Below are 144,179 nucleotides of genomic sequence, written 5' to 3' on the forward strand. Positions count from 1 at the left end.
GTACCATAACTTAGGACACAATGCATACTCTCATCTGGACTTGGCGATTTAATCCGCAGTTCTCTTTCCATGTCTTGAGTGGGGTGTGGGCACTGACCCATATGGTAGTGACCATTTCCCCACTTCATTAATGTATATAGGTATAGGCCCGAGCAGTCCATCTTCCCATAACAGGTTTAGTGAATCAAAAGCAAACTGGAGTACATTCACAGAAACATCTAAACTACACCACACAACCATAAAACACCTACACTTGCAGGAAGCAGCCCAACTCGTCGCGGCACACATACTCGACGCCGCCGAAAAGTCCATGCCCCAGGCCTCCAGTGCGTCCCGCACCCCAAGGAGGCCCTGGTGGAACGAGGACTGTAGGCGGGCGCGGGAGGCCCAGAACAAGGCGTGGGGTTTCCTTCGCCGGTACCCCACGCCAGATTATTTCATTTCCTTTAAACGGGCAAAGGCTCTTCGGAAGCGTGTGCGTCGTGCGGCGAAAAGGGAGAGTTGGCGCGCCTTCCTCACTTCCATCAACTCATACACCGACACTCACAAAGTCTGGACACGAATACGCAAGCTAAAAGGACAAAAGACACACAGCCTGCCACTGGTTAGCACAACAGGGGCACACTCGAAGACCAGGCCAACACGCTTGCACAACACTTCGAACAGGTGTCCAGCTCAGCACACTACACCAACACTTTCATTAAACACAAAGCATCTTGTGAGAAGAAGTCCTGGCGAGACACTAATAAGTCGAACTCATTCTATACCACCCCCTTTTCACTTCATGAGCTGAAGGTCGCACTCGGTACTTGTAAACCTTCAGCTCCAGGTGCAGACAGGATTTCATACACAATGATACAACACTTACATGCAGACACGATTGAAACACTTCTTCACCTCTACAATAAAATATTTCTTTCGGGGCACTTCCCACGCTCTTGGAGAGAGGCCATAGTAGTGGCTTTTCTAAAGGAAGGGACGGACCCTTCCTCTCCCACCAGTTATCGCCCCATTGCCCTGACAAGCTGTCTGTGTAAGCTCTTCGAGAAGATGATAAACAGGAGACTCGTGTACTTCTTAGAGTACAACGGTCTTCTCGATAACTGCCAGGCTGGCTTTTGGGCGGGGCGATCTACGAACGATCAACTCGTTGCGTTAGAGTCGTATATTAAAGATGCTTTCCTCCATAAGCAGTACTGTATGACAGTATTCTTTGATCTTGAAAAGGCGTACGACACTGCTTGGTGGTACGGCATCCTCAGAAATTTGAAGTCCTTTGGTATGTCGGGTAACATGTGGAACACGCTTGCCAGTTACCTCTCTGAAAGAACGTTTCGCGTGCGAGTTGGAACTGCACTCTCTAGAGTTCATGTGCAGGAAAACGGTGTTCCGCAAGGTGGAGTTTTGAGTTGCACTTTGTTTATTGTAAAAATGAACTCTCTTCGGAAGGCTCTGCCGCCAACCATTTCCTGCTCAATCTATGTAGACGACGTGCAATTATCCTTTAAGTCTTGTAATCTGTCTATCTGCGAGCGCCAAGCCCAGCTTGGTGTTAACAAGCTAGCTGGCTGGGCAGATAGCAACGGTTTTAAATTTAATCCAGTGAATTGTACTCGTGTTTTGTTTTCGAAAAGGCGTGGCATTCGGCCGGATCCAGACAACAAACTCAATGGTGTCTCAATTCCAGTCAGAAATGAACAAAAGTTTTTAGGTGTAGTGCTTGACGAAAAGCTCTCGTTCATTCCACATATAAAACAACTTAAACATAAATGCTTAAAGGGCATGAATATACTTAAGGTTCTCTCCCACTCTTCATAAGGTGCTGACAAACAACTTCTTTTACGTGTTTTTACTAGCCTGATAGGTTCACGATTAGACTATAGAAGTGTTGGTTTGGGTCAGCAAGTAAGATATCCCTCAAAATTCTGGACCCAGTGCTTCATCTGGGACTCCGGCTGGCATGTGGCGCTTTCCGGACTAACCTGGTTGAAAGCCTCTATCTGGAGTGTAATAAGTGGAACCTACAACGTCAGCGAGCATACACAGATCTCCTTTTTCTTTTAAAATTTCATCTATGCCACACCGTCTTTTTAAATCAGCTTTTTATGATACGACTATGAATGCACTATTCCTAAACCGACCATCGTTCTCTGCGCCCTTCTCTTACATAGTTAAATAGGAAGCGCCAGAGCTTTCTGTCTCCTTTTTAGACACCACACAAAGTTCTCAAACAGATTTTATAGCACCATGGCACCTCCGCCCTGTCTTAGGCGACACATCTTTCACACATGTAGATAAAAACCGGGCTCCCACATGTGCAATTCTGTGGCACTTCTTGTATTTGCAGTAGAAGTATCAATTTTATGAATTTTATACGGACGCCTCTAAAACTGCCACCTCTGTGTCCTGCGCGGCGCATGGGCCCGGCCTTAATGTCACTACAACTCTTAATAGTAATACCAGTATCTTTACCGCAGATGCTTATGGTGTACTTCTTGTTGTTAATCATATCCTTCAAAGTCACATCCCGCAATTCATAATATATACAGACTCCATCAGTGTTGTGCGGGCGTTGTCGTAAACAAAGTCTTCAAAAAATCACATTGTAAATCTAATAGTCAAGGGTATTATGTCTGTGTATGTCCACAAATTTGAACTAGTCCTTTGCTGGGTCACTGGCCACTGTGGTATAGCCGGGAACGAAGCAGCGGATCGAATGGCTGCTGCTGCTACACTCTTGAATACATTAGACATAACCACATTACCCTACACCGACGTGAAATCACACATCAGACAACAACTTCGCAAAACATGGCAAACACACTGGAGCGAACAAACAGACAAGTCACACGTAATAAAACCACACTTGGGACCACACACCACAGACACACGCAATAGATACACTGAAGTGGCCTTGGCTAGAATACGGATAGGGCACACTCATGCAACACACTCGCATCTTCTCACTCGATCTCCAAGACCTCTGTGCAGCAGGTGCGGAGAGGCCCTATCCGTGATGCACATCCTTATACAATGTAAGGCACTCGGCACTACACGACGCAAACACTTCCCTCAACTACACACACGACATATTCTACCACACCCATCATACTTCTTAAGAGATGATGCCATGTTTTCTGTTCAGCGCACCTTTAGGTTCCTATTAGAAGTTCACTTTTTACAACTCATCTCATACCACCCATAGCTTCACCTCTGGTCCTATACCCCAGCAACTTTATTTATCTTTTAACCACTCTTGTTCTTCACCCTGGCCCTTTACACCAGCCGTGTTCATAGTTTTTAACTGATTTTATTTTATGTTCTCTCCTCATCAAATCACTTTGTGTTTGGCGCTCTTTGCCATTGTCGGTCTAGCGCCAATTAAATCAAACCATCATCGTCATCAAAGAGCATCCTTCCTGGTAGCACTCATGTTTAAATAGTGTCAAGCTACTAAAGCGCGCGACGTTGCTGGGGGAAGTTGCTGTGAAGTCGTACTCCTTAAGTAGAACTGTCCAGCTTCTAGGGCGTCCTGAGAAATTCCTCAGCCTCAGAAATGAGCAAAGGACGTTGCGGGCCGCCACGACCATGAAATGCCTTGTGAATAGGTATGGTCAAAACTTCAGCATGGCCAAAAATCATGGCGAGACACTCTCTCCCAATTATGCTAAAGTTCTTGGCGGAACAACTGTAGCGACTGGCGTAAAACGTAACCCTCTACGGACGCTCTTGATCCACCTTTAATAAAAGAGCACCTATCCTGCATCCACTAGTGTCAGTATAAATATTGCTTGCCCTAGTTTTTCAAAATGCCCCAATATAGGCTCCGAAGTCCGTGGGGTCTTCAGCTTTAAAAAGCTACTTAGAAGTCTTCCTACCGCTGAAACAAAGTGTCGAAATGGATAAGCTTGTTGATGGGTGAAGCGAATGCAGCAAATTTGCCATCAAAATCGCGGAAGAAAGGCCCCCCGCTAAAACAGTAACGCAAAGCCTTTTGTTGTTGAGGCGGCGGCAACTGGATGAAAGCAGCCATCTTTGTTTGAAAAAGGACGAACAGGGCTGCCAGGTTTGGCGATTTGACGTCGAAGTTGCGACTTTCATGAAATTGTGGAGACAAAAATTTTAGCTCGGCGAGTTAGTTTCTTTCTGGCTCCCATAAGCATTATAAATTTTATATGTTTGCGTGATCTTCCATCACGCCCTCTCAACAATATTGGGCTTATATCAGATTTTCAATGCATCGCAGCCGTCAAAAAAAGCAAACAAGCAGAACCGAACGAACCTTTAGGAACATGACGATGGTCTGGCAAAGAAAACAACAGGTCAACGAATCAGTCGCTTGAACAAGGTATCATACAGCGCTACGTACATGCACAAATTGAAATTTGGGTGGGACCTTTTATTATCAGCCCCTGATTTTGCATGAATAGTGTTAAAGCCTTCTGGCAACGCCGCAGGATTTAAGCGTGATAATTCAGTAGTTTACAGGAACTTGTGATATCAAGCAGAGGGGTGAGAAGCGTGTATGGCGATGCTTGATAGGGAGGTTTACGTAACAGGTGAAGAATGTGGTAAAACATGGCGTGCCATGAATTCCTGAATGTTTGGATGTTCCTTAAAGCTTCACCTTATTTTGGCTCATTTTGCCGTAATCAACCGACGTCGCTTTGCCGCACAACTGGCGAATAAACTTTTTAGAACGATTTCCTACTTTTCACTCCTGCGTTTTTTCTGCGAAGTTGATCAAAATTACCTAGTAACATCGCCTGGCAGAAAATTGCGACTTTTCTGGCTCCCCTTCGAAAATTCACTGTAATGAGGTGACCTTTTTGGCGTCTCCGAGCCATTTCCGAGCGACCTTTACAGCTGAGGACACGGCGACTGTGGCAAGAATACACCCGTTACTTACGACGGGGTCTATTACTGAGATGACGCGAGTAGCAGAATGAAATTTGGCTTTGTTCGTCTATATGCGCACACTGGCACGGCACTTTAGGGCGCCATTCGGCTGTCCTAACTGTTCAGGGGCAATATCGTCCGAATTACAGGGACACTGTTTTCATTTTCCGCCGAAAAATCAAGTGCGTTACAAAATCTACGAGGCATTACACTGAACTCGTACAGGCTATAAGGGGTGGCGAAGGCTGCATTGTTATCGCCCTAGTTAATTAGAATCTGCCAATATGGGAGTGGAGATGAAGGCTGGGTAAATATGCTTATCATTGTGGACAGTCCTAGGCGTCATCAATGCTAGGCTCTGAGTAGACATCCTACCGTGTGATTTTTTTATTCCACAATTGAACGTATCGGTATTTTTTCGCGTCAAAACCAGAAGGCACATCCGGCGGTTCTGATGGGACCGTATACATTTGCACTGGAGAATTTCCGCAAATTTTTTGGCGACGACTTTTAGTTCTGGATGTTCAGAATGCCTTTCAGGATTACCGAACTTGGGAGCTTTCCGGCATCTAAGCATTCCAACGGCAAAATGAGCAAAGACACTTTTCTATGATGCGGCGTACATCTTTCAGAGTGGTGGATGCCCGGAGCTAGCTCGGTTTTGGTAAAGTCCCTGCGTTTTCGTCGTGTCGGAAAAATTGGCGCAGCTGCTGCGTGAAGCGGGTCCAGTCAGCGGTTTTTGTCTTCGTTTTTTGGGACCATGTTTGTTTCCCCTTGGTCGGGAGAAAACCAGTATTCTGTAGCTTGAACGAGTCACGTCATCCCTTAAATGTACTCACCCGGTCGATGTGGCCTGACAGGTCATCGATGTCTTCTCTGTGGAGCCCAGCGAGAAGTGATAGTTCGCGAATTCGTATGAGCCCAGCCTTGGCTTAAACTTGTTTTCCATCATATATAGAAATTTCTAACAATCGTCACAACCAGCTTGCGTCCTTAAATTCGCAGTTAAATTTATTTTTTTAAGAACGCTAACGTGCCCACAAAACGTTGTTAGTACTTTTGTAAATGTCTTAGACGTGGTGGAAGTGCGAGCTTTTCGTTAATTGAGGACAGGCTGCAGGTCTGTATCCTCACGCTTCTGATTTGAAATAGTTCGTGTGTACAAACGTCTGTTGACCGCAGTGTCTTTTCTCTGGTCGTCATTAGTGCGACGGGGACCAACAGTAGCTCGTGAGAGACAGTGCCCGTCTGTATGGTTTTTCCGGGATTTTTAGGCAACGTTCATTTCGAATTCTTGGAGAATAAAGGTCCAGCTTGATAGACGACCGCTTGTAAACCAACAGAGGGAACGGTTGTCGGGGATGACGGTGAAAGGTGGTTCCTACAGGCAAGTTGGGTATTGGTGTAGTGCCGGCCACTGTTGCTGAATGGCTATGGAGTTTCACGGCTGAGCTCAAGAACGCGGAATAAATTCTCAGGGTGGCGGATGCTTTTGGGAAAGAGGTGAAAATCCGAAACGCCTGGGTCTGAGAGAATTTGGGGCTCGGTAAAGATTCTCATGTTGTCAAAATTTAATAAATCCGCAGCCCTTCGCTGCGGCACACCTCATCGCCTGCGTAGAATCGGCGTGGTAAACCCTAGACTCAATCAATCAATCAATCAATCTATTCGTGTAGGGCCAGACAACAGCGATGCATGTTTTTTTCTGGGGCGAGTATTTACATTCTGACCTTAATAGGGTCGTCCTTGCGTATGCGATAAATCTAACGGCATAGCCCCGCGTTCCTGGCACACGTATGCACCTTTGTAGCAAAATCTGCATCAAAGTTCGCTAGCAAAGTCTGCAAGCGATGCCGGAGCTCGTCGAAGGCCATTTCTGTTCCGAGCTCCAGATTCATCATCCAGATTCACCAGCCTATCTACGCCCACTGCAGGGCAAATGCATTTTCCATTATTCTCCAATTACCTTGGTCCTGTGCCAACTGTGACCAATTTATCCCCGCAAACTTCTTGATCTTATCTGCCCAGCTAACGTTCTGCCATCCTCTGCAACGCTTGCTTTCTCTAGGAATTCACTCGGTTAGCCTTAATGACCAACGGTTATCTTGCCTTCGCATAAATGGCCTGCCCACATCCACTTCTTCTCCTTTATTTCTACTACTATGTCCTCAACACGCGTCTGTTCTCTGACCCACTCCGCTCTCTTCTTCTCCCTTTATGTTACACCTATCATTTTCCGCTCGCATGCCCGCTGAGTCGTTCTCAATTTAGGTTGAACCCTCTTAGTGAGCCTCCATGTTTCTGCTCTGTGGGAGAGTACCGGTAAGATGCAGCTGCCATACACTTTCTTCTTCAGGGGCAATGGTAGGCTGCTATTCATTATCTGAGAATGTCTGCCCTATGCACTCCAACCAATTCGAATCCTTCTAATTACCTCTGCCTCATGGTTGGGATCCGGGGTCACAACTTGGCCCAAGTAGATAGAGCACTCCAGATTAACGCAACGTTATCATGTGTGAGGCATGTTAGTGGGGCTATAATGGGCGAGAAGTTCGCGATGAAGTCACGAGTAGGGGCAGTGTCCTTAGGAGCGCTGATTGACATTTTGTCGGTTGGGACGGCGAATTATTTTTCTGATGTCCAGAACCCTTTCCTCGATCAATCCTACTCTTCATCAATGGCTTCAAATTTGTTTTGCGGGTTAGACGCGAAAAGACTTGTATTGATTGTTCAAAAACTCAACACATTTCCCAGTGAATGGGACATTCTGTAGCCTGTAGTAAACCCTGTCTTGTAGTCTGTAATAAATCCTGTCCTGTATTCTGTAGTGAACTCATTCCTGCAGTCTGTCGTAAAACCTGTCCGGTAGTCTGTAGTAAATTCTGCCCTGTTGTCTGTAGTATATAGTGTTATGTAGTCTGTAGCAAATCCCGTTCTGTACTCTGTAGTTATTCTTTCATGTCTGTTGTCGTAGTAAATCCTGTCATGTCTCGAATTCCAACCTGTTTTTGATAGGAAATTTTATCATGTGGTGTTTTTTCTATAAGGTACCTCAGGTATGCGGGGTATGCGTAAAAAGTTCAATGTAAATATGACCAACAAACAAGGATTTGGGGGCACCCTTGCCTTCTGGTAGGAGCCTAAAATTGTTTTCAGCGAATAACTCATTGCAGAAAGTGGTACCGAAAGGCAATGTAAGCAATGCAAGATGTGGTACATTCATGCATGCAACACAAAAGTTTGATGTTTCTAAGACTGCACATGCCTGATCACAGTCCGAAAAAAGAGGAGTTTGTGGTGCTTATTCATTTCATTTTCCCCGCGCGGGGCACCTTGAGTATTCATGGTGACGGTGTTGGCGACACCGCGGACCCTGAGCCCCCAACATAAACTGTAACCTACCGTGGTGATGTGTTTAAAGGTGAAGGGTAGAAGCCTCAAACGGTGGCCGTCGGAGCCCAGGTCAAGCTCCGGCGGATGGGCTCCCTGTCTGTCTACCAGGCAGGGAGCTCCGGGACCTCTCAGGCTATCAGGGTAAGGTTTGAGAAGAAAGTACCCCCGTCCCCTGCTTCTATTACATGCCATATGGTAAATCGTAAAACCCCCCGCAAACATGATAGGACCTTGAAAAGGGTCCGCACCGAAGAATCTTTTCCACGTCTTCCTGCCATCAACTCACCGAAACCTGACAACTACCCACGTTTTTTGATAGTTGAATCGGTTGACAAATCCAAGCCTCTTTCCTTACAATCTGTATTTCTTGTATCCAAGTTTCTTGAATCTATCCTAGGCAACACATACAATGCTAAAAAACTAAGAACTGGCGAGGTCCTAGTTGAGGTTAACTCACAGAAGCAAGCCACAACTCTCATGAGCCAAACCTGGACCTGAGCCAGACCTGGATATCAGAGTCACACCCCACCGCAGCCTCAACAGCTCCCAGGGTGTGATATCTGAGCCAGACCTCCTAACCAAGACAGAGACCGATCTGCTCGAAGGCCTAAAAGATCAAGGCGTGACAGCAGTAAGGCGCATCGTCATTAGGAGAGATAACAAAGAAATAGCCACAAAACATCTGATTCTGACTTTCGACAGCTGCACAATGCCCGAGCATATCAACGCAGGTTTCATCCGTTGTTCTGTCCGGCCATACATCCCGAACCCGCGGCGCTGTTTCAAGTGCCAGAGGTTCGGGCATGGTACCAACTCCTGTCGTGGCAGAACAACATGTGCCAAATGTGGCCAGCATGATCATCTTTCCGACAACTGCACAGCAACCAACCTTACCTGCCCGAATTGCCAGGGTCCGCATGCAGCATACTCTCGCGCCTGTGAAAAGTTTCAACTAGAGAAGAAAATAATCAACATCAAAGTCACTGAAAACATCATCTTCCCCGAGGCGCGAAAGAGGTTCGCCTCTTTTCCCCTGGGAAGGTACGCCGGCGCAGCTCGCCGGGGGGCGGAGCGGCGTCTGGTTTCGGCGGGGACCCAGTGCCGCGAGTCAGACTTGGTCCCGCCCCCCCCTCCCCAGGGTTGCCTCTGGCAGCCCAACCCGCCTCCGCACCGCTCGCTGAGCCAGCAGCGGCTGTGGTGGCATCCACGTCCGGTGGGGATGCTGCTGCACCCACCGTTTCCCCCTCTCCACCGGCCTGAAGCACACAAGAGGGCCCGGACGAGATGGAGACGGAGGCGGTCGCAGCGACCCCCTTCCCCTCCTCACTGCCTGTGCCATCTGGGGTGCTCCCCACACCTTCGGCACTGGCAGCACAGGCAAAGAACACCCGAAAGGGTACCATGTCAAGGGGGCCCAGTCCCCTGGGCACCCCTTGCCTTCAGATGACTACATGGACGTCGAGCCCTTCCGGCTTTCATCGCAGCAGAAGGAATGGGCTGCGACGTCCAGGTCAGTAGAGAAGGTCAGAAAACCCCCTCCAAGAGTGCAAGCCCCGAAAGACCCTACATAAATAGTCACACTCCAGTAGCTCTGAACACATAATAATGGAAGAGAAAATATTGTTCAGTGGAACTGCAGAGGCCTTCTGAATAATCTTGACGACGTTTATGAGATTCTGCATGCCAATCAGCCAAGTATAATGTGTGTCCAGGAAACACATCTGAATTCCAAACACACAAATTTCTTGAATAGTTACATGGTATACAGGAAAGACAGGGATGGCTGCACACACTCTTCTGGCGGTGTTGCCATAATCACCCGCAAATCCTTAGCATGCCACCCTGTCACCTTGAACACCGTCCTTGAGGCTGTAGCCGTCCGCACAATAATATTTAATAGATTAATAACGGTATGCTCTATATACATTCCTCCTGATGTTGCACTTACGAGCTCCGACTTCGAGGCGCTGGTAGACCAGCTGCCCGAACCATACATCCTTACAGGCGACCTTAATGCTCACAACTCTGTTTGGGGCTCTTCCAGAACGGATGCCCGAGGTCGCCTGATAGAGAACTTCCTTACATCTTCTGGAGCATGCCTTTTCAACAATGAACAGCCTACATACCATAACATAGGTCAACACACATACTCATGTATTGACTTGGCTATTGGCTCCGCAGTTCTCTTTCCTCTTGTCGAGTGGGGAGTGGGAACTAACCCATATGGTAGTGACCACTTCCCCACCTCACTAACATACATAGGTAAAGGCCCATGCAGTCAATCTTCCCATAATAGGTTCAATGAAGCACGAGCTAACTGGAATACATTTACAGAGACATCCAAACTACACCACACATCCTAAGGACACCTACACGTTGAAGAAGCTACCCAACTGCTCACGGCGCACATCCTCGACGCCGCCGAAAAGTCCATTCCCCACGCCTCTGGTGCCCCGCGCAACCAGTGGAGGCCGTGGTGGAATGAGGACTGCAGGCGGGCGCGAGAGGCCCAGAACAAGGCGTGGGGTATCCTTCGTCGGTACCCCACGTCGGGAAACCTCCTCTTGTTCAAACGGGCCAAGGCGTTAGGAAAGCGTGTGCGCCGTGAGACAAAACGAGAGAGTTGGCGTACATTCATAACATCAATAAACTCCTACACAGACACAAGGAAAGTATGGACACGAATACGCAAACTCAAGGGACAACAAACACACAGCCTGCCTCTGGTCAGCACTACAGGGGACACACTCGAAGACCAGGCTGACACACTTGCACAACACTTCCAACACGTGTCCAGTTCAGCACACTACACGAACACTTTCCTGAAGTATAAAGCCTCTTGTGAAAAGAAGTCCCTACACGACAACAACAAATCACAGACTTCTTACAACTCCCTGTTTTCACTACATGAGCTGAGGGCTGCTCTGAGCACGTGTAAACCCTCAGCTCCAGGCCCAGACAACATTACATACACAATGATACAACACCTACACGCAGACACACTTGATGCACTTCTACATCTATATAATAAAATATGGCTTTCGGGGCACATTCCACACTCTTGGAGGGAGGCCATTGTAGTGGCTTTCTTGAAGGAGGGAAAGGACCCGTCGTCCCCCTCAAGTTATCGTCCAATAGCCCTGACGAGCTGCCTGTGCAAGCTCTTCGAGAAGATGATCAATCGCAGGCTCGTGTACTTCCTTGAGTACAATGGTCTTCTCGAGAGCTGCCAGGCAGGCTTTAGGGTGGGGCGATCGACAAACGATCAACGGGTTGCACTTGATTCATACATCAAGGATGCCTTCGTGCATAAGCAGTATTGCGTAACTGTCTTTTTCGATCTCGAGAAGGCCTACGACACCGCTTGGCGTTATAGGATCCTTAGTGACCTCAGGTCATTCGGTCTTTCGGGTAATATGTTGAACACCCTTGTAAGTTATTTGTCGGAGAGAACGTTCAGAGTAAGAGTTGGTTGTGCACTTTCAAAGGTTCACGTCCAAGAAAACGGCGTGCCGCAAGGTGGCGTGTTGAGTTGCACTCTCTTCATAGTAAAGATGAACTCTCTTGGAAAGGCACTGCCACCAACAATCTCTTACTCCATGTGTGTAGACGACGTGCAAATATCTTTTAAATCATGTAATATGTCAATATGCGAACGTCAAGTGCAGCTCGGTGTCAAGAAGCTTGCCGGCTGGGCAGACAGGAATGGCTTTAGATTGAATCCTGCAAAAAGCTCCTGCGTTGTGTTCTCCAGGAAGCGCGGGGTCCATCCGGACCCAGACATTACCCTCAATGGCGTGTCGCTTCCTGTGAACAAGGAGCACATGTTCTTAGGTGTTGTGTTTGACCAGAAACTCACATTCATTCCACACATCAAGGAACTTAAACATAAATGTCTGAAAACAATGTATATACTTAAGGTTCTCTCCCATCAATCATATGGATCCAACAAAGAACTACTACTACGGCTTTATTATGCTTAGGTTGGGTCTAGTTTAGACTATGGCAGTGTGGTATATGGGTCGGCGACTAAAACAGCCTTGTGAATGCTTGACCCAGTGCTACACTTGGGGCTACGGCTTGCATCGGGTGCTTTTCGTACTAGCCCTGTTGAGAGTCTGTATGCCGAGTGTAATACGTGGAGCCTTGAGAACCAACGGACGTACATGGACTTACTTTACACTTTTAAAATTTCATCGATGAATAACCATCCTTTTTATCCTGTCTTTAACGACACATCCACATCTGTGCTTTTTGTAAATCGCCCATCCGTTCCTCTGCCCTTTTCACTTCGAGTGAGAGAGCGAGCCTCGGATCTGAGCGCTTCGTTTTTAGACGTGTACAGATCATCCTTTTCAGATATTTTACCTCCTTGGAAAGTTCGTCCTGTTTCCTCTGACCTTTCTTTTATGAAACTTGACAAAAATCGGGTACCGCGAGCTCCTATACTGCAGCAATTTCTGTCTCTGCAGTTTAAATACCCACTTGCAGAATTTTACAGTGACGCGTCTAAAACCTCCACTATGGTCTCCTGCGCTGCTCATGGTCCGAATTTCAGTGCAGCCAGAACCATGAGCGTCCACACAACAATTTTCTCAGCAGAAGCATATGGAATTTTATTGATTGTACGACACATACTTGAAAATCAAATTCCAATGTCTATCATCTACACAGATTCCTTGAGTGTTGTTCGCGCACTGTCATCGCATACACCCCCCAAAAACCACATAGTTAATCTTGTATTTAAATCTATCATGTCTGTGTATGCGCAGAAGCATCAGCTGCTCCTCTGCTGGGTCCCAGGACACGCTGGGATCGCTGGAAACGAGTTGGCAGACGAGAGGGCAGCTGCTGCTGCACTCAGGAACACTGTAGACATAACAACCGTACCATATACAGACCTCAAGCCACACATAAGACAACACTTGCGTAGAACATGGCAAACACACTGGGATGAACAGACAGACAACAAACTACATGTAATAAAGCCACACTTGGGACGGTACACATCTGACTCACACAACAGACACACGGAAATCGCCTTGGGTAGGCTGCGGATAGGGCACACCCATGCGACGCACTCGTATCTCCTGACGGGATCTTCTAGACCCCAGTGCAGCAGGTGCGGAGAGGCCCTATCCGTAGTGCACATACTAATCACATGCAAGGCACTTCACACAACACGACACAAACACTTCAGAGAACTCTACAGACAACATATTCCCCTACATCCATCGTTTATTCTAGGTGACGAAGCCATTGTTTCCGTGAAAAGTGTGTTTGAGTATTTGTCAGAAGTCAAGTTTTTAAACCTCATTTCCTATCGCGCATCATGAAATCTGGCCCTATACACCAGCCATGCTCATTGTAGTTTTGTGACTTTACTTTTGTTTTTGCTGATTTTACTTAGTATTTAAGGTTTCACCCCTATCATCGACTACTGTTTTGGCGCTCTTTGCCCCAGTTGCCCTTGCGCCATAAACATCCAACGATCATCATCATCATTTCATTTTCCTTTTTTTACAACACTGTTCCTGGGCATGGCCTTGGCTTCACTGTTTGTCATCGAGAGGCTTGCACTGCCCGCTTCTGTTGCTGTTACACCAAACGAATATTTATTATTTTATTGCCAAATAAAAAAATATTGCGCGTTATTGGTATGCTCCATGATCGTGCTGACTTAGAAATGATCAGAAGAATAAATTCTTTTGGTAGAAAGCAGCGTTGAACTGCACGTGTTGCGAAACTGCGCCGGCTGCAAATTCACTTGATCGTGGACGCTGGTACATGCCGGATGCGGAAACTCGTAGATCGGGCAGCCGTTGGAACGTAACGTTGGAACATGCCGAAGGCCACGCCGTCTCCATCAAATAGTGTGGCCGATGCTCGCTCTAGGCCTTTTTTCTTTAATGGCCGTGTAATTACAAACCTGCGTAGCTCTTAACGAGAAATACACAAGTCATTCCTGCTGGGAAACCTCAGTAGCGCTACAAAATTAAGCCAGACTCATTTGGACACTTTTCAGCTGATTGGGCAGTGCTTCGGAAGCAGTGCCAAATCGCGTTCCATCATCGCGTCCCGTCAATGACGCTCAACATGTTCGTAAAAGCGAATTTAGTTTCTCGGATAGAAAAAAATATATTAAGCAAACATCGACAATAACTGTTTGAAAATTTGTTTGTTATACTAGTTAGAGCCATTAAAACACAAGAAAACAAATACTTTTTTCTATGCAGCAAAACATGAGAGAACGTGAGAGAATTAAAATGGAACGTCAATATAGAGGTGGAATGCTGGCATTGGTGAACCTTGATCCGTTGAAAATGCATTCGCCCAGCAAGTCGTGCAAGGGTATCCTGTGGCCAAAAACGCACGTCGCTGTGGTGCTGCACTATCTCGAAGAGCACGCACGATGATACCTGCCAAAGTCACCCAGGGGTCGTTGCAAATTCAGTCGATTGCCAAAGCACATCGCACGTATTTCAAATCACACGTACTCCGAGATTCGTCGTGTTCACTCGCATCAAAGTGCCAATTTTCCCAATCACCACGGTTAGTCATCACTAGAGGAGTCCTCACTTCAAGATGCTTATATTCTGTACCACTGATCATGCTTTTACCACAGCTTCCGAAGCTTCAAACGTTGCTGCTGACAGTTCGCGGAGACATCAGATGCACGTTTTTACAAAAATGTTAAGCCTAACTTCAACCAGGCAAAGTATTCTGAAATATGAGCGTGCCACTGGGCCACGAAGCCACCGCCAAATTTTGACTGAAAGACGAAAAGCAGGAGGGAACAAAGGAAGGGTAAGGAGGGAACCGGCCGATTACCAGAACTTGTTTCGTGACCCCTCCTACTCTTCTCATTTCTTCGTATTGTGGTCTCCCCGACCATGAGTGCTGTCGCGCGACATGCCTTTAGTGGTGAAGATGATTTCTTGAACTTCCTCCGAAGGGCCGGACAAGAGCAAAGGCGCATTTTCTTTCTTTCTACAGTTATTTTTATTTTAACACATCTTGGTATTCAGCGGGTTCATGGCGCCGTTGCTTTTTTTTTTTTCACACAGGCAGCGACAACTGGTTAGCTGGTTTTAAAATCTTATTTTACCTATTTAGGCTTGATTTGCACGCATGCGTCGCGTTAAAATCAACAAATTGCTCGCTAAAAAATTGAAAAAATCCGGCTGTCAAAGACACCCAGAAATACATGTCAGAATGTGCACTACAATTATAACACCACCTCTTCAAAAAGCTCGCCGTACCTGTTCTTTTGGCCTCGTTTTGCCAACGGGTTACATTTATAGCCTGATTCTTTTATCAACGATTGCCGACAGTACAATATATGCATTTGCAATTCGCTCAAAGAACCCGAGGATTTTGCGAGGTTCTTTATGTATCCATTTCTTTCGTATGGGGCTACGCTTAGATGTTCCAACATTAGAGTGACTTGTGCTACGTTGCGTTGATAATTGCAAATTAGTAGCGAAGGTTTTTTCAAACACGACCGTATTGCTAATGGCAGCAATGCAACAAACGTTCATTACAACAGACGCTTGCAATGCAACTGAACGAGATGACCGTCACTCGCACGCAGCATTGTTTCCGTGCAGCACACGCTAAAAAAGTGGGATTTTGCGGCACCGCAAGGGCCGCAAACACCACGTTTTGGAGCATCTGTGTCGATCGCGGCGCTGGAGTACAACCAGTCTGCCGCTTAAAGGGACACCTAAGTGAATTTGTCAAGCCCCAGATTTTGCCTGCACTGCCTAGACTAGCTCAAATTACCACACTTTTCATCGTTTATCAGGTTGATATGTCGTTAATTATTTTAAAAAGCAGGAAAGAAAAAAAAACTACCTTGCACGGTCTGTGGCGGCCAAGCCAACTAAAGGCTGTGACGTCGGGAGGAGCCGGCACCGTGATTGGACGATGCCCAAGGTTAGTATTCAAACAGGTTTCGGTTTCGGTTCAGTAAAATAACATGCTTGACTTCCGACGCATCGCTAAATGGGCATTCTCAATATCTCAGTAATCATCGTACCGCGCTTCTTCCATGTTGTCGGCTATAAAATGCCTAAGATAATCCTCCCAGGACGGCTTGGAGTAGTACAAATCACTAGCCGAGGCCTACGCAGTGGATGAATGCCCTCCGCATCACCGTAGACGCTCAAATGCAATGCGCTTTTCCCGCATATTCGGAGCTTGCCTCACTGAAGTCTGTATCGTAAAAAGCGCGTTCGCACCAGGCCAAGGGTGTGCTGATTCAGGCCTGTGCCCACTGCCCGCAAGATGTCAGCGCTTGTGGCAACATAACGCCAACGAGAACTCGCTAGCGGGTCAGTGTCACTCTGCGCACGTTCTGCGAACTCGCTCGTGGAGCAGTGAATGTTACGGACCAAAAATTGGTGAAGTCAATTCAGAGAACATCCGCCGGAAACAAAAAAGCCAACTTACAAAAACAGCATGTACCATCGGGGATTCGAACGTCCGACTTGAAAAAACAACAATCCCAGTGCTCCCGACCACACCGACACGGGCCGGCGCTGCTGGGATTGGATATATAAGGTATATAATGTACAACCAGTTTACACTTTTATTTAGTTTTGGCATTTGAAGTACTTTGGGTCTGTATTTGTTAAATAGCGCTCATGCAGTAAGCGTCCCCCAAACGTTCACAATATCTCAGGTGTACCAATTGCATTTCTCAGACGGGAAAGCGTTCGCAGATGTGTCGCCGTGCTTCTGACTGTTGTACTTGTTCACCCAGTGCAAAAAAGTTCTTCCTGATCCCTAGTTTTGCGCTTTACGGTAAACATTTCAGTGGATTTTAATTCTTTGGTACCTGCATTGACTTCACTGGCTCTTCTCCCGCCTCGAAGTGGCCTTAGATTTTCCTACTAGCGTAAAGTCAGCGAAGCGTCGCATCTGCACTTCTGTAGCTCTTGTGTGCAGCGACGCGGACTCGGAGCTTGTTACAGAGTACAAACTAACCAAGTAAACAAGGCACATTCTGCTACGAACAAACGTGTTGTGTCTTAGTTTTTACAGAGCGAGCGAATTTCCTTGACCCGTCAGCGGCCGGCAGACTAAACACTGGGCCGACTGACTCGGTCGGAAGGTCGGCGAGCCGTGCAGTAGTGCAACCAATTGCCAGCTCATCTCGTGCTGATGTCCCACGAAAACGCCGCAGAAAATGGCCGAGGGTGCATAGAGGGGGACAGCAATTTCAAATTGACTTTTCTGCTAAATGAATTCGCGTAAACGCGCTTAGAGTGGTCGAAACATGGCCTATGGACTCCGGCATACAATTTGCGCTAATAATCTCACAATGTTTACAAATCACTTCAGTGTACCTGTAATCGGCGCGCGACATTCCTGTGTCCAGCGAAGCAGCGGCAGCATATTATCCCGTACTATCCCAATAATACTATCGCGTTGGCTCTGGCTGAAGCCCTGTCCCCAAAAGCAATGCCCCTTGTTATAAGATGCTCTCCCGAAACTTCCTCCATTGCTGTCCTTCAGACCGGGGTTTTCCAGTTTTTTTTTTTGTTGTCTCCAGCGTATTCTATCGCTCTCCTAACTCTGGAAAATGCGCTCCCCGCGTGGCTGTTGTCCAGCCTGGCGTTTTCAGTGTATACCGTTCTTTCCGGTTGATTCTATTGCGCTCCTAATGCTGAAAAACGCGGGGTTTTCTGACACGGTATTCAAGAGATATTTTAGCAAAACTGAACGGTCTCTCATGTGACACTGTTGCAATTACTTTAAAATTCTCTTTCACACTATGAAATTTGGCAGGGAATAAAAAATGGTCTGTCGCATGGTAGATAATAATAGTAATTATGGAATGCTGAATGTAGCGGCTGAAAGACAGTCTGTGGTGTAATAGAAATTTGTGTAGTGCCTACAGGGTGTTGCACAAGAGAAATTTTTGTAATACAACAAAGATGTCTCATGCGACATGCATTTTGTAGTTCTACTACAAAGGTTTTATTAGTGGGACTACAGAATGTCTCTGGCATGGTAGATATGTCCGTTGTTTTGCGTAAATGTCTGTCGTGCGACAGACATCCTGTCGTCGTTCTGCTGAGATTCCTGTCACAACAGCTTATCCTGCATTCCCAACACAAAATCTTGTGCGACAGAATTGCCCGTCGTATGACAGGTTCTCTGTAGCTGTACTACAGAAATGCCTGTCACACGACAGACAATCCTGTAGACCCAAAAGAAATCCGTTGTGCAACAGAACTTCTCTTCTTACGACAGTATTTCTGTAGTTGTACTACAAAAATTCCTGTCGCAAGACAGACCATCCTATAGTCCAAACAGAAATCCCTGTCATGAGAAATAAATTTCTGTTGCGCGGCAGAAATTTCTGTTGTGTTTTTCGACTGGGTCTTTGTGTCCGTTAATAAACCAATTCAATTTATTATCTCTCCAACATTTGTACCATGTCGTCTAGAACCGACCATTTGACGGTGCTATTTAATAAAAATCTACGATACAAAAGTCACGTGAATTTTACAAAAGGTAATATTGCTAAATCAATTGGAAAGCTGTATTGATTTTGGGCCTTGTAGCCAATAAGAAAAAAGAAAAAAACGGCAACTTTATTTTGGCACAGTACATTCCCCGTATAATATAGTTTACTAGTCTCGGGGGTTACATCAAAGTATAATTTTTAATGACAATACATAGCACAGAAAAAATCATGCAATTCTTTTAAAATGTATTTAGTCGTGGCCAAACATTTCCATACTTTACCCAGAACCGGATAGTTCATACAGAAGTGTTCCATGAACAGGGTTTCTTGGCAAACATATTTTTAATAAAAAGCTAATCGTGAGCGGTATTTTGGCACATATAACAAAGCGTAGACAATATAACATTTCAGAATAGTAAGCTTTTTCAAGAATAAAACGAGAACTAAAATGGTCTGCAATCACTGAAATGGCAAATTTCAAACGTTATGAATTGCTATCCATAGTTTCTAGACACAACAGAGAGTTCTCCCTCGTTTCTTGCTTTCGGAAACTAAGTAAAAAGAATTGCTTCCAACCACCGTAATTTTGTGTCCATTTTGTTTTCCTCTCTTTATTCCTCAGAACATTTGCTTCTTTTGGCCTAATGGTTATGCGCCATTTTGTGATGCATGTGATAACCGCAAATTTTGTGATTATTTTTATTATGGCTGTTTCGTGTTTGATGCTTTGTGTGTTTTTGTATGAGCATGATATTTTGCAATATGTTTGAAAGTTTGATATTTTATGTAATATATTGTTTGGTATATACTGCTTTGAGCTTTTGAGATTTTGGAATGTATTTTTAAAAGCATAGTGCGCTTACTTTCGGGTGTCAACAAACTTGTCAGGTGGCTTTCAGGGCCCCCTTTCGATCTTGGCTCCAAGACGAACTCCTAATAAACGATATTCTGTCAATAAACAAAAACAAACAAGCAAGCTTCTACTTCGAGTGTGCCAGGATTCAGGTGAACTGCAGCTTGGCTGACTACAGACCTAATAGTAGGTTATCCTAGCCGATATGATGTTTCTCTGGTTTTAGAGTGATTGCGTCAGACTCAGACTGTTTGGAGTGAAGGACGGTTTTTGGTCACCGCAAGAGCTCTTCAAAGGTACGGTAAAACACGACGACAACGTCGAGGTAAACGAATTACGTTTATCACGTCAAGCCCGAGAAAACCATGTACATGATCCTCTGGAAAGTTCATGAACCCGAGCTTCATCCCAAAGGAAGTACTTTAAATTCATACAGCGCATAGGGAGTAGAGAAAGTGGTTCTTTCGCCGTCGCGCTCAACTTCTGTCAGCCAGTACCCTTCTTTATCTATCCCTAGACAAAATGTTGCGGGGTTGTCATGATCGGTCGGGGGAAGCGTCTATACTGGGCTTCGGATATACTTAAAAGCCTGAGGGTTCCAGCTAATTGGTAGTTCATTAACAAAAATGCGCGAAAAAAGATCAGGGACGAGACGAAGACGACGAACAAGCGCTGGCACGCTGGATATAGGTTATTTTGATTATCTCGTTGAGATTGCGGTAGTCGACGCAAAATCTTAGACTGCCACTTTTATTTTTACCCAGGGTGCTGGGACACATGCTCTGGCTTGTCGACAGCTAGATGACACTATCGTGGAGCATCTGGTTCCCTTCTCTTCTACTATGCGATTTATTCGCCGTTACTCGGCTGGGGTTCAGACGAAGAAACCTTTCATTCTGGTTGGTAACTATGCGATGCTTTGTCAAAGGCGTTTGGCGATCACCCGATATCGAATAGAGGCGGTATTAAAACTGTTCAAGAGCTCCAAAAAGTTGCGCAATTCTGTCGGCCGCAAGCTGCAGTTAACGTGGATGGTAATACTTTTCATCAACCATTCAGAAGGATCAGGCTCTAGGAACAATTCTTTGCGTCAAGGCAATTATACGACACCCCGAAAGCAGTACTTTGGTCGATTCGTGATTTTTATTCACAAAGTTCGTTAGCAGGACCTCTGCCGTACTGCATAGTGGAGTGGCGGGGCTCCTGGCGACGGCGATTCCGCAGTCGAGGAAAAGCGTGTTCACCACCTCGTAGAGGCCATCACCACTCAAAGACCCATCACACTAAACGCCAACTGGGATGCAGGACCGTTGTGGCAGGTTAATGTCGGCGCCAGCAATTTGCCGGTGTTCGCATCGGTTGCTAGTGCTTCCTGTTTGGGCAAATTTTACAAAGAAACTGATGAAACCCTCGGGTGTATTGGAGACTGCTCATGCCGGATATTAGCCTAATACGTTCATTGCTATCATGACGTTTCTGCAACATAGCTGAAGGACGATGGTGTTACTGACAAAATCTGTATCGTCAGTGCAGACTACAGCAGTACATTTACTGACACCAGCCATTAAGCGATCCTCAGCAGTTTGGAAATAAGGGCCATGCATGGAGTGTGAAACTTCCCATGCCTGTTGGACGGTCGGTGATAAACTGTCGAATAGACTGCCCTGGTATCCACTAAGATGAATGTTTTGGGTCGTAGAAAGGCATAGTAAGTTTGGCAGTTGCATTTGCTTCAATTTGAAGGTTTGCGCAACGATTTCATCAACTTTTCGCGCTATGGGGAGGCCTGTTCGCGAACATACTTCCGGAGATCCCACGCTTTAGCTTCCCTGTAGACGCTTTGGTAACCACCTGTTTGATATGACTTCAAAAGAGCCGAAGCTAGGATAGATGTATGGAGACGGTTTCTCCAATCGACAAAACAGGGCTGTCGCTCGGTGCTTGCCGGGGCAGTCCGAAATGATGGCAGGTTTTCAACTTGCTGACGAACAGCGGTGGGTGGGAAGTCAGGTAGCCCGATTCCGCGGCGTAAACATGGCTATATAGGTTACCTGGCTCAGTACACGGGTAGCAGAGAGGCCTATTGATTGACATGAGAATTATGTCGGTTTTTCAAACTTGATGACAGGACAGCGGTTCCGAACGGCGAAAAGGCTGAGGACTGAATGGCGGTGGAGAGCGGAGAGAAACTGCTGGGGAAAGCGGTAAACTGGGCACTTGAGGAAGCACGAAACAGTCGGTGGATCTTGTGAATCTCCCACCGTCCCCGGATCTTGCGGATCTTGGGATGGTGGGAGCCTGGCAAGTCAGAGCCGCAGCCTACGCCATTGGACGTGCTCACATCGGCCCCATCATGGCATAAAAATGGGGTGACGAATTTTCTCGAGCACCATGTTCACGACGTCGGCTGATGCAGGTTCGGACACGATGATAGCGCAATTGGCGAGTTCTTCTCTTAAGATAATGCGCATAAGATCATGGAAGTGGTTGTCTTGTTCCCATGCCGAAGAATGACATACACGTTATAAAGGGAGGCCACACGTTCTCATCGGCGCGAACGCGGCTGTTGCGGGAACTCGGCGATTTCAGAAGCTGCACTTAAGAATGCGTCCACTGTACGCGGTAGCTTGTGTACGAGGCTGGCAAATAGCTACTTCCTAATTGAAAACTGGATCCACTTTGTGGAGCTTGTGTTTTCGCTTGCCCTGCGTAGACTATCTTAAGAAACACACTTCTTATAAATATCCTGTTGACAAAGTGGCATTTATTTTATGAAGACTATCCGAGCATTTCTATCCTGAACGATCTGCCACAGCCACTCCAATTTAAGCCAAGCCGTGACGTCCGAAAAGTTATACGGTGAATATACAATTTTAGGCCAGGTTTCGTTTGGGTTCTGCCCAATGACATTTTTGAGACTTGACGTTATGCTTGGTTGCGCATTTTCTCTATTTTAGTAATCGACATACCGCGCATCTGCCTTGTTGTCGCCTGTGAAATGCATAAGACAAAACTGCCAGCACTGTTTCGAAAGGTAGCAATCACTTGCTCAGACCTCCGCATTGGGTGGACGCCCTCTGCGTCACCGAACACGATAAGCTACTATGCGCTTTTCTCCACATTTAGAGTCTGCTTGCGTCGTGACTCTGCCGTATGAGGCGTCTTCCCACCATTACAAAAGCCGACTGATCGGGGAATGTGTCCGCAAGCATTCGGTGCTCATGGTAACACCACGCCATTGAGTACTCCACCATCGCGTCAACGACAGTCTGCACGTGTTCTGCGAATTCTTACGCGGAGAAATGAAAGCTATAGTAAAAACGGCTAACTCTGTATATAAAACATTGCAAAAAAATAAATCATTCGAAAGACAAATGCGATATTCCGGATTCCAACCGGCGAGTGGCGAATTAATATTCCCGGTTCTCCAGTTTCCTCGACGATGAGGAACCGCTCTGACGGGTGGGAATATAAAGTATAATATCGTAGGCCAATTGAGATTTTTATTTATTTTAGCATTAAACTAAGCTTACTTCACTATTTCCTGAGTAGCGCCCATGCACTATGCTTCCATCAAGTCACCACAAATACCTCATCTCTAGCAGCAGCATTCCATTTGTAGCAAAGCGTTCGCAGATATGTCGTCGTGCATCTAGCACCTTTGAAATTTCACTCAAAGCAAAACGTGCTCACGAACAATACTTTTACGTTGTACGGAAACATTTGTTTATTATAATTTCTCTTTGCTATATTATATTGGCTGGCTCTGCTATCGACTTCACTTGACATGATTTTAACGCGAAAGTGTTTTATTCCCGGATACAAGAACATTTCGCTGTCATATCTGTCACGGAAGTGACGCCAGTAAAACGAAGCAAGCCAATTGTAAAGGGTGCACCTCTGCACGCATGCTATTCTTGCGGGGAAGTAACATTTAGTACTAAAGAGTGCGTTATATTTACGCACGTTCGTTTTCTGTCTTTATATTTGAACAGGAAAGTGTTTTATGCCGGTATAGAAGAGGATTTCTCTGACATCATAACCGTCACGGAAATGACGGTAGTACACCTTCACCGAAGCTGAATCACAGCAGGAGGTCATTCGCCAAGCACAGCCACAAGTCAGCAGCCGACCCGCAAATAATGCTCTGCTCCAGATTTCGCTGCACGTTTCACAATTGTGTTTTACTGATTCCCATGGCACAGTAATCATCCACAGTTGCTTCTCCTTGCCTACAAGAGTTGCAAGGGCGCTTGTGTGGGAAACTTCGATTTAAAGCTTGATACATTGTAAAAACGACCAAACTAAATGCAATTCTTCGAGGCACCAACGTTTTGTCTGTTATTTTCAACTGAACAAACGAACTGCGATGATCCACCGGTGGCCAGCCGATTCAATGCTCGATGGAGTACTTCTGTCGCAGTTGTAGCTGGCCCTGCAGTAGCTCGCCCTTGCCAAGTTATTTTGATTTTACGTGAGAAAAAACGTCACAGAAAATGTCAAGAAGAATGCAGAGAAGGGAAGTGATTTTTGTAATGAGTCAAGTCGCATAAACGAAGCTCAGGGTGGTCTAAACGTAGCCCATAGTCTCCAGACTACGTTTTCTGTAAGTAATCCCACATCTAATCCTGCAAGTAAAACCGTCGGTGATGATCGAGTGGTAAAACACTCCCGTATAAGTGGGAGGTACCAGCTTTGAATCCAGGGCCGCTGGATACCGATCGGTTTTTTTAAAGGGTGCAAGCGTCCCAGTACCATAGCTTCCCAGGCAGCACAGGACTGCTCGGCCTCAATCAAGCCGGTGTACTTTGGCCGGTGGTTTTCTGTCCGGCCTATTTCTCGCAGACGTTTTCGGCCCATGTCCAAATGTGGGTCTTTTGGCCGTGTACGGCCCCACCCCCATGGCAATCCAACGGCCAGTGTCGGTCGGCCAGTTGCCCGGCTTACATCCATACGGCCAGATTCTAGCCGAAGGACTCCGGCCATTCCAAAGCCACCCGTGTGCGCCCGAAGTACTGTCACCGGAGGACAGCCGAGACGCGGTCGGCGGACTCCAGCCTGACTAAAGCTGCCGGAAATTCGGCCGTGCTACCGGCATGGTAGTTCTGCAACACTCCGTTAACTGTATTGAGGCCGGTGGACTACCACTGCCTGCCGCGCAAGCAGATGACTCAGTCGCGCTGTGCAGCACCACCAACCCAGCATACTGGGTCCACGGCACCCACATCAAAGTGAGCCCACGCGCAACCACCAGCCGTCCACCCTTCAGCGCAGCCTTCCTTAATTATCAGCGGAAGTTGACTCCAACTTCATTTAAAAACAGTGCTCACAAATGGTCCTTTCCTAAATTATTGTGCTTCTTTTATCGTAGAATGAAAATATTCAATTCTTTTCAGAGGTTGAATAGATGTGTTGTCCAGGTCCTGATATATTCCGGTAGGCAGCTTACCTGTTATAAACGGGAAATAAGGGGGGGGCGGAAGGTGACTCATACTTTAGTGGATTAAATTTCACAGATGAAAGTGCCGCTTGTAGCCAATTTCTTTTAGGGCAATCTTCCTGAACACCTTCATGCTCTGACTAAATCTACTATTTTTTTACAAAAGTGGCTTGACCAGTTTTGTTGTATATAAAACCGGCGCGAATGCCTTTACGAAGCGTTTTGGTACTCCACAAAACACTTAGGAGCGTTCGACATAATTTCCTTCACACAAAAAGTATGTCCAGTATATACCCATTTTTAAGGACTTTTGCACTCGATCAACTTTTCTGATGATCTTTCACAGGGCTTATCCTAGGAGAGATCGTACAAGTACTTTCATTTTCAATATCTTTTTAAGTTTAAATGAGTTATGGGCGCACCACTTACTAATCCAAAGAACATAATTTTCCCCTAATGTCGTACTGTGCTAAAAAATTCAGACGCGCTGCGAATGGCGCCTTGCTTCATGTTGCTGCAGCTGTAACCCTCTGTGTTTAGCAAGGAAAGGCGTAAAATTAGTTTTATAATTTGTTGGAAACCACTAACATAGCAATGGTAGTATTGGTACCGCGAACCTTGCATACTGCAACGAAAAACCCAATAAATATTTCATTGGTCAAGTTTGAATGCGGAAGGTTCCCAACTCATGGAAGGCGAACTTGATTGATTGTTTGTAGGTTTAAACACGCCGACGCAACGCAGGTGATGAGGCGCGTCATAGTAGAGGGTTCCGGATTAAATTTCGCCGCCTGCGGATCTTTAACATGCGCCGAAATATTGTACACACGGGCGCTTTTTGCTTTTCACCTACATCAGAAAAGCGGCCGCCGAGACCGGAAATCGAGCCCATCACTTCGTGCTCAGCAGCGCGACACCTGAGCCACTGAGCCACCGCGGCGGGTCGGAGGCGAACTTGGGGCTCCGCAAGTTTATTTATTTATTTATTTATTTTATTTATTTATTTATTTATTTATTTATTTATTTATTTATTTATTTATTTATTTATTTATTTATTTATTTATTTATTTATTTATTTATTTATTTATTTATTTATTTATTTATTTATTATATTTTTTATTTGTTTGTTTGTTTTATTTATTTATTTGATACCGGCTTGCCTTCGCATGTATTACAGCAGGGAGATCCAAAACACTAAGCATCAAATGTGAGACCAAATAACCGAATAATTCTACAAAGCGCGGCGAAAATCGTCCTTATAAACAGTGGATACAATCATACGTAGATGACAATTACACTATTGTATTGATCTAAGATAAAGGAAAGTTAATAATTTGCTTTCAGATTGCGGCCCCGGTTTGGGATATGTAGAATGGCGCTTGGATATACTTCTCCCATTCTACTCCAGTTTTCGAATGCTAGATTACGAAAAAAATTGAACCAGACGATTCGTGTGGGATATTTCCCGTCTTACCATTTAGGTTTATTTTTACTTTCCCTCATGCTAAGTTGACGGTGCCAATTACCTCATACGAATCGCACTGCCCAATTCTGTATGGTTTTGAGCGTATCAACCAGCTGTTTGGTGTAGGGATCCCAGAAAATACATACGTACTCCTACCTTGAGCGCACATAGTGAAATACGGTTGTTCTTTTAAGTTAAATGGAGGTTCGCTGACATTTTACCTCATAAAGCCAAAAACACGAGAAGCCCTGACTTTTATGTTGTTAACGTGCCTATTTAAACTCTAAACACGCGTTAAATCAAGTCCCAGTTATTTAAATTCCCCGGCCGTTCCTTAAGCAGTGTAGTTTACGGTATACGTGTTTAATTGGAATGAAGGATTACTTGTAAAGGTGACGTAAAGCACTTCATTAACAATCCACGACTTTCCGGAATCAGCACACCGGGTTGTTATTAAATTCGAATCGTGCTGCAGGTATTCGGAATCACGTTCATTCTCTATAGTCCTTTAAACTATACACTCATTCGCAAACATTTTGAACAAATATTTGCGGGCAATTGTAATACCATTTCTATATAACAGAAAAAAAACAGTTCCCGCAACTGAGCCTTGGGGAATTCCTCAGGTCACGGGAACATATGCGTATGAACAACTATTGAGAGCGACTGACTGCTGTCTAGGAGATATAAACTCGGGTATGCATGCTATAACCGATTCGTTCAGTTTGCAGCCTGCAATGTACTAACAAGAAGGTTATATGGAACACCGTCACCCACCGGGTTTGCTCAGTGGCTAAGAAATTTCTCTGCTGAGCACGAGGACGCGGGTTCAACTCCCGGCCCTGGCGGCCGCTTTTCTGATGGAGGCGAGAAGCAAAAGCTCCCGTAGGTACGAGATTTCGGCGCACGTTAAAGATCCCAGAGAGTCAAAGGTAATCCGGAGCCTTTAACTAGGCGCGCCTCATCCCCTGCGTTGCATCGGTGCATTAAAACCTGCAATCAATAGATCGGTATGGAACACCGTCAAATGCTTTTTTGCAGTACAAGAAAATATACTCAACTACTTAAGGCTTATCAATTGCTAGTCAGATCGTGCGTGAACTCGACAAGCTTCGTTGAGCAAGGTAAACCTGGTAAATTTCGTGTTTGCTAGGATGCTGGCGTATATGTTTACCAAATGAGTCATAACCCAAGTGTAGCTAAGGTCACCTTCAAACACCGCTACTAAAAACATCCAGGCTTCGTGACTCTCAAGGCTCTATTGTTACGGCAAAAATTTAAAATAATACTTTGTTCTAATAGGCAGTTATAAAATCCGATGAAGTATTCTAGTGCAAGGCACGCAGTTGAGCCTACAATTGCACGAGCCTACAATTGCACAATTTCGAGCACAGGCCAGGAGTCCTGTTGGGTGCCCAGAGCCACACGAGAGAACCGGGAAATAATTCGGGTGCAGACTCGCCAGCCGTGATATACCTTTGCGCTCCTGCTCTTCTGTGGTGAAAGAACGGACAAGGTGGCGACATTCTTCGGCTTGTTTGGCAGCCTCCGAAATCGGTGTGCAGTCGGATTCATCAGGGCGCGAGGGAAGGATGGTGTCCAGAATGCACGATGGCTCCCGTACAAATAGGAGGAAAAACGGAGAAAAACCCGTCATCGCTTGGATGGCGGTGTTTTAGGCGTACGTCACGTAAGGGAGCTCAAGGTCCCAGTTGCCATGGTCAGACGTAACGTAGTTGGACAACATGTCCCCGAGGGTACGGTGAAGCGCTCTGTGAGGCCATTCGTTTGCGGATGGAAGGCAGTGCAGATTAGAGGGATGGCGCTGCATTCCTTAAGAAACTCAGCGACGACGTCAGAGAGAAAAACGCGGCCCCTGACGCTGAGCAGCTCTTAGGCGCACCGTAAAGAAGTATAAAACGCCGAAGGAGAAACGAGGTGACGTCCCGTGCGGTAGCAGCTGGTAGAGCGGCGGTCACAGAATAGCGCGTCAAGTGGTCGATGGCAATTATAGCCCAGCGGTTCCCGGCGGTAGTGCATGGTAACCGTCCATACGAATCAATGTCCACACGGTCAAATGGTTTAACTGGGCAAGGCAGCGGCTGTAATGGACCGCACAGATGAGGTACCTACGGGTTTCGGTGTTGGCAATCTTGGCATGATGGAACGTATTTTCTCACAAAGTTGTACATCCCGCGCCAGAAGTAACAAAGGCGCAAACGTTCAGAGCTTTTGGGTAGGCCGACATGACCACACGTGGGATCAGAGTAAAACAACGCACAAACATCGAACCGCACATGTCGAGGAACCAGAAGCAACCATTTGCGGCCATCCAAGTAATAGTGGCGTCGATAACGCAGCTGATCGCGTTCTGCAAAGTGAGATGCTTGCTTACGGAGAGCGCGTGTCGTTACGGATTGGGAAGGATTGGTGAGTGAGCGGGTATGAGAATAGCAACATTCAAGTGTTCTTTCTTTGCTCCGCTGCCATATCAGTTACAGCAAGGGAAGACAGGTCACTCGGATAGTCCGATATATCAGCAGGTACGGGTGAACGGGAGAGAGCGTCGGCGTCCGAATGCTCCTTACCACACCTGTATTTCACTGGTATATCTTATTATTGGAGGCGAAGCGCCCATCGCCACAGACGACTTCCGGAGCTTGCAAAGACAGCCAACCTAGGGCGTAGTGGTCGGTGACCACATCAAATGTTCCGCCGTACCGCCATGGTCGAAATTTAGCAAGCGCCCAGATGATGGCCAAACACTCCTTCTCGGTAACTGTATATCTGGATTATGGCTTTGTTAGCGTGCGGCTGGCATAGCGACAACATATTCGTCGAAACCTTGTTTACGTTTGCGAAGCACAGCCCCAAGGCCACCTCCGTTGGCGTCAGTATGAAGTTCGGTAGGTGCTGTAGGGTGGAAGTGTCGAAGTACGGGTGGCGATGTCAGGAGACGGCGCAAAGTCTGGAACGCGTCTCGGAGGCCGGAGACCAGGGAGGCAAGTCGCGGGCACCACCGAGGAGCTTCGTCAATGGCTTTATGGTGGAAGCAAAGTTGCGAATGAAGCGCAGGAAGTACGAGCAAAGCCCTATGAAGCTCCGAAAAGATTTCATGTTGTGGGCTTTCGGGAATTCGGCGACAGCGCGAAGCTTGGCTGGGACGGGCAACACGCCGTCCTTGTAGACGACATAGCCCAAGATGGTAAGTTTCGGGCGGCAAAGCGACACTTTCTGAGATTACGTTGGAACCCAGCTATTTAAAGGCATGTTAAAACTTGCTCCAAACAGGGAAAGTGCGTCTGAAAATCGCGGAAAAGATGACAGTGTCGTCTAGATAGCAAAGACAGATCATCCACTTGAGGCCCCGCAAGACATTGCCCCTCATGCGTTCAAATGTTGCAGGGGCATTGTATCGCCCGATCAGCATGACATTAAATTCTTGCAACTCATCACGTGTGGCAAATGCTGTTTTCAGGTGATCATCATCCACCATAGGAACCTGCCAATACCCGGACCTTAAATGAAGTGACGAGAAACATTCTGCCCCCTGCAGGATGTGTAGAGCATCATCTATGCGAGGGAAAGAATAGACGTCCCTGCGCGTGATTCTGTTGAGGCAGCGATAGTCTCACAAAATCAAATACAGACATCTTTTTTTTTCGGACGAGCACGACAGGAGATGCCCATGGACTCCTTGAGGGTCGAACAACGCCACGCTGGAACATGTCGTCGAAGTGCGGCTCGATGGTGCGACGCTCGGCTGGGGAGACGCGATACGGCCGTTGCCGCAGGACAGCATGGCTTCCAGTGTCGATGGTGTGCTCCACAGCGGGCGTGCGCCCAAGCGCGTTTTGTGACACAAGAAAAGACGAACGGAATCGCTGAAGTAGAGCCATAAGTTGAGCTTGTTGGGTGCAGTCTAGAGAATCATCCACAGAGGCACGAAAAACGTCAGTCGCTGAGTTTGGATCTGACGAACGCGGATCCAGTCTGTTGATGTCATCGTGTGGCACGCCATCCGTAACGTTGAAAACATGGCCAGGGTCTATATGTTCTAGACTTCCAAGAGTTTCGCTTTCTGGGAGGCCCCACGGTAGGGTCGATAGGTTCGTGATAAACATAGCGCTTCACCCGGAGTGGATATCCAGAACGCCAAACGGCAGTGGAAAAATGTTGCGGTAATGAAACGTGTCAGAGAGAAAAAACTGCGCCGTGGCGTTGGTCACAGACACACAGCATATAGGCACACATACAGAAGAACAGGGCGGAATGTGAGTGTCTTCTGCCACGACAAGTTTGGCAGCGTGGATGAGATGGTCGTCGACAAACAAATCACTGCGTTATTGCAGGAAAGAAAGTTCCATCCTAAAATTACAACTTGGGAGCAAGCCGGAAGCACCATAAAATCATTGTGGTGCACGATGGCCTGAATAACAACCGTAGCCGTTAATCACCCACTGGCTCGATATGTTGTGCACTTGCGGTTCGGAGCGATAGTCCATCCAGGGGCGCCTTTACTTTGCGAAGAGAACTGCACAGATCAGCGTGAATAACGGAAATGCGGCTCCTGTGCGGACCACAGCTAATGTGCGAATGTCTGAAACAGTAACATCGATGACATTGGTAGGGGGCGGAAAGGGGTGAGGCCTTGAAATTTTCGACGTCGACGCAGTTCGTGCCTCAGGAACTGCGGAGACTAGTTTTTGGTTTCTCCGGAACCAGGACGGTTCCGCGTCGGGGAGAGCGAGCGACGGCATGGTGATGGGGAACGGTGGTCAGTAAACGTGGCGCGGTTCGAGGAGGAGGTCGGGAACAACGAACGTGGCGTCACATGGACTTGAGGCGACTGAGGAAAGTCTGCAGGCGCAGAGTTCCAGGTTGACGGCGGACAATCACGACAATAACGGGCAACGTGCTAAGGCAGCCTGCACGCTAATCAGATAGGGCGATTGTCCGGTGTACGCCATACACTCCGGGATTGTGGCACGAACTGAGGGCAAGAAAGAACCGAAGGAGGAACCCGAGGTCGAACAGGGAATGTCGGCTGGAACGTCACGGCGGGCGGCTGCAATGGTCTGGCGGCGACTTCAGCAAAAGTGACTGGCACAGCTACTGGCACAGCTACTGGCACGTACTGCGGAGGCGATGGAGGAAGTGCTTCAGCAATTTGACCCCGGATGACATCTGTGAGGGCAGGCTCTAGCGTGGACACAGACTTTGTCATGAAGGGTAGGAGAGGCAACTGTCGCACCTCTTCCTTACGCACGAAGTCTTTTATTTGCGTAAGGAGCGCGAAATCGGCGGAAATCACTGCCAACCTCAACCCTGAGCCATTCCGTGCAAGAGACCCTCGAGTAAGGGCCCGCTGCTTCTGCAGCTCATCAAAGCTTAAGCACAGCTTGACGACATCGGCAACCGTGCTCAAGTCCTTGGACAAAAGCATTTGGAAGGCTCCGTCATCTATGCCTTATAAAAAATGCTTGACTTTATAAGCGTCCGCAATGGATGGGTCGACGCGCTTACATAGGTCCACATCGTCTCCAATATCGCTAAGAAAAATTTTGCCAGCCTGGTGTGCCCGAACACAAAGACGCTGCTCCGCTTCAACCTTGCCCACCGCTGATCGTCCAAAGGCCGCAAGGAACTTTACCTTCCACGTCGGGCAGTTGCGCTGGTTGTTCCCATGTCATAACTCGACGGTGCCCTTCAGAGATAAGCCGACGTTATTCAATTTCATGCCGTCGTCCCATCGGGTATGAGTGCTTACGCTTTCATACATGTACAGCCAAACCTCGACGTCGTTATTATCGGTTCCGTTGAAGAATGGAGGTTCTCGCTGCATAGCACTGTAGCACATCACCGTCGGCGATGAGGGCATAGCACTCTGGTTCGGTTGGTTGATCATGACCAAGGGTAACTTCCGGCTATAGAGTTTCAAGATTAAGGCATGACCCCGGCTCCTCCACCACTTGGAAGGTGATTTATTGACGAAGATATTTCTGAAGGCGAGAGGTAAGGAATCGCGGATCAGGGAAGCCGACACGAGCCGAGCGAAGCTTTCCGAGTGAACCCCGTCGTTCAGGGTGATGGCGATTAGGATTTCCGAAAGTCTCTTTGCTGATGATGACGGGTCCAGCTTGGGGACGCTGCTCGCACAGGTTAACATTACCCATTCTAGGTAATGACGCCTCCGATGCTTTTGCAGAGCATAGCTAATATTCTTCACTACAATATATGGTTGAAAAAACGATTGACTCTCCGATTTAAAACAAAAGCCGTGGTTTACTGACGCCTCGACTGGAGGACCAGTCTTCATCAGAGTAGTTTTCATTTCCTGCGTAATCTTCATCTTCGTTATTTGAGTAGTCTTCGTTTTATTCTTACACGATTTGTCTTCGTTATCTGAGTAATCTTCATCTGAGGGCCAGTCTTCGTTACTCAGATGAAGACGGGACCTCCAGTCGAAACGTCAGTAAACCACTGTTTTTGTTTTTATTGTGACTCAACCAGTGTCTCAACCATTTCTCCTGGCTCCTAGAGAAGTTTCCTGTGCTGCTTATATATATATGTATAGATATACATATATAATTATATATATATAGTAACTTCAACAAACCTCGGATGTATATAAACTATACTTTCGGCTAATGTTTAATCAATTTATTGCAATACGTACAAGAAGAAAGACATCTTATAGAAGTCAGGTGATCGTCCCCTAATGCCTAAGTTGACCTAAGACAGAGAGAGCAGCCGACCCTTCTTAGACGATGTGGCAGTGGGTTCACAGAAGCTCACGTTGTTTACAAAAGTCATCTTACCAGTCCCAAACTAAGAGGCTGGCTGAAAGAAATAACCGCACCCTGGCCGACAAGCTTTCGAGCTATGTGTGAATAGGCCATTCAACTGAGATTTATCTTGTTTTCCTTGAGTGTAATCCGGCCCCGCCGACTACAAGTTCCACCCTTGTTTTTGATATACATGAAGCGAACATTTCTTCAGAGTTGACGCTATCACGAATTACCGTCCTTACATCAGGGAATGTGAACGAGTCTCTAAATTTGCTAAGCCCAGCGAAGAGTGTTACAACTGGCTGGAACATTCACAGCGGAATATCAAGGACGCTAAAAGCCTCGCCGCGACGGCCCTCGTAAGACCCCAACCTTTGGTGCTGGCTAGGCATACCGTGCACTGTCACAATTTGCACGAAAACTTAAGAAAAAATACTACGTGCCTACAGAGACGTCTTAAAAGGTCCCCCGTCAGTTATACCGTTGGTCGGGTAATTACCAGAAGATATCACCTTTCTGTGGCTACTAAGCAGTCCCCGTTCAGCGTCTCAAGCTGAGTTAACACCCGATTGTGGTAGTGACACCGTGAGGCTGATAAAATAGCTCATTTTAACGCATGTGTGAGGCTAAAGAAGGTAGCAAGTGCCCGGAAAAACCAGTCTCTCGAAACGGGCGTACGTCCCGCTCATACGGAGGCTCACTTCTCGAAGGGAGTTATACAGACAGAGGAATATGTCTTACGCAGATACATAGCGGCCGCACGGGCGACATGCGCGCTTGATGCAGATGTCGTTCCCACTAAGAGGTGGCCGGACACCACTGGTACCTTTTTCAATCCTTTCCAATAAACTGCAATACATATATGTTCTGATCGCGAATAATAAAACTTTCCAGTTCACATGACAGCTAAGCAGTATGACTGCCCAATATTAGCTTCATGTTTCTTCGTCATTGCTTCTTTCCGAACAGTTGTCATACCATCGTAAGGCTTGATGTTTTGCGGACACGCCGTCACCATTATGGTGTTTGCTTCTGTTTCGGCTAGAGTCCGGCATGGCGAAGAACCATCGTACGCCAGCCCTTTTGACATTTCTTGAAGTGGTACCGCTTGTGTATTGATTTCTTACATTCCATCTCTGAGTGCACCCCTGGAGCTCTATTCTGGTGCTCACGTAACACAACAAGCATGCCTATGATAGCGGTATCGGCCGATGGTGTGTATTCAGTCGCCATCCGACTGTACTTAGTCACCCGCCGCTAGTTGGACACATCAATTGTCGGTGGAATTCCTCGTGAAGGTTGAGCGTTAGTTCAATACCTATGCAGGAGTAAGTGCCTTTGGTACGTGGGAGAACACGCGAAGCTTCGGAAGGTCCGTTTTCCTTGTCACAGTTATCAAAAGAAGTGTTTTATTGACTACAAGAACCGTATCAGTGACTGTTGTGATTAAACACGCTGCCGCGCCAGAGTTTTAGCCATTCCGCAGTTCGCTCAGCCTGTGCAAAGAACAAGGTGAAGACCCGTGTCTCGTTGGTTCGGGAAACTTCTCCTTGAGTTGTGCTTGACTTGTCCTTGACTTGTCCATGAATGATTTGGCATTCGCCTTGAGGAAACACGCCTGGTCTTAGATGGATAACGCTGGCGTTTGCGTTTTGTACGGAGTAGCTTTATGTCAACGTGTGCCCGAAATTGCGATTGTGCAAATAAAAAATCTCAGTAGGACGAAAGCAGATAATGTGGCGTGTTGTTGTAGAGACGAAAGTTCTGAAGCTATGATTTTCCCGTTCTCACCAGCGCCGGTACAGCGATCCTTTAAATCCTTTTTTGCATCCGTGCAGGCTTAGGTATTAAGGATGAAGGCTGGATAGCTGAGAGGGAAAAGCGGGGCAAGTGACCTTCGCTCACTGAAAACGTCGGACAAAGTATCAAATTAAGAAATGGCCCGTGTATTTTTCTATCCGAGTGTGGACTGCGTAAATAGGACAAACTTGGTGTCGCTGGAGTACGTCAGTAAAAGGGGAAACGATGTAGTCTCCGTAAAGGGCTGGTAGGCACGGGGAGAAAGGAACGTATGTCATTGTTTTAAGATAGAAAGCAAGCGCGTTCCGCGGAACAAAGGCGGCTGGGGAGCTTGGGGCGGAAACATGAGCGGTAAGCAAGTAAAGACAAAGAATACCGGGGGTGCAGTAAATGATCGGAGCATTATCAGCAAGAATAATGTCTTGAGGTCATGTGTGCAAGATAGTGAAATTTGGTGCTCACCAGCACTCATCCGAATGCTGCAGAATCGGTCAACAACGGCCCTTCGGCCGCTGGCGGCTCTTGCAAAAAGGAGCAGGGCATGCGTCGGAACTTTGTGGAGGGTGCGCAAAGATTTAAGCTAATCACCAAGATATTGGCACCTGTATTTAAAGAGTGCTCTAAGGAGGACGTCTGCTTTAGGAGGACACGGTCATCAACAGCTTGAATTTTTTTCACCTGGATGGTGCGCAGTGCAACTGGAACCCATTCGTAGCCAGATGCGTGGTGGTTGTTCTGTTTCAGCACACCAGTTATTAGTAGGAATCTGTAAATTTGACCGTGGGACCGACTGTTACTAGGCTGTCTTGGGCAGTTAGGCTGAGCAATTATCTTACGCCAGTACCGGTCTTCTCTATGAAGATAAGTAAGTTTTGACACGTCTAAGCCGGTCCAGTTGATAGGTTCGAGAAAGAGCATCCTTCCTGGTAGCACTCATTTTGAAATAGTGTCAAGCTACTAAAGCGCGCGACGTAAATACCCATGGGCATCAAGATGCTTCGATCTTAATCGGGAAGTTGCTGTGAAGTCGTACTCCTTAAGTAGAACTGTCCAGCTTCTAGGGCGTCCTGAGAAATTCCTCAGCCTCAGAAATGAGCAAAGGACGTTGCGGGCCGCCACGACCATGAAATGCCTTGTGAATAGGTATGGTCAAAACTTCAGCATGGCCAAAAATCACGGCGAGACACTCTCTCCCAGTGATGCTAAAGTTCTTGGCGGAACAACTGTAGCGACTGGCGTAAAACGTAACCCTCTCCGGACGCTATCCATCCGCCTTTATTAAAACAGCCCCTATCCTGCATCCACTAGTGTCAGTATAAATATTGGCATGCACTAATAATCAAAATTCCCCAATATAGGCTCCGAAGTCAGTGGGGTCTTCAGCTGTGAAATACTACTTAGAAGTCTTCCGACCGCTGAAACAAAGTGTCAGAAAAGATAGGCATGTTGAGGGGTGAAGCGAATGCAGCAAATGTACCCTCAAAATCGCGGAAGTAAGGCGCCCCACTAAGACACGAACGCAAAGCCTTTTGTTGTTGATGCGGCGGCAACTCGCTGAAGCAGCCATCTTGTTTGAATAAGGAGGAACACGGCTGCCAGGTTTGGCGATTTGATGCCGAAGTTGCGACTTTCATAAAATTGTGTAGAGAAAATTTTAGACCGGCGACTTCACTTCTTTGTGGCTCCCATGAGAAATATAAGTTTCATATGTTTGCGTGATCTTCCAGCACGCCCTCTCACCAATATTGGCCTTATATAAGAATTTAGGTGCATCTCAGCCATCAAAAAACCAAACAAGCAGAACCGAACGAACCTTTAGGAAGTTGACGATGGTCTGGCAAGGAAAACAACAGGTCAACGAATCAGTCACCTAAACAAGCTATAATAAAGCGCTACGTACATGCACAAATTAAAATTTCGTTGGCTCCTTTTATTATCAGCCCCTGATTTTGCATGAATAGTGTTAAAGCCTTCTGGCAATGCCGCAGGATTTAAGCGTAATAATTCAGTAGTTTACAGGACCTTGAGATATGACACAGAGGGGTGAGAAGCGTGTATGGTGATGCTTGATAGGCAGGTTTACGTAACAGGTAAAGAAAGTGGTAAAACTTGGTGTACAACGAATTCCCGAAGGTTTGGATGTTCCTTAAAGCTTCACCTTAATTTGCTCCTTTTAACCTTTTGACGCAGTAGTCAACTGAAGTCGCTTTGCCGCACAACTGGCGAATAAACTCTTTAGCACGATTTTATACTTTTCACTCCTGTGTTTTTTCTACGAAGTTGATCAAAGTTATATAGTAACATCGCCTGGCAGAAAATTGCGACATTTATGGCTCCCCTTACAAAATTCACTGTAATGAGGTGACTTTTTTGGCGTCTTCGAGCCATTTCCAAGCGACGTTTACAGCTGAGGACCCGGTGACTGTGGCACAAATACATTCGTTGCTTACGACGCGGTCCATTACTGAGGTGACGCGTTTAGCAAAATGAACTTTGGCTTTGTTCATCTATATGCGTGCACTGGCACGGCACTTTAGGACGCATTCGGCTGTCCTAACTTCAGTGGCAATATCGTCCAAATTACAGGAACACCGTTTTCATTTTCCGCCGAAAAATCAAGTGCGTTAAAACATCTACGAGGCATTACATTGAACTCGTACAGGCTATCAAGGGTGGCGAAGGCTGCATTTTTTATCGCCCTAGTAAATTAGAATCTGCCAATGTGAGAGCGGAGATGAAGGCTGGGTAAATATTCTTATCATTGTGGACAGTCCTAGGCGTCATCAATGCTAGGCTCTGAATACACATCTTACCGTATGATTTTATTTATTTCGCGGAGAATGATGCCAAATTGAACGTATCGGTATTTTTTCCCGCCACAACCAGAAGGCACGTCCGGCGGTTCTGAGGGCACCGTATACTGTTGCACTGTAGAATTTCCGCAAATTTTTTGGCGACGACTTTTAGTTCACGATCTTCAGAATGCCTTTCAGGATTTACCGAACTTGGGAGCTTTCCGTAATCTAAGCGTTCCCACGGCAAAAATGAGCAAAGACGCTTTTCTATGACTCGGCGTACATCTTTCAGAGTGGTGGATACTCGGAGCTAGCTCGAATTTGGTAAAGTCCCTGCGTTTTCGTCGTGACGGAAAAATCTGGCGCAGCTGCTGCGTAAAGTTGGTCCAGTCAGTGGTTTTTGTCTTCATTTTTCGGGACTATGTTTGTTTCCCCTTTGTCGGGAGAAAGCTAGTATTCTAAAGCTTGAACGACTCACGTCATCCCATAAAAGTACTCACCCGGTCGATGTGGCCTGACGAGTCATCCATGTCTTCTCTGTGGATCCCAGCGTGAAGTGATAGTTCGCGCATTCGTTTGAGCCTCCTTTTCCTTGTCCTATTGTAAGCACAGTCTTGGCTTAAACTTGTTTTCCACCATAGATAGAAATTTCTAAAGATCGTCACAACCAGCTTGCGTCCTTAACTTCGAAGAAAATTTATTTTCTAAAGAACGCTTACGTGCCCACAAAAGATTGTTAGTACACTTGTAAATGTCTTAGACGTGGTGGTAGTGCGACCTTTTCGTTAATTGAGTACAGGGTGCAGGTATGTATCCTCGCGCTTCTAATTTGAAATAGTTCGTGTGTACAAACCTCTGTTGACCGCAGTGTCTTTTCTCTTGCCGTCATTAGCGGGACGTGTACCAAAAGTAGCTCGGGAGAGACAGTGCGCGTCTGAATGGTTTTTCCGGGATTTTTAGGCAACGGTCATTTCGAATTCTTTAAGCCTAAAGGTCCAGCTTGATAGACGACCGGGTGGGTTTGTCAGGCTTGTAAAACAACAGAGGGAATGGTTGTCAGGGATGACGGTGAAAGTTGGTTCCTACAGGCAAGTTTGGTATTTGAGTAGTGCCGGCCACTCTGGCTGAATGGCTATGGAGTTCCACTGCTGAGCTCAAGAACTCGGGTTAAATTCTCGGCGGTGGCGGCTGCTTTCGGGATAGAGGTGAAAAGCCAAACGCCTGGGTCTGAGAGATTTTGGGGCACTGTAGAGATTCCCAGGTTGTCAAAATTTAATAAATCCGGAGCCCTCCGCTGCGGCGCACTTCATCGCCTGCGTAGAATCGGCGTGGTAAACCCTAGACTCAATCAATCAATCAATCTATTCATATAGGGCCAGGCAACAGCGAGGCACGTTTTTTTTCTTAGGGGAGTATTTACTTTCTGGCCTTAACAGGGTTGTCCTTGCGTATGCGATAAATCTAACGGCATAGCCTTGCCACTAAATAAAAACTGCATCGAGCCCCGCGTTGCTGGCATGCGTAGGCACCTTTGTAGCAACATCTGCATCAAAGAGCGCCTGCACAGGTGACGTCTGCAAGCGACGCCGGAGCTCGTCGAAGACGATTTGTGTTCCGCGCTCCAGATTCATCATCATCATCATCACCAGACAATCTACGCCCACTGCAGGGCAAAGGCCTCTTCCTTTATTCTCCAATTACCCCGGTCCTGTGCAACCTGTGACCAATTTATCACCGCAAACTTCTTGATCTTATGTGCCCATCTAACTTTCTGCCATCCGCTGTACCGCTAGCCTTCTCTAACAATCCACTGGGTTAGCATTAATGAGCAACGGTTGACCTGTCTTCGCATTAAATGGCCTACCCACCTCCATTCCTTCTAATTTATTTCTACTACTATGACCTCAAAACGTGTTTGTGTCCTCAACACGCGTTTGATCTTTGACTTACTCCGCTCTCTTCTTGTTACACCTATCATTTTCCGCTGCCATGCCCGCTGAGTCGTTCTAAATTTAAGTTGAACCCTCTCATTGAGCCTCCATTTTTCTGCCCCGAAGGTGAGTACCGGTAAGATATAGCTGCCATACACTTTCTTCTTAAGGGACAATGGTAGGCTGCTATTCATTATCGGAGAATGTCGGCCCTATGCACTCCACCCAATTCTGATCCTTGTATTTACCTCTGCTCATGGTTGGGATCCGGGGTCACAACTTGGCCTAAGTAGATAGAGCACTCCAGATTAAAGCAACGTTATCATGTGTGAGGCATGTTAGTGGGGCTATAATCGGCGAGAAGTTCGCGATGAACGTCACGAATAGGAGCAGTGTCCTTAGGAGCGCTGATTGACATTTTGTCGGTTGGGACGGCGAATTGTTTTTCCGATGTCCAGTACCCTTTCCTCGATCAATCCTACTGTTCATCAATGGCTTCAAATTTGTTTTGCGGGTTAGATGCCAAGAGACTTTATTGATTGTTCAAAAACTCAACACATTGCCTAGTGAAAAACGCAAGAGAAAAATACGACAGAGTGATCCTCTGAGGGAATGGGACATTCTGTAGCCTGCAGTAAACCCTGTCTTGTAGTCTGTAATAAATCACGTCCTGTATTCTGTAGTGAACGCATTCCTGTAGTCTGTCGTAAATCCTGTCCGGTAGTCTGTAGTAAATCCTGCCCTCTAATATGTAGTAAATCCTGTTATGTAGTCTGTAGCAAATCCCGTTCTGTACTCTGTAGTAAATTCTTTCATGTCTGTTTTCGTAGTAAATCCTGTCATGTCTGGAATTTCAACATGTTTTGCATAGGAAATTTATCTCCGGTGGTGTTTTTTCTATTAGGTACCTCAAGTATGCGGGGTATGCGTAAAACTTTCAATAAGAATATGACCAACAAACACGCATTTGGTGGAATTCTTGCCCTCTGGTAGGAGCTTAAAATTATTTTCAGCAAATAACCCATTTAAGAAAGCGGTACCTAAAGACAATGTAAGCAATGCTAGAAGGGGTGCATTCATGCATGCAATAAAAAAGTTTGATGCTTCGCAGACGCCACGTGCCTGATCACAGTCCTAAAAAGAAGCGGTTTGCGGTGCCTATTCATTTTATTTTCCACTTTTTACAACACTGTATCTGGGCATGGCCATGGCTTCACTGTTTGTCATCGAGAGGCTTGCACTGCCCTCTTTTGTTGCTGTTACCCCAAACAAATAATTATAATTTCATACCAGATAAAAAAAAAACAAAATATGGCGCGTTGTTGGTATGGTTCATGATCGTGCTGACTTGGAAATGGCCAGAAGAATAAATTCTTTTGGAAGAAAACAGCTTTCAACCGCACGTGTAGCGAAACTGCACCTGCTGCAAATTCACTTGATCCTGGACGCTGGTACAGGCCGTATGCGGAAACTCGTGGATCGGGCAGCCGCTGGAACGCAACGTTGGAACACGCCGAAGACCGCGCCGTCTCCATCAAATAGCGTGGCCGATGCTCGCTCTATGCCGTTTTTTAATAGCCGTGTAATTACAAACTTGCGTAGCTTTTAACGAGAAATACACAAGTCATTCCTGCAGGGAAACCTCAGTAGCGCTACAAAATTAAGCCAGACTCACTTGGGCACTTTTCAGCTGATTTGGCAGTGCTTCGGAAGCAGTGCGAAATCGCGTTTCATCGTCGCGTCCGGTCAATGACGCTCAACAAGTTCTTAAACGCGAATTTGTTTTCTCAGATAGAAAAAAATATATTAAACGAGCATCGACAATAAACGTTTGAAAAGTTGTTCCTTATATTAGTTATAGCTAACAAAACACAAGAAAACAAAGTCTTTTTTCTATGTAGCAAAACATGAGAGAACGTGAGAGAATTAAAATGGAACGTCAATATGGAGGTGGAATGCTGGCCTTGGTGAACCTTGATCCGTTGACAATGCATTCGCACAACAAAGCCTGGAAAGGCATCCTGTTGCAAATAGCGCAAGTATGTGTGGTGCTGCACCATCTCAAAGAGCACGCACGCCCGATACCTGCCAAAGTCACCCAGGGGTCGTTGCAAGTTCAGTCGATTGCCAAAGCACATCGCACGTATTTCAAATCACACGTACTCCGAGATTCGTCGTGTTCACTCGCATCAAAGTGCCAATAATCCCAAGCACCAAGGTTAATCATCACTAGAGGAGTCATCACTTCGAGATGCTTAAAATCCGTACCACTGATCTTTCTTTCACCACAGCTTCCGAAGCTTCAAATGTTTCTGCTGACAGTTAGCAGAGACATCAGATGCACGTTTTTACAAAAATGATACGCGTTGCTGAAACCAGGCAAAGCATTTGGAAATATGAACAAGCCAGTCGGCCACGCAGCCACCACCAAATTTTGACTGAAAGACGAAAAGCAGGAGATAACAAAGCAGGAGGGAACAAAGGAAGGGTAAGGAGGGAACCGGCCGATTACCAGAACTTGTTTAGTGACCCCTCCTAACCTTCTCATTTCTTCGTATTGTGGCCTCCCCGACCATGACTGCTGTCGCGCGACATGCATTCAGTGGTGAAGATGCTTCCCCGACCTTCGTCCGAAGGGCCGGACAAGAGCAAAGGCGCGTTTTCTTTCTTTCTTTCTACAGTTATTTTTATTTTAACACATCTTGGTATTCAGCGGGTTCACTGGCGCCGTTGCTTTTTCTTTTCACACAGGCAGCGACAACTGGTTAGCTGGTTTTAAAATCCTATTTTAACTTTTTAGGCTTGATCGCACACATGCCTCGCGTTAAAATCAACAAATTGCTCGCAAAAAAATTGAGAATATCCGGCTCCCAAAGACACCCAGAAATACATGTCAGAATGTGCACGGCAAGTATTACACCACGTCTTCAAAAAGCACGCCGTACTTGTTCTTTATGTGTCCGTTTTGCCAACGGGTTACATTTATTTCCTGATTCTTTTATCAACGATTGTGTACAGTACAATATATGCCTTTGCAATTCCCTCAAACAACCCAAGGATTTTGCGAGGTTCTTTATGTATCCATTTCTTTTGTTATGGAGCTACGCTTAGATGTTCCAACATTAGACTGACCTGTGCTACGTTGCGTTGATAATTGCAAATTTGTAGCGAAGGTTTTTTTAAACACGACCGGAATGCTCATGGCAGAAAGGCTACAAACGTTTATTACAACAGACGCTTGTCATGCAATCGTACGAGATGACCATCACTCCAACGCAGCCTTCTTTCCGTGCAGCACACGCTAAAAAAGTGGTATTTTGCGGCACCACACGGGCCGCAAACACCACGTTTTGGAGCATCTGCGTCGATCGTGGCGCTGCAATACAACCAGGCTACCGCTTAAACGGACACTTAAGTGAATTTGTCAAGCCCCCTGTTGCACTGCGTAGACTGGCTCAAATTACCAAAGTTTTCATCGTTTTTCAGGCTGATATGTTGTTAATTATTTTAAAAAGCGGGGAAGAAAAAAAACTACCATGCACGGTCTGTGGCGGCCACGCCAACTAAAGGCTGTGACGTTGGGAGGAGGCAGCACAGTGATTGGACAATGTCCAAGGTTAGCATTCAAACAAGTTTCGGTTTCGGTTCTGTAAAATAACATGCTTGACGTCCGACGCATCGTTAGATGGGTATTCTCAATATCTCAGTAGTCATCGTACCGCGCTTCTGCCATGTTGTCGGCTGTAAAATGCCTAAGATAATCCTCCCAGTACGGCTTAGAGTCGTACAAATCACTAGACGAGGCCTACGCAGTGGATGAACGCCCTCCACATCACCCCAGACGTTCACATGTATTGCGCTTTTCCCGCATATTCGGAGCTTGCCTCACTCATGCCTGTATCGTAAAAAGGGCGTTCGCACTAGGCCAAGGGTGTGCTGATTCAGGCCTGTGCCCACTACCCACAAGCAGTCAGCGCTCATGGCAACATCACGCCAACGAGAGTTCGCTAGCGCGCCAGTGTCACTCTGCGCATGTTCTGCGAACTCGCCCGTGTTGCAGTGAATTATACGGCCAAAAATTGGTGAAGTCAATTCAGAAAACACCCGCCGGAAACAAAAAAGCCAACTTACAAAAAAAGCATGTACCCTCGGGGATTCCAACCTGCGACTTGCAAAACAACAATCCCAGCGGTCCAGACCACTCGGCCACGTGCCAGCGCTACTGGGATTGTATATATAAGGTATATAATGCACAACCAGTTTACACTTTTATTTAGTTTTAGCATTTCAAGTACTTTGGATGTCTATTTGTTGTATAGCGCTCGTGCAGAAAGCGTCCCCGAAACGTTCACAATATCTCAGGTCTAGCTATTTCATTTCGCAGACGGGAAAGTGTTCGCAGATGTGTTGCCATGCTGCTGACCGCTGTACTTGTTCACCCAGTGCAAAAAATTGCTTCCTGATCCCTACTTTTGCGCTTTCCGGTAAAAGTGTACGGTTGATTTTCTTTTCTTAGTACCTATATTAACTGCTTGCTCTTCTCCCGCCTTGAAGTGGCCTTAGATTTTTCTACTAGCGTAAAGTCAGCGAAGCGTCGCCTCTGCACTTCTGCAGCGCTTGTTTGGAGTGACGCGGACTCCAAGCACATTCTTCCACCAAAAAACGTGTTGTCTCTTAGTTTTAACAGAGCTAGCGAATTGCCACGACCCGTCGACGGCCGGTAGACTAAACACTGGGCCGACTGACTCGGTCGGAAGGTCAGCGAGCCGTGCAGTAGCGCAACCAATTGCAAGCTCATCTCCTGCTGACGTCCCACGAAAATGCCACCGAAAATTGGCGACATTGCATAAAGGGGGACAGCATTTTCAAATTGACTTTTCTGCTAAATAAATTCGCGTAAACGCGCTTAGAGTGTTCGAAACATGGCCTATGGACTCCGGCATACAATTTGCGCTAATATTCTCGCAATGTTTACAAATCACTTCAGTGTCCCTGTAATCGGTGCGCGACATTCCCATGTCCAGCCAAGCAGCGGCACCATATTATCCGGTAATATCCCATTCATGCTGTCCCCTGTCCCCAAAAGCATTGCCCCATGTTAAAAAATGCTCTCCAGAAACATCCCCCGTTGCTGTCGCTTAGACCAGCGTTTTGCAGTTTTTTTCGTTGTCTCCAGCGTATTCTATCGCTCTCCTAACTCTGGAAAATACGCTCCCCGCGTGGCTGTTGTCCAGCCTGGCTATTTCAGTGTATTCCGTTCTTTCCGGTGTATTACATTGCGCTCCTAATGCTAAATAACGCGGGGTTTTGTCACAGGGTAAGCAAAATATATTTTAGCAAAACTGAACGGTCTGTCATGTGACACTGTTGAAATTACTTTAAAATTCTCTTTGACACAGTGTGAAATTTGGCAGGGACCACAAAATGGTCTGTCGCATGGCAGATAATAATAGTAATTACGGAATACTGAATGTAGTGGCTGAAGGACAGTCTGTGGTGTAATAGAAATTGTGTAGTACCTACGGGCTGCTGCACAAGAGAAATTTCTGCAGTACGACAAAGATGTCTAATGCGACAGACATTTTTTAGTTCTACTACAAAGGTTTTTGTAGTGGGACTACAGAATGTCTCTGGCATGATAGATATGTCCGTTGTACAGCGTAAATGTCTGTCGTACGACAGACATTCTGTCGTTGTTCTGCAGAGATTCCTGCCACAACAGCCCGTCCTGCATTCTCAACAGAAAATCTTGTTGTGCGACAGAATTGCCCGTCGTAGGACAGACTCTGTAGCTGTGTTAAAAACATTCCTGTCGCACGGCAGACCATCCTGTAGACCCAACAGGAATCCGTTGTGCAACAGAAATTCCTTTCTTACGACAGTATTTCTGTTGTTGTACTACAAAACATTTTGTCGCACGACAGACCACCCTGTAGTACAAACAAAAATCCCTGTCGTGCGAAAGAAATTTCTGTTGTGTTTTTCGACTGGTATCTCTTCTCCGTTAATAAACCAATTCAATTTAGTATCTCTCCAACATTTATATCATGTCGTGTAGAACCGACTATTTGACGTTACTATTTAATAATAATCAAAGATACAAATGTCACGTGCATTTTACTGAAGGTAATTTTGCTAAATCAATTGGAAAGCTATACTGATTTTGGGCTGTGTAGCCAATAAGAATAAAATGGCAACATTATTTTGGTACAGTACATTCCCCGTATAATATTGTTTACTAGTCTCGGGGGTTACGTCAAAGTAAAATTTTTAATGACAATACATAGTACAGAAAAAATCCTGCAATTCTTTTCAAATGTATTTAGTCGTGGCCAAACATTTCTATACTTTGCCCAGAACCAGATAGTTCATAAAGTGCTTCATAAACCGAGTTTCTGGGCAATCATTTTTTTTAAGAAAAAGCAAATCGTGAGCGGTATTTTGACACATATTACAATGCGTAGACAATATAACATTCCAGAATAGTAAGCTTTTTTCAAGAATAAAGCGAGAACGAAATTGTGTGCAATCACTAAAATGGCAAATTTCAAACGTTATGAATTGCTATCCATCGTTTCTAGACACAACGGAGAGGTCTCCCTCGTTTCTTGCTTTCGGAAAACTGAGTAAAATGAATTGCCTCCAACCTTCGTAATTTTGTGTCCATTTTGTTTGGCTCTCTTTATTCCTAAAGAACATTTACTTTCTTTGGCCCAATGGTTATGTGTCATTTTGTGGTGCCTGTGATAACCACGAATTTTGTGGTTATTTCTAATATGGCTGTTTCGTGTTTGACGCTTTGTGTTTTTTTTGTATGAGCTTGATATTTTGCAATTTGTTTGAAAGTATTATATTTTATGTGATATATTGTTTGATATATAGTGCTTTGATCATATGAGATTTTGCAATGTGTTTTTGAATGCATAGTGCGCTTACTATGGGGTGTCAAAGAAATCGTCAGGTGGCTTTAGGGGCCGCCTTTCGCCTTGGCACCAACATGAACCACTAATGAACGATATTCTGTCAATAAACAAAAACAAAGAAGCAACCTTCTATACGACTTCGAGTGTGCCAGGATTCAGGTGAACTGCAGCTTGCCTGACTACAGACTTAATAGTAGGTTATCCTAGCCGATATGATGTTTCTCTGGTTTCAGAGTGATTGCGTCAGATTGTTTGGAGTGAAGGACGGTTTTTGGTCGCCCCAAGAGCTCTTCAAAGGTACGGTAAAACACGACGACAACGTCGACGTAAACGAATTACGTTTACCACGTCAAGCCCCGGAGAACCATGTTCATGATCCTCTGGAAAGTTTCTGAACCCTAGCTTCATCCCAAAGGAGGTACTTTAAACTCATACAACGCATAGGGACTAGATAAAGCGGTTCTTTCACAGTCGCGCTCATCAACTTCTATCAGCCAGTACCCGTCTTTTCTATCCCTAGACAAAATGTAGCGGGGTTGTCATAATCGGTCGGGGGAAGCGTCTATACTGGGCTTCGGATATACCTAAAAGCCTGAGGGTTCCGGCTAGTGTGTAATCCATTAGCAACACAGCGCGAAAAAAGACCACGGACGAGACGAAGACGACAAACAAGCGCTGGCACGCTAGATAAGTTATTTTGATTATCTCGTTTGAGCTTGCGGTAGTCGACGAGAAATCTTAGACTGCCACCTTTATTTTTACCCAGGGTGATGGGACACGTGCTCTGGCTTGTCGACAGCTAGATGACACTATCGTGGAGCATATGGTTTCCTTCTCTTCTACTATGCCATTTATTCGCCGATACTCGGCAGGGGTTCAGACGAAGAAACCTTTTATTATGGTTGGTAACTATGCGTTGCTTTGTCAAAAGCGTTTGGCGAACACTCGATATCGAATAGAGGCGGTAATAAAACTGTTCATGAGCTCCTAAAAGTTGCGCAATTCTGTCGGCCGCAAGCTGCAGTTAACGTGGACGGGTAGACTATCTATCAACCATTATGAAGGATCGGGCTCTAGGAATATTTCTTTGCGTCAAGGCAATTATACGACACGCCGAAATGCCTTTGGCGATTCGTGATGTTTATTCACAAAGTTCGTTAGCAGGACCTCTGCCTTACTGCATAGTGGAGTTGCGAGGCTCCTGGCGACGGCGATTCCGCAGTCGAAGAGATGTGTGTTCATTACCTCGAAGAGGCCATCACCACTCAAAGGCCCCTCACACTAAACGCCAACTGGGATGCAGGACCATCGTGGCAGGTGAATGTCGGCGCCAGCAATTTGCCGGTGTTCGCGTCGGTTGCTAGTGCTTCCTGTTTGGGCAAATTTTGCAGAGAAACCGATGACACCCTCGGGTGTATTGGTGACTGCTCGCGCCGGATATTAGCCTAATACGTTCATTGCTATGATGATGTTTCTGCAACATAGCTGAAAAACAATGGTGTTGCTCACAAAATCTCCATCGTCCGTGCAGACCACAGCGGTACATTTACTGACACCAGCCATTAAGCTATCCCCAGCAGTTTGGAACTAATGGCCATGCATGGAGTGTGAAACTTCCCAAGCCTGTTGGCCGATCAGCGACTCACTGTCGAGTAGACTGCCCTGGTATCCACTAAGATGAACGTTTTGGGTCGTAGAAAGGCATAGTAAGTTTGGCAGTTCCGTTAGCTTCCATTTGAAGTTTTGCGCATCCATTTTGTCAACTTTTCCCGATATGGGGTGGCCTGTTCGCGAACATACTCCTCGAGGTCCAACGCTTTAGCTTCCCGGTAGACGCTTTGGTAACCACCTGTTTGATATAACGCCAGAACAGCGGAAGCAAGAATAAGTGTATGGAGACGGTTTCTGCAATCGACAAAACAGGGCTGTCGCTCGGTGCTCGCCAGGGCTTGTCCGAAATGGTGGCAGGTTTTCAACTTGCTGAGAAACAGCGGTGGGTGGGAAGCCAGGCAGCCCGATTCCGCGGCATAAACATAGCGATAGATGTGACCTGGCTCAGTACACGGGTAGCAGAGAGGCCGATTGATGGACATGAAACTTATGGCGGTTTTTGAAACTTGATGACAGGACAGCGGTTCTGAACGGCGAAAAGGCTGAGGACTGAATGGCGGTAGAGAGCGGAGAGAAACTGCTGGAGAAAGCGGTCAACTGCGCACTTGAGGGAGCAAGCAACAGTCGGTGGATCTTGTAGATCTCCCACCGGTGACAGATCTGGCGGTTCTTGGGATGGTGGGAGCCTGGCAAGTCAGAGCCGCAGCCTACGCAGGACGTGCTCACATCGGCCCCATCCTGGCATAAAAATGTCTGGACGAATTGTCTCGAGCACCATGTTCACGACGTCGGCTGATGCAGGTTCGGACAGGATGATAGCGCACTTGGCGAGTTCTTCTTTTAAGATAATCCGCATAAGATTATGGAAGTGGTTGTCCTGTTCCGCTGCCGAAGAAACACATACACGTTATGAGGGGAGGCCACACGTTCTCATTGGCGGGAACGCGGCTGTTGCGGAAACGCGGCGATTGCAGAAGCTTCTCTTAAAAATGCGCCCACTGTACGCGGAAGCTCGTGTACGAGGCTGGCAAATAGCTACTTCGTAATTGAACACGGGATCGACTTTGTGGAGCTTTTGTTTTTGCTTGCCCTGCGTAGACTATCTTAAAAAAACACACTTCTTATAAATATCCTATCGACAAAGCGGCATATAATTTATGAAGACAATACAAACATTTCTATCATGAACGATCTGCCACATCCACTCCAATCTAAGCCGTGACGTCCGAAGAGTTCTACGGTGAATATACCATTTTAGGACATGTTTTCTTTAGGTTGTGCGCAACGACATTTTTGGCATTTGACGTTATGCTTGGTTGGGCATTTTCTATATTTTAGTAATCGACATACGCGCATCTGCCATGTTGTCGCCCGTGAAATGCATAAGAGAAAGCTGCCAGCACTGGTTTTAAACGTAACAATCACTAGCTCAGACCTACGCAGTGGGTGGACGTCCTCTGCGTCACTGAACACACTAAGATAATATGCGCGTTTCTCCCACTTTTGGGATCTGCTTGCGTCGTGACTCTCCCGTATGAGGCGTCATCCCACCAGCACAAGAGCCGACTGATCGGGGAATGTGTCTTCAAGCATTCCGTGCTCATGGTAACACTACGCCATTGAGTACTCCACCAGCGCGTCAACGACAGTCTGCACGGGTTCTGCGAATTCTTACGCGGACCAATGAACGCTATAGTAAAAAGGGCCAACTCTGTAAATAAAACATTGCAAAAAAATGAATCATCCGAAAGACAAACGTGATATTCCGGATTCCAACCTGCGAGTGGCGAAAGAAGATTCCCGGTGCTCCAGTTTCCTCGACGATGAGGAACCGCTCTGACGGGTGGGAATATAAAGTATAATATGGTAGAATATAATATCAAGTATTATATAAAGTATAATATGGTAGGCTTGTGTGGGCAACTTCGATTTAAAGCTTGATACATTGTAAAAACGACCAAAATAAATGCAATTATTCGAGGCACAAACGTTTTGTCTGTTAGTTTCAACTGACGAAACGAAATGCGGTGATCCGCCGGTGGCCGGCCGATTCAATGCTCGATGGAGTAATTCTGTAGCAGGTGCGGCTAGCCCTGCAGTAGCTCACCCTAACCAAGTTATTTTGATTTTACGTACTAAAAGACGTCACAGGAAACGTCAAGAAGAATGCAGAGAAGCGAAGTGATTTTGGCAATGAGTCAATTCGCGTAAACGCAGCTAAGGGTGGTCAAAACATAGCCTATAAACTCCAGACTACGTTTTCCGCAACTAATCCCACATGTAATCCTGCATATAAAACCGACGGTGATGATCGAGTGGTAAAACACTCGCCTCATAAGTGAGAGGTACCAGCTTCGAATGTAGGGCCGCTTTTTTCAAAGGGTGCAGGCGTCCCAGTACCGTAGCTTCCCAGGCAGCACAGGACTGCTCGGCCTCAGTCAAGCAGGTGTACTTGGGCCGGTGGTTTTCTGTCCGGCCTTTTCTGGCCGACGTGTTCGGTTCGTGTCCAAATGTAGTCCTTTTGGCCGTGTGCGGCCGCAGCCCCATGGCAATCCAACGGCCTGTGTCCGTCAGCCAGTCGCCCGGCTTACGTCCGTACGGTCAGATTTGAACCGTAGGGCTCCGGCCATTCCAAAGCCACCCATGTGCGCCCGAAGTACGGTCACCAGAGGACAGCCTAGACGCGGTCGTCGGACTCCAGCCTGACTAAAGCTGTAGGAAATTTGGCAGTGATACCGGTATTGTAGATCTGCAACACTACGTTAACTGTATTGAGGCCGATGGACGACAACTGCATGCCGCGCAAGCATATGACTCAGTCGCGCTGTGCAGCACCACAAATCCAGCATTTTGGGTTCACTGCACCCACATCAAAGTGAGCCCGCGCGCAACCACCAGCCGTCCACCCTTCAGCGCAGCCATGCTTAATTATCAGCGTCAGTTGACACCAAATTCATATAAAAACAGTGCTCACAAATGGTCGTTTCTTTAATTGTGGTGCTTCTTTTATTGTAGAATGATAATATTCAACTCTTTTTAGAGGTCCAATAGATGTGTTGTCCAGGTCCTGATATAATCTGGGAGGCGGCTTACATGTTTCAAACGGGAAATAAGCGGGGGGGGGGGGGGGGCGAAGGCGGCTCATACTTTAGTGGATTGTATTTCACAAAGATGAAAGTGCCGCTTGTAGCCAATTTCTTTTAGGGCAATCTTCCTGAACACCTTCATGCTCTGACTAAATCAACTATTTTTTACAAAGAGGCTTGACCAGTTTTGCTGTATAGAAAACAGGCGCGAATGCCTTTACGAAGCGTTTTGGTACTCCACAAAACACTTAGGAGCGTTCGATATAATTTCCTTCACACAAAAAGTATGTCCAGTATTTGCCCATTTTTAAAAACTGTTCCTCTCGATTAACTTTTCTGATTATCTTTCACAAGGCTTATCCTGGGAGAGATCGTACAAGTACTTTCATTTTAAATATCTTCTAATGTTTTCATGAGTGATGTGCGCACCACTTACTAATACAAAAGAACCTAATTTTCTTCTAATGTCGTACTACGCTAAAAACATTCAGACGCGCTGTGAATGACGCATTGCATGAGGTTGCTGCAGTTGTATCCCTCTGTGTTCATGAAGGGAAAGGCCTAAAATTAGAGTGTCATATTTTTTTGGAAACCACTAACATAGCAATTTTAGTATTGATACTGCGAACCTTGCATACTGCAACGAATAAACCAATAAATATTTCATTGGTCAAGTTTGAATGCGTAAGGTTCTCAACTCGTGGGAGGCGAACTTCATTGATTGTTTGTAGGCTTTAACACGCCGTCGCAACGCAGGTGATGAGGCGCGCCGTAGTAGAGGGTTCCGGAATAAATTTTGCCGCCTGCAGATCTTTAACACGACCGAAATATCGTTCACACGGCCGTTTCTTGCTTTTCGCCTACATCAGAAAAGCGACCGCCGGGACCGGGAATCGAGCCCACGACTACGTGCTCAGCAGCGCGACATCTTAGTCACCGAGCCACCGCGGCGGGTCGGAGGCAAACTTGCGGCTCCGTAAGTTTGTTTGTTGATTTATATATATTTTTGTTTATTTATGTATTTTTTATTATAATATATTTTTTTTTCGTTTGTGTGTTTGTTTTTTTTATTTATTTATTTATTTATTTATTTATTTTTGTATTTATTTATTTATTTATTTATTTATTTATTTATTTATTTGCTACATGCTTGCCTTCGCATGCCTTACAGCAGGCAGATACAAAACACTAAGCATCAAAGATAAAATGAATCGCGCAAGGTGTCATCTTTAAAGGAAAGTTAATAATTTGCTTTGAGATTGCGGTCCCACTTTGGGATATGTGGAATGGCGCTTAGATATACTTCTCCCAATCTCCTCCAGTTTTCGACTCCTAGACAATACGAAAAAAATTTTACCTGACGATTCGTCTGCGATCTTTCACGTCCTCCCATTTAAGTTTTTATTTACTTTCCCTTATGCTAAGTTGACGGTGCCAATTACCTAATACGAATCGCACTGCCCAATTATGTATGGTTTTGAGCGTATCAACCAGCTGTTTGGTGTAGGGATGCCAGAAAATACATACGTACTCCTACCTTGAGCGCACATAGTGAAATACGGTTGTTCTTTTAGGTTAAATAGAGGTTCGCTGAAATTTTATCTCAGAAAGCCAAAAACACGTGCAGCACTGACTTGTATGTTGTTAAAGTGCCCATTTAACCTCTAACCACTCGTTAAATCAAGTCGCAGTTATTTATATTCCCCGGCTGTTCCTAAAGCAGTGTAATTTACGTATACGTATTTATTTGGAATTAAGGTTTTCTTGTAAAGGTGACGTAAAGCACTTCTTTACAATCCACGACTTTTCGGAATCAGCATACCGGGTTGTTATTAAATTCGAATCATGCTGCAGGTATTCGGAATCATGTTTATTCGGTATATACCTGTAAGCTATACACTCTTTCGCGAACATTTTGAACAAATATTTCCGGCCAATTGTAATACCATTTCTATATATACGAATCAAAACAGTTCCCGCAACTGAGCCTTGGGGAATTCCTGAGGTCACGGTAACATATGCCGATGAACAACTATTGAGAGCGACTGACTGCTGTCTAGGAGAGATATACTTGAGTATACATGCAATAACCGATTCGTTCAGTTTACAGCCCGCAATGTACTAACAAGAAGGTTATATGGAACACCGTCACCCGCCGGGTTGGCTCAGTGGCTAAGGCATTTCTCTGCTGAGCACGGGTACTGAGTTCAACTCCCGGGCGTGGCGGCCGCTTTTCTGATGGAGGCGAGAAGCAAAAGTTCCCATATGTACGAGATTTCGGTGCACGTTAAAGATCCCAGAGAGTCAAAGGTAATCCGGAGCCCTTAACTAGGCGCGCCTCATCCCCTTCGTTGCATCGGTGCGTTAAAACCTGCAATCAATCAATCGGTATGGAACACCGTCAAATGCTTTTTTGCAGTACACGAAAATATACTCAACTACTTTAAGCTTATCAATGCCTAGTCAGATCGTGCGTGAACTCGACAAGCTACGTTGAGCAAGATAAACCTGGCGAATTTCGTGTTTGCTAGGATGCTTGGCGATTATGTTTAACCAAATTAGTCAGAACACAAGTGTAGCTAAGCTCACCTTCAAACACCGCTACTAAATTAGCATCGAGGTTTCGTCACTCACAAGGCTCTGTTGTTATGGCAAAAATATAAAATATCACTTTTTTCTAATAGGCAGTAATAAAATCCCATGAAGTATCATAGTGCAGGGCACGCAGTTGAGCCTACATTTGCACGAGCTTAGCCTCTTCTACGTTTATAACCAACAAAATCGTGCAACAGTGTTTTTCGCAGTAGTATTATAAGAGGAATAGCCCAAAACTTGCGCTTTTGCGCGCCCGCGCCCTTTGTTTTGTTTGGTGGGGAGTCCTTGACGTGGCACCGGTTGAGCTCCTGCGTGGTGGCTGCTTCTTCGAGGCACTTTAAGGCCACTTGGTGAACCACCACCATCTCGGGTCGCACATCTCTGCCGGGTCGATGCGTCTAACGGTCTCCGTTTCCTGAGTGGGCGAACGCCCTCGAGCTGATGCGTCGACGAACCGGCGGGCGAGGAGTGCTAGCGGCTAGGACTGGCGAGGCTTACCTCACCCCTCGGTGTGGCACAGGCTTCTTGTCGCAATATATGGCATTCCGATGACCTAAAATGCTCCGTGGTAATGTCCAGTGAGTCCTTGCACCTTGCCCGTTCACCTAGAACACCCATTACTGTTTGACAAACGAAGTTCGCTCATTTAAAACGTAGAAACCCCGAGCGGAATCAAAACACGATTGCGTCGTTAGGCCCACTAAGGGCTTTTTTATCACCCATAGAAAAACTGCCCTGAGACCGGCGGGTCTCCTTCCGAACACGTCTGTGCATGAATTCTCGGCGCCCAGATGCGTGCCGTTGTTCGGCTGTACGCCGTTTCTCGAAAGAATTACGTGTAACCTGAGTCGTTACGCAGGCTGGTCTCCTCTTGAACACCGGTTGCCAAATATTCTGCAGCCTTTCGCTTGCCGTAATTCGGCGAAGACCGCTAACCGAATGAAAAACGTACATTCTAGTGCCGTACGTCGGCCGGTCTCCATTGCAACACCGATTGCCCGAAGAAACCGAATATTCTGCCGCTGGACGCGCGGTTCACCGTTGAAAGAGCGAATGCGCGTCAGTCACGCTCCGTCCGGTCTCCTTTCCAACACCAACTGCCCCAAGAGTACAGATATTCTGTGGCCGGTCGCTTGCCATGCTTCGGCTGAACACGGCTTCCCGAAGGAAAACCGGTTGCCCCAAAGCCGTACTTCGGCCGTTCTCTTTCTTAACATCGGCAGTTGAAAGTGAACTTAATATCTGGCAGCCAGTTTACTGCCGTTGTGCGGCTGAACACGGGCTGCCGGAGAAATACCGAAGTGCCTGTGGCCGAATGTTTGCTGTCTAACGCCTGAACAGCGGCTGCCAAAACCTGGAAGCTGCCCGGGCATGCCAGAAAGCGGCCATAGACGTGCCGGTCTTGGGACACACTTTCTGTGCCGCCTGGGTTTTGTCGACGGTGGAACAAATGCTTGGGGCTTGACCACAAGCAGCCATGGGAAGCCGTGTGGTAGGTCCTTCGAACCCCTTCGGGCGGGGTGTGGGACCGCTAGGCACCCACCAGTTCAAAGGGTACAAGCACCCCGTTTGTCGGCGCGGGATAAAGGTCTCGGACACACACTACCAGTGCGCAGACATGGTAGGCTCCTGTGGAGCCACTGCTCACCCACGAGAATAAATATGGGGAAAGGCGCCCCCCGTACGAGGCATCCAGTGTACTGGAAACCATTCCACCACGTCGGTTTGTACCATGGGGTAGGAGAATGTGGGAGGTACTTCGGTAACGCAGGGCACCAACCAGTAAAAATTGGTACATGCACCCCCTGCAGACGGGATCTCGTGCTTGTGAAGTGATCCGAATTTGTCGGGAATTGCCCCGGTGGAAGGGATCGTAACTTTTGAACCGAAGCGATGGCTCAGAGGAAAAGCACTCGCCTCGTATACGGGAGATACTGGCTTCTAATCCTGATTCCACCGGACACCAACCGGTTGCTTTAATGGGTACAAGCGTCTTTGGTCCTGTGCGGACCCTTTCAAGGGGAATCGACGCCTAGAAAGCTGCCCTTTACCCTTCCGAGGGCAATTGCGCCCCCGGCAATTAAGCCGTGGTGCGCCATTGCGGGGGATGAAAGCGTCTGGCGTCATTTACTGCCACAGGTGGTTGTGAGTTGAGCATTTACCATTGCGGTGGAAGGCACCAAGTGCGTTCGGGTGCATTGGTAGCGCCAGACACCTTCCGGTAAAATAGGCACAAGCGACTTCCCAGACTGCCGGTCGGCCCTTGTGTGGGACTGGAATGCTTGGAAAGTTCACTCAGCTTGCATGGGAAATTGCCCATATGCAAATGAGCTGCTGCAAAATTGCAGAACCTTTTTTATGTCTTTTTATGCAGTTCGTAAGATGTCTTAATTTCTTGCTCTCTGGAAGTTCAGAATCATTTGTTTTTAAGAGACAGCCAATGTCATATGCAAAGACAAACTTTTCATTGGTCTTCTGGAGGCGCGGATCCAGCAGATGCTGTCCGCGCTCGTGGGGGTCAAAATTTGCCAAGGCCTCTCCCACTTGCTGAAGAAGTCGTTACAATAAGCGCATGCTTCTGGCCTGTTATCCAACCAGGTTTTCCTCCTTTTCAAGTAGAAAATAGGCGTTCTGGAGCTTTTGAGCGGTACTTCACGGGTAAGTTGCCGCAACTTCACAATTGGACGAAGACTCGCAGCGAAAACGGGTTGGGACAAAGCACTGCTCAAAGGTCGCTGATGTAGGCATTGCCTGCGCCAACAAATGCGGTTCAAAGACTTGATGGTTTAGAGCAACTCCCAGAGAACCCCCTTTCCTGAGCGACACCAAGTTTGCGACGCTAAAGCGAAGAACCTGTGTCTGATTGAGCAGAGGTCTTTATTTAGTAACGTCCGCCGGTGTTCTGTGCATTGGACGCACCATCTACCAGTGGTCAGCCCAGCTAAACACAGACGCAGGATGGCTAAACGCAGAAAGTCCACGATGTATCACACAATGTCCGCCAATGAAGGTAAGAGCTCGGCTAGGCGCGACAGTGGTGGCTGGAAACAAAGCGCGACCCACAAGCCGCTGCACTTTAGGCCGACGTCTTTTGTGCCAGAAGGCACAAACGCACACCGGGGTGCAGCATGCCCCATAGTTTTTGAGGTATTATAGTGGGATGGGCCCAATTTACACGTGTACCTAAATATCTGTGTGTCTAAATCTATCTGTTTATCCTAATATCTACGTGTACCAATATATATATATATATATATATATATATATATATATATATATATATATATATATATATATATATCAGTGTGTCGAACTGAAAAAATACCGGTTCGGTTACGGTTCTGTTTCAAGTGAAATCATTTCGTTCAGGTTCAGTTCCGGTTCGACAAAGTCACGTACTGAACCGGTTCGCGAACCGGTTCGGGAGCTTGAACCGGCTCGCAAACTGGTTCGATGAGTTGAATTATCACTGAAATTAGAAAAACACATTTAGTCGCTTAAAACGACAGTCAAATAAAAAATACAAACAAAAATTCGAAATGCTGCTGTTCCCGAAGGGCCGTGGTGCAATTGCAAAGCAAATTTAACCAATTACGAGATATGACAAAAACACATGAAGTGGCGACGATTTACCACCTACTTTCTCACCCAGTCTTTATGTTATCCCAGCGACTCTTCATAAAACCACCGCCAAGAGATATGACAGTTGGATATATTTTCTGCCCTTTCCCTTTTTGTTGTATTCGCAATCGTCGCTACGGAATCGCCCATCACGCTAACCTTAAAGCCTTCATTAATTAATTTAGGCCTGCGTACTCGCGCGTTCAAGTACCCGCGGTTTATACCAATGGCGCACATTTTTTATATTTGTAACAAAACAGAAATATCCTACAACAAAATACTACCAATGAATTTGAATATTTGGTCACCCTGAATAATTTTTTAGCTATCATCTTATCGAATGTGTTAGCCACATTTTTCTTAAAAGTGATCTTAAGAGAACGCTCGGACACTGCATTATTGCTTCGACCAGTGCAATTCCTTTTGCGATAGCTATACCGATGTGTGCATTACAATCAGTATGTCATCGTACCGCCTGAACCCCGACCATCATTCCGTGTGCTACATTGCGGAATCTTATACCAGATTATGCTGTTACAAAATGAAAGGGAAATTTGACGCGGGGGCATGAGATGGGACTTTTTGGGTAGGCGCTCATTAGTCGTCCACAGCAGTACTCCCCTCCTGGAATGAGTAGCAGTACGAGTAATGCAGCGAGTTGGGAAGTCCGTACAAGTACACCTTCTTTGAAGAAAAGCAGATCTGAAAGGCACAACACTGCAGAACAAGCAGAAATGATGATCGCTGGTCGAATGGGCCAGTGTGAGTTACCAGCTTGCCTTTCTGCACGTGTCATCTGCTTTATTACTGTTTCTGCTTCCATGGGCTGCAGTTTCTTGCCAAGGGATTAAGTGCGCACCTTAACAGTTTTCCCTGACATATCTGTTGTTATTTCTATCTGTAAAAAACGGAACTTTTTCACTGTATTGTCCTCAATAACTGACCATAGAACTCACTTCCTTCGCATTGATGATACGTTTGGTTGCGAAAGGCAGGGAAAAGGAAAGTATAGAGCAATATCCACGTTTGGGTGCTTTTGTTTAGTTATTCGGTTTTACTTAATTATTGTGTAGTATTTTGAAACACCGTGATTCTCCTTTTCTTTTTTGTTGTTTTCCATGTAAACCCAATTAAAAACAGACTGGCGCATTTGATGCGCCGTGCAATATCTCTGCTCCGAGGCGCAGCTTATCTTGCAGGCCGGCAGACTTGTTTTAACCAGCTGGTGATATTAAACGTGGATCAAAATCTCGATACAGGAACGTTTTTGATTTCCATCTACTTCGGAAAAACAGTCGTGGGGAAGGGAGATCCAGGCCACTTGTGGTGAGCAGCAAACGGCTTAACCACTGAGCAGCTCCTGTGGTCACACTAGTCTACTATTTACAATTTGCAGGTGTCGGACCTTTTAAACCAAATTATCAAATGCAAAACGTTTGCACACATCTGGTGTGGGCTTTCGCTGTTGCGCCGTGGAGCACTCCTGCAGCCTGATTGCTCCAATAAAGTCGCTGCTAGGATGGGCAAAGTCGTTTTATATCCCCTGCAAGCTGCCGAGAATGACATTTCGTTTGGTCAGATTGCACTACACTTGCGCTTAGAGCAGCAACAGACCATTGCTACATTGGTGCTCGTTCATTTCCCCTGTTGTTACATAGAGCGTGATAGTGTTCAATTGCCTAGAGGGGAAAGTGCGCGAGCGGGACGAAGTTGATGGTAAGCGAAAGAAAAAAGGCCTGAATTGCATTGACTGTGCAATATCAACAACGGAGGGTCGAACCGTTTGGTATAAACTGGTAACCGTTATTTATTTTTTCGGTTTAGTTCTGGTTACGGTTCAGCGTGCTCAAAAAATAACGGTTCGAGGTAAGGTTCAGTTCCGGCAAAAATACCGTTTCAGTTCCGGTTTTTGGTTCGGTTCGGTTCCGGTTCGGCACCCTGATATATATATATATATATATATATATATATATATATATATATATATATATATATATATATAAATATATATATGTACGTCACCATTATTCTCCACTTTCTTTCTGTCTTCCAAAAAATTCTATCTGTGTCAATCACCTACCACCTGCTCCCCTTTGCTTTCAGAAGATTTCTTTGACTGCCAACTCTGATTTCTATATAAGCATATATATGTGTATATATACATATATATATATATATATATAGAAAAAAGACTTTGGAGAAGGTAGCTTTCTGAGGCCTTTGCAACGTTTCGACAAGGATACTTGTCTGTTTTTAAGGCCTTGAAAATGACAAGTCACGTTGGCAGAGGACTGAGGTCGCTGCCTTCTCCAAAGTACCATTTCTATCTGGTGACCATCTTGAAAACCCCCTCGTTTCGTATATATATATATATATATATATATATATATTTATATACATATATATATATATATTCTTCAGAGGCTACTGCGAGAAGGCTTTGTTGATGGCGAGAAGGTCCTTTATTTGGCAAGCAGCAGCGTGAACTCGAGAAGGGACTTCGAACCACGATGATGATGATCGAGCCTTCTGCTCCCATGCGATGATGTGCTGATAATGAACAGACAAGGTAAGAAGAAAACTATGCTGGAGACGAACGAAGCTCGGCTCTCACAGTTACGCACTTGCGCTTACACAGATTTCCCGGGCACATAGAAGCAGCCATCCTGGCCGCTGGTTATGTATGCTATGTGCGCCGAATTAATTTCTTCAAGCGTGAGACATGAACGATTCCTGTCACACGGCAGCGACGGTCAGCAACGGCGCTGATAGGAGTCACGCGCTGGTGGTGTTTGTTCCACCACAGTGTAGGGGCCAATGAAGCGAGATAGAAATTTCTCACACAATCCGGGGGTGCGGACAGGTGTCCAGAGTGGAACTTCGTTCCCTGGGGCAAACGATATATCTCGGTGACTGGAAGTCTAGTTAGACTTGGGGACTTTTGGCTGGGCTCAGTATTTTCGCGAGCCAGTCGTCAGCAGTGTGCAACCCTGGACACAAATTCTTCAGCAACGTTGGTTGAAGAATCGCCGGGTGCAGAAAAGAAACACAGGTCCAGGATAGAGGACGGCTGGTGGCCGTAGACGAGGTAAAATATTGAAAATTCAGTTGTGCTCTGTACCGCGGTGTTATATGCGAAGGTTACAAAGTGGAGAATGCTGTCCCAGCTTTTGTTATCTGGGCGAATATACATGGAAATTATGTCGAAAAGTGTGCGGTGAAAATGCTCCATCAAGCCGTTGGTCTGCTGACGGTGGTCGAAAGTCTGGTGACGGTAGTCGTAAGGCGAGCTGAGTCCCGGAGTCGATATGTGGCGTAAGCTCGTCTTTCATCTTGCTGACGTCTCCGGCAGAACCGAGAGGTATGGCCCCGGATGCCACAATAGAAGCAAGTGGGCCGCGACGGGCGCCAAGGAAAGTAATAGGAATTGGGAGAGCTCGTTCTTGACAGGGGAGCCATCAGCGCTTGAGCGGGTTGAGGAGGCTCCGAATATGAAACCGTGGCACAAGCGTGTGGGACCGGGTGGAGCATAGAAACTTCGGCTGTGGGCAAAGCGACCGGAATGTCTGCATTGGGTGGCGAAGCACACGTAATTGAAGCGAGCTCTTCCTTAATCAAGCTTCGCAAGGCGGGAGTGAAACTCTGGTTTTGACTGCCTGAAAAGGTCCCCTCCGGCTGCTTTTGAAGCTCTTCCTTTATGATGGAGCGGATTATGGAGCGCAGGTCACTGTCCGTACGTGCAGGCGAGTCGCACGTAGCAGATGGCAAGCGCTCAGCCTGGAGGGTGTTTAAACGCTGGCAAGTCGATATGATGTCATTAACACTTGTTGGATTTTGCCGAGCGAGGGCATGAATAGCATACTTTAAAATGCCCTTGAAAATGTGATGCACCCGCTCGTCCTCTGTCATGCTGGCGTCGACGCGTCTGCAAAGGGCGAGGACGTCCTCTATGTAGTATGTGTAGGTCTCGCCGGTTTGTTCAACACTTACATCCAGCTTCTTTTGGTCGTCCTCTGAGCGCGTTGCCGATTTCCAAAAAACCTTGCGTATTTCGGTAGTAAATTCGGACCAAGTAGTGAGTTTTGCTTCGTTGTTGAGAAACCACGTTTTCGCCACTTTAAGTAGGGGCCATTCGTCGTTGATTAGTTTTAAAGAGTCGTGCCACCTATTGAAAGGGCTGACACGGTTGTAAGTGTCCAACCAGTCCTCCACTTCACCACCGCGGAGGCCAGTGAAGTCCGGCGGGTCACGCGGTCGGCTGCTGATTGTCCAGTATGGCGAGGGTGGGCCGGCAGCGTTACCGCCAGCAGCGGGGTTGATCCTCTCATCCTGCATGTCGGAATCTGGCCGAAATATTCGCCGACCCACCGGCGCTCCAAAGAAAACGTTGTAGACGACGTCGCGGGGTCGACCTGCACCTCTGCCACTTGAGAGGCTCCGGCGAGAAAGCTTTGTTGAATGCGAGAAGGTCCTTTATTCGGCAAGCAGCAGCCCGATCGCGAGAAGGGACTTCGAACCACGATAATGATGATCGAGCGTTATGCGCCCAGGCGATGATCTGCTGATGATGAACGGACGAGGTAAGAAGACGAAGACGATGGCGAAGGCGAAGGAAGCTCGGCGCTCACAGTTAGTCACTTGCGCTTACAAGATATATATGCATATATATAAGAGTTGGCAGGCAAGAAAACCATGGAAAGCAAAGTCAGGACGTGGTCATAAAAACTCAGAAATGAAAGCATGAAAACTGGCAGTCATGAAAACCTGGGAAAGCAAAGGGGAGGATGTTATAGGCCATTGAAACAGACAGAGAATTTTAAAAGAAAGAACCAAAGAAGTGTAAAAATGCCTGCCATGTGGGATCAGAACCCACGCCTCTCGATTAGATCTCGAATATATATATATATAAATATATATTCAAAAACTTGGGTGCGATCACTTGGAAAACACTAACAAATACTTTATTTCGTCAGTTTCGACCAGTGGTCTGGTCTGCTTCAGGGAAAATTACAAGTGACTGAATATGCTCTACGATACACACTTCACGAGAGAGGGGAATTTTGCCCTCTACCTCTCTTTCTTGCCAGAAAAGAAACCAAATAAATGAAAGCAAACATGTACAATAATCTCAGCGGCACAAATACACGTCTCTCCCCAGGCGAGCGGCGATACTAAGCAAGGAGAGGGGAAAAGGAAAACAGGAGAAAAAAGGAGTATAAAGAAGGAGGCAATTAAAAATAGAGAAAGAGGGGAGAAAAGGAGAGGCAGAAGAAAGGGGGGTTCTCAGAAGCAGACACTGACGAATACGAAGGTCGAACAGCGGAAACTTGAAAGGTAGAGTGAGGGACCGCTCAGCGGCTCAGAATGACGTGACGTGCCGCATTCCGCGTACTGTAACAAGAGAGAGAAAAAAAAACGGAAGAAAAACCCTAGGAGTGAATTATGTTTGAAGAACGTTGTTGCGACTGTAGATAGGCGCCACATGGCCCCCAGTAGCTCACGAATGCCAATACAGGGTCTAAACACACATAGCGAGACGAGCGGAGGAAACATGAGTACGGAGGCTGCGGCGTCGGGCAAGGTCCGCGCACTCAACATGGTCCGAAGGCGTGTTGTAATCGATAGCCCGAGTCGGCGCGGCGCGCCATGGAGATTTATTGGTGCAGAAGCGCTTGCGGAGCGCCGAAACGTCGCCGGAGGAGTCATTCCCGTGCGGAAACGCACCCCCCTAACCCCCCCCCCCCGTCCCCCCGTTTTCCCGAAGCTCGTAACCGTGTGGTCGCCAGGCGCGTGTTCTCTATTTTGTTAAAAATGGCAAAACGGTAATGAGGAGAAAAGTAGGTCTGAACCGCAGATTTATTGCTAACAGCACTCGTTTGGCTCTCTCGCCGCACGCCCCCCGCCTCCTCCCCCCCAAAAATAATAACATTACTAATTAAAAAAAAAAAAAGTTCACGTATGGTCTCGTAGGCAGCCCAATCTCCCTGCGCTCTCGTTTATACCCTCAGTAAGCGTCCGAAATTTATGTATAAAGAACGATTCTCTCTGTTCCCGCTCGTAAGTATTGCGGAAGCCGGACTGAATTAACACTACTTGTATTCTTTCGAAGGAGTGATCCGGGAGGCGGAGGTGCCTGGACAGTGGAAGACCGGGAAGTCCCTTTACATGCGACTTGTGATTGTTAAATCTGGTGCGGAAGGGCGTTTCGGTCTGTCCAATGTACTCCTGATTACAAACGAGGCAACGAAGTTTATAGATTCCGTTTGAGGTGTCGCAATTTAAACTTTCTTTGATAGCATATTTAAAGGTTGACCTGCTGGCTTGGGCAATATTAGTCGTCTCGATGTGGGTGCAGACTTTACAGCGCGGCTTGCCGCATGGTCAGCAGCCTTGAGCTCGCTCAGGTGGCTCTGTTTTAGCGTTCACTAAGAGGTCCCTCAAGTTTTTGCCACGTCGGTACACAACACGAGGGGGCTGCTGGAAAATGGCCGACAACCGGTCGCTCTGTTTGATGATATTGAAATTTCTTCTCAAGATGTCATTTACTTTAGGAATTTTTGAAGAGTAGGTGAGAACCAAATTAGTCTCGGGGTGGTTTTCTTTTCGGCTTTCACCTATAATGTCCTCTCTTTCTAAGTTGCGAGCGCGCTCAATTGCATCGTCAACTATTCCTTCTGGGTATTTTTGGCCAATCAGGGAGGCCTTAAGTTCACGTGCATTTTTCTCGAAATCCTCCTGCCCAGAGCATATTCTACGGTACCTGTGTGCCTGTGAATACGGTATGCCTGTTTTACAATGGCGAGGGTGGCTGCTAAAGAAGTGGAGATACTGTTGGCGGTCAGTGGGCTTCCTGTACAATGTTGTTGAAATGTTCCCACTGTCCAGGAGCAGCGTGACATCTAAGAAATTAATGGTTTTGGTTGAGATCTGATGGGTTAGTTTTATTGAAGGATGCAGGGAGTTGATATCTGAAATGAATTCCGTGAGGCTCGCCTCATCGTTGTCCCAAATGAAGAAGATGTCATCCAGAAAGCGCTTGTAAATTACGGGTTTAGGGGAGCGTTTTCCAATGAATTCCGTTTCCAATGACGCCATGAAGATATTGGCATTTGTTGGTGCCATTTTCGGCCCCATGGCTGTGCCGTTAATTTGAAGGTGGTGTTCACTGTCGAATTCAAAGTGATTGTATTCAAGGACTAGGCGGAGGAGGGTTTCTAATGTGCTAGGGCTGACATCTAAGCATCGTGGCCCGGCAGTAAAAACAAACAATAAATAAACAAACCCATACATGGTTCGCAGCATTACCCCTCCTCTAAGAGTGCATCGACCCAATGCTAAAATAAAAGACAGTCCGAGCAAACAACAAAAAAGTCCGTCAGCTTGCATAGAAAGACTCCAGGCCGCGTGCGTCATCGTGGTGTTGTGGAATCAGCATCGGGGATCACATCGTAGGTAAGTTGGCCGACACGCTGTAGAATCTGGTAGGGTCCGAAATACCATAGCAGAAGCTTCTCCCTGAGTCCGCATCGTCGGATGGGAGTCCAAACCCACACACGGTCCCCAGGATGATACTCGGCATCTTGTCGTCGGAGATTGTAGCAGCTGCTGTTCCGTTATACTAACTCGAGCGAGCCGGCGGGCCTCCTCCGCACATTCAAGATATCCTTGGACGTCGGCGTTGAGGTCGTGGTCTTCTACGTTCTGAAGAATGATGTCGAGCATCGTAGTCGGCCGTCTTCCATAGAAAAGCTCGAACGGTGTCATCTGCGTAGTTTCCTGGGCCGCTGTGTTGTACGCAAACGTGACATACGAGAGGACCTCATCCCAAGTCTTATGTTCAATGTCGACGTACATAGACAGCATATCCGCAATCGTCTTGTTCAGACGTTCTGTAAGTCCGTTCGTTTCGGGGTGGTACGCCGTCGTTCTTCTGTGATCCGTGTTGCTGGAGCGTAAGATTCCTTGAAAAAGCGCCGCAGTGAAGGCCGTTCCAGGGTCCGTGATTAGTACTTCAGGGGCCACATGTCGGAGCACAATTTGGGTAATGAAGAACTTGGTGACTTCTTGTGCAGCCCCCCCCCTCGGCAGGGCGGCGGTATCTGCGTAGTGCGTAATGTAGTCTTTTGCTACCACAATCCACTTGTTCTCGAATGGTGACGTAGGAAACGGGCCCAGAAGGTCCATTCCAATCTGTATGAAGGGCCTCTACGGGACGGCGATCGGCTGCAGAACTTCGGCGGGTCTCGTCTGTGGCGTTTTTCGTCGCTGGCAGTCATGGCAGCTCCGAACGTAGTGGGTGACGTTGGATGTAAGGCGGGGCCAGTAGTACTGTTCCTTTATTTTTCCAATTGTACGGGCTGTGCCAAGATGTCGTCACGGATGTCTGCGGGGATGACAAGAAGGTATTTCGTTCTCGTTCGGGGGCTGAAATTCTTCCTCACGAGGACGGAGTTTCTCAGGCTGAATACTGGTAAGCTGCGTTTGAAGGTCCTAGGATCGGCGACGTTGCATTCCTCGAGGTAGTCGATTATGACGGGTAAGTCGGGGTCCGCACGCTGCTGGCGGCTAGGTCGCTCTCCGTCACGATTCCGTCATAAAAACGTGCTGTCTTCATCAGAGTCTTGTGCTGGTGGGTCGAAGGGGGCGCGGGACAGGCAGTCGGCGTTGGAGTGTTTCCTGCCGGATTTATAGACGACTGTAACGTCGAACTCTTGCTGGCGCAAGCTCCACCGCCCAGGACGGCCAGAGGGGCCTTCAAATTGGCGAGCCAACACAGCGCTTGGTGGTCTGTCACAACCTTGAACGGTCTTCTATACACGTATATGCAAAATTTTGAAATCACCCATACAATTGCCAGGCAATCTTTCTCACAGGCAGAGTAGTTTTTCTCCTCCTTCGACAGACCACGGCTAGCATAGGCGATTACCTTTTAGCGAAGTACCCAAGCATATATCACCGGCGTCCGTGCGTATTTCCGTTTCGGCGTTTTCGTTGAAATGAGCGAGCACGGGTGGGCTTTGCAGGCGTTTTTGCAGCTCGCAGAATGCTTTTTTTGGTTGATTTACCAGCTGACACGGGTGCTATCGTTCTTCGAGCGCGTGAGCGTCTCTGCAATGCGTGCGAAGTTTGCGACAAAGCGCCGGTAGTATGCACACAGTCTGAGAAATCTTAGCACCGCTTTCTTGCATTTCGGCCAAGTTCGCAATGGCTGAAGTTTTTCTGGATCAGGTTGGACTCCCGCGGAGTTGACGACGTGGCCCAGAAACTTGATTTCCTCGTACGTGAAACGGAACTTTTCAGGCTTGAGCGATAAATCCGACGTACGAATGCTCTCGAATACAGACTCGAACCTTGCGAGGTGTTCGTCGAAAGTCCGGGCGAATACGACAACGTGGTCGAGGTATACGAGGCAAGTGTGTCACTTCAGGCCAGTTTCCACAGTGTCCTTGACTGATTGAAACGTTGCTGGCGCCGTGCACAGCCCGAAAGGCATCACTTTGAACTCGTATAGGCCGTCCGGCGTTATAAATGCAGTCTTCTCTAGGTCTCTCGTCCACTTCAATTTTTCCTGTAGCCAACCTTCATATCCATCAATGAGAAGTACTTCGCATGGCAGAGGTGGTCGAGGGCGTCGTAGATTCGTGACAGGGGGTACAAGTCCTTTTTGGTTATTTTGTTCAGTCGCCGGTATTCAACGCAGAACCTTAAAGTACGGTCTTTTTTCTTCACGAGTACGACCGGCGCAGACCGGGGCTTTTTGATGGCTATAAAATGTAGTCCCTGAGCATATCGCCGACTTGAGTCCGGATGACTTCCCGCTCGTTTGAAGAGATGCGGAACGGTGACTGTCGGGTAGGTCGTGCTCTATCTTCGGTTATAATTTGGTGCTTCATTCGGGGTGTCTGACGTATTTTGTGTTTGCCGAAAAACACTCGCTGTAGCGGTGGAGCAAATCCAGCAATCCGTCCCGATTTTCTTGCGGCAGCGCCGGGTTCACGTCGAAAGGTTGCGGAGGCTTGGTAGCATCTGCTAGTGTGCATTGAAAGTTGGCGACCGCGATCACTTCACTTGCGTCTTGCGTTTCTTCGAGGAACGCAATTGCAGCGCCCTTGTTTAATTGTTGGTACTCCTCGGTGAAATTGGTGAACAAAACATGGGATTTGCATTGCCTAAAGCACGCAATCCCTCTTGCGACGGAGACATCTTGGTTGAGAAGCAACCTTTGGTCACCCTCTAAGATAGCGCCGATGTCAGGAGCAGTATCCTCACAGTAGACGGCCATTATCAAGCTTGCGCGGGGTGGCATGGTGGCGAGATCGCCGGTGATCCTTACAGCAGCACGGTGATTGGGGTTCGGTAGCGCTGTCATGGAGTGATCAGGAGAAAAGTTATCGACTTGGTCTGCAGATCAATTATGGCGCGGTTGTACGTCAAAAAGTCCATGCCAAGAATTACGTCGCGGGAGCAGGTAGGTAAAATGACGAACGCAGTAGGGTACGTGATGCCGTCTAAGGCGACGCATGATGTGCACGTTCCACTTGGCGTTACGAGATGGCCTCTTTCCGTGTGAATATCCGGACCGTCCCATTTTGTCGTAGCTTTCTTCAGCTTAGACGCGAATGAGCCGCTCATCACCGAGTAGTCGGCTCCCGTGTCGATGAGGGCGACTACGTAAAGCCGTCGATGGACAGCTGAACGCTGGACGCCGCTTTCCTCGAGTTTTGGGTGCGTCGATGAGTCGTAGCTCGGATTGTACATGTTCACGGTCGGACACTATGCGTCGTAGTCTTCGTCGTGTTCTCAGGGGCAGCTTCCGTCACGTCGGCTACGCGTCGCGCCGTTTTGCTCTCGTTGCGTTCTGGAGTCACGTTAGTGTTACATTGGGTTGTCGGGCAGAGGGAATGTCATGACTCTTAGTATTCAGCGCGTCGCTGTGCTGTAGGTGGGTTTTTGTTTTTTCTTTGGCCGTGCAACTTTACCTCCAGAAGTTGCTGCTTTTAGTTTCCCCGCGTGGGCTAGGGGACCTTCCACGTGAGAAGTCAGCAGTGCTGCGGTGGTTCGGTGTATGATACGGGTAGGGCGACGGTAAACGGTTGAAGCGGGCTGGTCCGCGGTTGGTATTGTACAGGTAGTCTTCGATCTCAGCAGGGTGCTGGCCGTGTCCAAGGCGTGGGGCGTCGACAGACAACCCTCGCAAACCGACTCTGTTGTAGGGACAGCGACGGTAGATGTGCTCGTCCTCTCCGCACTGGTAGAACAGCGGGCGATTATGGGGTGTTCGGCACACTTCGGTCTTCTTTGGCGTCTGGTATTGGTCTACAGGCCGTCGGGCGGGTGGAATTGGACGGCAGTATGGCTCGGCCTCTTGACGATTGGTTGGACCAGGGACGGGTTGACGAAGAGCAGTGGAGTAGGTCAGGGCTCAGGGCTCATGGGGAGCTTCTGAAGGCGTAGATACCCCAGCGCCTGTTGAACCCCTTCTCGGAGGACGTCAGTCAGCAAAGCCATTTGAGGTTGCAGCGTCATTGAAAAACGCTTCTGAACCTCCTCTTTCACCACTGCGCGGATGGTCTCACGCAATGTATCGGAGGTTACAGTTGCGACACCGGTGGTCTCCGAGAACAGCGCGTTGACAGGGCGGTCGTACTGCCTCGTTAGAATTTCTAGCCTTTTCTCCACCGTAGCCGCCTCAGACGCGAATTCAGCGACCGTCTTGGGCTGGTTAAAGACAAGACAAGCAAAACGCTCCTGCTTTACTCCTCGCATTAAAAACCTCAGTTTCCTTTCTGTGGTAATTTCAGGGTCCGCACGGCGAAAAAGTCGCTTCATCTCCTCAACAAAGATCACGACACCTTCGTTGGGGTGCTGGTTTCGAGATTCAAGCGAAAACGTAGCTCGCTCTTTTCTCACCACGGTAGTTAAGGTCTTAAGGAACTTCCTTTTGAATTGAGTCCAGTCAGTCAAAGAGCTCTCATGGTACTCGAACCATGTTCAATCAGCATCTTCTAAGTATAAGAAGACATGCCGGAAAGTTTCTTCGTCTTCCCACCTTTTGAAGATTCGGACGTTCTGCAGCTTCTCCAACTATTTTTCGGGGTCTTCAGCGGGGCTCACGGGAACGATCGCGGTTCCCGGCGCTGCTGCAGGACGCTCGGCGACGTTGTTTCTTGCACCATGGTGTTGGGTGCAGCGTTGCTTCTCTTGGGTCCTTCTGGCAAAAGACCGAACTCGGGTAGCAATCCTTGCAGTCAGCGGCTCTCTCTGGTTGGACTTGCTTCTCGGCTTGACAAGGGTTAGGGTGCATCTACCCCGCACCTCCGCCAGATGTCGCCAATCCAATGACGACGCAGTTGTTTTGGAAAAGAAACAAGTTTATCGGAGCAAACTTGTGCTCCCTAACAACTCAAAGGAATAAAGAGGCGCCGATGCAGCGGTGAGCAAAGGTGATCAATGCGAGTGTCGTCGAATCGAATGCCACGCGCCTGCTGTGGGGGCTTTTATCTTTCGGCGCGAGTGTTTCTGGAACCGTCGCTTTACATCCAGAACATTGTAGATCCCAGATGAGTATTCTGGGCTAGCGAAGTTAGGGCGAAACAGTTTGCTTAACTGAATGTGATAGCCTGTTCTGCATAAACATAAAGAATAGAAGCCGCGCTTTTGTTGAAACGCAGATAACAGCCGGGCTACGCCCGGCTGTGAAAAGAAACAATAAATAAACAAACACATACGTGTTTCGCGGCAATATCCTTCTCCTTCTGTGGTTTTTAAGAGGCATATAGGTGTTTAAAAGCAAATTTCTTGACCATTTCACTTAGGCAGTGTTTACAAGCCTCTGAGCACTGGTTCTTCCTTGTTACTGTCTTTAAAGTCTTTTTGGTTTGCTTATAAGCTTCCATGACCACCTTCTGTCCGCAGGGGCACTTGTCTTCTTTTCGAACTCTCCCTCAGCTTAATTACAAAGGATGCTTCCCGTTCTTTGTTACAATTTCTATCAGTAGAAAGACTTTGTCATACTTCTCTGCCATCTAGAGCCTTTCGTTCTGGATTTCAAGCTTCAAGTCTGTATCTCCCCGATGCAGCGCACCGCCGTTTACGTGTAAATATAATGGTTGTACTTTATGGGTCTGTTTTCTCTTTCTCCACAGATGTCGCGAATGCACCACCTTCCCATTTCCTACTTTTCATGTAACTGTCTTTTTTGTGTTTGTTTTTCGACACACATTTCGTAGCATCTGTCAGATAGTTAGAAGATTTTATTGGTACATAGCTTCTGGGTAGCTTTTACTCAGCGCTCTCCTTTGCGAGGGTGAATAAAAACCGAATCCCTCGGACTAAAAATGTTTATAAGAGTTTTGATTCTTTCTAACATAACACCAGATAAAAAGTCTCACGCTTTCGAAACTGGTTGGAGTAAATAAATCCTTGTTAATAGTGGTCCTAGTGTCGGCACCGAAGTTTCTACGCAAGATATGCACCCAAATTTTGAACACTTAAGAAAATCACAGTCTCTCATTCTTTACCTGCTGTAGATATACAGATAATATTATAATAATATCTTTATATATATATATATATATATACATTGAGATTAGGAGAAAAGGTTCCTGACTAAAAGATGTACTATACGATAGAGAAGTAACATTGAAAGCCATACCAATATTTATTCTAATGTTTCGACAGGGTACCGGTCTTTTCAATGATTGCCGTAATGAAAGGCCTCAGGTCAAAACGTTAAAAAAATACTGTCATGTTTTTCAACGTGACTTCTCTATCACACACACACACACACTTTAACGTTTCGACCTTAGGCCGCTCTTTATGCTCTTTAGACACACACACGTGTGTGTGTGTGTTTATATATATATGAGCACCAGCAGTAGTAAAGTCCTCGGCCGATATACTTTGCTGGCACAATCGCCGTGTTCTGATAGGACGAACTATCGTCACAGCTTCATTTTCAGCATTTCGGTTTTTTGCATCATCATCAAAGATTACTGACGGTGTCTTCCTGGGTCGTCAGCTCACGAAAAAAATCGTTCTCCTTCACTAGTCCACGACTCTGTCGAGTGGCGGAGGGTGCTTTAAATCCTGCGGTTTATCTCTCCTAATCATACCGCTGGAGCTTCGATCACGTTGGAGCTTGGCAACCAGCCCCTGCAGCGCGAAGGGAACAATGATTGCAGCAATGCGGCAGTTCCCATCCATCCTACCTTAACCGCCACCATCCTCCAAAGCGAACCCTTTTTGTCTGGACTCTGGAACAGGGATGTTGAGCAATGGCTTGGCCAGCTTGGAAGACGCATTCAATCTGCAGCATATTTAGTGGTTCCTGAATGAAGCTGCGAAGACGTGCTTCCTCTAACCGGACGCCTAAATTTCTGACTGGGCCAGCCTCATGCAGGCAGTACGTAAGATCTTCGGAACGTCATCTGCTCACTCAGATGCGGTCAAAAAGAAACTTTATGCCCGTGTGCAAGCCTGGAGCAGACCTACGATTCACAAATTTAGGATGTCATCGCGCTATAACGCTGGCTGGACAAGGACATTCCCAAAACGGACAAGGTAAGTCGCATACTGTAAGGGATCGCTTATTTCGCATTTATTGCTATTGCTATTCATAATCCCAATTTCATTGCCTATGTGTGAACGATCTGTCAGCGGCTCGAACATCTCCATTCCATCGGCGTTCAACACGACGCATTATCTGCGTGCCCATCTGGATATGACGAGCTCCGTTCTTTGATTCGTGACATCATTGGTGAATAGTTGCATCAGGAGTACAGTACCCTGCCATCAGAACAACCACTGTCTGCACCTGGGCTGCGTGACATGATTAGAGAGGAGCTGGTGACCATGACAACTCTTCCTCAGCCATGTCATATTGCTGCTCTTCACACGTGTACTTACTCCCAGGCCGTATACCGATCACCTGTACCCACGGAGCAGATGGTGTCGCCGCCCTCGCAAGGGCACTTAACCGCCCTTTCTGCGCCTCCGGCCGCACAGCCTTTCCATTCCACTGGCCGCGCACCGCACCCTGTTAGCGACTGGCCCGTCTGCTACTACTGTGTCATCCGAGGAAACATTTTTCCCTTTTGCGTCGACGACAGCGGGAAAAACTCCGCGGCTACGCCCAACAAGAGTGAGATAACCGCTTTTATTACGCCAATCGCCAGCGTGGGCACTCGCCACCTTCACCACGCCGAACGCCCCTACTTGATTCCACTGACTGGACCCACAGCCCACGCTCTCCAAGACGCCTTTCACCGTCGCCTTTTCGCCATTCTTCGTCCCCGCTCCGACCCGCATTAAAACTTTTCTACTGACACCAGGAAACCTTAGCAATTATCTCTGGTGAAACTGCGTCATGGGAAAAAATCAAAGTCCCTCTAAGTCACCATCGAACGCATTACCTGTTTTAATTGAAGGCGTTTATTTTGGAGCATTAGTAGACACAGAGGCTAGCATTTCAGTCATTCACAAAGATTTCTGCTCTCGGATATACAAGGTGACAACTCAATGTTATGAATGGGCCAAGGACCACACAGGCGGAGACGAACGCTGTTTACCACGTTGACGCTATATTTCACGAGATGAAGAAGAAGCACACGACGGGGGCATAAGATGCGATGGGGAAAGTACAACACAGTCTCTCGGTACACAATACACTCTGTCAGTTCGGGAGGTCTGAGGACAATGCCCGGTGCGATTAAGCTCACATTCCGTCGCGATGCGTTTCTGGCGGCTCAACAACAGGAACGGCAGCGCCCGACAGCCGGAACGGAGTGTCAGCAATCGGCGCACCAGTACTACGACGACGGTGCGTGGGCAGACGCGCTATCGAGCCTTGACAACGAGTGACAACGGTCTTGTTCCAGGTGGCCCGTGGCCCAGGCGTCCCACGGGATTGTTTCCCACGAACCGCGCCCTGTTGCGCCGCTCGCCTTAGAGTCGTCGTCGTTCGAGCCCTCGTGATCCCGACACCGCGCGGCTGCTCCTCCTCGTCGTCATTGCTGCATATCCTGCTGGTTCAATGGCGCGGTCAACCACTCGCGTGGCCATTCATCACACCATCCCCACCTCAAGAAATTTGGCAGGGGACCAGACAACTATTCTTCCTAACTGGAGTGTAAAAAAACTGGATGTAGTTCTAGGTCGTCACACATATAATGCAGTCAGAAGTAAAAAAATCAGTTGACGCAGTCGGAGAGGATAGAAGAGCGATCAAATTCTACTCATGTAGTCTGCGCCCACGTTGTCGGCGCCCTTGATGTAGTGGACGGTGACGCTGTATTCTTGCAACGCCAGGCTCCAGCGCAGAACTCGGTTGTTGACGTGTTTTGCCGTCTGAAGGTATTGCAATGGCTGGTGGTCCGATTCAACTATAAACGGCTTGCCATACAAGTAGATGTGGAATTTCTGGACGGCCCAATACAGGGCGAGACACTCACGCTCAATGGTCGAATACCGTGTCTTACGTGGCAACAGGTTTCGACTGGTGTACGCCACCGGGTGCAGGACGTCACCAACGCTTTGCAAAAGCACTGTCCCAAGGCTTGTGTTTGAGGCATCAGTGCGGAGTACAAACGGTTTGGTGAGATCCGGTGCGCGCAGTATTGGAGCGGAGGCAAGACAGCGCTTCAGGGCGTTAAACGCGTCTTTTTGGGCTGTCCCCCAGGCGATTCTGTTGCGCTGTCCCTTCTTTGTGAGGTCGGTAAGAGGTTTGGAAATCGCGGCGTAATTCGGTATAAACTTCCGGCAGTAATTAGCCAACCCCAGAAAGGACTGCAGAGCTCTCTTGGTTTCTGGTCTCTTTCAACCAAGGATCTTCTCCAAGGTCTGAAGCATTGGTTTAACTTGGAAGCCACCAAACCGATGACCCAAAAACGTTATGCTGTGTTCGCCTATTTCACACTTGCTGGGTTTATTGGTCAAGTTGGCTTCCCGGATTCTCTCAAAAACTTGTCCGAGGGCATGGTGGTATTCTGCCCACGTATCGGTGGCAATTACCACGTCGTCGAAGTAGTGGTATACGTTCGTTAAGTCACCCAGAACAACTCGCACGAGACGGGCAAAAACAGCTGGGTCCATCTTAATTCCGAAGGGCATATATCGGAAGTGGTAGAGACCCGACGTACAGGAAAACGCAGTCTTCTCACGGCTGTCATGGTCCATTGGCACTTGCCAATATCCTTTTGTAAGGTCAAACTTTGAAAAGAACTTCTTCGAACCTACACGCGCAAGGACAACGTCAATGCGAGGAATAGGTCCCGAATCGGGAAGAAGAATCTTGTTCAACTCCCTAAAGTCAATGCACAGTCGGATGGTGCCGTCAGGTTTCCGGACAACCATGCGTGGTATGGGGACTGTGACTTCTCTATGATACCCATTCACAGCATTTCCTGGACTTCACTTTCGATTGCCTCAAGTAAGGCGAGAGGTAAGAAAATTACGGAATGTGCACCGGTTTTTCTGATGTTAAACTCAATGCACAGGTGACAAGGTTAGTTTTACCTGGCAAATCCGAAAAGATTGTCTCGTACTGCTGGAGCAGACTTCGAGCTTCAGTGAGCTGGGTATCATCGAGGGCAGCAGCGGGCTTGACGTCTGTGGCCGTCTGTGTACGGCGGGTTGGTACGGATAAGGGGCAATCTTCTGTACCGCAGCCTTCGGTTCCATCAGGACCCGAGCAAACATCGTTGGTTGTGATAGCGACTGATGCCTGCAATGACGGCGAAGGTTTTCGGTCTTTGTAGCGCTTCAACATATTCACGTGGAATACCTTGCTCTTCCCACCCAGGTTGATCAAGTAGTCCACGTCATTCTTTGCCTCGAGGACTTTGAATGGCCCTTTCCATTGCATCAGCAGTTTGTTGAGTGCAGTCGGAAGCAGAATGAGAACTTTCTCGCCAGGATGGAGTTTCCTACGACGACACTTGCGGTCATAATATTTTTTCTGCTTGATGTGGGCCTTCTGAAGTTCCTCGTGGGCTAGTCGGCACGTCTGTTCTAGCCGATCCCGAAGGTCTACGAGGTAGGAATAAGTTGTGCGAACTTCGCTGTCGATGCATTCGTTAGTCCAGAGTTCTTTCAGGACAGTCAATGGGCCACGAACGTGACGTCCATAAATTAGGTCAAAGGGAGAGAAACCGAGACTTGCTTGTGGCACCTCACGGTACGCAAAAAGGAGTGGGGCCAGGTATCGGTCCCATGTGCGTGGCTTCTCTTGGCACATTTTCTTAATCATGGATTTAGGTGTGCCATTATATTTTTCCACAAGACCGTTAGCCATAGCATGGTAAGGACTTGTATGGAGAAGCTTGACAGACAGTAGCCTACCCACTTCCTTCATGAGCTCCGATGTGAAGTTGGCCCCTTGGTCCGTAATCATCTCCTGGGGTATTCCAACTCTAGAAACAATTTCCACGAGAACTTCGGAAACATGTACGACGTCCATCGCAGGAAGGGCTACGGCGTCGGGATACCGGGTTGCAAAGTCACTTAGAGTATATGTAGCGGTTGCCTCGGTCTGACTTAGGAGAGAGCGGCCCTATCAGATCAAGAGCGACGCGCTGAAATGGTGTCCGGATCAATGGCGCGTTGACTAAGGGAGCTACGCCAACCTTCCCTTTGGGGGTGGTTCTCTGGCAGATGTCGCACGACCCCACAAAGCGTTTGATGTCCCCTTGTACATCCGGCCAATAAAATTCTTCTAAAATTCGATCGCTCGTTTTCCGTAGGCCCTGATGTCCAGCCATGATACTCTCATGTGCGACTCGAAGGATGGTGTCTCTGAACTGCTTCGGCACTACTAATTGTTTGAATGTTCGTCCAGTAGCGAGGGGGTATTTTCGATACAAAAGGCCCTCACTTTCGATGAAGGTGTAGTAATTTCCTTTTCCCGAACAAAACTCCTTTCCAATTTTCCAGTAGCAGGGAGTCAAGGTTGGGTCGTTGTTCTGTTCTTGAGCTAACTTGCCACGGTTTACATCAACGTCGGGAATGGAAGCCACCTTTAAAGGTGATGTCTTTGATTCCTGAGTACTCGCAACAGCAGAAAGTAAGTGACTAGGGTCCGATGGGAGATCTCGGCCCAGGCTGATCGACGGTGTTTCCCTGTCGCCAGCAACTGCATACTCCCAGTCAAGATCTGGTTGGTGAGGCTCCCTGACGCCGGGAAGGTTGCCCAGAACAAAGTCGTAAAGGGGGCAGGCCATGCAGGCGGCCCTAATCTCGCCTGCAAAATACAGCGTGTGCACTTGGATTCTTGCCTCCGGTAGTTCCTTGATGAACCCGTCTAGAAGGACAACACGGCGTGTTTTCCCAGTGAAACAGTCGCCGTCGACCAGATCACGGCGGACGATGGCAGTGTTGCTCCCAGTGTCTCGAAGAACCCTAGCAACCTTTCCAAGCACTCGTCCAAGAACAACTGGCATCCCCTTGACCAGGAACGGTGAATTTTCCCCGGTGTCTTCACAGTCATGACCAGTTGCGTCTGACGGCTGGGGGTTCTGGGTATTCACTACTGGGGCCCACGTTGGAAGTGCGTTAAGAGCACAAGCAGCCATGTCGTCTTTGCTTTCCGAACCGCTACGACAATTGTCGGAAGTTTGCCCTGGTCTGTCACACTTAAAACAGTGTTCCCGCTCTCTGATCGCAGTTCGACAGTCTAGCGCGAGGTGTCCGGGACGATTACATAAGAAACACCTCTGCACCGACCTTTTCTGTGTATCGGTTGTGCCCTTGACATCTTTTTGCATGTCAGTGGGAGCCTTTCCTATGTTCGCAAGGTTTTGCGCCACCAGGAAACGGTCCGTGGTATCTGCCAAGGCATCCAGGATGGCGCACTCACGTTCCTTCAAGAACACGACAAGTTTCGGGTGGCAACAACCGTAGAATTGCTCCGAGATTACCAAATCGCGAAGACCCTCGTAGATTCTGGAAATGTTGGCCATTTCCACCCAATGGTTGAAGTAGCTGGAGAGCCTCGCCGCAAACTGTCTTCCTGTCTCGCCGTCTTCAGCTCGGGCTTTCCGAAAGTTCTCCTGGTACCCTGTTGCCTTGAATCTGAACCGCTGCAGCAGCACTTTCTTGACCTTGCTGTACTCAAGCGACTCCTCTGCAGTCATGCGGCTAATCACGGTCAGCGCTTCCCCTGACAACCACATACTGAGGCCGACAGCCCATTTTTCCTGTGGCCACCCCTGTCCAGTCGCCACGCGATCGAAGCGCTGCAAGTACGCATGCAGGTCGTCGCTTCTTTCATCAAACAGGGGCTGGAGCTTCTGCGGATTCACGACGGGCGCATTTGGGTTGATTTCGTTCCCGGCAGTAACGGCGTTGGTGCTTTGCGACCCTTCTTGAAGACGAATCCTCAACTCCAGGATTCGCATTTCCCTCTCGGCAGCATCCTTTGCTATCTCGGCAGCTTCTCGCCGTGCCTCTTTTTCCTGTTCAGCAGCCTCCTTTGCTATCTCGGCAGCTTCACGGAGTGCCTCTCTTTCAGTTGCCCTCTCCGCACGCTGCTCTGCCCGCTGGGTGTCGATCCACTGGCGAAGTTCCAGTCCTGAGAGACCCAGCTGCGTCCCGATCGCCATTAGCTTCTCCACATCCATGGTGGAGCCTTCAATCACGTGCTTTTACAGCAGTCAACTTCTCCCTGCAGATGTTATGGGTGGGATCCTGGCAGGCTCGCCACTTTTGTTATGAATGGGACAAGGACCACGCAGGCGGAGACGAACGCTGTTTAACACGTTGACGCTATATTTCACGAGATGAAGAACAAGCACACGACGAGAGCATAAGATTCGATGGGGAAAGTACAACACAGTCTCTCGGTACACAATACACTCTGTCAGTTCGGGAGGTCTGAGGACAATGCCCGGTGCGATTAAGCTCACATTCCGTCGCGATGCGTTTCTGGCGGCTCAACAACAAAAACGGCAGCGCCCGACAGCCGGAACGGAGTGTCAGCAATCGGTGCACCAGTACTACGACGACGGTGCGTGGGCAGACGCGCTCTCGAGCCTTGACAACGAGTGACAACGGTCTTGTTCCAGGTGGCCCGTGGACCAGGCGTCCCACGGGGTTGTTTCCCACGAACCGCGCACTGTTCCGCCGCTCGCCTTAGAGTCGTCGTCGTTCGAGCCCTCGCGATCCCGACACCACCCGGCTGCTCCTCCTCGTCGTCGTTGCTGCACATCCTGCTGGTTCATTGGCGCGGTCAACCACTCACGTGGCCATTCATCACACTCAATATGACGGGCGTACTCTGGGTGATGCCAATGTTGGAAGAATTTTATCCTCTGGTCGGTTTTTTTATTGATGCATTCGTCACCACATGCAGATGGGGGATGTGCAGATGGGGTATTGTCCCCATCTGCACATCAAGTCATCTTATCTTGGAATTTTCTATTATCAGCATCGTCAATCAGCGCCTTTAATCAACCTACCATTCACATCACGGACCTCCCTTGCTGGTTTTCGGAAAGAAGAACTCGTCCTCTGATTACAGCAACTGATTCTGTGCTCTCTTAAGACGAAGAAACAGTTTTATCCGTCTCGTCCAACAGAGTGACCAACGGCGACTTGGTGATTGCACCAGCTGGCAATTTCATTCTCAAAGAATTTCACATAACTACTTGAGTCCTCCGTTTTTTATCTGGGTGTTGTTTATTGGCCGAGGAAAATACATCTGCAGAAGCAGTATTAATTTCCCACGCGGCCGCCATATCTTCGCTTTTCGGCGATTGAGAAGCCTGCGTTGTTGCGCTGACAACCATTTCGACAGATGGGCACGTTTCCACACCGTCACCTCCAGCTTCGGCGTTTGACACTGCCAATAGTTCCAACCTTTCACCAGAGAAGAGGAACGCATAGGTTTTTTCTGCTGACCAAACGACAAGGTTCGTTTGACACGTACTCGTCTCTCGTAGGGAATGCGTCTGCAACAATACACCACATCGACAAAGCTGCATTAGGCATATTTGGTCACCGTTTGTACCGTGTGCCTTCGCCTGAGCAGGAAATAATACAAGACAATGTAGCAGACGTGTTAAAGAGAAATATTGTTCACCCGTCATCGAGTCCATGGTCTTTTCTTGTCGTTTTGGTGCACAAAACAGACCGTTCCGTCCCATTTTGCGTGGACTATAGCGCACTGAACAAAATAACACGCAAGTTCGTCCACCCAATGCTTCGCATTGATAATACCGTAGACACTATACAAGGTGCCGAATAGTTCAGGAGCCTGGACATCCGCTGGGAGCACAGGCAGGTTGCCATGCCCGAGACCGACAAAAACGGCTTTTTTTACACCCTATGGTGTTTAGGAATTTAACGTGATGCCATTCGGAATCTTTAATGCTCCAGCCACGTTCGAGAGAATGATTGATACAGTCTTTTGTTTCCTTGAATGGAGAAGCGGTCTACGTCACCTCGAAGATATTGTCGTTTTTTCTCAACCTTTGATGATCATCTAAAGCGATTTAAAGAAGTCCTAACGGGTTTTACCAACGCCGGACTTCAACTAATTACGAAAAAATGCATATCCGTTCGGAAGTCTGTCAAGGTCCAGAGACATGTCGTGAGCAAAGCCGAAATTCTCACTTAGCCGAAAAAAATAATGCTGTAGGCACTTTTTCTCGCCCAGCCAAACAAAAAACCTCGACCGCTTCCTTGATTTAGCTTCCTATTGCCAGCGTTTTGTTCGTAACTCTCTTCTTCTTGGATGATCCCACCACAAAATTTTTTTCTTGCATCCGCTGCCCAATTTGTGTGGTCTGAATATCGCGAAGCCAACTTTCAAAAGCCTAATCATGCCCTTACACCGGCGCCAGTGCTTCATCACTTTGACGAAACGGCAGCCACTGTCCTACACACCGACGCCCGTGGACATCTCCTTGGTACCGTGTTGTTACAACGTTATGTCTCCTCCGTGGATAACGTTGTGGCTCAGGCAAGTCGCGCACTGACACATGCCGAACAAAACTACTCAACCACTGAGCATAGATGTCTTACAGTTGTCTGCGCCCTTCAGAAGTTTTTTTGCATACTTCTACGGACAACAAATGACTGTGGTCACTGATCATTGGCTTTCTAATCGAACGGCTTAGTCACTCAATTTTGAGGTTAAGGGAACATGACAATATTGTGACATGCAAGTCTGGCCAGAAGAAAATGAATGCGTACGCCTTTTTTGCTGCCCACTGTCTACAGAAGATTATTCGCCACCCAATCCCAGCTAGCAAAAAGAGGATACAATAGGTAGATATGGCTTATATCCAAGACGAAAAAATTGGCTACAAAACGACTCGAAATAGGCTTCCGCCATTGTGGGAACGTCTTGTATCTGCTAATGTCCGGCTGGCTCAACCTTTTCTAGACGCTCTAAAACCGGTTCTAAAACAGGAATTTAGAGGACCTGTAAATTTGTTTTTGGTGCAGTACATACACGGTGTATAAGACGTAAGAGCGTGCAAAATGTTTTATAACTGTTCGCTGGGATCGCAACAATGCCTCTGTTGTCCAATTGCAGGCGCACTAGTAGCCTGATAAACGAAGATCACGTGTCGTGCGTTCGCGCTCTATGCACCATCCTCGAATGAAGTAACAGGAAAGCCGCAGTGCACGACAAAATGCTACGTACCACGCTCCATTAGTGTATACCGCAATCTTCGAAATATTACAAAAAAACACAAGTACTCCAAACCTTTGATTTAGTTCACTGCAACACACTAGCAAACACTGGAATATATGACTTACGGTTTGATTGCGATTAACAATTATAAGTGTGAAAAGACTATAATTTCTTTCAGAAAATTCATGAATTTCTCGCTTCGGTGGGTCGCTGGCGTGACAGCGGGGACGATTTCATGAGACGTTCCTTTGAAAAGGAGAAATGTAAGAAAATGAGATCCAGCTCTAACGGGGATGCCACAACGCATGAACACAAACCTGCAAACACTTTTGAAACACTGCAACAGCCCCAAGAGACGAACAGTATTCCTTGCAAATCCAATCGCCAAACAATGCATACGATACCGAAGTTTTCAAGTACAGAATTTCGTACAAGACGGCACCCGGGGCCACATCTGTAGAATGTGTGCCGGCCGCCCCGCTGTCCCAAGCATCGGTGCATGAATGTCTGCTTGTGCCATGGCCGAAAGCAAAGTTAGGAGATGCCATGGCATCATTCAGATAGCCTTCGTAAGCTCAGGTCCACTGAAGCCTCCACCACGCTGTTTCTCTTTCCCGAGTCGCTGGGCTCAGCCCTAGCATGTGACTTGTAACATTTTTATTTTCTTGTATGTAGTGTCATTCCGGAGTTTATTCGGTTAGACCCAGCGCGCTCTCAACATGGTATAGTATAGTATAAAAAATATCCAAGTCTGCCTCTTACGTCACAACGCCACGTGACTCCACCATGAGTCACGTGGCGTTGTGACGTAAGAGGCAGACTTGGATATTTTTTATACTAAGCTATACAATCACTGAGCAAGAGTGTCTGGTGGTTGTAGGGGCTGTACAAAAATTCCGGCCATATCTCTACGGTCGACATTTCACGGTCGTTACAGACCATCACGCATTGTGTTGGCTGTCTTCCTTAAAGAACCTGTCTGGACGACTTAGACGGTGGGTGCTGCGCTTGCAAGAATATTACTTTACGGTTACGTACAAGTCCGGAGTCAAGCACCTCGACGCAGACGCGCTTGCGCTTTCACGGTGCCCTCTCACGCAGTCGTTTGACGACTTGGTGTCACCCACTCATGCGCCCCACCTGCCCGTTGCACCCATAGATGTCACGTCTGCCGACTTTCGCGACTTGGTTGCCTGTCAACGCACCGACACCTACTGCCGAAACATAAATGATCGGCTCACTGGTTGAACGCAACCACCTAATAGCCGCCCACGTCGGCAACTACAAAATTTCCGGTTGCTTGATGGCACGCTGCACCGTATCAATCACCACACCGATGGTGCCGGATGGGTTCCAGTTGTGCCTCGTTTCCTTCGTTCAAGCATCTTGCAAGGTTTCCATGATGACGCAACCACTGGCCACCTTGGATTTCACAAAACCTACGAACGCATTCGAGGTCGCTTCTTCTGACCGGGACTCTCTACTAGTGTCGCCAAATACGTCGCCTCCTGCGTGCCCTGTCAACACCGAAAGAGATCTACGTCTCCACCCTCCGGTCTATTGCAGCTGGTTTCATACCCAGCTACACCATTTGAAGTGGTCGGTATTGACCTTTACGGTCCATTGCCTATGACGGCCACTGGTCACCGCTGGATCGTCACGGCCGTTGACCCCCTAACTCGCTACGCGGAGACGGCTCCACTTCGTTCGGCCAGCGCTATGACGTCGCTCACTTTTTCGTGCCAAATAATTTACTTCGCAACGGTGCACCTCGCGTCCTCCTAAGTGACCGGCGCGAGAGCTTCGTGTCGCAGGTCCTCTCCGGTGTACTTCAAGCTGCTAACACCTTTCACAGAATGACATCGAGTTACCACCCTCAAACTAACGGCCTTACGGAACGCTTTCACCACACTCTTTCCGACAAGCTCTCGATGTACATACAGCCTGATCACAGAAATCGGGACACTATCCTACCTTTTGTTACTTTTCCTTCAACACCGCAGTTCAAAGCACTACAGAATACACCCCATTCTACCTTGTGTACGGTCGGCACCCTTTGAATACCTGCTTTGACACTTTGAATATCTGCTTCTTCACCGCTCCGGTTTCCCTCCTGCATCGTCTCCCGAACAATTCGTTTCTCGCATCGCACACAGCCGCCAGCTTGCTCGTATGTGCACTCAAGCCAGTCAACAGGCCCGCAAACAGCGCTATGACACTGCTCCTTGATCTGTTTACTTCTCCCCTGGTGACGAAGTCTTGATATGGACACCGGTTCGCGTTCCATACCTCTGCGAGAAATTTTTACACAGCTTCCTTGGTCCTTACAAGATTCTTGAGGCGACCTCACCAGTTAATTATCGCGTCACCGCAGTCTGTGGAACATCGGACAGCCGTCGCCACGGTACAAAGATTGTACACGTGTCCCGGCTTAAGGCCTTCCATAATCGTGATCCTGCATAATCCGCGGCTAGGCGGCCGCTTTTACCAGAGGAGGCATTAGTGTGAGCTTTGTTTGAGGATACAGCTTGTCTTTTACCGTAGGCAGCAATTGCTCACTATCATAACCACCGACTTGAGGTGATCACTTCTTCATTCCTTGTACATACTCACCATCATCGACGATCCCGCTTCTTCGGAGATGATCATCAGCGCTTGGGCTGGATCGCCATCTGTGGTTCTCTTCGACTCGCCTCCGAATAAAGGAGCTACGAAGCCACGGTCTGGTCGCCCCTATCTACGGCCTCACAATATACATACATATATATACATATCAAGGTTGCAGTCGTCATTGCCAGTGCTATTTGGCTGTTTCCGAAATACTTAATAGTGCCGAATGACGTGTGTTTGTGATGTTTCTTTGATACAATGATACATATTCGAAAATATAAGTAGAGCGAAAATATATTTTCGCGTATTTATCACTGTTTCAAAGACAGGTGACAAACACACGTCATTCGGCACTATAAATATTTCGGAAATAGCCGAATAGCACTGGCAATGACGACTGCAACCTTGATATGTGCCCTTACCGAGTCCCTCGTCCAGTATCTTTCTGTTCTGCTATATATATATATATATATATATATATATATAGAGAGAGAGAGAGAGAGAGAGAGAGAGAGAGAGAAATAATGAAGCAAGGGAGAGGGCAGGGTAAGGGAAGCGAGAGTTTGCTGAATGGGATCATGTTTGGTGGGCCCCCAACAAATTAGAGAAGCGGAGGAGTTAAAAAGTAACAAAACTTCACAGTCACGTGGTGCAAACGTCAGAAAGAACCACGAAAAGACGTATCAAAAAGTAATTGCATTTTAGTGTGCCGTGGCAACAGGGCGAAAGAGAGCGGTCAAGAGATCACATCCCCATGCATGCATTTGGCACAGGCGTTAAAAAAATAACAAAGAAATCACAAAAGAGTTGAAGCTTGAGCTGGTGGGTACTTAGCCTTCAGAGTAGAAGGCAGCGCAATGAACGAGACGAAGCGGAGGTGAGATAAACCCAAGCGCGTACTAACAACCAAATGATTGGTTCCATCTGGGCGCCCGATTTATGCTGCTCGACCACCAAAAACAAAGAACACAGAAGCGGTAGGGGAGAAGAAGGGGTAGGGGAAGCATCACTAGAGAACCTTTCACTAGCGTTCTTTAACGAAATCCCACTAAAAAGTCTGCGAAAGCTGTTAGTCACCATGGAGCTTAATGTCATCCCGAGCTGGTCCAGCGAAGATATATCTCTCTCACATCACAGGAGCACGTGATGCGCAGGGCACCTCTAGGGGTTATTTGGTGCTGCCTAGCGTCAGTGGAGAGCGATTAAACTTTGACTGCTAGAACAAGCACGAGAAGGATTACGGAACAGTACGGAGCGCCAACTAACAACCTATTTATTTACCCAGATTCAACATATACGTATACACGCTTGTATAAAAAAGGTAGCGAAGAAATGCTTTAACCAATGTCTTTACTACCGAGTGCATGTCATAAAAGTGAGCGCGTACATGCTTAGTGCATTTACATTGAGTGCATGCTTAGTTCTTGCTTCGACAAAAATTCTATTTTCCTTTTAAAGGAAAGCGTTTTACCTCTAACCCACACGCATTGTTTCGCGACCATCGGCATCATCATAAATGTCACAATAACAAATACAAGCATTTACTGGCACTGCGAGGATTCGACCCTGGAATTAACAGCGCAGCAAGCGAGAGCCCGTTGTCTTACCGATCTAGCTACGAGTCCCCTCGGAGACTGGGAAGATACGTGGTGCACTCACCAAGCACATGTATGGGTTTGCGCCCTGCATTCTCACTGAATTACACATGATAGCGTCACGCGACCAATCGAGTCGCTGTGTCCTCGTTCCACGGCACGTCGAGGGGCCCTGGGCGCGCCTTCCGCGTGTGCTAGGAGTTACAGATATTAATGCAAGCTCACACCAACGCATGGCACCTTACTTCTAGTACGCCAATGTAAAGCCTGCTGCTTCCAGTGTTCACGCAAAAAATCACAGATTATTGTTACCCACCCTCATGCCAAACCACACATCCCGGAACCCCTTATTATACTGTTTAATGACCAGGCCATCACTCCAAGTCCCAGCATCATGATCCTGGGCCTAAATCTCTAGGGAAACACCAAGAGTTACGTATCCATGCAGCGCCTGAAACAGAGCATCAATTAAATCATACACATAATCAGGCGAGTTGCCACCAAGAAGCGAGGCATCAAGGAATCTAATACCATTCATTATTTCTAGGTTTTGTTATTTCGAGAATCACTTAAGTCGAATCACTTACGTCCAGTCTTCTTCTCTCAAAGGAAGACATAAATATGATTTATATAAGGCTCACAAAGGCGGCTGGGCAGGCCATTGGTATTCCCATGACTGAGTGCGCAGAGACGCTGCCTAGTACGGAGCTCCAGAATACGGTGCAACAGCTGATAGAGGGCCACGTTTCTAACCAGAAGCTCCGAATGAGCAGAAATGCGGCGGGTCACGGCATCCTTTACCAGATTGGCCTGGAAGCGCAGAATGTCATTCCGCTTGATATATTCCCGGACGCTTTACGACAAGAACTAAAGATGGTCTTTTTTCTTCGAAAAAGACCCCTCACCCAACGAGGGTCGCTGACAAGCACGGGCTCAAGCACTCAACACCACCCTCGGTGGCAATCATGCAGTTATCTACGCAGACAACTCAAAACCTCGAGGGCAGCAGTGCGCCATTACCGTGGCCACCTCCAGAACCAACCTCCATGATTGTGCCTCACTCAAGACCGAATATATGACGGCAGTAGAAGTGGCAGCCATCGCCTTATCTCTCACTCCTCCAGGGGTTCGGACGATATTCATCAATTCCCAACTATCCTACCGGGATTACCATTCGTCTTTGGTTCCCCGACCTGCACTGCGTGTTTAAAAATCTACTCTCCGTACGGTCCCATTCAGATCATGTGTATACCCGCTTCTGCTTCCATGGAGGGCAAAAATATGCCCAGCAACACGCATCCGCCTTTACTACCCTGTGGTATGGACCTGCACAAGGACCAACACCGGGTTGTCTCGTTCAGGGGCATAACCCAGCATTATCGCCTTCAGAGAAAAACCGTACCTTCCCGTTTGCCTGGCCTGGCTCGTATAATCCGGCTCCTTCCCACACCGACGCATCTTCACCTAATGCACCAGTATACCTACGACACTAAATGTACTTTTTTCTCTGCAGTAGGAAAACTCTGCCACATAATCGGGGTGTGCGACTAACACACTGATCTCTTTCCGTCAACCACCTAACTAGAGCGATTTGAGATGCTGCTATTCACTGCCTCCCTGCCTAGCTACCTTAGCGGGTGTACAGAGCACAGTCGCGCGAACTGCATATGCGCTAGAGCAAGGAAAGAAAAGCTCCCCTGGGCCACACTCTGGGTCATTCAGTATTCTGAATAGACGTATTTCTTCGTTATCCTCCTGCTCCTTGTGTTCCTCCTTCTCAGTCTCTATCACTGATCTCGTCGCCTCCGTCCGTGGTGGCACAGACGGAGACGTGAGATAGTCTAACACTGTGTTTGGGCTTCCTTTAAATTTTTACAAAAGAGTTTCCACTCTTATGCTACACCATTACAACTCAAGCAACCACCGTTCATGCATTATGCATTGACTTAACCTTACCAAAGATATCTGTTTGAAGTGATAAAAGGTGTGGTTAGTTTATTTCAATTCTCTGTGGTTTCAACATTTGCAGTGAGACGTGTGTAACTTTACGTGACGTCACATGGGTAATCATTGTGGCTGCCGCTCACCCCTTTGCTTTCCAACCACATTCACAGTGTAGATTGGCGCGATTTTTTATAAGGGAATAACTGTTGCGCTGACGTATTCTCCTTCTTTTGCAGACACCCTAGAGTAGGTTTCCTTATACCTAGCTCAGCGTTTTGATCATTGACCTCAGGAGCAATGACGTTTTTTGGTGCTCCAGCGTGCCAATAGTCTTTGGTGTCCCGACCTTTCACAATGCTGTGACAAGCTGCTTAGCGTGTTTATAAACGAGCACCCGTACTTGTGTTCTCGGAGCCGTTCATTGAGCACCGACCAGTCTCGCCGATGTTTTATTTGCCAATGGTAAGGGGAATTTCGGTGACAACATCTTGTTCACATTTCACTATCTTCTCCGCGTGTTTTACACCGCAGCTCGGTTCGGCAGTGTAGTGGTGATGGTACGGGTAACTTTCTTGCAAAGGCCCCTTAATTTGATGGCCGCTGAAAAGACATCACGCACTTCGTGTGCGCTTGCCACCATTTTATTTTCTGCGATAACCATGAATGTATGGTGACACCACTGGCCATTATTGCTTTTCTTTTTCTTTGACGTCCCTATCCGCTTTCCCCTGCTTCCATGCCGTCTTCAACACTTTTGGTCCCACTGTTGCCATGACTTATTCCGGGTAACCTGCGTCCTTCAATGTTTTTTTTCCTGCAGGCTGATGTTCTTGTGCTTGCTATCCCAACTTTACTTCTTGGTGGCCTATGCATTACATGACGTCACAATCCATTGTTTTAAGGTTTTTGAGTGGGCTGACGCATAACAAAGCAAGATTTTTACGGTACGTTTCTGATACATCCAGTCCACAAAGGTGGTAAACTTACCCATCACGGTGGCTCAGTGGATAAGGCGTTGCGCTGTTGAGTACGAGTTCGGGGATTCGATTGCCGGCCACCGCGGCGCTTTTCTGGTGGGAGCAAACGGTGAAAACTCCTGTGTGGACGAGATTTCAGTGCACCTAAAGATCTCCAGGTGGTCAAAATTAATCCGGAGCCCTCTAATGCATCGCGCCTCATCGCATGCGTTGCGTCAGCGTGTTAGACACTACACTAAAAAAATCAGCTGCCAAAGTTTATCAACGAAAAAATGTACTCCAGGCAGGTCTTCTACCAATGCAAATGGTCTCCTCTAGACATAGCTTACTTCGTATGAAGTTTTACAAGTCAAACTTTTCATTACTCTAAAGCCAGTGATCGCTGTAATTACAGGAATAATTGGCCCTTTGGACGCTCATCGTGGCGAGTTCTTGTTTCAAATATGAACGTTATATTTATATAAGAAATAAAGAGAAAACAGTTGCAATGTCATTTGAACATTCTGGAACAAAACACCAACACACAGACTAGGAGGCACTACACATTTCAACGTATAAAAGATGGCAAGAAGAATAGAATAGTTACTTAGAATGAAAAACCAGTACATCACTGTCGCGTTTGCCATACCTCTGGTGTTGCTTAAGTTTTTTTTGTTACGGCTCTTTCAGCGTTGCTTTGTTTCTTCAGTGACAGTTTTACTGAGCAATCAAACTCTCTAATGAGTTGCTACTAGTACTACTAATTCTGGAGAAATGGTGCGGTGGTGGACAAATTGTACTGCCAAATCTTAAACCGTTTTTTAATACAATATTGCGCAAAGTAGCGGAAGTACGAGAGCGAGGGTCATGTGGAATAGAGGACTACACATGGGGAAGCCCCTATCCATGCTACCTCAATAGGCATTCAACTGATTGCAGTAATTACGCCATGCAACATCAATAAACCAAACTCAGTTTCATCAAACTTCTCACTCGTAACTGATACCAAATGAAGGCTGACAACCACTCCTAGGTTGCAAAACAATGCAATCAGTGGATAGCGTTGATTGGCTTCTGTACAGTGTTATATACAACAACTCATTAAAACGTGCATCACTAGTATTAAATTCTGCCCTCTCTAACGTACAAATGTATCTCGCAGCGGGCAAGCGTACGAATATGTGTAAAAACTTTAACGCACTTGATGATTCTTTGCAGGAGATTGCGATTCCAACGAAAGAAAATTGCAAGCTGGAAAATTCTTCATCATGTGGCGTGGTTGTTCCTTTAAATTTCGCTACAGGACTAAACTGTGCATTTAAAAAGTAGCTGAAATTATGACCGATTCATCTATTTTTATGTTTCCTGAAGTTTAAAGTTGGCTTTGAATTTGCATATTGTTTTGCAAAAGGCTGTACTTTGAAATGACATGAAATTTATTGTTTATGGTCGCTTTGAACTTTAAAACGTTTGCAGCAGTCGGTAACACATTAACGCACTGAACCGGATAGTGAGCTGGGTGCGTGCTCGTGTTGGAGCTGGGTGCGTAAAGAGCTTGGTACGAGTACGTGCTCAGGTTCTGAAACTTCCGAAAAAGAAAACTGCACGAAAGACGAGAGTACAAGAGATACGACTAGACACACTGTCCTCCTCATCTCTTGTATCCTGGTTTTATGCGCCGTTTTCCTTTTAATATTGTACAAACTAGCCTAAGTTTGCATTCGTCTGAAACTTGCTTGAACAGATTTTTACAGGATGGCTATGTTGTGCGGGAAGGCCTATATAGGGCAGTCTCGGCGCACCATTTGTGAAAGACACAGAGAACAAAAAAAAATCTCCTCAAGCAACGTTCACCATCAGGGCACTTGGTACCCCACTGTGCCAGACTCCCCACTTTGAATGCACTATGATCCTCTTTAGATGTACCGACACGCTCACTCGCGAGATGAGGGAAGCCTTCGAATTCTGAAAAGAAACAAACTTTCAGTTCGCCATCGGTTGCATTACCGACAACGGAAATGGCACTACTCGGGAATTCGTAGACCCACACATGCACAATCACGAATATTGTATGTATTTCTTTTGAGAATAATAGGTATTTTGGTAACATCATCTGAATCTTTCGCTATAAGTTGTGTTGTAATTGAAAAATAAGCTTGTAGTGTGCGCTTCAGTCGTTTGTGTAATTCTTTGTACCCTGTCCCGCTTACCACCACCAGCAAAGTTTCAAAGCGAAGGCGGAAAAATGGAAGGTCATATTAATATTCTTTACACAGATAGAGTTTTCTAAAAGAAAAACAGTGGAGAAAAACGTTCCCGTCGGGTGGGATACGAACCCACGACTTCCAGAATTAGCGTCTGGGTGGGGTAATCACCACTACGCGGCCGGTGCGGCTGTACTACCCTCAAGTTTTTCGAGCATTTATATTATTGTAACCGTTTTCAGCTCTTGGAGGTGCGAGACAGTTTTAAACTCAGCTTGAATCCAGAATGTGGTAGCCAAGTGTGTTGCCCTGATGAAGGCAAGTCGCTTTGCACAATGGCTGGCAAAAATCGTGGTTGCTACCCTGTTCTAAGTTTTCATTAGTATATATATATATATATATATATATATATATATATATATATATATATATGTGTGTGTGTGTGTGGGTTATACAAAAAGGTGAAAAAAAATTTTTGATTATATCTATATATATATAGATATATCTATATATAAATATATCTATTGTAATGGAGATAGCCGACGCCTGGGTAGTCGCTTAGAGAAGGGTTTATTCACGGTTGAGTCGTGCACACGCAGGAGCCGAGAGCAGGGTTCCGCGAGACCAGACGCCGAGCGTTCTTCTGCTTCTTCGTCTTCTTACACCGATGCACCGCATACCTGCATAGGCGGATAGCGCTGCATTAGTTCTACTTGCTCTGAGGCGTCCGCTCATACTCTTCGTTACAATCACCCCCCCCCCCCCCGTAAAAGCGGAGCCATCCTGGCGCCTCACGGGGACGATACGATGAGTGGTTCGACGTAAGCGTTCAGGCTCTGAATGTGAACGAGCTCACGGCCGCGACAGCGCTGGTCGGCAGAAGGGGTGACCGGCTCGACAACGTAATTTACTGGAGACGTGCGTTCAACAACGCGGTAGGGGCCGTGGTATCTCAAAAGCAGTTTAGTGTATAGCCCAGGTGACTTATTCGGGACCCACAGCCAGACGAGAGAGCCGGGCGAAAAGCTGCAGGCAGGTGTGGACACATCATGGCGAGTCTTCTGGCGAGCTTGTTCTTCGGTCGTAAAGGATCGCGCTAGCTGACGGCACTCTTCGGCGTGTTTCACAACGTCAGAAATCGGCCTGGTTTCGGAAGCATCGGCGTTGTATGGAAGAATAGTGTCGATGGGGCAGGAGGGCTCACCCACATACAAAAAAAAGGGAGAAAAGCCGGTTGTGGACTGTGTGGCGGTAATATATGCGTATGTGACGAATGGAAGCAGGACATCCCAGTCACAGTGATCCGACGCCACATACATAGCCAGCATGTCTCCCAGTGTACGGTTGAAGCGCTCGGTTAGGCCGTTGCACTGCGGATGGTAGGCCGTAGTGGTGCAATGAACGGTACGGCATGCTGTCAGAAGCGCCTCGATGACTTCTGATAGGAAAACCTTACCGCGGTCAATGAGGAGTTCGCGGGGCGCTCCATGACGCAGAATAAAATGGTGAAGAAGGAAGGACGCAACGTCGCGGGCCGTAGCAGCGGGTAACGCAGCAGTCTCGACGTCTCGGGTAAGATGGTCAATAGCTACAATGACCCAGCGGTTGCCAGACGCGGTGCAAGGGAGAGGGTCATACAGATCAATTCCGATGCGGTCGAATGGTCTTATTGGACAAGGTAACGGTTGCATGGGGCCGGACGAACGCTGAGGCGGAGATTTACTGCGCTGACAGTGTGTGCAAGAGCGAACGTACTGGTGCACAAAGCTGTACATGCCCCTCCAGTAGTAGCGGAGCCGAAGACGTCGGTAGTTCTTCAGAACACTGGCATGGACACAATGAGGCTCACTGTGAAAGAAACCACATATTTCTGAGCGCAAGTGGCGGGCGATGCCGAGAAGCCACTTGCGCCCGTCGGAGTGATTGTTGCGTCGATACAACACGTTGTTATGAATGGCAAAGTGAGATGCTTGGCTCCTAAGTGCCCGAGACGCTGCAGTTGGGGTGGCACTGGCCAGATGGTCGTAAAGGGCAGCGATCCACGGGTCTTTGCGTTGCTCGGTTGGCATGGAGTCAGCGTCAAGGGGAGCTACATAGCAGCTTGCTCTGGAAACGCTGTCAGCATCAGATGTCAAAGGAGAATGCGCAAGGGCATCAGCGTCGTTGTGCTTGCGTCCTGAGCAATATACAAAACGAATATTGTAGTCCTGCAGACGGAGAGCCCACCACGCAAGATGACCTGCTGGATTTTTTAGCGAGGACAACCAGCAAAGCGCGTGGTGATTGGTTACAACGTCGAAGGGGCCGCCATTAATGTAGGGTCTGAACTTCTTAAGAGCCCAAACGATGGCTAGACATTCTTTCTCAGTGACTGAATAGTTTGTCTCTGCTTTTGTGAGGGTGCGACTGGCGTAGGCGACTACGTATTCATCAACTCCGCGCTTCCTCTGGGCTAGGACTGCTCCCAACCCGATGCCGCTGGCGTCAGTGTGGATTTCCGTCGGGGAGGTGGGGTCGAAATGCCTCAAGATGGGTGGAGATGTCAAAAAACGGCGTAGTGTGTCAAACGCGTCGTCGCAAGCCGGTGACCACGCTGAGAGGCCATTGTCGCCACCGAGGAGCTGACTTAGCGGAGCGCTGATGGATGCAAAGTTACGTATGAAGCAGCGGAAATAAGAGCACAGGCCGAGGAAGCTGCGAAGAGCCTTCTGCGTGGTAGGTTTCATGAATTCCGCCACCGCACGGATCTTAGCTGGGTCGGGAAGGGTTCCATCCTTGTTAACGATGTGGCCGAGGGTCATCAGCTGCCGAGCACCAAAGTGACATTTTTTTTTAATTTAGCTGAAGTCCTGCTGCCGACATGCACGTCAGTATTTGGTCTAGAGGAACGAGATGCGTCGAGAAATCCAGAAAAATTACCACGACGTCGTCAAGGGAGTGCAAGCAAGTCTTCCACTTCAGGCCACGAAGAATGTTGTCCATCATTCTATCGAATGTTGCGGGTGCGTTACATAGACCGAACGGCATGGCGTTAAATTCGCACAAGTCGTCGGGAGTAACAAACGCCGTTTTAGGTCGATCTGCGTCTGCCATTGGGACTTGCCAATAACCTGAGCGTAAGTCGAGAGAGGAAAAAAATTCAGCTCCCTGCAAGTAGTCGAGGGCATCATCTATTCGTGGCAGAGGGTAGACATCCTTGCGAGTATTCTTGTTTAGACGTCGGTAGTCAACACAAAAGCGGATGGAGCCATCGTTCTTCTTGACAAGGACAACAGGGGAGTCCCATGGACTGTTTAATGGGCGGATAACACCGCGCTGCAGCATGTCGTCTACCTGATCGTCAATAATGTGACGTTCAGCGGTGGACACGCGGTAGAGTCGCTGCCGTACAGGTGCCTGGGAACCGGTTTCGATGTGGTGTGTTACAGTTGGCGTTCGGCCGAGTGATGTCGTTGCAGAATCGAAGGACGACTGAAATCGATGTAGTAACTGCAGGAGTTGGTCTCGTTCTTGTGGAGTGAGATTTGCGTCGATAGCATGACGGAAAACGTCCGAGGGAGGCGGCGACGTTGGACATGGAGAAGAGAGCGCGTCGATCTCAACATGCGGCAAATCGTCGGACACATGTACGACGACGGCAGATCCTGTCGGTTCAATGGTGCCGAAACATTCACCGCGGAGCAGGGAACGGGGCAGGAGTCGGGATTAGCGACGACGATTCTGGTGCGGGCGTCCGTAACAGTCAGCATCGCGAAGGGCAACGGAATAGACCGGCGATAAACGAACAGGGAGGATGGCGTAAAGAGAACGTTTCCCTCAGAGACAGCGCTGCAGGATAAACTCACGAGGACGGCAGCAGATGGTAGAATGGTGGTATCCTCGACAACGACAAGTTTTTGAAAAGAGGAACTGGTAGCAGGAAGGTCCAGGAAGGGAGAGAATTCCGTGACAGGAAATCCCAACCCAAGATGACTTGATGTGAGCACGATGAGAAAACAATGAACTCGATGACGTACAGAATGTCCTGAATGACAACTCGTGCAGTGCATGCGCCCAAGGGATAAATGTGTTCTCCGGTAGTGGTGCGTAATGATAGTCCCGAATGTGGCGTCGTCACTTTCTTTAAACGGCGGCATAATTTTGCGTCTATAACCAAAACGGCAGCTCCAGTGTCGATGAGTGCGACCGTAGCGACACCTTCGACAGCGGCATCAATTACATTAAATGGGGAAAAGTTAGGTCTTCGGCTGTTTGATGACGACGCAGTTCTTGCCTCCCGAACTGCGGAATCTAGTTTTCCGCGTCGCTGGAGGCCGGACGGCGGCGCGTAGGAGACAGAGAGCGTCGCCGTGGCGACATGGAACGAGGATTGACTCGAGCAGGGGACGAGTAGGCGGCAGATTGAAAGGCGGCGAGGAACGGTAACTATTCGGAGGAATTCCTCGCGGGGGTACCATGTTGCGACGGCAGTACCGAGCCACGCGTCCCGGAATACAACACGAAAAACAGATGGGACGGTTGTCGGCCGTGCGCCAGGGATTGCCAGCTTGATATCCTGAACGCGGCGATGGCCTCACAGTGGTGATGGGAAGGGCGGCCATGGAAAAGCTGATCCTGGCCCTCACTGCGACCTCAGCATATGGTGTCGGAGTGGGGTCGTGGAAAATCCTGGGCGCAGCGACGTCGCCAAATGGTCTAGCTGTGTCATCGGCGTAGGTCAAAGGAGCGGCCACAGGAGGATGCGGGCGTACACAAGGGAGTCCTTCTGCAACCTGCTCTTCGATGACGTGACGAACAGTAGCGGCAAGTGGGGAGCGCGGTGGTTCCGTGTATGGCAGAAGAGACAGCTGGCGAGCGACCTCTTTATGCACCAATTGCTGATGTGCTAGAGCATGGCGGGATTCTCATTGGCATCAGTGGCTAGGCTTGCCAAGGGCTCATGCATGACTTTGCGCCTCGTGAGTGCCTGCTCTTTGCGCAGCTCCTCGTAAGACAGGCAATTACTGATGATGTCGCTAACCGTTTGCGGGTTTTAGCCAGCAACATTTGAAAAGCGTCGTCGTGAATGCCTTTCAGTATGTGCTTGACTTTGTCGTGTTCAGTCATACTGCTGTTTATCCGTTTGCAGAGGTCGACAACATCTTCAATATACCTTGTGAAAGTTTCACCCGCGCGCTGTGCACGTTTGCGCAAGCGCTGTTCCGCGTGAAGCTTTCGGACTGCTGGGCAGCCAAAAGTAAAAAAAAATCAGCCTTGAAATCAGCCCATGTCTTGAAGCGATGCGCGCTGTTCCCGTACCAAAGTTCAGCGACGGCGTGCAGGGAGAAGCTCACTTTGCTTAGTTTCTTAGCTTCGTTGCATTGATTATGCATACTCACTCGCACGAATGATGCCAGCCAATCTTCCGCGTCATTGTCATCGGCGCCGTTGAAGCCCGGTGGATCTCGCTCACATATGCCATCAGAGCACATCACAGTCGGCGGCGAGGGCGTAGCGCTCTGGCTGCCTCCGATGTTCATGGCTGCGGGGAATTTGCGGCTCCGGAGTTCCACGACTTGATCGATACCCCGGCTCCTCCACCACTTGTAAAGGAGATAGCCGACGCCTGGGTAGTCGCTTAGAGAGGGGTTTATTCACGGTCGAGTCGTGCACACGCAAGAGCCGAGAGCAGCGTTCCGCGAGACCAGACGCCGAGCGTTCTTCTGCTTCTTCGTCTTCTTACACCGATGCACCGCATACCCGCGTAGGCGGATAGCGCTGCATTAGTTCTACTTGCTCTGAGGCGTCAGCTCATACTCTTCGTTACAATATATATATATATATATATATATATATATATATATATATTTATATATATGTGTGTGTGTGTATATATTTATATATATACATTCAAATAAATTGTTCATCTGTTTCTATAACCCACCATCACCTCCCCTTTGCTTTCCAAGGTTTTCTTGACTGCCAACATTTATTTTCTGTTTTATTTCACCGAGCCCCTGATTTCCAATTTTCTCATTCGCTACAGGCTTAGAGAGAGAGTCTGTTCTGGCAGTCTTAGTGCCAAAGGTAGCTTTAGAGGGCTCAACGCTGGTCGACCACTCTCGACATGTCATAGACACTCGAGTCACAGCCTGGGGGTTAAAAGGAAGGTCTCCTTAACCCCGAGTAGTCCGAGTGGTGCTGGCTACCTCCCCCAAGTGCAGCAAACAAGGAATACCTAAACATAAATACCCGAGAAGGTGGTGGGGAAACATCCCCACCGTAAGCGTAGTGGTTATCGTACCAGACCAGTATTCTGGAGGTCGTGGGTATTGATCCTACACCGCGGGAATTTTACTCCACTTTCTTTCTGACTCAAAAATATTCATCTGTTTTTGTCATCATCATCATCATCATCATCACTAGCCTATCTACGCCCACTGCAGGGCAAAGGCCTCTCCCATTATTCTCCAATTACATCGGTCCTGTGCCAGCTGTGACCAATTTATCCACGCAAATTTCTTCATCCCATCTGCCTATTATCCTATCTGCCACCCCCTGCAACGCTTGCCTTCTCTGGGGATCCACTCTGTTACCCTTAATGACCAGCGGTTTTCTTGCCTTCGCATTACATTCCCTGCCCACGTCCATTTCTTCTTCTTAATTTCTACTAATATGTCTTTAACACCAGTTTGCTTCCTGACCCACTTCGCTCTCTTCTTGTCCCTTAATGTTACACCTATCATTTTCCCCTCCATTTGCCCGCTGAGTCATTCTCAATTTAAGTTGAACCCCCTCAGTGAGCCTCCAAGTTTCTGCCCCATAGGTGAGTACCTGTAAGATGCAGCTGTTACAAACTCTCTTCTTTAGCGACAATGGTACGCTGCTATTCATTATCTGAGAATGTCTGCCATATGCACCCCACCCCATTCTGATACTTCTAATTATCTCTGCCTCATGGTTTGGATCTGGGGTCACAACTTGGCCTATGTAGATATATTCGCTTACCACTTCTACTTCTTCACCACCTATCTCAAACTGCTGTGCTGTCCCGAGGTTATTGATCATTACTCCAGTTTTCTGCATATTAATTTTCAGGCCCACGGTTCTACTCTGTTCGCCCAGTGCGGAAAGCATGCTTTGCAATTCGTCCCCCGAGTTACTTAGCAAGGCAACGTCATTAGCAAATCTGGGGTTACTGAGGTATTCTCCATTAACCCTTACTCCCACCTGTTCCCAATCCAACGTTCTGAATACTTCTTGTAAGTACGCTGTGAATAACATTAAAGAGATTGTGTCTCCTTGTCTGCCACCATTCCTTATAGGTATTTTACTGCTCTCCCTATAGAGGATGATAGTATCTGTTAACCCATTGTAGATATCCTCTAGTATTCTTACATAATAGTCATCTACCTCCTGGTTTCGTAATGCCTGAATGACTGCTAGAGTTTCGACCGAGTCAAATGCTTTCTTATAATCAGTGGAGGCTATATATACGGGTTCAGTATGCTCAGCGCACTTCTCTATCACCTGATTGATCGTGTGAATATGGTCCGTTGAATAACCTTTAGGGTACCATGCTTGTTCTTTAGGTTGACTGAAATCTCAGGTTGCAGAAATTCCGTTAGTGATTACCTTGGTAAATACATTGTAGACGGCTGACAGTAATCTGAACGGTCTGTAATTTTTCAAGTCCTTCATATCGCCTTTCTCATGGATTAGGATGATGTTCGCGTTCTTCCAAGATTCCGGTACCATTGCGGTCATTAGGCATTGCGTATACAGGTTTGCCAGATTTTGAAGTATAATTTCTCTGCCATCCTTCAAGAGGTCTGCTGTTATCTGATCCTCACCAGTTGTTGGCCCCCTTTCATTTTTTTCAAACCCTTCCTTACTTCTTCGGTCGTTACTGGCGGGATGTCTATCTCCTCTGAACTACTGTCTCGTTCGGCATTATCCTGTATGTCCCTGCTACTGTACAGATCCCTATAGAACTCGTCGGCTACTTTGACAATTTTATCCCTATTTGTGATGACATTGCCTTGCTTATCAAAAGTGCATACATCTGATTTTTACCCACGCAAAGATGTCTCTTCACTGCTTTCAGGCTACCTTGGTTCTTTACAGTGTATTCGATCCTCTCCTTATTATACTTCCGTATGTCAGCTGTCTTACGCTTACTGATTAACTTCGAGAGCTCGGCTAGTTGTATTCTGCCAGCTACGGTTGGGGTTATCATGGTTTGCCGTTTCCTGATTAGATCTTTGGTCTCCTGTGAAAGTTTACCAGTATCCTGTCTAGACATAGTGCCCCCGACTTCTACTGCACACTCCGTAATAATTCGTGTAAGGTTATCGCTGGCTTCCTGTGTCGTATGCTCGGCTTCCTCGTTAAGGGCCGAATATCGGTTCTGCAGCGCGATCCTGAATTCTCCTACTTTACGTCTTACTGTTAGCTCATTTATCGGCTTCTTCCGCACTAGCTTGTGGCGGTGTCTCCTCAAATCTGGCCTAGCTCGAGATCTTACCATACGGTGGTCACTACACCTTACCCTTCCGAGCACTTCCGCATACGGCACGATGCCAGGGTTATCGCATAATATGAAGTCTATTTCATTTTTGTGCTCCCCATTCAGGCTCCTCCAGGTCACTTCCGACTGTCCCGTTTACCGAAGAAGGTATTCATTATGCGTAGGTTATTCCGTTCTGCCAACTCAACTAGTAGATCCCCCCTGCTATTTCTACAGCCCAGACCATAGTTCCCAACTGCCTTGTCTCCAGCCTGATTCTTGCCTACTTTAGCATTGGAATCCCCCATAACAATGGTATACTGTGTTTTTACTTTAGCCATTGCCGATTCCACATCTTCATAGAAGCGTTCCACTACTTGGTAGTCATGGCTGGATGTGGGCGCGTAGCCTTGCACCTCCTAGAGCTTGTACCTCTTATTCAGCCTAATTACAAGACCCGCTGCCTTTTCGCTATTGCTATTGTATTCGTCAATGTTGCCAGCTATACATTTATTGACTAGAAATCCCACTCCCGGTTCTCTTCGGTCCTCTAGACCGTGCTAACATAGGTCGCGTTCATTTTTCAGCACCGTAAAGGCTTCGCCTGTCCTCCTAACCTCGCTAAGCCCTATTACGTCTCATGTAATGCCCTCTAATTCCTCGAGCAACACCTAGGAACTTGCTTCGTTAGATAAGGTTCGCGCGTTAAACGTTGCCATGTTCAGATCCCATTGGCGGCCTGTCCGGATCCAGGGATTCTTAGCACCCTCTGCTGCGTCACACGTCTGACCGCCGCCGGGGTCAGTTGCTTCACAGCTGCTGGGAACTGAGGGCCGTGGGATAATTGGCGTATTCATGGGAGGTTGTTGCCATTACTACAACAGGGTGGCCAATCCTTCTCTGGTGAGGGAGTGCATTACGGGCAATGGTCGCCGGGGTCAGGCCGCACCACAAGCCCCTGTTTGCAATGCTATCAGTACACGATTTTTTTTTAATCCGGTAGGAATTGTCCGGCACCGGGATTCGAGCCACAGTCCTGCACGTGAGGCGGGTGTTCTACCTCTACGCCATCGCTGCATCAATTGTTTTTATAACCCACCACAACTTCCCCTTTGCTTTCTGAGGTTTTTCTTGACTGCCAACTCCTATTTTCTTTCTTATTTCACCTAGCCACTCATTTCCCATTTTCTGATTCGCTATATATATATATATATATATATATATATATATATATATATATATATATATATATATAAATATATAAATATATATATATATATATATAAATATACATACACATATACACACAAAGAAATGCGGGCAGTCTACAACGCCATAGAAGGCATAGGGAAATGTTTGGACTATAATTTTTTTACCGTTAGTGAAATTATATTTTTTTTCATAATAATTGAAGCGAGAAAAAAAGAAAGAAAGAAAGAAAAACACGCGCCCAGAGTGGGGACCGAACCCACGCCTTTCGATTAGATCTCGAATGCCTTACCAATTCGGCTATCTGGGCGACTGTGTTCTGCTTCACTTTCTGGGGTATTTATATTTACTACAACGGTATCTGACGCTTGAGGGTGGTAGCCAGCGCCACTCAGACTACACGGGGAGAAGGGGACCTTCTTTTCAACCCCCGGGGCGTGACGCGAACGTCTACAGCTTGTCATAAGCGGGTAACTGGCGGGAAACCCTCTTATGCTACCTTGGCATCAAGGCTGCCACAACCGAGGCCCTCGCTAAGCTATCGCAGGATAATATGGTTAGGAAATGAGGGGCTCGTTAGGAAATACACAAAGAAATGCGGGCAGTCTACAACGCCAAAGAAGGCATAGGGGAATGGTTAGACTATAATTTTTTTACCGTTAGTGAAACTATATTTTTTTCATAATAATTGAAGCGAGAAAGAAAGAAAGAAAGAAAGAAAAACAAGCACCCAGAGTGGGGACCGAACCCACGCCTTTCGATTAGATCTCGAATGCCTTACCAATTCGGCTATCTGGGCGACTGTGTTCCGCTTCACTTTCTGGGGTATTTATATTTACTACAACTGTATCTGACGCTTGAAGGTGGTAGCCAGCGCCGCTCAGACTACACGGGGAGAAGGGGACCTTCTTTTCAACCCCCGGGGCGTGACGCGAACGTCTACAGCCTGTCATAAGCGGGTAACTGGCGGGAAACCCTCTTATGCTACCTTGGCATCAAGGCTGCCACAACCAAGGCCCTCGCTAAGCTATCGCAGGATAATATGGTTAGGAAATGAGGGGCTCGTTAGGAAATACACAAAGAAATGCGGGCAGTCTACAACGTCAAAGAAGGCATAGGGGAATGGTTGGACAATAATTTTTTTACCGTTAGTGAAATTATATTTTTTTTTCATAATAATTGACCACCCTCAAGCGTCAGATACAGTTGTAGTATTTATAAATACTCCAGAAAGTGAAGCGGAACACAGTCGCCCAGATAGCCGAATTGGTAAGGCATTCGAGATCTAATCGAAAGGCGTGGGTTCGGTCCCCACTCTGGGCGCGTGTTTTTCTTTCTTTCTTTCTTTCTCGCTTCAATTATTATGAAAAAAATATATAATTTCACTAACGGTAAAAAATTATAGTCCAACCATTCCTCTATGCCTTCTTTGGCGTTGTAGACTGCCCGCATTTCTTTGTGTATTTCCTAACGAGCCCCTCATTTCCTAACCATATTATCCTGCGATAGCTTAGCGAGTGCCTCGGTTGTGGCAGCCTTGATGCCAAGGTAGCATAAGAGGGTTTCCCGCCAGTTACCCGCTTATGACAGACTGTAGACGTTCGCGTCACGCCCCGGGGGTTGAAAAGAAGGTCCCCTTTTCCCCGTGTAGTCTGAGTGGCGCTGGCTACCACCCTCAAGCGTCAGATACAGTTGTAGTAAATATAAATACCCCAGAAAGTGAAGCGGAACACAGTCGCCCAGATAGCCGAATTGGTAAGGCATTCGAGATCTAATCGAAAGGCGTGGGTTCGGTCCCCACTCTGGGCGCGTGTTTTTCTTTCTTTCTTTCTCACTTCAATTATTATGAAAAAAAATATAATTTCACTAACGATAAAAAAATTATAGTCCAACCATTCCCCTATGCCTTCTTTGGCGTTGTAGACTGCCCGCATTTCTTTGTGTATTTCCTAACGAGCCCCTCATTTTCTAACTATAAATATATATATATATGTGTATATATATATATATATATATATATATATATATATATATATATATATATATATATATATATATATATATATATATATATATATTTGTAATTACGGGAAACAATACATGTTATATTGAGAACTCCTTCACGACAAGTGCTTGCTCACACCGGATGCAAGTGTCGTCCGCTTCCATTTATTGTAAAGGCTGTGCTTGATTCCATGAGCACAGCCGCATGGATGATACACAAAGCGCCACGCCAAGAAAACGGTCATTCGCCACCTTATTCGCAAATCCAAAAACTGGCCCCGAGGTTGTGACCGCAGGTTATATGAAAATCTTTGACATACGCTCGAGGTCAGGCGATCGACCACTCAACACGTTTTTGAAAATCGTGTCGACACCTCTGTGTGCGTAACAGGCGCGTTCCGGAAAACAACCAAAAATATTGTACGGGAAGAACATGACAAACTGCTTCCGAGAGGACCGTAATCCACACTATCGTTTTTACTAAAACTGCGGTGCAAGCACTGGGAGCTTTTACGTCACCACAAGAACTCCTCAAACCAGAAGGCATGGTGTTCATCAGAATTGTGGGTCACCCTTTCCGAGCTCTGCCTCGGTGCCCAGAGGCTCGGTACTACCATCTCTCGCCACCTGTCTGGCCACCTGAGGTGCAACCCGCCCCCCGTAGAAGACCGATATCTGGCAGACTCCGACTTGTCGACCGCAAGGATAGAACTCATAGAAAAACAATCACCACTATCAGTGTTGCCCGTATAAGAGGTTTGGTTAGCGAGGGTTCTTCGTCTTCATCCCCATGTCCCCTACACAGATACCGTTCTACTGAGCTTGAAGAAAACCGACCCAATACCAACCGATGTCAAGAGTGCTTCCACAATTAGCCATCCGTCACCCTACACCAAGCACCAAGCTGGCTAAGCAATGCAGACTTCACGCATGTGATGTATTGCCGGACACCTAGGGAAAAATATCTGTCATCATCATCGTCAGCAGCGGCAGCATGAATACGCCTTCTGCCCTTCAAAGTCCTCTCCCGTGGATCTCCAATTAGTCCGGTCCTGCGATAAATGCTAATACATATCCATGCAAAATTCCTAATTTCATCGGCCTATCTAACTTTCTGCTTCCCCCTTCCGCGCATGCCTTCTTTAAGGATCCAGTCAGTTAACCAAAATGACCAACCCTTATCTTGTGTTCGCATTGCATGCCGTACCCACGACCATTTACTCTTAATTTCCACTGATATGCGGCCAACATGCGTTTGTTCTCTGACCCACCCGGCTCTCTTGTCGTCTAATATTGACCTATCATCTTCCGTTCCAATGCTCGCTGAGTCGTCCTCAATTTAAGTTAAGCCCTTTCAGTGAGCCAGCAAATGTCTGCCCAGTAGGTGAGTAGCGCTAAGATGAAGCTTATAGTCACGTTCTTTTTCGTGGATAAAGGTAGGCTGCCCCAATTTTTACAGCGAGGCTGTTAGCCGCTAGTTGGTAAGAAAAGTTCGTGTGGTAAACAAAACCTAAGGCAGAACCCTGCAGTCTCGACCATGACGGGAGCGCATGCGTCAGGCTAGGCAGATATACAGCATAGAGATCAGTATTCATGTAAAAAAACACAAAACTTGTGTCAAAACCGCATAATGTATAATAACGCGCCTGCGCAGAATGGGACCCCCCTCCCCTATGGGTTTCTGGTAGTCTCGACCAAGACGCCGAGGGCATGCGTCAAGCTAGGCAGGCATCAAGCATGAAGTTCAGTATTCATGTAACAAAATCTACAAAACATGCATAGAAACTACAAAATGTATCATAAGGCACCTGTGAACAATAATACCCTTTCCCTTTGTGTTCGTGGTAAATAATTGGTTTGCAGCTGTTCTGGAAGAGAGGGGGTGACGTCATTAGAGGGAAAGCGCATACGTCAAGCTAGGCCAGATTTAGCATTTTCCGCCAGAGAAGCCGAGCGCTAGCGACAAGCCCGCCAAAACGACAAAGAACCTCTCATACCCTCCCCTTGAGCGTGTTTAGAAGTTTACAACAGCCTCGCTGGACATCCAGTTTTGCAGGGCGGGGAGAGAGAGAGAGAGAGAGAAAGACTTTATTAAATGCCAGCAGAGGGGAGGTCCGGGCTACACAGAGCCGCTCCCTCCCCCCGACGCGTTTACGTCGCCCTCGGGACTAGGCCCCGCCGGCGTCGGCGAGAGCGGCGCGCGAAAGGTACTCGAGAACTCGTCCCTTTCCCCCCCGTCGGTGCCTCTCTCCGCCTCTGCCTGGCGAGAGCAGCCTCGAGCTGCTGGACGGCGAAGGTTTGTGATGTCAGGTCCGGTGAGTTCGCGGCACTGACGATGGTGTCCGGCAACCGGCCGTAGAGGTCGGCTGCTTCTACAGGATGCACTGCACAGTCCCACAGGATGTGCGGGAATTGCGGCCATTTTTTGTATATGATTTGTATATTTGTTTGTTTATTTTTGAAAATTTTAGGCATGATGGACGTACATAATCTCAAGATGGCTGCAAAATGTGCCTCACCCAATCACACCCTAAAATTTATTTCTGCTTCCTTGTGGTGACACGAGGTAGATGTATTGGGTTACCAACTATGCTGCCTCGCCACTAATCCCAAACCTTTGTAATCTCCCGAGGCGTTAGAGCATCACTTTAGCTTTCTGCTTATCACATTTCCCTCACACCAGTCTAATCTGCTTGTCCAGTTCTGCAAACCATGCATTGCACTTTGTCCCTGAGATACTTAGCAAGGCAACGTTATCAGAATATCTTGGGTTCATTAGGTATTATCTATTAACGCATATGTCCACCTGCTCTCAATTTATTGTTCTGATTACTTGTAAATATTCTGTAAATAACTTTGGAGACCTTGTGTACCCTTGTCTGACTTTCCTCCTTATAGGTATTTTACAGCTCTCCTTATGGATGACCGCTGTAGCAGTGGTCTCTTTTGAGAAATCCTGTAGCACTAGATTGTGCTCGGGATTACACTTCAGTAAAACTTGTGTATGTATGCAAATATCTTGGCGAGAAAACCCGTGGCCAGTGGCCTAAGAAAAGAGCGTGTTGTTGGGGGTGTGCACTGCCCTCAATTATACGGTCTATGCCTGATTATTTTGCGAACTCCCGCAGAGAGAGAGCAATGTATTGTTGGCATGACTGGATTTTTGGACACCGTTTACTCTTTTTAATATTTGCTCTTATTGTGTAAATCCAGCGCGGATTTGGTGGAGGCCCCAAAGTACGACAGGAAGTATGAATGTCCTGATTAACGGTGATTTTCTTGCAATACAAGCAGGTGTACGGTGGGTGGATGAGAGCGATGGTGCTTCTGTACCTTTGTGGGTGATTATGTGTCGCCGTTTTAACGTACAATCTCTAGTTCAGCAGCACGTCCTTGTTAATGCGGGATCTTGCCCTTGCCTTGTAGGTCACAAATTGAGCCGCTCTGGGTCATCTCTTTGGAAGAGGGTTCTTATTTTCCAGTATTATGAATAACTTGTTTGTCTTGCGTTTTTCTAGTGTTTAACGTGGCTGGCCCGGTTAACGAAACTGAGGCGCTCACCAGGCATTCGGGGTTCAAGTGGAGCCTTTAATTTTGCTTGGTAGACTTCGCATGACCCGCCTCGTTTCCAAAACCACCCGCGTGTGCTGGAACCCAGTCGATGCTTACCCGGACATTGAAGTTGTTTCCTAGTGTTATGCTCTCTTTCCTAATGAGGTGGCGCCACGAACCATCGGCGCTTTGTCATTGAAGCCGTTTGAGGGCTACTGTGTTGTCATACATTATAAGAATTTTTGTCGCGCTGTCATCAGTGAGCAACACCACCTCGGTGCGTACCACGGGTGCCGCCGTCTATGAGGAATGGAGCTCTGGTTGAGTGCTCGTAGGCCCTTGGTATTTGTGGGGCTGCGGTTCTCTGTGTGACCCAAAAGGTGTGACCACAGCAATGTTGGCATCCCGTGCCTCCTCACTCAAAGCGGCATCTGTGTAAACAGTATTTTCCTGAATGTTTGGGTCATTGGTGCTGCCGGCACGGGCCACTGTTCTTTTTCTGGTGCTCCTTGGTTTGTTTTTGTGGTAGAGGTTTAGATTAACAAAATAGCCTGTCCTCCGACGGTGGTCTAAAGAGCTGTACTCACTGTTCCTTACAATTGACGCGTTCATCAGAAATGTGTATAAAATACGAGCAGAAACGTTTGGATGTGCAGTTGCTCTACTGAGAATAAGCGGAAACCCTCAAACGACAAAACGACGCACCGAAGACCGGTATTTAGGAACCATCCTAATCCCTACAAAACGAGCTATCCCTGATGTTGCCCATTAACACGACGGCAATTATACCAAGCGAAGTATAACCGACATGGCGTCGCTATTATCACCACGGCGACCACGATGGTGTGTAGCGACCGTAGATGAACAAGCACAAGCCGATAACAAGTGGATTATCGTTGCGAGGGAATACATCACGCGCTAAGCAGCGACTGCCACTCTTCCCAAGAAGACTGCAAAACAAGTCTGAAAGTTATGCTTAAACCAGGTCGTGCTGTGAAATGCAACCCCCCAAGAGCAAATCACGCCCCCGGAACGGCCTTTAGCACGGAGGTCATGCCAGGCGGCCTAAGGCACAGTAACACTGATCGCAGAAGAATGAAGGCGTACCATAGCAAACAACCTGACTAACCGAATGTCTGAACAAGATGATTGCCGATATCATGTCTACATACATCGTTATTTAGCATAACACGTGGGATGAAGTCCTTCCTTAACTCACGTTTGCGAATGAACCAGCTTCCTGGGAAAAAGGTAGATGACACCGTTTAGGCTTGTCTGCTGATGATTGCCGAATACGAAGCTTGACGTCATGCTGCCACCTGTAGAGGACCAAGACCTCCACTCCGATGTCAATTGATATCTTCATCGTGGGTAGGACGCGCGTCAGCTACATTGAACTTGTACAACTCATTAGCACTGGGCAAAAGCATGAAGCTACAACGTCCGATGCCGACACGCCGAGTATCACCCAGGTTATTTTGTGTGGGTTTGGAACCACAGTCGTCGACGCGGTCTCTGCGAGAAGCTCTTGCGATAGTATTTCATCCCGTAAATAGATCAGGAATAGTTTGGCCACGTTATCTGTTGGGTTGTTTCCGACAGTCACTCCTGCACTAATCCAGACGACGCACGCGAATCGAAATCAGTCACAGGGTTCGCCTCAAGGCTTACTACGCAAGCTGACGTGCTTTTACTTTTCAACTACCGTTTCGCCTACCATCAGATCCATGCAGTCTTGCAGTGTTGGATGTGACAAGAGCTATACCTTCTAGTTTGTTAATTTTTGGTGCATGTTCAAAGCGTTTGCCAGCCCCCCCCATTTGTTATTCTAGGAGTGACGTGCGTGGTTCGTCTTTTTTTGAGGCCACGCAGGCAATCATCTTTTTTAGGAAGGATGTATTGCCTGCCCTCAGTAGTCAGAAGGTTCTCCTTTGATCGTCCATGTTCTCGATTTCCTTCGATGGGTCCCGAAAATGATCGCCGATGAATGAATTCTGGCAAAGCAAACAGCGCGGCATTCGCATCGCCGATGCAAGTCTGCGCCCAATACATCATTGACTACCTCTATGTCTCTTGTATTTCTTTCAAATTTTTGTGGGGCACAAGTTTGCTTCGGTCGTTTTGTTTTTTCGGAGGTACATGCGTTGGGATTAGAAACGGAAGAAAACAGACAGTGGATAATTATTGTTATTTTCAGAAGTTCCTGACATTTTTTCTGCTCTCGTTTTTAAGAATCCTGCAGAACAAAGCGATCCATCTATCGGCGGTAAACAGAAGTAGCTTCTCTGAGAAATCTGTAGTATTGCCTGTGTAAGGTTGCAGGGATTAAAAATTGTTAAAAATAATGTCTTTTTTTGCAATATTGTTAATGAAATTTATACGAATTTCTTCAAAATTATACGTATGCAAATAAGAAAGCCTACTCTACTGGCTGCTCTAAACATTTAGTGGCAGAAAGCATACCACAAAAGCCTGAAAATATAAAAATTTTATTCCGCAACATTATAACTTTCGCGAACAAATTTATTTATTTATTTTTTATGCATGTGTTGACCGTACTTAAATTTTTAAGGAGCAGGCAACGCCAAACAACACAAGGCAAAGAGCTTTTTTTCAATAGTAACAAAGAAGTACCACGAACGTGCTCGCGAAGTTTAGAGTTTCAGCAACACACAATCACACAATGCATTAAGGGGCAAAAAAGATACACGGTGAAGAAATATACCTCTTTCTGAAAAACATACCCAAATCACACAGATACACGCCCACAAATATCGTAACATCGCAGCCCTCTAATATTAACAAAGAACAGAAATTTCAGCAAGAACAGTACATTTGGGTACTGTTTGTTCAGTAATGCTCTGATCAAATGAATTCCAATCTCCGCTGGCGTGGCGAAAGAAAGAAAATTAGACCATGTCGTTAATACAAGAGTATCCTTCAAGTGCGCGTGTATGTTTGTAACGCAATAGGGCGGGTTTCAATAGTTTGAATATAGCTATCAAAAGTTATATATAATGCATTGCGACCGAATGAATAAAATAGTTTAAACGGTTCACTTTTACACGGTTTTGCAGTTCACCAAGTACCACACGCTGCAACATTACAGATGGAGGGCTATTACGCCTCTAACAGGTAAAGACAAAGCGCACGGTCTTACATTCCTTGCTTTGAAATAAAGCAATGCTCTCCTTTAAAGTTCGGAACCAGGCAGAACTTGCGTACTCTAGAACTACGGGTATGAAAGCGATATGAGCGAGAAGCTTTGTTTCCTACGTGGCTTTTTTCAAAGTAAGCTTCAAAAAGAAAAACGTTAGGCTTTACATACAATACCTTCACATGTGCAGTCCAGCTCAGATAACACAAAATCATTACTCCAAGATTTTATGTTCTTAAACCGATTTTGAAAACTAGTCGTTATTTTAAAGGGAAAATTTACGTTTACTCTGTTCCTGCCACTGTAATAGAAACGGTTTTTTAAAATATATTTCTATTTGCAAGGTGCTGCACCAATGAGCTTCGTGTAGTCGCATTGTTGAGGTTCACTCGATCATTTCAATTTTTAATTCTCTGATAGATAATAAAGTCATATGTGAATCCCGAGATATTTAAATCAATATTCTCTGTTATGTCCATTGATTACCTGCGCAAATTAAACGGGACGAGTGAGGAGGACACAGCACGAGTGCTACTCCTCTCCTCTCGTCCCGTACTCCTCTCTCGTCCCGTTTATTTTGCGCTGGAAAATCATCAATGTATACCAACTAGCCCAGTTCTCGACCATGTTTCTCTATTATGTTATTTATAAATATCAAAAACAATAACGGAGGCAGACCACTGCCCCGAAGCACTCTAGAGGTAGCTTCTACAATTCGAAAAGCATAGTCACCCTATAGGATATATTTGTACCAGTCAGATGGGTAATTACAGTCCAGTGGATGACTGCACCGTACCCGAAAACAGTGATTAGTTTAGGCATTAGTTTTACAAATGACACGTGATGAAAAGCCTTGGGCATGGGTACAAAAATACCATCACTTTGCGATGTTTTTTTTTTACCGCTCTCGCAAGCTCATGTATAGTTTCATTGAGCTGGGTTATCGTCGATGGTCCCCTTCTAATTCGATGCTGGTCCGTATTAGGCAGCCTTTTTGTTTGAATGGCTTCAGTTAGAAATGTTAAGATGGTATGCTTAAGAGTTTTTAACATGTCGAAGGAAGGGAGATTGACCTGAAACTTGAAGGGCATGAGTCATCCCCTGAATCATGTACTGTGATTGCTTCAGTTATTTTTTTTATTTCTTCGGGAGGAAACCATCCCGGAGTGATTTGGCCTAAAGAAGGTGAAGGTAGTTACTAATAGGCTCTGCTTAGCTTTTTAGAAACTCTTAAAAATTGCTTCTCGGCCAGTACTTATTTGCTTATCCAGATTTAAAATAAGGGTAGAACACCAGGTCAACAGTCGACAACGTTCCCAATGCCTAATGATCCTGATCTAATAACGACGGCCTAATTAAACCAATATCGAGAGTGTAAACATCTCGAAAGTAATCGTTGAACTAGCTCTATATTTGGGTTGGGTCTACGTCAGACTGCTTGGAATTACTGTTTTGCAACCTGCGCATGTAGGAGTAAACCTTTCGGGAGCATTCTTGATCAAACTCACAATGTGATGCTTGCAAAATGTTTATGGGATCAGGAATTTTGAGTTTTAAAGACGACGTCATGAACCTAGTTGCGCCGGGTAAACAGGACTGAAACAAGACTTTTTGGATTTTCTTAGTTGCTTGATTCTACGTTTCATTTGATTTATTTGTTGAGTAATCCATGTTTCCTTTTTCAGGTGTGATGTACTACGGTAAGGACAAAATTTTAAGGCACTGAACCACATATTTCCTAAATGGTGGCCACACGTCATGGATGTTGGACCATTCATTCTTACAGAGTTTGTAGCATTCGGGAAATTCGTGTATCAGACAAGCCTATATTGCATTGCCATCTGATTTTCAGAATGCAATTACGCGACGCTCACGGGCACGTGAGTGAAAAATAAAGCTACCGGCAATGTACAAGTAAGAGGCATATGATGGGATAGGCCGTCTAGAATTTTCATGTAGGTTTTTTCGGGGGAAACTGGTCGCTGACAAAAACAAAGTCCATAATTGAAATGGACGCTCAATGAATACTACGGCCTTCGTCGACAACTTGCCCCAGATTAAACGTAAGCATTATGACAAATACGTTTTCAGCCGGTTTCCACGCAGTAACAAAGTTAGTCTATACCAGGAAAGTGTAAGTCCCCTGACATAAACATTTCGCCCCCTAGTATATGCGTGTGCGTATAGTCGAATAAGGGAGCCAGATAATCAGAATCAGAGTTTGGGGGTCTGTAATCTGCACCAACAAGCAGAGCATTGTCGCTTAAGTGTATCTTACACCATACGGCCTCTGCGTGTGGCACCTCGACCGTGAGAGAGTGATTAATACGTCGCCTGATGAGGATCAGCACGCCCCCACTCCTAGAGCCCCTATATTTGCGCCCACCCCCATCGTTGGGTGGTGTACCTTCTTGAGCCGATATGCTGAGGTAGAGCCAGGTTTCAATAATTGTGACTACATCGGCTTTGCATGCCAAATGCAGTGCTTCCAGCGGGTGTACTTTTTTAACCATGCGGTGGGAATTACGATTGCAAGGCGTTATAGACAAGGTCGCCTGTCTCGTCATTCCAAGCGAATAGACGGTTAGTTATGCGTACTTCGTCACGAATCAGCGACACTTTTTATTGCGGTTACGGGTTTTTTCTCGTTCTAAGCCAGGGATTCTTGCGTGTGTGACGGACGGAGTGGGAGAAGTGTTCGGTAATAGAAAAGGTTAACTGTTTTAGTTTTGTGCATTTTTGCTAAATTATGCCTTCCTATCCCGGTAACCCTTTATCTTTAGTATTATCGGCCTCCTCTAAGCTTCTTCCCTTGTTTTAGCGAGACCCAAATCCTGACGTTCGTACATCCCGAATATTGGTAACTATCGCTTTTGTGAATATTTCTGGCACCGTTTCAGTGGTTACTTGTTGTTGTTCCGGCACACGGTAGAGAATTTATTTCGAACAACGGCTATAATTTTTCAATTCATCCAGATTTTCACCATTGTGGGAAGGCTTTTCTCTAGCTGGGAAAGTATTGACATTCGTTTGCTTCTCTAAGATGGTGATTGTATCTAGGTTTTTATAAATACCTGTGTGATTCTCAATAGTTGAATCCATTGGCTTGTTCATCTCTATGGTATCTTCCGCAATAGCCATCAGCAACGCTCAGATAGTCACTTCATGAGGGCCTAGGTTTTCTTTAACACCGCTACTCAGAAGCAATAGAAAACGAAGTGAAACAGGGAACTTAAACGACACGTCTAGAACTTGTCATGAAATGATTCCAAAAAAGAACTCAAAGAGCACTACTTTTTAATTAGTAGGGTCTGTATACCAGACATGAAAAATTACATAAACACGTACTGAGAAGTATTTTGAGAGCACTGTAGAAAAATTACCTCCTTCGAATCATATTTTTGTAAAGTTGTTTAAATATTGCGACCTTTACTTAAAAGTGTTCTGTCGCGGAAAAATGAATTTAAACTTGTTCTTATACTTCATTTCAAGTTTTCAAACCATGGTTTAGACTTCTTACTTGCAAACGAATTCTTTTTTTCTGAAAAGTGGGCACTCCAGCCATCCAAAACTGTGTCCTGAATTGACGAAGCCTTTACTAAGTTCAACGTACCAGCCTTACCTTTGTTGGAAATATCTACACCTATTTTCTGAAAAGGTATATTTCAAAACGCAGTTTACAGAGGATTGTATATTTCGTTACTACACAATAAAAAAATTTTGGGGGGTTTGTGATTTTACAAGATTCTCCTCCTTTGTCCTGAGTTGTAAAATAAGTCTTCACCCTAATTCAAATTATCACAAATCTTTATATATTTACTTACTCTCTTACAGAGAGAAAGTAAATATAGAAAGGCGAGCCATGGCGTTTGTGGTTAGACAGTATGGCTTCTTACCTCCCCTGTTTGGTAGCCCTAAATGCTACAAAGAACTCTGCTTACTCATAGATAAATGTAGAGCACAACAAATTAGTTTTCTATCCTTAGCTTGAAAGTGTTCAATTATGATATACTTCGATTGTTCCGTTTCAACAATTTCGTTCAGGATTCCGAAAAACCATTACCTGTTTTACCCAAATGAACTTCCTGCACTGCACTTTGTTTTATATTTTCTTTACCTCGATGGCCTTCCCTTCATTTAAAATCTGTGTATAGGAACCAAAGGGAGCCTGGTTGTCTACCCCTTCCCCTTTCTCACACAAGATGCCTCAGTCACAAATTTTTTTACCTAACTTTAAGTAGGATGTCATTGATAAAAGTTTTAGGGATAACCATTTTGTTAGTTGTATATTCCTTTAAGGTATTCCGGGCATCCACTTTTTACAACCTCTTGCTTGGGTATACTTTTCCTTCAATGTCGATGATAAATTTTTGCAAAAGCATTAGGAAAAACTAAGGGGACGAGAAAAATGTTGCCTTCTGTTGCCCTGCAGAATCAAAGCCATGGAAGTGAAGCGAAATACAATACAATCCCAGGAAGAAAATTATATTTTAGTTACTTTATGCTTTTAAAGATGAGGGCTGGAAACGCTCACTAGGAGTAAATACTTTTGTAAATGCCTTATTTTCGAACATTTTGCTAATCCTTTATGCACACAATTGCGGTACTGCCATCGAGAGAGGAGCGGCACACCCTATCCGACAGATTGCACTTACTGTTCCCCAAAGTTTCGTGGGGCCTGGCAAAATAAGAGTGGAAGTAATCCTCGTGGGAGTAAGGTACTACCTTCAAGGTGGAGTACGTGAACCCTGTATTAAAGTTACAATACCATCGTCAAGGCAGAATTTCTTCAGTACTTTTAAGAGTGAATAAGCTCTATATTCTGCAACGTTACAAGATACAGTGGAAGAATACTACTAAACTGATTTTGAAATCATTGCCTTACCCCGAGGAGCGTACTGCTATTCCCCACTACACAGCGTGTTTTCGCTGCAACTACTACTCCTGCCTCCCCATGATAGTACTGTAGACAATTGCATGGAAACTGCAAGGAAGAAATATTTTCAGAGTCCCAAGAGAGACAAATGAACTCACACTATGTTATTTATTTTGTCTTATTTCCCAGTACCCATAAAGGCCCTCAATGGAGGGTATTACATGGGGTGGTTTATACAGACACTTCAAATACGTATGTTGAAGATGTATGATAAAAATAGAAAAAGAAGGAGAAGGTATATAGTGCAGAACAAAACAACAGAACTTCGGTGCAATAAAAACGAGGACAGATAGAAATCACAAAAGGAAAATTTAAGTACTACAAAATGGGGCAGGAATGCAATGTGTTTTAGGAAAAATATTCAACAAATAAAAGGATTGCGCTTGCGCAAGAAGGCACTTACAGATGACAATTAATTTAGTCTACGGAAGTATTTAATACAATAAAATACACGTTGAAGGGCAAAAAGGGAATATCGGTGGATGTACAATAATACATTTCAGTGAACAATACAGATCAAATCATCACAATTGGCGAAGTAACTCTTAAAATTTAGATATGCCAGTTTTGCTATATGTGACGGTAAGTCGTTCCAGTTAGATATGGTGTGAGGTAGGAAGGAAGAAAGGAAGGAAGGAAGGACGAGTGACATAGTGGGCGCTTAACTTTGTTGGGATAATCCCTGCGTGGAAAAATGGCTCATGGAGGCTTAAAGAAATCGCGGTGAAGTGTTTGGTGGAAGTTGATTTCCTGGAAAACGGACAGGCGAGCATGTGCGCGACGAACACATAACTTATCCAGTTCTGCACCCTGCTTTAATGCTGTGACGCTTGAAAATGTAGAATAATCGGAAAAGATGAAGCGAACAGCACAATCTGCAATGACTCGAGGTTATTTGTGAGATGTGCTTGATGAGAATCCCAGATTGCAGAGGCATGTTCTATTTTTGCAAGTATGCAAGTCTTGTTACACGAGATGGGCCTTGTTTCAGATTGCGCCTGAGTAGTCCTTAAGAGCAGTTTGCTGAGGCAAGGATGATGTTAATATGGTGGTGCCGTTGTAAATCATTTCTGAAATGAAGACCAAGATTTTTGTACGTGTTCGTTACCTTTATTGCAATGTGTCTTTTAGTATAAGATGTTGTAAAATGGGGGTTCCACCTGAAAACGACACTTGCTTTGTTTTAGATACATTTAGGGGCATCAACCATCTTAAGCACCAAGCATTAATGGTATCTAGGTCAGTTTGGAAAGTGCAACGGCCGGTATCAGAAGAAATGGTACGGTAAATTACAAGGTCATCGGCAAATAGGCGAACACGGGATGATACACAAAAGGGATGGTAATGGGCCTAATACGCTACCTTGAGGGACCCCTGATGTTACTTGAGCGAAAGCGGATGCGTGATTGTTGACAAATGTAAACTGAAGTCTAGAAGTAAGGAAATCTTTAATCCAAGCCAGAACATCAGGATGTAGATTACATTTAGATAGCTTGAGGAGTAGTCTATGGTGAAAAACGCGATTCGAAGGCTTTAGAGAAATCAAGGAAGACTACATCGACTTGAAACCCGGAGACTACTGAAGTATATAAATCGTCAGAAAATCCGGCCACTTGAGTCTCACATGAGTAACCTTTACGGAAACTGTTGTGGAATTTAAAGATGACGTTATGATCTTCTAGGTACCTAATAACTTGAGAATGCATGATATGCTCAATATTTTTACAAATGGTGCTAGTAAGAGAGATGGGTCGGTAGTTAAGTAGTGAAGAACGATCCCCGGATTTGAAGAAGGGTGCATTTTTTTAAATACGCCAGTCATGCGGGACTGAACCCTCAGATAAGGACTGAGTGAAGAGTGCTGCTAGTACTGGAGCAATGCTTAAGGAAGTACGTTTTAGAATTGTATTGGGAAGCCCATATGATCACATGATGATGAGATTTTAAGTGTATTGAGTAACGATAAGATTCCCCCCTCAGTAATGACGATTTTAGGAATCATGCCATCTATGAAACCGTTTGGTATCGGTAATGAAGATACGTCTTCGCAAGTAAAAACTGACGCAAATAAGTATTTAAGTATCTGCGCACATTCAGATTACGGAACAGTTTGGCCGTTATGATCTACAGTAGAAATGTCAGGGAAGCTGTTAGGATTGATTGCGTGCCAGATTTTCCGCGGGTTGTACTTATCATGAATATTAATTCGTGAGTGTAGAAATTTCGACGAGTAGATTTAAGAAGGGATTGGTACTGCTTGTCACACTCTTTATAGAGCAGCCAAGAAACCGAGTCTCTGTTTTTTTCTGCTGGCCTGTAGATACGCTTTTTCCTATTGTTTAAGCGGCGAAGTTCGCGGATGAACCAAGGCACTGCACAACTGTTTTGAATGGTGCAGAACTGAATGCACGACTCAATCGCATTTATAAATGTTTTTTTTTTAAAGATGAGCAAATTTTCTTCAGTGGAGCTTGAATTATAAGTATTCAAAAACTGGTCGGAGTAATGAGACAGTTGAGTGTTCTTAGCATCAAAACCGGCTGTGGCGTAGCACCTAATTTTTTACTAGTGGTTTTTCTGGAAATAAAGGGACAAATAATGCTACCAGTTACAATGGCATGATCCGAGAGGCCGTCCAAGATAGTAATATTGTAACAAAGGTCGGGATGATTGGCAAGAATTAGGTCAAAGATATTTGCAGAAGTCGCTGAACGACGAGTTGGGGAGTTAATTAGTTGAGTTAACGAGAAGTCAAGGCAGGTCTGAAGAAAACAGTTTGCCTCGATTATATTGGTGGCTACGGATAATGAAGACCAGTCAACGCTCTGGAAGTTGAAATTGCCTAAAATAATAAAACTGAATTAGAAAAACGCATGGTAGCTTCATCGAGGACTTTACGAAATTAGGCTGTTAATGAGGGTGACATGTCGAGAGGGCAATAAAAACTGCAATTATGATGTGAAACGCGTCACATTTCATGGAAACAAAAACACATTCAGAAAAAGAATTGAATAATATAGGAGCGGCAAACAAGTCTCTTTTGACAGCTATGAGAACATCCCCTCCCCTACGGTTTTGTCTATCGCAGCGAAAAAAGCTGAAGTTCGATCCACTGACAAGAATGTTGCTGTCAGGAATGGTGTCGTTCAACCACGTTTCTGTTAATACTAGTACACCGCGTAACAAGAATCAAGAAGACTAGAAACGGCGACATTTTTTGATAAGACACTTCGAATGCTAGTGAAGAGAAAACAAATACCCGTACTAATATACTGGCGATTTTGGGTTGATAACTCGTGTGAACAAAATGGAAAGAAACTATAGGAATTATCGCGTCATTCCCCGTGGGTGGAGATGCTTCGGAGTTAAATTCGCGCCTTTCATTTTGGTTTAAATGAACAGCCTGGCTTTTACCAGCATCCCAAACATAGGCGTCGTCGTTAATCAAAAGTTTGGTGAATACGATCCGAACACGGTCACACTGCGTTTTAACTGTTTTTGAAAATTGAAGATGCTTACGGCGCACGGCACAAACGGTTACAGAATAGTAGCGCGAGGTTCCAAAAGTTGTGTTCTCTAACCTAATACCACGGCCTAAAACAGTTTCCACGTCTTTCTCGTTGAAAACTTTTGCTATAATCGGACGCTTTTTCTCCGCAGAAAACCCGCCCAACCTGTGCGCTCTGACGACGGATGTTACTGTGACCTCCAGTTGATAGACACAAAACGTTTTAAGGAGTTCTTCAGACACATCCCAAGATTCAGGTTTGTCAGTGTCGTCAATACCGAAGAATAACACATTAGCGCGCCGTGACCAGATCTCCAAGTCGTCAGTTTTACACTGCATAAAAAAAACTTTTTGTCATAGTTTTGAGTTTCAAGGGCGGACGCATCTGATCCAGTTCATGACTCGAGCTCCAGAACCCGCTTGCTAAGTAATTGTATGTCATTCTTCATAGTGATATAATTCTGCCAGATTTTATTTAGAGATTCAAGGAGGGCTGTATGGTTTGATTCTAGTCGTGTAACTACATCAGACACGTAGTTTACCTTGCCTTCTTCCTCCTTGGTCATAGGTACCGGGTTTTCTTCTATATCACCGCTAAGTAGCAGGATACCACAAAGGTACAACGCGACATCACAAGCCGCTTCAAACGGTGAAACTAACGAGAACCAGTGGCCCACGACACTGCCACAAGGCAAACATTATCACTACGGTAACAATGACACTAGTTATAACTAACTCAAAAAGCACAAACGCCGTCTGAACAGCACTTTATTCTGATAATGAACTAACGGCCATGACTGAAATTATTGTAATCTAATCGTAACCAGCACGCTTCAGTCAGTTCATTGTACATAATTTTATGGCGGCTTCATGATTTCCACAGTAACTCGGAACGTAACCACCGAGCTCGGAGTAAAAGCTGTGATAAGGGTTGTTGCCATCTCCACAATTAAAAGTTTGGTGTTTCAACAATGTATCCTCCTAATTAAACACAGCCTTTAGAACCACGTTCAGAAACTGCGTTCAGCTGGATACCCCGACGGGCTGCTTAGTTGGCTTTCAGAAACGCTGCTGTTAGATAACTGCAAGCGTGCTGTGAGGAAGTTCCAATCTCAGGAACACCATCGTTGAACCCCTTTTATCCCGTACGCTCATCAGTTGTCGCACAGGAACAAAAGAACCTCTCCCCCATCCTGGGTAGTAGTTTTTTTCTGCATCAATTACGTTTTGTAGTCTGTGGAATGCCGTAAAAACAGAGAACAAAACAGTTGCAACATTAACCCTGTCAAACGTTAAGTCAAAGGCAGCGTAGGTGTGGTGTATCAAAATCAAACTGTCATGCGGCCGGTCCTATGTCGGTGGACTGTGCATCGGTGGTAACCTAAGTTAGCACGCGTACTGCCCAAAATAGGGCACGGGGAGCAACCTTGCTGCGCGCGGTTCAATTTATAGCGGGTGCACGCCGGACAATAAAAAAAATCGTCATTCTGAGGCTATAACAAGAGCAACGTGCGCGAGATATATTAGAAGTAATAATATTACACCAGAGAGAAAACGAGTGCCTCAGCAGTTCTTCGTTAGAATTAATTTACAAGGAGATTAGGTATCTCCCTTCATAAACAGAAGCACTGTTATATCTGTTTCTTGTATCTACTTTTCCTGAAAAGCGGGTATAAAAAGTCATTTTCTTTCAAAAAAACTTTGGCATTCCGCAATGCATGTGCGTATTCTCCCCTTTGTCCTGTCTTTAGCGCTGTTTTTCTATTTAGACATTATGTTCCACCTGGCCCACTTAACCCCTCCTTGACATTTCAGAGCTCGAAGTGCACAATTGCGCTGCCAATATTTGCGCGACCGCGCTGCTTACGTGAGGAAACCTTCGGCTAACAAAAAAGATACCAACGCTTTACAAAAGGAAGCAATTAAAATTCTAATAAAATATATTATGTTTGTACACGTAACACTCGGGCAGCAAATTTGGAGGTGAGTATTTTGAGTCTTTAATGAAAAGATGTGAAGAAACGAGTAGTTCCTATAATGGTTAGCCGTATTGAGATATCGTCCCTATAGCAAAGGTACTCACAGAGGTTGTCAATATGGAAGCTGAGGCTATGACAGAAAACCTCGCTGCGCTGACACAAACGTCCGATTACCCATTGATTATCACTGACCCATAGCACGCATCTCGACGATAGTTTTTCTAAAAATTCCAGTAGCTTGTAAACGTCTGCAATCCCACTGAACGTGCGTACAGATATACCGAACATTTTGCAGTGTCCAAATTTTATAAAGAACCATTCCAGCACAGCCGCGGTAAAAATATGAATCACACAAAGGGGAAAAAACGAAAACTGTTTCTCAAACACGAAAGAGCCAGCGTGGTCCGGCATTCCCCGTTTCAATTTAATCTTGGCGGAAGATATCTCCGATCGCCAAGCTCTGGCCGCAGACATAAGGAAGCCAAGAATGAGGTCACTTCCTTTCAAAGAATTTCTCCATATTACAGAATGGGAGAAAGGAACAAAAAATGAGGTAGCAATGAAGTCTGGTGGTTAGCTGTTGGTCATCCGACAAAGTCTCGCGGCCAACGAGCGATTGCAGATCTTTCCGGCTCCGCATTGCGTATGAAATATCGCACAAGAATTGCTATCGCTGGTGTCGATCTTAACAGCACCCGAGACCCTGCGAACGTGTAGGCTCTGGCACGCACATCAGTAAGCGCCTGTTGTTGCCTAAATACCATAGAGTCATCGCAGTTGGCTCACACATCGTTTGCATAGTCTGATAACGAACCGGGATTACATTCAAACTTTTTCAATTCGCTGATATCCGGCTGAAGCGAGGAAGCTCCCGGTGCGCTCAGCCGTGTACGCTCAGACGTCCACATAAATTGTTTCGAGAGAATTTTACCGGTAGCGGAAAATTCCACACAATCAAAGTTTAGTTTGTCCAAAACAAGCTGGGGGTGTCCATTCTTAAAACAAAAATGCTTAAATTATTGCCTATGAGATTGTTCGACATATTCACCAATTTGCGATCGTTTTAAAGGGCAAATCCATATAACCACCACTACTGATATAACGACCACTTCTCGCGGCCATCTCGGGTTTGTTATAGGCAGGTTTGACAGTATAATTTTACCGAGTGCAACCGTAGTATAGAAGCATCGGACGGACACCTTTCAGTTATTAACCGAATGTTTCTATCGGTAGGCGAAAAGCAAATCTGCGCGATCCCGCGTCTACAGAAACTCCGGGTAAGCAACGCAATGCGCACGCGTAGCGAGCCACTTTGAAGCGGAATTAGAAAAAAGAAAAGAGAGAAGGCTCCCTGCGTAGAAGAGGTAGCTGCATTATTGCATCTACGGACATGTGTAAAAGGACTGCATGCATCGGAGGCGCTATTGGTACACTGGTGTTGGAAATAGTAGCGAGGAGGAGGAAGTGACGCCAGCAACATACGTCTTGTATCATCATCACTGTACATGGTGTTCCGTCCTGTCCCATTAAAGCGGCCGCTCCCGTTCCAGTCCCAGCTCGGTCCTTTCCGCAACAACTGGTAACGACAAAGAACGCTGGCACAATGAAGGCTCGCTGTTTGACTGTCTGTAAGGAGTGCATACTGGTTATACGGCACAGAATACCCACGCGGGTGATTTTTATTGAAATTGTAGTTTCAGGCCTCAACAAAGAATCCTTCTAACGGCAAGTCACCCCAGCGTTCTACTAACAAAGCCTCCCGCTGCTCGAGGAAGGAGCGGCAACCGAGTGGATGGGAGAACCGAACACTGTTTAGAAACTCACTTCAATTAATTGGGATACTCGCAATCCGCTTTCAAAACCCGACATTATAGTTAGTACACAGGTTAGAATGCATGCATTACCGGGATCACAGAACTAGTGCTCTTTGAAATAATGGTGTATGCACAAATGAAAGGTCAAAAGGTCTAAGTGCAGAAGCGTTCCAAAACTATCTACCTGCTTTTTATCTTAGCAGGTTTCCTGCAAAGCCGGTAATGACTTTTTCTCAATATCAGACATTTTCATGTGTAGCTCTTACAGCACGATACAGGGTGACAAAATTACCACTGAGTTATCAATCCAAACCGTGCTTTGCAAAATTGCCTGTAACTGAAAACAATGCACGTAAATAGTACAGAAAATTCACGCAATAAACGATGCCACCTCAAGTAGAAAACAAAAGGTGAAAGAACCTACCTTTAACCAATTCTGAAATAAAATGGGATTGAATTATGGTAATATTTTCAGCATCTCAATATACCGTCTATTTATTTCTCAAAGCTATCTATTCATTATCGCTTCTTGGCGAAGGTATTCAGTGTTTATTTTACTTGAACAATGCTACGCAGTCGCATTACAAAGTATTCGTTAAAACGTACTCAAAGCCACCCGAAATAGGTTCAAGAATATAAGCGTTTTGATGCTGGTACAGTTCGAGCGCGGATGTCTTAGTACCGCCGCGCCCCCCTTTCCCCGGTTCACATCCGCGCGCAGGCCATTACCAATCACGCCACCTGCACGCAAGGTGCGCACTGGAAAAAGCAAATAGACTCATGGATCACCCATCTGGTTTGGACAATGTTTGGTCCGAGCGCCGATATCGCCGCACTGCTTGAAATTTCTTTCGAGACAGACTGGGGACATTCTTATCCTCCAAAGCGAACCGCTGACACCTGGTATGCACGGGCAAAGAGGGAAAGTGGGTCAGGAAGTGCTTTAGACGGCACCCAGACGGAGTCAAAACGTTCCGGTTTGCTTTCAGCATATTGGGTGACACAGTCCTCCTGCGTATACGCCACTGAACTCGAATAACATGCAATGCATGCATTGCTGTGTCTACTTTTCTTTAACGTTTATCCTTGTCCCACACAGGATATTTGTGCCGAACCCAGAGTGAGTAAGAGGGCCTTTTTCCTACTGAACTTACTGCAAGTCGAAGGTGAGAAACCGCGGTGCCGGCTAGAGCCGGGTAAGCTTTAAAGCCCCACTTCTGGCTTCTTGTGTTGTCTTGTATTTGCTCAGTGAATATTTCTGTACATAAACTCTATATAATTTGTACATCGGAGTCTGCATCATTCCAGACGGCGACACCAGATACAGAGGTGCGTTCTTGGAGAAGATAAAGTCCGGAAATTTAATGGCACAGTAACCAGAACACGAATCGATTCAACCTACGAAGGACAATGAGAACGAGAGGAGCCCCGTTTATTCAGCGAGTCCTGCCCATTCCTGCCCAGGGAGGACACCTACACCTCGAGACTGCAGTTCGAGCTCACCAACACTACCCCCAAGCCTCACCAAAAAGTATTAGAGACCGCAAGGGGGAAGGCAAGAGCGTCCCATCCCCTGTGGGCGAGCGCAAAGATCGTCGGCGCGTCGGCCCCCACAGCAGTCCGATCCAACCAAAGGAATTTCCGTGCTCCACTGAAGGTACAAGGAAGAGCGAAGGCACGAGCGTGACCGAATCACACCCTTGGCATGAAGCGCCACGATCGTCCGCGGACAAACGCCCACCCAGCAGCGACAGGGCAACCAGAGGGCGGTGGCACACAGCGATTATCCTCCATCGATGAAACGGGTAACCACCGGATATGGGCGCGTCACCGGATTAGCACGTCTGCTGCCCTCTTTGTTGCCTCAGCCGTCCAATTGGATGGTGACAACCGTAGAGACCTCGTTTTCCCGCTAAACGAACAGCTAATAATTCAGCTTGCCGGATGCTTGCGAGGCCATGGAAGCTCTCTAGAGGGCACCCGGGCAGGGTTAAAAGGATGAGGCTTTCTTTCGCCATCTTAGTTGGCATGCTCCCCGTGCGTATACGTTACTGAACTCAACTAACGCGCGATGCATGCCTGGCGGTTTTTTGTTTACTTTAACTTTTCACCTTCCCTCACCGATGGTATTTATGTCGAGCCGGGCTTTCACAGTGACACACACTCAGTAACACTGACTAAGCTTTCAATGGGAGGGATTGCGCAAAACATAGAAGTACAAGGAAGGAGAAACAAGGACGAGTGAACTTGAACAAAAGAACTTTGTTAGTAAATTGTTACTTTCGCCTTGTATTCACTGTACTCTACTTGATAAAGGTACTCTTTATCCGTCTACTTAGTATGTGATGTGCCTTGAGCAGTTGGTTTGGCGTATTTTTTTCCTGTCAAAATATTCCAGCAATAAGCGATGATTATTTTCCCGGCGGGCTGTAAGGAGCATGTGGATAATATTCTGTAACGGTTAATACTCGCGAAAATACCGTAGATCCCTATATTTTTTCGTGAGCACATATGTATCAGAGGTAAAGAATCTTCGCCCTCAAACAGAGTCCCGGAAGCGCGATGCGGGATGATATTTTCTCTCAGTGCGAAACAGTAACATCTTTGCTCGAATAGCTGAGGTAATTCGTTTATATTTGCGGTTTATCCCTTGTGATCATGCTAAAATGACGCACCCAGTTCTGCAGAAAAATTTCTACTACGCCCTTTTCTTGTCTCGTTGGGAGGTTTAGATGTTTGTGAGCGCCAAACACACGTGTTTAGAGTTCATACAGTAAATATATTCTGATTTCTGTAGCTGTGCGTCAAACTTGAGGCTTTATATTCGATCCGTTCTCTGTATAACATATGCCGTCATTCTTTCTCGTACTTAAGATTTCTCGCATTATCTTTAGTAAATTTTTAGCGGTGACCTGCTTTCACGACAAAAACCCGCCCACTACTTTTTATAACGGCACAAATAAAAATACCCCCTTGTTTCTCAGAACGTTTATTGTTCATTTAAATTTGTTGATACGACTAGCATTGTTTGTAGTTGATGGTAGAACCCGACAACGTTACCTCAAAAAGCAGGGCCGTTTACTTAAAGTTTTATTCTCATCTGTAAGATAGAAGAGTACAAAACTGATCTTTTATCAATGTGCAACTTCCTCTCGAGCTTTGCCGTGCTATTGTGAAGTAGGACTTGCCGGACTATTGTTGAAGAAAACCTCGTGCAGCAGCCGATATCGCGTGCCGAGGTTCCTCTCTTACTTAACGTTCCTTTTAAACCACGACTACAAATCTGGTGGTACCGGTGTATTTTTGCTTCATGAAAACCCCACAGAGTCTCTTCCGCCGCACACAAAGGCGACTGGGAGTAGCCAGAGTGGCAATACAAAGACGAGGGCACTTTGAAAGGTTATAAATAAACATGTATTCTCAAACAAATCACGACATAGACAATGTATCAGGGAGAACTGAGTAGCAGTACATTAACAAAAACTGGAAGGCGAAGATGTAAAACCTCTAAAACACAATAATAAGCAAACTTCACAGAAAGAGATCTTAGTGATGTAACCAAGTTATCAGGGTGTCGGGAGCTTTGTGATGCAGTAGGGTGCGGTTCAGTGCTGAGCATGACTGGGCACTGATAGCGGTGGCCCGCAAGCTTGGGCGTCTCTGAGATAGTCCCCTCTTACTTCTAGTACCGAATGTGATACTCGACACTCAGCCGCGGCCAGGGGCCAAGCGAGGACATGCCGCCAACAGCAGTCAGGTTGCAGCTGCCGGTGCACTGCGGTCAGCATAGAGGGCGTCGTCCAGATCCGCAGGGAGGCAGGTTAACTCATGAGTGCACTCACGGGTGAGTGGTGAGTGAGCCTTACCATCATTTCTGCCTGCTGAGTTCGAGTGGGAGTGGGTGCGAGCGCCACTGATCGCTAGCCCTGCTCACCACTCGGTAGTGCGAGTTCCACTCACAGCGAGGGAAACTCACCATTCGCCAGTGCGAGAGCCACTCACGGCGAGCCGCGATCGCAAATCGTGAGTGTGAGTTCCACTCTTCGCGAGCCCCGTCGAGCATACGCGAGTGCTAGGTACGCTCATCGTGATCCCCGCTCAGCATTTAGGAGTGCGAGCGACACTCACGGTAAACTCCACTGAGCACTCGCGTCTGAGAGTTACACTCGCGGCGAGCCCTGCTCACCACCCATGAGTGGCGAGTGCACTGGCACTTCTTCGTCATGAGCGGGGATTACCGTGGTGAGAACCGCTCGCTCTTGCCATTTCATACTTCCACTCGCTGTGGTAATTACTGCTAGCGATATCCTCTCGTACACACAGCCATTAGTTCATCATTCAGCTTCGGGAATTCAGCTTCGGGAACTGCCCTCCTGATGTGGGACACCGTGGAATGAGCTCTGCGGTGACGTGTTCATTTAAGATTACGATTTGCATGGTCCTGTGACGCCATAATGCACTGATACTATTCGCTGTCAGGACTCATTGAGCGGCTGTTTCGTGCGCCATCGCCAAATGTAGTTTCTGGCACCTGGGGTTTTGTGTTGGGGTTTGTTTCGCTAATGTCATCGCAACAAGCGAATGTATTTTAGTACTGGTGACCGCTGCGATGGAACCATTAGGATGCATCATGGTATGATGTCGTACTTCTTGGTGTACCTAATTGGTTCGCTTGGTACTGCTATCAATATATAGGTTGTTTTGAAGCACACAATTAGAGTGCCCATACCCGTTTGATAAGGCTTCTCAGATTTTAACGTATTCAAGTATCAGGACGGTGAAACGGCTAGGATGGGGGAAATAATTTGTGGGCTTGGTCTGTTAAACGTATCAGTTTATTTCAGTAGTTATGGCGGCGATCTGTTATAATATTTCGCTTTCACGCGTACCTGGAGATTTGCTTCGTTTTCCGGTAATTACGGTTCTTGCCCAGAGACATGTGATTTTCTCCATTTCCTCTATGACATACCTGGAAACTTCACCGCTGCTGCTTTATGTCAAAATTCACCCAAATGATTTTTCAGGTAATGTTGCATGAATGTTGCACTGATTCATATACGCCGATGTGCGTACCTTTCGCAACGTTCAGATAACGATGGAGCTGAGCTTTACATTGGCCTGACATAGTAATCGTCATTACCACTTGCAGGAATTGTATTCACAGGAATTGTATGTTATGTCTGACACATCATACGCCTCATCTAGTCGCAGATGTCGAATCACTACTGTTGCGTGCATCTTGTAAAACATATATTTTATGCCTTCAGATCACAAAAGGTAAAACACGCACTTTTCGCGCTGCTATGCAGTCATCGACGCTAATTTATCTATACGTTTGTGAATTTACCACCTAAACTTGATATTGGACCTGGGCTCCCAGAATATGTTTTTTTCATTCTGTCTGTACACGGTCGTCAAAAGTCAACTATACTCATGAAGGCGAAATTACTTCAGCTCTGTGGCTTTATTTTCGTATTTCGCGGGGGGTTAGCAAAAACACTGTAGTCATCGTCATGCATGGTGCGCTAATTGGCTGAAAAGTGCTTCACAGTCTGGTGTTGCTTATATTTTGTGCGCCGTATGTAGATCGTCGTGCGCATGCCGATGGCGTAGATAAGCATATGTACTGAGGCCACTGTGTGGCACAAGAAATAGTACGGTTTCTCTGCAATCGGTTAGCATAATTTATGAGTGAGTGGCTGAGTGAGTGAGTGAATGAGTGCGGGTTTGCGTGTGCGTGCGCGTGGGCGAATTCGTATGTGTGTGCATGCGTGTATGTGCGCGTGCGTGGGCGTGCGTGCATGCTCGTATGAGTGCTTGCGTGTTTATATGTGTGCACGTGTGAGCGTGTGCGTGCGTGAGGGTGCGTGAGCGTGCATCTGTGTATCCGAAGGCTCCTATTCTCCCCTTTATTTCGTATCAACTATCGACATGAACGCCTCTCGGTGCCCCATGTGGTCTGATTACGGTGTAGTTTCCGACCAAGCTGTGGCGTTGCTCTCTCGCAGTATTCCGCCATTTTTTAAATGGAACGGAGGACGGAGGCGGGTTCAAGCCATCTCGTCTCTATGAGGACGCCGGTGCTAAGGTAAGGCGGTGTCCTGCCGGCAGGACCGCCCGGCGCCATGCCTCTCCCTTGCCTTGTCTACGCCATGTGCTCCCGTCCAAGCCCTCTAGTACCCTTCCTTCATCTTGCTTGCTGTTTTCCATTCTTTTTTGGCGGTGTTTTGCTGGACATCCCCGCTCTGTGCCCATTTCAGCTGGTATTTCCGTTGAAATAAAATGTTTGGGGTGCTGTCGGGAACAAATTGAGCGCGCAAATTTGGTTTCGCCGCCTCCGTGCTTCCCGATATTATGATTTGCACGTGCAGGCAAGTGTTTTCACAGATGGCAAGATTTTTTAGCTTTTGTTACAAACTGGTTTATTTCTTTTCTTTGCCACCGCTGTGAAAATTTTCGGGTTTTCGTTTTTTTTGTGAATATTAGCGAAAGGCCAAGGAAATTATCGCAAGTTAGGACGAATGGCTTCAGAGAAATGTGCGAGACCATTCGTTTCGTAAGAGTCCTGGGAATTTTACGGCGGTGAAAGTGACGTATCAAGAAATGTGTTGATATTTACAGAATATATCATCGGAAAAATGTGAGACACCATTCATAGAAATGTATATTTTAGCTCACATTAGTATGTATGGTATGACCGAAAATACTTGTACTGCTGACAGCCAAAACGAGGAATGCCGCTCAAAACAAAAACGATGCATTAGTACATGTAGAAATCTGAACCCACTCCAATCTCCACACAAGCAATGTGCAGAAAAAAAAAGGTAAAAACGATAACGGCCTATTTATGACAGCTCGAGATAGGACGTGACGCATCTTTTATAAACCAAATGTCTACGCAAACCATATAAGCTACTACACCTGCGACTAGATAAATGAAAAGGTCGAATTTAACAAAAGCAGTATTTTTAACATGGCTTAACTGGTTACAGGCAGGGTACGTTTATAAAAAACGCGCATAAAGTAATTATGTCCGAAGTTTGGCTCCATTCGCGTAGCCGCGATTCCATGCTCTGGCATCTCCGTCGTGCTGAATCCCATCCCCTCTTACACCTCATAATTTTTGCTACCTCGGTGGCAACAACATGCCTGACCCTGCCTTCTCCCCACCCTTAATACTTTTGTTTTTCTTTTTTCGCCGTGGGGATCACGGACGCACTTTCGAAACAGCCCCCGTTTTCGCATACAGGCTGGCGCGCCGTATGTCCCTGCCTCCACCCTACAACCCGATGATGATGATTGATGATTTCGATTGGTTTCCCCTTTGAAGCGGGGTGATTACATGTCATCTTACCAAAAAGGACTAATATAACCATGTTTTACACTATTGGTTTAATACTCGCGCTGCTTATGCCAGGCCCTCAAGCTTATTAGGCCCGAAATACTTTCTTTTCCCTGTTACAGGTGGTAACTGTCCTAGGCAATATTCCCCTCTGTGCTTTTCGTCCACGAGCATTCTAATCTTCTTTTCGTCCCCTCGACAGCCTTGAATTAATTTCCTTTCTAATACCCTAAATCCTAGGGCTTCTGAAAGCCCAATAGGACGACGACCCCATTTTTTGAATACTCTCCCCCTGTCTAGACACAGGGACGCCTTTGCCCGGGACTCCGTTGACGGTCGACTGAGGTATGGAGGTCACCGCAGCACGCAGCCATACAGGATCAACTGGGCACCCCATCCTTGCACAAACAGATGACAATACTGCTTAGAAGGCACTGGCGGAATTAGTTCGGGGAGCCAGCCGAAACAGGAGAGACCACGAAAACGTAACTGCCGATCGCCGCCCCGGCTGCATCGCTTCTTCTCCGAGTGGCGAGGCTAGACGCCTGGCGCCTGTAGTGGTGGAAAGTTGCAGGGGCCGACGCTGACCGCTGGTGTGTGTTGGCGGCTAGAGAATCACAACAGTTCATCTAGGAGCTCTCTCATACTGTAAATGCAAGACAATGCTTTTCCCATGTCTTTCTTCGCGAACACATCAGTTTTTCATCTAAACGCTATCGGAAATAAAAAACCCTGTTCATAGCTCACTGCCACGCACTCGCTCCGACACCCTGCGGCTCGCGTGCGCAGTAAGTCCGCCAACATTGCTCCAACGAAACATTTTTTAATTACTTGCGAAGAAAACAAACAAGAAGACCGCCTGTTATGGTTACCACAAAATAAAACGTGACATGAAGAGTACAACTGAAGGTTTATTAGGAAGACGCGCAAGTTAGGCAAAAAGTGAGATAAAAAACAAAAAAAAAAAACCAGATGGCTCCTAAACGTTATCGAAAGCAAATACTTCTACACATGACTCGTCTAGGTAGGGAACCTCATCTCCTGTTGGCGCATTCTGTGCCGTTCGTACATAGGATTATATTTTCATGAAAAGGCTTACCTGGCATTGAGCAATGACGTTGAGGAGAGCTTAAAGACTTCCAGTAGGAATTCGTAAATTAGCAAGAAATGAACAACGGCCCATCACGTCTAAAATTAGCGACAAGGCACTTGAAAGTGAACGTACTATGAATGTTCACAACTACACTTTTAATGCCAGCAGGAGCAGGATAAGCAACATTATGATGCACAAGAGAATTGGATGGTACAGCTGCATGCGCCAAATGAAATGTCTTCTACCAGTACGTGGTGTCCTGTCTTTTTCATCTGCGTGGTAGAATCCGAAGTTCAAATTTTTTTCAAATATTCTTTCATAAACATACCGGCGCGTTCCAATCAGACGCGTGTTAGAATCGTGCAAATATCGTAGGGCTAAATTGTGGCGCCGTCGTTCCATCTATCCGCAAGAGCCCCGCTACACGGACGAAATGTGGAATTGCCGGTCGCAATTTGGGAGTTCAAAATTCGACGAGGTACCACTCGCACCTGTGAATGAGAAGGCAGCTCCTTTTTGGCACTTTCTCTAGTCATCCAGGCCCAACAGCCGCTGTGCTGGCAGACAACCAGAAGGACGGACAAGAAGGCGGAGAATATTCACATCACACCAAATAACCGAATACAACATGTACGGCCCAAGTAGTTACATACAATAGCCTCTGACTGTGTTCGTTGTCTTCTTTGCGAACTGTTCGTTGGAAATCTCCTGCCAGGGGGGAAGCATTTCGTGGCCCAGAACATCTTCACAACACCCGGCCCACATTGTCATTTCCTATCTGAAGCCGAAACGCCAGTATATACCTCAAAGGCGGTTACACGGCAGACAAAAACAGCGAATTGAACGCTTCCAGTTGTCAAAGACTATATTGTCGATATTGTGAAAGGCTATAGGCAATTCGCTGAAATTTTTTCCTTTGCCTACAAAGACCCTAGACTCTGTTCCGTGATTTTCCGTCCTGTAGCCGACTCTTGTTCTAGCCTGTTAAGTGGAACCTGGAATAAATGAGGCAAGAGCGTAATTAACAAAGTAGGTGCAAATAAGGAAGCTGAAAGGCCACTCAGTTCGCCGGAATGATCTGTTCTAGGCGATCTGAATTTCGAATCACAAAACAGAATGTAATTAGTGTGTTTTTATTGTGTACATTGGTGTTTTTGACCCTTGTTTATTTCACTTTTGACCTGGCTGACCTTCCTTAAAGTTTCTCTTTCTCGCTCTGTTAACTACTGAAATCACTAAAAGTCCAAATAAGCCCTCTTTTCTCAAGTGTAATGTTTCAAACGCACCCGGTTGCCCGACATCTCTTACCTCTCGTCTTGGCGCTCAAATGCTCGAGGCTTCGTCACCATTCATCACGTTACTCCGCAGCGGGCGTCCTATTCACCCTGCCACCATGGCTCCGCCCAGCGAGTCAGCGCCGCGAGCCTGGTTTCTTTACCGGCACTGACAACGTTGACGTCGAAGACTGGATCAAGCACTACGAGCGGATCAGCACCCACAATCGTTGGGACCCCACTATCATGCTCGCCAACCTCCCTTGCTGCTTCAGGGGTACGGCCCTCACTTGGTTTGAGACGAATGAATCCACGCTCACCAGCTGGGACGATTGCAAAGCCAAGCTTTTGGAAGAGTTCGGCAACCTTGTCGCCCACCAGTTACGCGCAAAAAGTGAACTTGCCTCCCGTGCCCAAACGTCGACCGAGCCGTACGTCGCCTACATCCACGACGTTCTGGCTCTCTGCCGTAAGGTCGATGCGAGCATGAACGAGCAGGACAAGGTCGGGCTTGTGCTCAAAAGAATAGCTGACGACGCCTTTGACTTGCTAATATGCAAGGACTGTACGACAGTCGATGCTATCCGGAAAGAATGCCGGCGCTTCGAGCACGCGAAGAGTCGGCGCATCACGCAACAGTTGCAACGGCTGCCCAACATCGCTGCTACTTCTTCTTGCGACGCACCGGACCCTCAGTCGTTTTCGCCCGCGCCTTCTTACCGCGAAGCCCTAGAGCACACCGTCCAAAAGATAGTACGCCGAGAACTTAAAGCGAGAGCTCCTGCCGAAACTATGCCCCATGCCGTCACCAACCCTGCTCCAGCCATTTCGCTCATTCAAGCTATCGTTAATGACAAAATGGCCAACATGGGCTTCCAGCCAGTATTCGCCGTACCTCCTGCTCTCCGCCGCAGTTATGCCCCACCCGGACCACGCAATGTGTACGGCCCTACGCGCTATTGAAACCCCGCTGAATGGAGAACTCCGGATGACAGGCCGATTTGTTTCAGGTGCAGGCGTGCTGGGCACGTCGCGCGCTACTGTCGGAACCGCTGGTCCACCAGGAGCACCTTTTGGGACGACTCCCGCTGCAACGGTGAACACCGCCCAACCTACTACCGCTCGCAGCCCAAGCGTGAGACCCAATTACCAGCAGATGCTACACCAGAGAGTACAACCTTCCAACGCTGTCGCCCGTCTCGCTCTCCGGAACCTCGTCCACTTTCGCCGCACCACTCTCGCCGTTCATCTCCGGGAAACTAGCTGATGCAGCTCCCGGAGGTGACGCTGCATCAACGACCGTCCCCGCAAACCCTCTCGACGTTGCCGACTGAAGACAATTTTCTAGCAGTTGAAATTGATGGCGTCCCTGTTAATGCCCTAATCGACACTGGTGCCCACATCTCCATCATAAGTGCACAGCTGCGCTCTCGCCTCCGCAAGGTACGCACCCCTGCTCTTTCTCACGTTCGCGTTGCTGACGGAGGAACTTCGGCTGTCGCGGGTATGTGCACCGCACGAGTGAGCATAGATGGCCACCCCGTCACTGTTATGTTCTTTGTTCTGGACAAATGCCCTCATGACATCATTCTCGGCAGTGATTTCCTCTCAGACCATTCCGCCCTAATCGACTGTTCGACGGGTCTGCTTCGACTTGAGATTCCACGTTCCTCCGAAGACCACGCCCCACCTTTTCTCCACTTATGCTCTGATGAGCACGTTCGCCTGCCACCTCAAGCCGCTACTTATGTCCCTCTCAGTTTAAGCATGCCCGTCCCCGATGGAGACTACGTCGTTGCGCCCGTCCTTGACGTTCTACTCACCCGAAACGTCGCCCTTCCACATACTATTGTCTCCATAGAGCAGAACCACGCCTCCTTGCCTTTCCTGAAATTCGCATTCCACACCCAGGTTGTTCCGCAAGGAATGACTGTCGCTACTGTTTGTCCGGTCTCCGATTTTCATATTTCTGCTTTTACCGTAAACCCCATATCCCATCCGCCCACTTCGTCCGCTACACCTCCGCCCACCACTCAATTCGACGCTATAATTAGCCCTGACCTTTCCCCAGATCGGGTACACCTTCTGTGTGAGCTCCTGGCTTCATATGGTGACATCTTCGACTTGGACAATCCAGTGCTGGGTCGAACTACCCTCGTGACTCACCGAATGGACACCGGTGACGCCATCCCCATCGACAGGCGCCCGTATCGGGTATCTCGCGCTGAACGGGACATCATCCAAGCTGAAGTTGACAAGATGCTCTCCAAGGATATTATCGAGCCTTCGTGCAGCCCCTGGGCCTCACCAGTGGTGCTGGTAAAAAAGAAAGACGGCACCTGGCGATTCTGTGTTGATTACCCCGCACCTCCACCAAGATGCTACGTAGAGGAATACGTGAAAATGAAGGTGTATTTTACACACAGAGAGAAGCGAGCACCGCGTTGGACCTAGCCCGAACCTCTTCTTCCTCCCAGCTGAACCCTAGCACCTGTCCGCAATGCTTGGGGCTATGAACTAACATTTCGTTCTTGAACCACTGACACACTGTAACAATATAACAAATCATTAGTTGTCGGAGGAGCAAGAAAGCACCCCAGTCAACACAATAAATTTCACTCGCCATGAACATCTAAAAGTTGCCATTTTGAATACAAATTGCCAAACATGGCAACCCTACTAACCAGCCACCTAACATGTGCTTTCGTTAGTATAGTTGTACTATTTCTGTGCATCTTTTCTTTCGTTTGACATGACACGCAACATATCCGTGATCGCATTGCCCTGCCAACAAGACATTTGGAGGAGCCAACTTTTGCTGGTTCATCAAGATCCACGTTCACCAATATCCACTTATGAGGATTGGCCAATATTGACAAACAATTGCAGTGTTCACCGCGTGTCTCGAGGGCAGACTGCAATGCCACAGCCCTGGTCAAAGTAAGCATTTAAACTTATAAAGAGTGGCCAGGCCGCAAAAAAATCTCGGAGTTCACCGTAATACAGGCAACACTTGCTCGGAACGAGAGACACCTCATCGCGTACGCCCCGAGTTCTTTAGTCATCGTGTCGGCGTGCGCAGGCGCTCTGTACCGCATAAAAGCTGCCACTTGAATGAACAACCTGCTGCAGGCCATCATTGACTGCACATTGCTCGGCCGCGGATTGTTCCCAAAACCGGGGAAGAGGCTGCTCCTCGAGAGGCTCGGGATGCATCCGCTAGAGACTATAAGTCGCGCTTGCAGAGTGGTGTACGAAAACGTCGACCAAAACGACGACCTTACTCTGGCCTTGCGAAACATAAGGTCTTTGAAATGTCATTTGACCGACGTCAGCAATGGCACAACCGCAATATATAAAGGTCAACTTTATATTCTTAAATAATAAACTACAACAGCTTCGCCATTGCGGCCATGCGTGTAAGTGCAAGCTTCGCTGATTTTTTTGTTTTCAGTTCCTAAAGCGTCTGAGGAAATCGGTACCTTGATAAACCTATCAAGGTGCCTTTACTACGTGGAGAAATCGCAGGAATAAATTTGCATTTCCCAGCCATTGCCGGAGTTGAAATAAGTGAACTTTTCGTGTTGAACTTTTTGTAATAGCAGAGGGTGAAGTCCAGTTCAGACAAACTCTCTTTCTCTATCTCAACACGATCTGGCCTTACTTCAGGGCAATGTCCCCGCGCTTATGCTGCATGGAGAAGACTAGTTGGTTCGCAATATTGTAGTTGCGTTTCCAGTTACACGGTACGCAGTGTTGGAGAGAACACACAAACTAACACGACAGCACAAAGGGAGCTATCAACCTATTTATTACAAGGGCAATATTGACATAAACATCATTAGATACATCAAGATGCCTTAAAAAGAAGCTTCAAAAATAGCGCTGCACAATCTAGCAAACGGCCATCCCACTCAATTTGTCGTTGCACTGCATAAGGTGAGTGCAGCGCAGTGTCTGGAAATACTTCAGATTTACCCCAATAAAAGATCATATTAATCAACATCACCAGCCGAACAAAGCACAGTGTAAGGCAAACACCTCTCCCAGTAATCTCCAAATACTCGGTCCTTTGCTTACTGCGACATATTTATCTCCTTAAACTTTTTGATCTCATCTGCCTGTATACCTTACTGCCGCCCCCTGCAGGGCATACAATCGCTAGGGATCCACTCTGTTACCGTTAAAAACCAACGGTTATCTTGCCTTCGCATTGCATGCCCTGCCCACTTGCATTTCTTTGTCCTAATTTCTACTATGTCCTGCTTACGCGCTTGTTCTCTGACCCACTCCGCTCTCTTCTGGTACCGTAATGTCAGACATATCACCCTAAGTTCCGTTGATCGCTGAGTCATCCTAAATTTAAGTTGAACCCTCTTAGTGAGCCTCCAAGTTTCTGCCCCCTAGGTGAGTGCAGGTAAGATTCAGCTGTTACACACTTTCTTCTTCAGGGAGAATGGAAGGCTGCATTTATTATTTGAGATTGCCTGCCCGATGCACTCCACCCGACCCTATCCTTGTAATTATCTCAGCGTGATGGTTGGTATCCCGGGTCACATCTTGGCCCCAGTAGGTATATTTGCTTACCAGTTCCACTGTCTCGCCACTTATCTCAAACTGCTGTGCTGTCCCAATGTTATGGATTAATATTTTAGTTTTCTGCACATTATTTTAAATTCCAGGTTGGTACTCTGTGTGCCCACACTGGTAAGCATACTTTGCAGTTTGTCCTTTGAGTTATTTAGATAGCCAACATCATCAGGAAGTATGAGGGTACATAGGTATTCTTTAATATCCCTTACTCCCGCCGGTTCCCCATCCAGAGGTCGGGGAACTCACTCATGAGTTCACCCACTCAAACTCATTTGAAGTCAAACTCACGCGTGAGTTTGAGTGAGCGCGAGGCTTGTGTGGCATGGTGAGTTCCAGCTTGAGTGAGTTTGAGCCGAGTGAGCCCGACTGAGTTTGAGTCCGATTGAGTTTGAGTACGTCTGAGACTTGGTGAATTCTGAGTCCATTTTGAGTTGTGAGTATTTTTTGAGTTTGAGTACCATTTGAGTACTGAGCACATTTTGATTTTGAGTCCGTTTTGAGTTCTCAGTACACATCCAGTTTGAGTCCATTTTAAGTTTTGAGTACATTTTGAGTTTGAGTTCCTTTTGGGGTCTGAGTACACTTTGAGTTTGAGTCCATTTCGAGTTCGGAGTACATTTTCACTTTGAGTCCATTTTGAGGTCTGAGTACAGGATGAGTTTCAGTACATTTTTAGTTAGAGTACCTATTGAGTTTTGAGTACATTTTGAGTTCTGAGTACATATGAGTTTTGAGTCCATTTTGAGTTTAAGTACATATGAGTACCCTAACAGCCCGCTATGGTTGGCGGCTAAGTTACATGCATCGCTGTGGGCTCCGAATTCAGGTTACCTGTGGGTACGGCATCAATCGAGTCCGCATGATCAGTTGGGAGGGAGGGGGTGTCGGATTTTTTTTGGTTTCTTGTTGAATTTTTCGGACCCTAAGTACTTGCTGTATACCAAGTATTCGCGGCTGTGTGCATGAGTCACATTTGACTGGTGAGGAAATAAAAAAGGGTTGTCTTAACTTTTCTTCCTGATGCATTCAATAGGTGGGTTGGAAAGGGTGGTGGGAAAGCACACGGCGGCGCTTGCTTGGTGGTTGTTCGCCTGCTACTGTTAACGGCTTGATATACTAGGGGTCACAATGGAAGAGGTGAGAGCCGGGGGAAAAGGGGGCGGGGGCTGTCCCTTGGGCTGTTCCCAATGAATTAGCTCAATTGACTAGGCAACGCCACTTAAGATAGAATATTGACAGCATTAAATTGGGTGAAAAGTCAAACTGATGATGCTAAGGCAAGTAAGGTATCAAATGAAAGGCACATTAACAGAATCACACCGGGTGAATAAAAAAATGCTTCCTCATTGTAGTCATCAGGCAGTTATTATGAGTCATAGATTGGGTTAAAATTAAAAAGGACGCTGCCAGGGCATGTGGGGAATAAAATTCAAGGTCTCAATGTGGGGAATCATTTTGGACAAAAATGCGTTATGGTTGTATCATGACGTAGTCATGGGTATTCATAGATTCGGTTAAATTTTAATTTCATGACGCCAGGACATGTGGAGTATCAAATAAAGGTCTCGACAAGGGTTATCACGTGCTACCTGAATAATATCGTGACATAGTCAAGATGGGTCATAAATTAGGGTAAATTTCACAATGACTCCACGGTTTGTGCGGGGCATCAATTTGCAGGTTCTGATGAGGGAAATCTCGTGTGACAAAAAAGCGGTATCGCTTATCATGAGATAGTCATGGTTAGTCATTGATTAGTATAACATTCAAATTGACCCTGCTAGGACGTGTAGGGTATCAAATTTACGGTCTTGACAAGGGGAATTATGTGGTATGATTAAAAAATGCTTCGTGGTTTTTATCAGAAGATAGCCATTATGATTCAAGGATTGGGTTAAGTTCAGGGTGAGGCCGCCAAAGCATGTGGGGTGTCAAATTGAAGGTTTCAGATAGAAGAATCACGTCGGACATTAAAATTTTGCGTTCTGGTTACAGTCATGAGCGTCCTGGGTAATTTGACTGGTATGAATTCCATATGATCCTGCTAGGTTGTGTGGGGTATCAAATTAAAGGACTTGTCGAGGGAGATCACGTGGGACAAATATAAAAATGCTTTCTTGGTATAATTATGAGGATATAGCAAAAGGTATGTTTCTTTCATTGCTGGGTCGGGTTTAACCAAAATTACTTGCCAAGCTTAAATGCATTAGTGCTATATACATGCGAAGGTTTGCCCACAGTTGTCAATCAATGCGGTATACAGTAAACAAATATTGACGTTTAATTGCTGAATCATAGAGGCAGGATGGCAAGGGGTAAACACCAAAACCCAGCCAAGCTATCGAACGTGAATCACCAGACTCAAAAACTTCCTCTAATAACTGCCATTAAAACGTTTCTTCCTCAACTTCCCTGTGTCCCAACAAACAAGCAAATTCTTCGACACATATGGTGTCGTGGAAATTGCGAACGACCATAGGTAACAGGAGGACTTATCAGAAAGGCAAATTTCACAATTGTTTATGAATAAGCCTTGCGGCCGCGTTTCGTGTCCGTAATTTCTTTCCCAAAGTGTACCAACGTGCACTCGAATCCAGAATTGGCCAATTACATGTGAGACATCAACTCCTAGCTATAGTGTAGGAGATAGAAAGGCAACCGAGCCACCAAGACATAAACAGTCATTGCAACAGAAGGAAAACACTTCAGAAAAATAAGGAAGCGCAGTTTGTGTGTGCGCTCGACCTGCTTTTATTACAATAGGAGATCAGCGCAAGATAACAAAACTAGCACATGATAACAATGTAAAGATAAAGAATTAACTCGGGTGCTGCAGTTCTCTAACGACTACACGTCAAACACAATGAAGAACAGATCACTGAGGCAACACCCACACACGCACACGCATACACACGCGCACGGATACACTCACACACACACACACACACACACACTCAAACTCACACTCACACTCACACACACACGCACACACACATGCACACGCACACGCACACGCGCATGCCCGCACACACACACACACACACACACACACACACACACTCACGGAAACGCAAGCGCACACGCGTGCATAATGGAATTTAACAGCTCGGTATGGGGGCGATAACTGCTTAAAACAATAGCGTGGTGCTTTTCCGAGCTACGAGAGCTCATGCGACTAAGCAAATGCTATTATAAACTAATACAAGTGCCTAAGCAAGCAACGACGTACTTTTATGTTTGTGCCACGTGATTTTCTTCCTCGAGATTCTAAATTTGATGCCCCACATTCTTAAGCGCCAGATCTCTGAATTTTAACCCAATGTTAGACTATCCATTACTCCCGTGTTACACGGTGCGCCATTGTCCATATTTTTTTAATATTTCTTTTCCTTAGTTTTTTAACGTTTAGTTTGACCCATTTTGTACATTTACGCTTTTATAATGATTACAGGTTGAACAACCGTGATATCTGCATTTTTGTGTAAATGAAGGGCGTTACACGATCCTGGGCGGGGGACGCAGGAGGGTACTCGGCAAAGAATGCTACGCATTGTAAAATCAAAGGCATATCCATGAATGCCGCACCCTTCAGAGATTTGCGGAGACAGTTCGCTTTGCAGAAGCCGTTTTTTATGATGCAGAGCAAGGATTCACGGAACCGTAAGCCTAAATAGCTTCAACGTACATGAACGGAGCAGTGAGCGCACATCCCCTCGCCCAGTCTTGCTTGTTTCAACCCAGAGAACCAACACACCATCGAGTCTGCACCGCCTCTGTCATGAACACGAATACGTAGCCTAGACGAAGAGTTTGGTCTCTAATATATACGTACAATTGCTTGCAACCAGCGCAACTCATCATGGGAGGAAGGTGTAGCTGTAATAAATCTGCAACTAAAATTGTTTCCGACCTCACAGGAGCTCCGCTGTCATGTCAGGCCGAATGCGGGAGTTTGAGCTCGCGAATTTGCACCCGTAATATATTTACCACATGTGAATTTGAAAACACAGAATGCTAACGAAAACTGAGTCCATCTGTGCCCAAGTAAACTCCAAGCACGAGAGAGTTGTGAGGTCATTTGAGTTCTGAAATCATTTTGAGTTCTCAGCACATTGTGAGTTCTCAGTTCATTTTGAGTTTTGAGTACATTTTGAATTTTAGGTATCTTTTCAGTTAGAGTACGTTTTGAGTTGGAGTACATTTCGAATTTTGAGTACATTTTGAGCTTGAGTACATTTTGAGTTCTGAGTACATTTTGAGTTTTGAGTACATTTTGTTTTTTGAGTACATTTTGAGTTTGAGTACATTTTGAGTTTTGAGTCCATTCTGAATTTTGAGTCCGTTTTTGAGTTTGAGTACATTTTGACTTTTGAGTTCATTTTGAGTATGACTAAATTTTGAGTCCTGAGTACATTTTGAGTTTTGAATCCAGTTTTAGTTTGAGTACACTTCGGGTTCTGAGTACTTTTCAGTTTTGAGTACGAGCGAGTTCTGAGTTTTGCGTTCAACGTGAGTTTGAGTCTGAGTGAGCACAGATGTGCTGCTTAGCATTCAGTCAGAGTTGGAGTGAGTGGTGATCCGAAAAAAAAACTGTGAGTGAGTTTGAGTGAGCCGCGCCAACTTTGCCGAGGTACGTCCTAATCTAATGTTCTCAGTGTTTCGTGTAAACACGCTGTGAATAACACTGGAGAGATTGTGCCTCCTCGTCTGACGCCCATCCTTATAGGTCTTGTTATGGTCTCGATAAAGAGGATGATGGTAGCTGTGGACGCATTGTAATTATCAACTAATATTCATTCATAGTGCTCGTCGACATAATGGTTCTCTAATGCCTGAACGACAGCGGAGGTTTCTACCGAGTCAATTGCTTTCTCATATTCTAAGAGGGGTACATATATTTAGGGGTTCAGTATACTCCACGCACTCCGCTATCACCTGATTGATCGTGTGAATATGATTCATTGTTGAATATCCTTTAGGAAAACCCTGCTTTTTCCTTAGGGTGACTCAAATCTTAGGCGGTAGATGTTCTGTTAGCGACTTGCTTGGGTAGTACCTTGTAGACGACACAAACGGAGGTGATCACCTATAATTTTTCAAGTCCTTCATGTCACCTTTCTGATAAATAAAGACGATGTTCGCGTTTTTCCAAGATTCCGGTACACTCACGGTCATTAGGCATTGCGTGTATAGGCTTGACAGTTTTACGACTACCGTTTCACCATCACCCTTAAAGAGGTCTGCTGTTATTTGGTCTTCACCAGGTGCTTTACCCACTTTCATTTCTTTGAACACATTCCTCACTTCTTCTGTCGTTGCTGGTGGGATGTCTATCTCCTCTGAACTAATTTGTTTGTCGGCATTACCGTGGATATCCCGGCTACTGTATAGATCTTTATAGAACTCCTATGACTGTTTTGACTGTGACTGTTCACTATGACTGTTTAGACTTTTTATGATAAGATTCCCTTGCTTATCTTTAGTGCGTACATTCTATTTTTCCAACTATTAGTTAATTCTTCACTGCTTTCAGTATGCCTCCGTTGTTTACAGCCTATTCGATCCTCTCCATATTGTACTTCCATATGCCAGCTATCTTACGCCTATTGATTAACTTCGAAAGCTCCCCTAGTTCTTTTTTTTGAGCAGGGAATGCTATTGTATGGTTTGTCGTTTATTTATTAGACCTTTCTGTTACTGGGATAGTTTACCAGTATCCAGTGCCTGCGAATTCTACTGCGCACTCCGTGATGAAGCGTGTAAGACTGTCGCTTTCAGGCATTAAAAAAAATCAACTTCACGCGAAATTTCGGAGTCCTTATATTATCAAGGGAGCAGAGAACATGCGTGGGTTCATGCTCTGCCGTGCTGATCACGCCTGCAGTACACTTAGTAAAACCAACATGCCTTCCTAAGAGTGGACCAATAGAACTTAAAAGTGCTTAGGCACGCGTGTTCTATTCCTGGCTGCGTAGGCGAAAAGAAAGATATCCTTTTTATAGATTTAGGCAACTTTGAAGATCCCCAAGATGTCCAAATTGACCCGGACCCGTTCACTACGACGTCCAACGTACCCTGTGTAGCTTCGGCCTGTTAAACGAAATGATAAATCTTAAAGCATCGTGCAGAGAATTCACTGCTACTCGAAAATCAAACAAAAAAAGTGTATTTTACGAACTTGTCACCTGTTCCGCCAGTCCCATGGGAGTTATAGTGAAAAGGTTTCCCACACTTGCCTCCGCTGTTCTTTTTGTATCTCGTAACACATCCGACGTGTTTGGGTTTCAACGCAATATTGTATGTAAAAAAACATTTACAGATGCGCCCACACTATCCACTTCACGTGTCCTCATTATTTGTACCAGTAACCTGAAGCGCACTGTACCAAAACTAAAGGGGAAATTGATTTTTATGTATAGGGGCGCAGTAATCGAATAGCAATGCCAAACTAGCAGGCGCCACTGCCTGGGGTCTAACGTTGGAGGTGAGAGGCTGTCACTAAGGGTAAATATTATTTGCGCTGTTGTACTCAGCAGCTACATGCGTTTATGGTGTGTCACGTGTAACACTATTTTCAGAGTGTGCTTTTTTAATAGTGAAGCTGTTGTTGGTGGCCGTATTCTGTGTGGTGTGCGTCGTCATCAGAAAACAGCATCGTAGTTGCTCCAGCCTTTTGCCACGCACGTGAGCACGCCCATCACCACTTGCGAACGGCGTCGTTCAGGCTTGCAAGTGGTGCTCAGAAAAAAAAGGCAGCCATCTCGCCCTTCGAACGTGTATGTACAGCGAAGCTGTATCAAACACCGCACATGCTGATGGGGGTATGTTCTATTACAACTGTAGAGTATTGGTAGTGATAATCACTCTGTGGTCGCTGTGGTTGACCGTGATTGGTTCCGATACCAATTTCGCTAGATTCCTATGCAACCGGAAAACACACAAGGGGTCAAGGAACGTGCTCCCATCACTGCAGGCGCTGTGATAAACCACAATGCGGGTTGCACTTCACACGAAAGTTTTGAATGGCGTCAAACGGCCCTTTCGAAAGCAGCTGCAACCTAAACTTTACGGCGAACGTGTGCGAGAGTATTCCCATTGTTCACAGAACCAGATCATTCATCATATGCGGTTTGATCCCTATCGAAAAGAATTTTAAACCATCCTCATCGTTAGACTGAGGGGTGCATATTTATGCTTAATTAATTGGTACCTCCATGTACCCCTCTCCAAATTCAAACTTACTCGACCGTGCCGCAACAGCGCAATCGTATTGACGTCGGCTACAAATCGAAGGGACCCAGGTTCCAGTCCAAACAGGAAAACAATTTTATTTTTATTTCACCCACTATCATCACTGTTCTAAGGAAAAGTTGGCTTTCCTGCAGTGCACTTTGTGTTTACACCACGACATTTCCCACCAACCAGAGGTATACATCGCTGAGTAACACCAAAAGACCATTTCACGTGCGTCCGAGACTAAAGGAGTAGCACGAGGCATCTCGCTCAACATACGTCCAGTTCGCAAAGTTGCTTTCCACCTGTGGACAAAACGACCCGGGCCCGCTAGCCATGCATGAGGATGACAACAAAAAAGATGCATATGACAATGACTACTACCATCCCAGTGAAAAGCGACGATGGAATATGCAAATACAAAATTTCGGACCTAACGCAATGCATGGTTGTGTGTCCTTGAGCGCTTACATAGAAAGAAATCATCCAGCTTCATTGTGGTTGAAGCCTTGTGGGACAAAGTTCAAGCCTCGCCATTTTTTACGTGACCTCTCAATTCCTCGCAGATGGTGTCGTCGTCTGTGTAAAAATCCCTGCAGAAAAGCTACCCATTCACAGTGGGTTTCCCAAAAAGGGGATGACGATAAGCGAAGGCGCATCAGGCGCCTCAATAAAAAGCCTTTCCTGTGGTTGGAATCAAATCTGACTCCTCCGAGATATGAAGCCAGCGTCTATCCGAAGGCGCTCTTCTGAAACTGGATTTTAAGCTTTGACTTTGACTCAGGTTGCTCCGGAGAAAGCTTCGCGCTATAATTATCGTAAAAAAATAAATAAAAATGCGATAGACATAACCAAGAGAAATGCCCTGATAACAAAGGGCACTTTATAGCGCACCACTCCATCTGGCAATACAACCGGGCGACAAAAGGGAAGGAACCTCAGGCAAGACACCAAAATTGCTGGCCTCTCTCTAGCCACTGATCCAATGTACCCCACCAGACTAGGCAACAGCGTCAGCATGGACACGACAGCGGACTTGACCTTCGCAAAAAACTTGGTTGACGACCTCGAGTGGATAAACCTGCTGTAAAACTTGGGCAGTGACCAGTTCATAGTGGCCACGCGGCTAAGAGCGGGACGACCCCATCACAAAAGAGAAAACCTAATCAAGATTACAAATTGGGATGAATTCAGAAGAATCAGGGCAGCCGAACGGGAGATATCGGTAGAGGCAGGATGTATTACAGATATTGTGGAATTTGTAGAGCAGCTGCACACACATGCAAGAAAGGCGACGAAAACGATACGCGAGGAAGCGGAGCTCCACCAAGCCGACACCAAACTCTTGCCCATGTGGAGGCCAAACA

This window comes from Haemaphysalis longicornis, unplaced genomic scaffold, assembly GCF_048455015.1.
Source record: "Haemaphysalis longicornis isolate Haplotype H1 unplaced genomic scaffold, Haemaphysalis longicornis Haplotype H1 scaffold_11, whole genome shotgun sequence".
In the NCBI taxonomy this organism is placed as follows: Eukaryota; Metazoa; Arthropoda; class Arachnida; order Ixodida; family Ixodidae; genus Haemaphysalis; species Haemaphysalis longicornis.